This window comes from Eurosta solidaginis, chromosome 5 (assembly GCF_040869045.1).
Source record: "Eurosta solidaginis isolate ZX-2024a chromosome 5, ASM4086904v1, whole genome shotgun sequence".
Classification (NCBI taxonomy): domain Eukaryota; kingdom Metazoa; phylum Arthropoda; class Insecta; order Diptera; family Tephritidae; genus Eurosta; species Eurosta solidaginis.
In genome coordinates, this window is record NC_090323.1 from 177,101,184 (window position 1) to 177,245,362 (window position 144,179).

The 144,179-nt window shown below is 41.3% G+C and overlaps 5 protein-coding genes across 20 annotated transcripts; 1 reads left to right on the plus strand and 4 right to left on the minus strand.

Moving 5' to 3' along the window:
- Positions 1-1,683: 1,683 nt before the first annotated feature.
- vnc (GNAT family N-acetyltransferase vnc) lies at positions 1,684-2,487 on the minus strand. Its single transcript, XM_067757588.1, has one exon. It carries the CDS (start codon positions 2,476-2,478, stop codon positions 1,864-1,866), a length of 615 nt encoding a protein of 204 aa, XP_067613689.1. The 5' UTR covers positions 2,479-2,487; the 3' UTR covers positions 1,684-1,863.
- A 185-nt stretch (positions 2,488-2,672) lies between these two features.
- On the minus strand, positions 2,673-4,978 carry LOC137233991 (small integral membrane protein 13). Its single transcript, XM_067757589.1, has 2 exons — positions 4,755-4,978; positions 2,673-2,812 (listed from the first exon to the last, which is right to left on the minus strand). Exons 1-2 carry the CDS (start codon positions 4,831-4,833, stop codon positions 2,676-2,678), a joined length of 216 nt encoding a protein of 71 aa, XP_067613690.1. The 5' UTR covers positions 4,834-4,978; the 3' UTR covers positions 2,673-2,675.
- A 9,691-nt stretch (positions 4,979-14,669) lies between these two features.
- On the minus strand, positions 14,670-79,215 carry LOC137233994 (solute carrier family 66 member 3). Of its 15 annotated transcripts, none has more exons than XR_010947628.1 (6): positions 78,830-79,147; positions 76,726-76,888; positions 60,540-60,799; positions 38,614-38,751; positions 38,405-38,538; positions 16,166-16,304 (listed from the first exon to the last, which is right to left on the minus strand). XR_010947628.1 is itself a non-coding variant. In XM_067757608.1 (6 exons), the coding sequence occupies exons 2-5, from the start codon at positions 76,862-76,864 to the stop codon at positions 38,405-38,407; spliced, it is 654 nt and encodes a 217-aa protein (XP_067613709.1). In that variant the 5' UTR covers positions 76,865-76,888; positions 79,155-79,215; the 3' UTR covers positions 16,166-16,304. The 15 variants fall into 15 exon arrangements, 14 of the variants coding, with proteins under 14 accessions (XP_067613696.1, XP_067613695.1, XP_067613709.1 ...); XM_067757608.1 differs by lacking the exon at positions 78,830-79,147 and adding an exon at positions 79,155-79,215 and having other exon boundaries at positions 38,614-38,734; XM_067757605.1 differs by having other exon boundaries at positions 38,614-38,734; positions 78,858-79,147.
- On the plus strand, positions 21,257-32,022 carry LOC137233993 (NF-X1-type zinc finger protein NFXL1). Its single transcript, XM_067757593.1, has 11 exons — positions 21,257-21,563; positions 21,633-22,243; positions 22,316-22,474; positions 22,567-22,680; positions 22,744-22,860; positions 22,916-23,047; positions 23,990-24,201; positions 24,271-24,472; positions 24,545-24,745; positions 29,750-30,016; positions 31,414-32,022. The coding sequence occupies exons 1-11, from the start codon at positions 21,377-21,379 to the stop codon at positions 31,837-31,839; spliced, it is 2,628 nt and encodes an 875-aa protein (XP_067613694.1). The 5' UTR covers positions 21,257-21,376; the 3' UTR covers positions 31,840-32,022.
- A 13,357-nt stretch (positions 79,216-92,572) lies between the features above and the next one.
- eIF1 (eukaryotic translation initiation factor eIF1) lies at positions 92,573-118,644 on the minus strand. 2 transcript variants are annotated; one of them, XM_067757612.1, is made up of 3 exons: positions 118,587-118,644; positions 93,657-93,814; positions 92,573-93,587 (listed from the first exon to the last, which is right to left on the minus strand). In XM_067757612.1, exons 1-3 carry the CDS (start codon positions 118,627-118,629, stop codon positions 93,441-93,443), a joined length of 348 nt encoding a protein of 115 aa, XP_067613713.1. In that variant the 5' UTR covers positions 118,630-118,644; the 3' UTR covers positions 92,573-93,440. The 2 variants fall into 2 exon arrangements, with proteins under 2 accessions (XP_067613713.1, XP_067613714.1); XM_067757613.1 differs by lacking the exon at positions 118,587-118,644 and adding an exon at positions 105,204-105,354.
- Between the last annotated feature and the right edge of the window lie 25,535 nt (positions 118,645-144,179).

Below are 144,179 nucleotides of genomic sequence, written 5' to 3' on the forward strand. Positions count from 1 at the left end.
CATTATTAGCACTTAGTCGTTTTCAATTTTTTATTTTTGTACGCTAAAGTTTCACATTTTTATTCGGTAATTTTCAAGTTAAGTTTTTGGTGCACGGTCCAATTTTCCTTTTTACGTAAAATCCTTTTCATTTTTATTCAATAGTTTTCAATTTAAAGTTTTTTTGTACGTTTGGGTCTTCCGTGGGTTTTTGTTAAGTTTTTTTATCCACAATCTTTCCATTAAATAAACCCAAAGGTAAACTTCCTTTTCCCTATTATCTTCCTTTTAGCCACTTCTATCCCCATCTTTATTATTCTTACTTACGAATATACGTATCTTAGATAGAGTTAGTTCCAACTAATTAGTCTTAAGGAAAATTCTACATAAGTGAAGTTTTTTTGAATTTTTTTGAAGTTTTTTTGATCATTAATTTTAGGATATATATTTAATAAAGAGTTTTTTATAACGTTTTACAAAGGAATCCAAACTTATCATATTTATTAGTTCATGGGTTGAGCTTACCCTAAAAAAAAAAAAAAAAAAAAATGTCAGGCTAAGACACTCAATTGGTGTGGGTGTTGCACGAGTGCAACAAAAAAGGGCGACGTGAATGTGAGGCGACGGTGACAGACTAGACAGGCTAGGGACATGGGACATTAACGGACGGACACATGTCAGGCTAAGGGGGCGTTGCTAAAGTGCCGGAGTCAGTGCAACGCCCAAGGCTGCGTCAAGGTTTTACGCAGAAGGGGAGGGATGACTCCACCTGACACGGACAGACCTTTTCTTCCAGCTTTCCTTTTCTTTACATAGATTTCAGGCATGAACCTCTCTCTTGTTTGTATACCTGTAGGTAAGGCGGGTGAGCAAAAACTCACCCCACCCGACGAGCTAGCAGGGGCTTGCCAGCATGCCAAGTGCCACCTCCGCCTTACCCCAGCAGCCAGTTATACAACAGTCGAGAAGCTATCGAGCTTAACGAGTATTTCGAGACTCGCGAGCTTTACGAAATTCGAGAATCTCGGAAACTCGAGAATCTCGTGATCTTTACGAGTATTTCGAGATTCGAGAATCTCGCGAGAAGCCGAGATCCCGATTTCGCGAGTCTCGAAATTCTCGCTTGTGTTCGAGAAGAAATCGTAAGCTCTAGTTTATGCCGTTACGGATGACCGTTATGCGAACAAAATTAATATACTCTGTGAGCTCTGCGCAGCTGAGTATAATAATTTACAAAAAAATTGTGTATTTAAATAAAGTAGATAACCCTATAAGTGCTATACTAACTACCGTTTGCATTGTGCTTTTTTTTTTTATCTGTTTACCGATGCGATTTTGTTACGAATATTATTGAGGGGGAGAGAGCATCTTCGGCTGTTTAAAAACAAATAAGCGTCGATGCACGGCCAGAACAGATACAGCGTTACTGAAGCGATTTATATTAGAGTATGGAGCTAATCGAAATGGCTTCTGAAATAAATTACTTATTATTCAATGGCCAAAAAAAATTGCCATTTAACGGTGCTAATCTTTATTATTCAGGAAAATTATTATACATATAAAAAGTTATGACTGCACCATGGGCTTTGACACTTAAATTTAAGATTTTTCGAAAAGTGGAGTTAATCGATGTGTGCACTGAGCGGCTCATTTATGGGTTTTGAATATCTATCTATCTTCTATAAAATATTAAAACTAGTAAGATTTGAAAAATTTTAATTACAATATTTATTTTTTATTGTAGTGTTTGCAAGAACCCACTCATAGTTAATACAAAATACAAAAAAAGGAAGGCATTCCAAATAAATATGAATACAAAATTACACCAAAAAATTCCATAAGGACGCTACTATAAATGCAGCAAACTTTCTGCGAGTACTTTTTTCAGCAACAATGGCCATCATGGCCGCTGTGATCATGCGACACTGTTTGTCTGTAGTTGATTTTATTATTATCCTTCTCACTGCCATCCATTAGACCAGATTTCGTTGTTTCTTGTGCTATTGACTCATCGTCATTTTCCTTTTTAGAAAATTCGCTAAGATCACGACGCATAGCATAAGCATCCTCTCCGTCTGCGTAGTATTTCGGTTCAATTTCAATAATCTTAAATTTTAACGAATCGGTATAAAGATTTAAAGCAGCACGATTACTTTTACGCACATGCAACGAGACATATTGTGCATCGAAACACTCGACCATAGCTTGAGATGCTTGATTCATTAGTTTTTGTGCCAATCCCAAACGACGATATGAACGTTTCACCGCCAATGAAGTAATATGGCCATGTTTACTCTCTTCGCCCGGTTCGGGTTCCTCCATTTTAGCCAAAACATAACCAACAATATTACCTTTATCATCTTCAGCAACATAACTTAGTTGCGGCCATGTGAGTCCATGATAAAAGTAATATTTCATTTGATAATTCTCAGGCAAGCAAAGTAAATTACAATGTTGCATACTCATCAAATCATCGGGCTTTGCACAGCGGATATTCATAATTGCTAAGTAATATTTTATATGTGCTATGTATTACAGGACGTCTAGTGTAACTCAACAGTTGTTTAAGTTGTAGTTATGTTTATAAATAGTTAATACTATTAACTATTAAGTCGTCGTCGTATATTATCTGTTTTATGTTTCTGCGTTATGTGTTTTGTGGTTTCTCTATTTCAATTACTATTCAGTAAAATATATTAGTCACGGCGTACTCTTTTTGCTCTCCAACGTGGTTGCTGCTCGAGTGGTTCAAAATCGTCGCCGTTATCTTGGCCCAATAGCTCGCGTACAAGACGAAATTTCGACAAAAAAGCCTTCCAGATAAGGAACCAACCTGAAAATAAACAAATGGGAAAAATAATCATTAAACTCTTTCGGTGATAACTAAGATGGCCTAGAAGGTTCAATCTGGTCATATTTTTTCGTTCCCAAGATGGCCGGGTTTGTACCTTAATGTTGCTGTTACCGGAGCGTACCGGATCTGTATCCGGCAAAGGACCATCACATCGATAACACTCGCCAAGGCCTTCGGGGAGCAACCTTATCGCTACGACAACAACAACAACTCTCCAAGACATACAGCAATGGTGTAGGTTTAATTTGGCCACATAAATCGTTCCCGAGATGGTCGGGCTAGCACCTTAATGGTGCTGTGTTACCGAAGCGTACCGGATCTGTATCCGGCAAAGGACCATCACATCGATAACACTCGCCAAAGCCTTCGGGGAGCAACCTTATCGCTACAACAACAACAACTCTCCAAAACATACAGCAACAACAATAAGGGTTATAAGCTATATATTCAGGTATAAGCATTGCAACATCATAAGTCTTTTGGAGTAGTATTGAAAATCTAGAGCTGTATTTATTTATTAGTCTACAAATTTAACAATTAATCAGACTAAATATAGTTACGGATTACAGATAAATTACGGAAGCACACAAATTGAACTAAATTATATTTTAAAATATGTATATATATTATTAAATCAGTTGTCGGGATGGACTATGATGCCGAGCAACGGGAATTGATTATTAGTACTGTCGGAATGGACGTGATTTCGAGCAGTTGATGTATATTTGACACACAACAAGTAGGGCTGCGATGTGTGCGAGGTTGGAACGGTCGTGATTCCAAGCCACCCACCCAAAGTTACTGCAGCTGGTGATAAGAGCGGGAGGTTGGAAAGGACGTGATTCCAAGCAACCCACCCAAATCATTGCGTATTTAAGGTAGTCAGCAGATATTTTTTTTATTACGTGCAGTGAGTCACACGTATCAATGTTTTCGCAGTGCTTATTGAAGTCAGTACACAGACAACGAAGAGGTTCGTGCATTTCAAAATTCGATATGCATGTGCTTATATGAAGCGGTTAAAAATGTCTAGATGGTCTAAAGGGAATATTGAAAATCTAGAGCGTCGGATTGGTTTTTTCTATCTATCCGCAGAAGTAAAATTTTTGGTAATTGTGCAGTTTAGGGGCCCAACCCTAAAACTGGGCCTTTTTTTTGAGTGAGGTATCAAAAGACGCGTATTCCCGTCTAGATCAAGAATCCGAAAGCGGAAGTTAACTTTTTTTACCCGTTCAAAAGATATTAACGAAAAACCGAAAAAAGACCCGCGGGTACTACCGGGATCCATAGTATTTTTGCGCAGAACACCTTTCTGCGTTGGCGGCCTTCGGCCGCGCTTATAAAAAATAACCCTGGGCTACGCCATGCCAAGTCCGGGTTTGTGGTATAACCGTGGCTACCGCCACGGTGATGCACAATTTTTTTTGTGGGTATAAACACAACAACAACCACATGAAAATCGCCAACTTCAACTGCAAATATCTCCGGACAGAGATAAAATTTTTCTTCTCCGCCTTCGGATTATTGTTCTCGAGATTAATACGCGTCTTTTGATACCTCACTCGAAGATCTTGGCCCAACTTTATGGTGGGGCCCCTAAACTGCACTACTACCAAATTTTTGATATTCGATTCAGGGTTTTCGATACCACTCCGAACATTTTCCGACGTATTTCAGGAGCCGGCTGTCAAAGTGAAGTTTGCATTAACGTCCTATTTCAACATAACCTTGTATGTTAACGCCTAATTTATGTAAAAATATATCACTCGGGACGTTTCTTCTGCCGCAATTGCGTTTCGATAATAAGTTTCGCCCAGTTCTCAAACGTATTATTCTTCATCCATAGCTCAATCACATTGTTAAAAATATATATCTAAATAGCCATATGGTAGTGGTCAAACAAATAATTCCATTATCTTACCCAGCAAAATAATGACAACTACAATAGAAATTGATACAACTACTGTAAGCGTATAACCCAAAAACAGAGGCAAAGCCATACTTTTATTTAATCAGTTTTTGTTCCAACATTAATTATTTTAGCAACTGCAGCAGGCATACAAAAAACTTTGAAATCTTTACACGAAAAACAAGCAAAAATTTAACTTTATGAACCACCCCTTTTGTAAGCATAAATAACAAAAACAGCTGTTATTGCCATAGAAATGGAACAAATTGAAAGGAAAAAAATATCGATATATCGATAGACAAACTATTTTAGTCCTTATTAAAAAATCACACAGATAGTGCATTCACGAGTTCAAAATTGCTTCGTTCTGCGCATCTACGTCACACTTGACTGCTTCAGCGATTGAAAAAAAGAGAAAACACAAGAGCTGAAGGAAAATGACGTAAAAATTGCCCATAAAAAACAGCTGAACTACTGTTTACATGGGCAATGCGCAACCTTCTATAATTCATTCATGCTTATTTGCAAGTGCAGGCACTTTCAGCAGGTTGACAAGTTTTTTTCATAAAAGTGACAAATGTGATATTTTTGGACGCGTAAAAGCTGAGGCCTTATTCGCTAACTGTGAGTTTTAAAGTGTACACAACAAATTATGTAAACTGTGAAATTCTGATTCTGTAAAGCAAAGATGTGAACAAAAACACTCACTGATAAAAACTTCGTGAGTTTTCTTGGCAGCCAGTGTACACTATTGTAACATTCAAAACTCATACGCACTGTTGCAGAATGGCTTTTTTGTTTTCATGGCGTTTGATGAATATTTTCTCACTGACATAATACTTTTACATTCAGCGCCCATCCAGCAAAACAATGTACACAATAATTTACAGAATCGCATGAAAATTTAAAGTGTAAATTGTATGTGCAAATGAGTTGTCAATGAGTGTACATTTTTCAGTTTTGCACAGTTAGTGAATTGACCCCCTGTTCTTGACTTGTACCAAAAGCCTACCACAACGGCAACTACCAAGTGTGACTGAAAAGCTGCGCTGCAGTACAACTGATGTCTAAATTTGACTAAAGTTTTGGCAAACTAAGGTTAAGCTTAGCTCAAGCAACTTCTTTAAAACTGGTCCTTAATATTAGTCCAATGAAATGCAATGAGAAATTAGATATTATATGTATATTTTCATTAATAGAATTCGATAGAACTATCTAATCTTTTTTGGCAAATATCGAAACACGACAAATGTGCGCATCAACATGTATGCCACCACATTTTACCTAAGAGCCTCCTGCGATTTACAACCAGATTGACTGAATTTTGTGTGTGTTAGTGCAGTCGGGTGGCGTCGTGACACACGTATTTGTTGTCGGCTACACGTAGATGAAAATCAAAAATTTTAGATTTTTTCATTTGACGCTTGCTTATTTGATAGTCGCGGGATGTGATTGACAAAACAGCAGTGTTGTATTTAGTTTGTTTTGACATTCAAAATGAACAAGTGCGAGGAAGAACAGTAATTCATATTAAAATTTATTGAAAATTATCAATGTTTACCAGCTTTATGGAACGAAAAGCTTTTATTATTATTTAATAAAGTTTTTATTAATATTTTTATTATTTAATAAAACTGCTGTAGTTGCAAGTAAAAAAAGTCATCATTCGATGACGACATATTCACGTCCAAACGCTACGGTTTCTAAATGCAAATGTTGATTGATGGCTTTTTATTTGATAGTCGCGGGGCAAGCGTCAAATACCCGACACGCACACATACAAAAATTCAGTCAATCTGGTTGTAAATTGCAGGAGGCTCTAATAGTCGATACCATACTGCCGTCCAAATACTCGATGCCAAAAAGTATCTCGTATAAAATATCGGTATCGAATTTCAAAGTCCAGAGTACCGTATCAAAATTTGTGTTAATAGCTGTTGATGTTGTATTAACGATAAAGGCACCCCCGAAGGCTTTGGTGAGTGTTATCGATGTTGATGATCCTTCGCCGGATATAGATCCGGTACGCTCCGGTAACAAAGCACCATTAAGGTACTAGCCCGGCCATCCCGGGAACGATTTATATGACATTAAACCTTCAGGCCATTCTTCCCTCCCCACCCCCTAGTTCCGTTAGAAGCTTGGGATCGCCAGAGCCTCATCTGTTAATGAAACAGGATTTGCCGCGGGTAGGTGAGGTTGACTTTTGGATTGGCGAAGCTATATATTGCGCTGGCAACCCCTTGAGAGGGTTGCGCTACACAACCCCTTAAATCCCTCAATAGCCATTGTCAAAAGGGGCGCTTTCAGTGAACGCAATTTTTGTTGATACGATACAAACATGATTCCATCAGTTCAGTGATAGAAATTTTGTTTTACGAACACCGAGTCGAGCCAACTACCAAATTAAACAATTATGCTTAAAATGTTAAGATAAGGACTTGGATAGTTTTTACACTTCACTATAATATTAAGAAAACAAATTTTATTCAAAACCAACACTTAAGGATGTCAAAGAACTGCCTGACAGCCGAATAAATGTTGAGCGAATGTGGCGAAAATGTGGTAATTCGTTACTGTTCCAAACAACTGTTCCAAAAATATCTGGAGAGTATCGGTAACTCTACACGACTGCGTGACATTTTTAATACACGTCCAAAAACATCGGAAGAGGCGTCAAACGACACTCTTTGAACCCAGAACAAGGGGAAGGCAGCATGGTGCCATACCTACAAACAAAAATGCGGTCCATCCACTTTTTTTTGTGAATCGATATCCCTTTATATGGACTGCTAAGCGTTAAACTTTAAATACATCCCTGAAATTTCTGCGCCTAAAATTTGTACTACTAACGGCTGAATTCTGTAATTCAGTCTCATCTCAAGTCTCTAAATTTGAGATTTTCCTTTAGAGACAATTTTTGTGACTTGAGATGATTTCGGTATTCAGTAAACGAAAGTCACAAAAAGAATTCACCATATCAACGAAATTCACCAAAATGACAATTTACTCATACATTGAACAAATAATATAGCATTGCATTTTGTCAACATAACGTTAGGTGGTATTGTGGCTGAGCTTGCTAAGACGCCGTTCATAATTTTTATAGAAAATCCCAAAGTGTGTAGGTTCGAATCTCAGCGGCGCCACATAGAGTTCGATGTTTCTTTAAAGTATTTTCTGTTTTTTAATTTTTTCTATGCTTATTTTAATTTGAGGAATAAAAAAAATATATCTAAAGCGTTTTTCGCAAATAATTTTCATACTTTTTCTGAAATTTTCACGTTTGTGATCTGCTCCGGCCCAGCTCACAAATTAGTGATTGCTTTTGTGAGGCTGGAGACGCGAGACAGCTTACAGAATGAAAATTGTCTCAAAAGTGATTTTCACCCCAAATAGTCTTTAATAGTGACTAGAGACGGCTTACTGAATTCAGCTGTAAATTTCAATACGCATTATATGCAGATGTAATTGAAATATGTGTGTATGTTTCACCCTCTATATATTCTATGCGTGTCCACTATTCATCGCAACTGATTCAGCTATATGTTATACATTATGGCCACCAGAGGTTTGTGTCTCCGATTTTAGGTACACCCTGTTCTGTAGCAAGTTATTTACCCACTGCCGCTAGATGGTTCTCCTGAGCATTATCTAAGCGAGGATAACCGCAAACGTAAACGTATACGCTTGTAAAAAAAACACGGCTAACGTCAAAATCGTACTGCGATTGCCAATTAGCTGATTTCCGGCAATCATCTGTTACTGGTTCCGCCATGGGTTATATCATGTAATGCCCTATTATTCAGGTCGAGTTTAAACTACAGTTAAAGTTGGCTAAGTTTAACCGGTAATTGTTTACTTTAGGGTACCACTGCTAAAACTCGTCCAAAAATATCGGCAGGCGTCAAAAGACGCATCTTGATCCCAGAACAACGAATCCGAAAGCGGAAATTAGAAATTTGATTTCCTTTCGGAGATGTTTGCAAACTAAATCGAAAAATTTTCATTTGATTGTTGTAACTTTTATGATTTTGTACCCACAAGAAAATTGTGGGTAAAAGTGTTTTGCGCGGATATAGTTTTGGTCTCCAAACCGGTGTTGGACCCAACCAGGGTAATTTTTTATAAGCGCGGCCGAATGCCACCAATGCAGAAAAGTATTCTGCGCAAAAATATTATGGATCCCACCACCGGTTTCGGAGCGCTCCGGGACCATTTTTCGGTTTTTTGGAAATGTCTTTTCACAGAAATAAAATTCTGGTATTAGTCTAGTTGAGGGGTGGACTGCTAATACGCTACCACAAATATCGAAAGAAGTCAAAAGACGCGTATTAATCTCGAGAACAATAATCCGATGGCGGAAAAGAAAAATTGTATCTATGTCCGGAGATATTTGCAGTTGAAGTTGTTTGACACCCCTCTCGATATTTTTGATAGCGTATTAGCAGTCGACCACTCAACTAGACTATTACCAAAATTCTTAATTTCCACGCGTATTTTGACACCCCTCCCGATATTTTTGGACGAGTTTTAGCGGGTTGGATTTTATATAAGGTGCCACGATTTTCAAACTTTTGCTGATTTTTAGGGGTAGAGGGGTCCTAAAAATCACAAAATTATCATCCGCAACTCTAAGAAACTCTTAGTTTATGAAATATAAGCTTTTTAATTTCCAAATTTAGTAAAATTTCAACTTAAGTCCTTCACTTAAAATTCGGGTCGCACATGTCGATAGCGGTATCAAAAGACGCGTATTTGCGTCTAGATTCAGAATCCGAAAGCAGAAACTACATTTTTTATCTCGTCTAAAAGTTATTCGCGGAAAACCCGTTGGTACTATTGTCGCTTTTTTCGTGGTTGCAATTAAACAAATGACGGTCGTGAAAAGTGTTGCCAGCACCGCAACAATATCTTTTTATCTTGGTAGAACATTATAAGGTGGTGGCACGTCGACATAAATGCAAACAAACATACACTATTAATGTATTGTTTTTGTAAAACATTTTTAATAATTGTAGTCTAATATTATTTGGGGTGCTGCGCAGAAGGGTGTACTACGCAGATGGACATCACCGTGGCGGTAGCCACGGTTATACCACACACACATGCACTTGGCATGGCGTAGCCCAGGGTAATTTTTTATAAGCGCGGACGAAGGCCGCCTATGCAGAAAGGTGTTCTACGCAGAATTACCGTGGGAATCAGCATAAAAATCTCTTTAAAGCAGGGATGCACCTTAACGTTAAGCTAATCGTTTATCAAAAAATTTCCACCGTTTCCGTTGAAACACTTCGAAATATTATCGATAAAGAAATTATCAAGATAAATTGTATCTCGTTTTTAACCGAAACGAAAAGCTTTCGTTAACGTTAAAAACGTTAACAAAAACGTGATACTTTATGTTTGAATTGTGCTGGCAATGCTATAGCCATGGTGAAGCCGTAAGGTGGCAACAACGAGCGCACATACACACACAAACTCTATGTAATTTGTTTGTGTAATTCGTTGGTGGTAATGTCAAAAATACTCTGAGAAATGTTTGTACTGTCAAAATTCATGAGAAAAGTTGCAATCAGCTTGGCTAGTGCTTTCACCTTTAATGACTCCGCCATCAATCAGCTTTGCCAGCATAGTTTGAAATTAATAATCAACATAAACGATTTGATTTCGTTTTGATATGGCAGAAAACGAAACGAAATCATTTCGTTAATTTGACGATCTTAACGTTAATAAACGAAACGAAATGACTTCGTTTCGTTTATTAACGTTGATTATCGTAACGAAATGATATCGTTTCGTTGGTTAAGCATGCCTGCTTTAAAGTCCAATTTTTTTTTTTTTTGACAAATGTATGTATTCTACACTTGTTCCAATTAAATACATTAATTTCAAATTATTCAGAGAATTACAAAACAAAATGCATTGATAGTGTATGTTTGTTTGCATTTATGTCGACGTGTCACCACCTTATAATCTTCTACCAAGTTAAAAAGATATTGTTGCGGAGCTGGCAACACTATTCACCACCTTCATTTGTTTTCGTTTAATTGCAACAACGAAAAAAGCGACAATAGTACCGACGGGTTTTCCGCGAATAACTTTTAAACGAGATAAAAAATGTAGTTTCTGCTTTCGGATTCTGAATCTTGACGCAGATACGCGTCGGGTTGGATTTTATATAAGGTGCCACGATTTTCAAACTTTTGCTGATTTGTAGGGGTAGATGGTGTCCTAAAAATCACAAAATTATCATCCGCAACTCTAGGAAACTCTTAGTTTATGAAATATAAGCTTTTTAATTTCCAAATTTAGTAAAATTTCAACTTAAGTCTTGCACTAAAATTCGGGTCGCACATGTCGATAGCGGTATCAAAAGACGCGTATATGCGTCAAGATTCAGAATCCGAAAGCAGAAACTACATTTTTTATCTCGTTTAAAAGTTATTAGCGGAAAACCCGTCGGTACTATTGTCGCTTTTTTCGTTGTTGCAATTAAACAAATGACGGCGGTGAATAGTGTTGCCAGCTCCGCAACAATATCTTTTTATCTTTGTAGAACATTATAAGGTGGTGGCACGTCGACATAAATGCAAACAAACATACACTATTAATGTATTTTGTTTTTGTAAAACACTTTTAATAATTGTAGTCTAATATTATTTGGGGTGCTGCGCAGAAGGGTGTAATACGCAGAAGGACATCACCGTGGCGGTAGCCGCGGTTATACCACACACCCGGACTTGGCATGGCGTAGTCGAGGGTTATTTTTTATAAGCGCGGCCGAAGGCCGCCTATGCAGAAAGGTGTTCTCCGCAGAATTACCGTTGGGATCAGCATAAAAATCTATAAAGTCCAATTATTTTTTTTTTCACAAATGTATGTATTCTGCACTTGTTCCAATTAAATACACTAATTTCAAATTATTCAGAGAATTACAAAAAAAAATAAAATACATTAATAGTGTATGTTTGTTTGCATTTATGTCGACGTGTCACCACCTTATAATCATCCACCAAGTTAAAAAGATATTGTTGCGGAGCTGGCAACACTATTCACCACCTTCATTTGTTTTCGTTTAATTGCACAACGAAAAAAGCGACAATAGTACCGACGTGTTTTCCGCGAATAACTTTTAAACGAGATAAAAGATGTAGTTTCTGATCGGATTCTGAATCTTGACGCAAATACGCGTCTTTTGATATCGCTATCGACATGTGCGACCCGAATTTTAAGTGCAGGACTTAAGGCTCCATTACTGATACTTAGCATAGACTTGACTTGACTTGGCGTAAACTTGGCAACTTAGCCACGATTATACTCCACTTAGCGCATACAATCTGGCATCATAATCAGGTTTGAAATTTACTTTTAAATAAATGTCAATTTGTATGACAAAATGTCAAAATGACATGGAAACAAACAAATGGCATCTCAAAATATAAACGTCACTTAGAACTTACATAGAAAATCAAAATTCAACAGACTTCTAAGTCAAGCTAAGTGTTGCCAAGTTTTGAGTAATCAGTAACATGCACTGTTCATTTAACAGAACTGTAAGTGACAGTTCTCAAGTCAAGTCAAGTCTATGCTAAGTATCAGTAATGGAGCCTTTAAGTTGAAATTTTACTAAATTTGGAAACTAAAAGGCTTATATTTCATAAACTAAGAGTTTCCTAGAGTTGCGGATGATAATCTTGTGATTTTTAGGACCCCCGCCCCCCTCGAAAAAAAGAAAAGTTGGAAAATCGTGGCACCTTATTCTAAATATTCCCCGAAACAGGGTATAAGTGTTTTTAACTTGACACATATGGTGATCGAAGGAACATACCCAAGGCAGTACCATTGTTTACTATATAGTTTGGCAGCTTAAGTAGAGGTTATGTTGCGAATAGAGTGGAAGGCAGTGGACTAGGCAGTCGAATGTCATATAATGAAGGAATGGTGTTCGGAGATTTTTCAAAGTTAAAAAAAAAAAGTATAAAAGCTTTAATATAAATAAAACTATTGTTTTAATAACAACAAAAACGCCATATATATTCTGTATACATAAATTTGTAAGGATTATCTTACCTTAAAATTTGAATTAAATAATCTAAAGTTTTTTTTTTGAAACTGGGTCGAGAACTGTGCGTGTGAATGTGCGAATTTTCACCGATCAGCTGTTAGTTGCGCTACTTGGTAAAATTTACAATGGGCAGTACATTACGAAAATAAATAAAATCGGGAAGTGTAGAATTATTTTGCTCACTGAACACATCCCTCGGAGTCTAGAAGATAACTTTTGCCAGAGAAAATAGAAATTATATTTTCTCTGCTTTTACATAAAATACACGATGTAGACAGACTAAAACGCTATTAACCACTTCGTCACTATTCAATATGACATTTATTATCTACACATTGAAGAGCCAAGGTGTAAAATTTAAGACTGCGCGATAAGTTACACGCACGAGACAGAAAATACCCCTCAGTGCATATCTTCAGTTAAGATTTTTTAAACTTACAACACACGCGTAATTAAACAACAGCTTATCGACAAACTGCTCTAAATAAATTTTTATTAATTATACGGTTTAAGCACGCGCTGCAAAAACTTGCCAATTTTTTCTATTACCTTTTTAATGACATTCCAATGGGTTGCCGTTGTAAAATTTCAATTTGTAGTTTTTGTAATAAATCATTCTTCACATGCAGAGTTGTACCAAAAGGTATAAATTTATGAATGTGGTGAATAGCAAGATGAACATGTTGACCCCCAGCGGGTTAGGCGATCAGAATGTACCCGCGGTAGGTATGCCTGTCGTAAGAGGCGACAAAATACCAGATTCAAAGGGCTGTGTAGCGCAACCCTTCAGGTTGCCAGCGCAATATATAGCTTCTCCGAACCCAATTGGCAACCTCACATATTCGCGGCGAATCCTGTTTCACTAACAGACGAGGCTCTGGCGACCCCAAGCTCCTCATGGAACTTGAGGTGGGGAGGGAGGGAATGGCCTGAAGGTTTAATGTGGCCACATAAATCGTTCCCGAGATGGTCGGGCTAGCACCTTAATGGTGCTGTGGTACCGGAGCGTACCGGATCTGTATCCGGCAAAGGACCATCACATCGATAACACTCCACAAAGCCTTCGGGGAGCAACCTTATCGCTACAACAACAACAACATGGACATGTTGAATATGTTTCAACTGAAGCTTGGACTTTCTTATCTACTATCGGTCCCAGTCTAATGGGGATTCAATGGGTTGATAATCGCAATTCACCGCAACCCAATAGTCAACCTCGCCTACGCGTGGCGAATCTTGTTACAATTATGAACGTTTCCCACGGTAACAGGTTAAACTCTTACATATCATATGTTCCACCCCTGTTGAAACAGCAAGTTTCCTTGGACTTCCGTTAGAGGATATTGATGACAATTTGTGATCGGTCGCAGCTATTAGGTGGGGCTAAGCATTGCTACAACAACAACATCCCCAAAGGACCATCAACCCCCAGCGGGTTAGGGGGTCAGAATATACCCGCGGTAGGTATGCCTGTCGTAAGAGGCGACTAAAATACCAGATTCAAGTGCTGTGTAGCGCAACACTTTCAGGTTGCCAGAGCAATATATAGCTTCTCCAAGCCCAATTGCCAACCTCACCTGTCCGCGCCGAACCCTATTTCACTAACAGACGAGGCTCTGGCGACCCCAAGCGCCTCATGTAACTTGTTGGTCAGGAGGGAGGGATGGCCTGAAGGTTTATTGTGGCCATATAAATCGTTCCCGAGATGGTCGGGCTAGCACCTTAATGGTGCTGTTACCGGAGCGTACCGGATCTGTATCCGGCAAAGGACCATCACATTGATAACACCCCAAAGCCTTCGGGGAGAAACCTTATCGCTACAACAACAACCATCAACATAGAAAAAATTTCCATCCATATCGAGCTGTTTACATGAATGAATCCACAATTTGCTTCAGCCATTTAAAGCCAAAGTTTATGGGATTACTATTTTTTATTTATTAACAATATTTAAATTATTACGAATAAGAAGGATGTATGCGTATACGTACATATATGGCGCCTAATCTATTCTTATTAATGTAAAAAATCTATATTTAAATTAAGCTATGACCTCAGTATTTTAATATATACTTTTAAGTCAGCTTTGAATGCGGTCTTAAAATTTTTTATGATAGCGTGTTTAAAGAAACTCCAGCAAATAATAACTGATAAATTTTTATAAACTAAATTTTAGTTCCAAATACAATATTTTAGCCAAAGTCTGATATATTCATTATAGTCAAACATTAGTAAAAACGTTATTTATTTACAAGTAAAGTATCTGCAGTTTAATTATTCTACAGTCGAATTGATTAAATGTTTGTGGGGATTAAAAATATGTATGTAACAAATCTAATTAAAAATACTGTTTCTCCGATTTAAGATAATATAACTTCTTCCTTGATGTGACCCTGTTCTTGCTCAAGCTTATGTGACAACTCCGCTTCGGCTACACGTTTTTGCAAATGACGCCAAAGTGTACTCTTTGGTATATCAAATAAATTTGCTGCATGATTTTGTGACATACCTTCATGAACGCATGCGTGCAGTGCCTTAGTTAATTTATCTTTTAATTCAATTTTCGAATTTACATCACGTTTTTTAAATGATACATAATCTGGTAAACGTCCTTGCTGTGCCAAACGCACTTTATGTCGATGTAACGTTGACATTGGTATATCTAATTCACGGCTAATATTCTTTAAAGAATCACCACCCTTCAACCTTTCATAGGCCGCTGTAAGTATAGGATTTTCACGTGTCGTTTTCATATATTGTGGATGTTTGCGTACTCTTCGCCAAAGAACAGTTTTTGAAAGATCAAACTTTTGTGCGGCTTTTTGCAAACTCATACCTTCTTCTATGACTGCTTGTACCGCATAATATAACGAATCTACAGGTGTATTGGTTACCGGTGCACTAGCAACAGCAGCAGCAGCAGCAGCATTCAAGGTCTCATAAGTGTCATCAGCCTTTAATACTGAAATTGGATCAGCAGTGGGATCAAGTGCGTTATACATAGATTGGTGATGGTGGTGATGTTGTTGCAGTTTTTCATTTTCTTCTGTTCTAATTGCCGATTTTATATTGACTGCTTTCAGTTTGGGTGTTGTTTTGATTTGTATAATTGGTTGAGTTGTTTGTTGTTGCTGTGAACTTGTTGCAGTGGCAGTTACCTTCGGTGTACTTGTGGTCGCAGCAGCTGTATTGGCACTAATTTCAATTATGGAATGTGCACTACAAGTAGTACTACTATATTCCTCGATAATTTGTCCATCATCTGTTGTATCTTCCATTTCAACTAATTTTTCGGATTCAGATGCATTTGATGCATTTTCAAGTTTATTATTTTGTGTCAATGTGAATGTACCAGAATTTTCAGTTAAAATATATTCATTTGCTGTGCCAGACACTGGCATGTGCTCAATGGAATATGTTATTTTGCTGTGTTGAGCTTCATTGTATACATCCAAAAACTCCAATTCTCTTTCGTCAGTGATAACATTTTGTGCCTGAAAGAATATATACATATATAGGTCAATTTTAGAAAACATCCGCATAAATCACTGCTTTCAGCATTGCTGGTTATGCAACGCCTAAGATGCGGGCAAGGTAATAACCAAGCGGGCAGCCTAGCAAGGAACGTAGCCGCTATCCTATTTATTTGGTTTCCAAACAATTAGGCATTTTATAATCCGGAAAGAGGAAAAGAGAAAATAATTGGCCCCACACGATAACTTGAGTAAATTTGGTATGTAGGTTCCTGGGCACTCATCGCAGATCGCTATTTAAAATGAACGAAATCGGACTATAACCACGCCCACTTTTTCGATATGGAAAATATCGAAAAACCCAAAAAATGCGATAATTTATTACTAAAGACGGATAAAGCGATGAAACTTGGTAGGTGGGTTGACCTTATGACGTAGAATATAAAATTAGTAAAATTTTTGACAATGGGCGTGGCATCGCCCACTTTTGTAAGGTAATTTGAAAGTTTTGCAAGCCGTAATTTGGCAGTAGTTGAAGATATCATGATGCAATTTGGCAAGAGCGTTACTCCTATTCCTATATGGGTGCTAAATAAAAATTAGCAAAATCGGATGATGAACACCACCACTTTTAAAAAAAAGTTTAAGTGAGATTATAACAAAAAATTGAATATCTTTGCAGTATATATGTAAGTAAATTATGTCAATATTCAACTCCAGTAATGATATGGTGCAACAAAATAAAAAAATAAAAGAAAATTTCAAAATTTTTAATTTAATTTGTCTAGAATACTTTTAGTGCCATAAGCCGAACAAAAATTAACCAATCCTTGTGAAATTTGGTAGGGGCCTAGATTCTATGACGATAACTGTTTTCAGTAAACATGGGCGAAATCGGTAGAAGTCACGCCCAGTTTTTATACACAGTCAACCGTCTGTCCTTCCGCTCGGCCCTTAACACGATAGCTTGAGCAAAAATCGATATATCTTTACTAAACTTAGTTCACGTATTTATCTGAACTCACTTTATCTTGGTATAAAAAATGGCCGAAATCCGACTATGACCACGCCCACTTTTTCGATATCGAAAATTACGAAAAATGAAAAAATTGCCATAATTCTATACGAAATATGAAAAAGGGATGAAACATTGTAATTGGATTGGATTGAAAAATGGGTGTGACACCTTCCATATTAAGTAGAATAAAATGAAAAAAGTCCTGCAGGGCGAAATCAAAAGCCCTTGGAGTCTTGGCAGGACTACTGTTCGTGGTATTACATATATAAATAAATTAGCGCTACCACACAGATGCTGTTCTGGGTCACCCTGGTCCCCATTTTGGTCGATATCTCGAAAACGCCTTCACATATCCAACTGTGGCCACTCCCTTTTAAAACCCTCATTAATACCTTGAATTTGATACCAATATCGTAAAAACACGTTCTAGAGTCAACCCTGGTCCACCTTTATGGCGATATCGCGAAAAGGCGTCCACCTATAGAACTAGGGCCTACTCCCATTTAAATACCCATTAACACCTTTCGTTTGATACCCATATCGTACAAACACATTCTAGAGGGACCCCTGATCCCAGCGGGTTAGGGGATCAGAATATACCCGCGGTAGGTATGCCTGTCGTAAGAGGCGACTAAAATACCAGATTCAAGGAGCGGTGTAGCGCAACCTTTCAGGTTGCCAACGCAATATATAGCTTCTCCAAACCCAATTGTCAACCTCACCTATCCGCGGCGAATCCTGTTTCACTAACAGACGAGGCTCTGGCGACCCCAAGCTCCTGATGGAACTTGAGGGTAGGGAGGGAGGGAATGGCCTGAAGGTTTAATGTGGCCACATAAATCGTTCCCGAGATGGTCGGGCTAGCACCTTAATGGTGCTATGGTACCGGAGCGTACCAGATTTGTATCCGGCAAAGAACCATCACATCGATAACACTCCCCAAAGGCTTTGGGGAGCAGCCTTATCGCTACAACAACAACAACAGAGGGACCCCTGGTCCACCTTTGTGGTGATATCTCGAAAGGGCGTCCACCTATAGAACTATGGCCCACTCCCTTTAAAAATACTCATTAACACCTTTCATCTGATAACCATATCGTACAAACACGTTGTAGAGTGACCTCTGGTCCCCCTTTATGGCGATATCTCGAAAAGGCGTCCACCTATTGAACTAAGGCCCACACCCTTTTAAAATACTCATTAGCACCTTTCATTTGATTCCCATATCGTAAAAACACGATATCTCGAAAAGGCGTCCACCTATAGAACTAATGCCCACTCCCTTTTAAAATACTCATTAACACCTTTCATTTGATTCCCATATCGTAAAAACACATTCTAGAGGCACCCCTGGTCCCCCTTTATGGCGATATCTCGATAAGACGTCCACCTTTAGAACTAAGGCCCACACCCTTTTAAAATACTCATTAGCACCTTTCATTTGATTCCCATATCGTAAAAACACATTCTAGAGTCACCCCTGGTCCACCTTTATGGCGATATACCGAAATGGCGTCCACCTATAGAACTATGGCACACTCCCTTTTAAAATACTCTTTAATACTTTCCATTTGATACCCATGTCATACAAACACATTCCAGGGTTACCACAAGTTAATTTTCCCTTATTTTGTCTCCAAAGCTCTGTATGTAATGTTCGGTTACACCCGAACTTAGCCTGCCTTACTTGTTATTTCTTCATCCAACTAGGTGGTGGGTGGGCGGGTAAGCCTGGAAGGTTTAATGTTTTCATATTAAAATCCCGAGCGCATAAAAATATAAATTAGGCAAACTTGTACTTGATCTAGAAACGCGAAACCAAATCGCAATGATGCTATAATCCAAGAAAAACATAGGCCAAACATGAGGAACTTTGCCTTATGCAAGGTACCTGCCCACTTTAACTATATTTGACGTTTGATTGTACTTACTACGATCTTCTCTTCAGCAATATTTTCTTGGTGCTCAATTAGCTCCTCATGTGCAATTTGTATATTAGTTAAAGATTTCAGTGGTACTGTTGTTGTCGGTACTGCACCAGATAATGTAGCATTGCTGCATTCGAAACTTATAGCAGACTTAATACCCAGTGTATTGATAGCCTCTAAAAATTCTGATAAATTAGTTGATGTCAAACTCGTTTCTCCAACATAAATGAATGCTAAGACACTCTCCAGCAGCGACCCTTTAATATCTGGCACCACAATGGTCGCCTCCTGGCCCATCGGAATGTCCACTAATAGATTGCGCAGCAAATCTGAACATGATGAAAGAACAAATCGATGGGCACGCACCGAGTGACCTTTAGCCACTAGTGTTACCTCGCAACTTTGCTGATCATTTCGCAGATTTCTTTGTATATCGAAAATTGTTGCCGAATGGCCCATCCACTTCAAGTGATTCATTTTTGTGTCGTTTTACACAAATTATTTGTTGTGTTTTAATTTCAACAAATCAATCTCAAAAATTTGGGAACGTCAAAATCTCTGAAAATTCGTCGAAATTTCGCTAATTCCTGATGCGACGAACCGAAAGTGAAATTGGAACCATTTTGGAATTTGTTCTAGGCAGGGTTGCTGTTTCGTAATTCAGACTATCAGAGCCAAATAAAGGCCGCGGCACAGTGAAATTTTTCAACACAAGTCACACTTAGAAGATTGTGCATTCACGAGTTCAAAATTGCTTCGTTCTGCGCAAACACGTCAAACTTGTCTGCTTCACCGAATGAAAGAAAGAGAGAAAGAAACAAGAGCTAAAGGAACAACGAGTCGTCATTGTGTGCGGACGTGTTTCTTACCGCTTTCTCGTTTTATTTTGTTTACTTTCTATTTTATTTTGTCATAATGGACGATTGTTGTGCCAAGTGCAATAAATGCTTTTCGAAATCTGACTGGAATATCGTGCCGTGTAATGGTTTCTGCAAAACACTTGACTGTGCTATCTGCTCAAAAACTTTGTTTTGAACTCATCTCAAGTGCTATTGATAACACAATTTTTATTATTTCAAAACAATTTGATTATCTCATAGAATTTTTAATGAACTCTGTGCAATCATCCAACAACAATCTGAATGTTGCTGAAAGTTCTCCGAATGTCAACAACAAAAACATTGCGTCAACTTCCCCGTCTAGTCCTATCATACACAACAAAACTCATGTATCGCCAGTTTGCAATCAAATCCTCTGCAAATATGAAACGGTATTTCTTCCAACAATGGTCGTGCTCTGCCTACATTTTCTTCTTTGTCTACATCAAGGCGAATCCATACCAGGTGGTGGCAAAGCGAATTCAACCAATACGCCGTGCAGAAGAATGTCAAGTCAAAAGAAAATTTTTATTGATTTCTATTAACTGACATTTTGTTGTACAAGGCTTTGTATGGAAAATTATCAAGAAGAAGCAATCAGCTGTTGGGATAACCGCACTTCTATTGAATTCGCCTTGGTCTACATCTACTTATTCTAACCCAAGGCGAATCTATACTAGGTGGTGGCAAAGCGAATTCCATCAATTCGCCGTGCAAATGAATGTCAAGTCAAAAGAAAATTTTCATAGATTTCGATTAATTGACATTTTGTTGCATAAGGCTTTGTATCAAGGCGAATCCATACCAGGTGGTGGCAAAGCGAATTCAACCAATTCGCCGTGCAGAAGAATGTCAAGTCAAAAGAAATTTTTCATTGATTTCGATTAACTGACATATTGTTGTACAAGGCTTTGTATGGAAAATTATCAAGAAGAAGCATTCAGCTGTTGGGATAACACCACCTCTACTGAATTCGCCTTGGCTTTGTATGGAAAATTATCAAGAAGAAGCAATCAGCTAATGGGATAACACCACCCCTGTAATGAATTCGCCTTGGAATTTACGAAAAATAGGAAGAGACGGAATGGCCGAGGGCAAGAAATAGGTACATTGGCAAATTGCAGTTCTGCCAGCTGGTGTCTGTTGTCAGCTGGTGTCTCTTATTATCTATCCTCTTTGGTAAAGTAGTCGATACGTTTACAATTGTCCTAATCAACAATTTTTAAAATAACACGTCAGGAATATAAGAAATAATCAAAAAATAAAAAAATGTCTGGATTTTCTAATAAAAAAAGGAGTGCAGGCACTGCAGAATCTACACAGCAAAAGCCTAATGGCATTAAGCGTTTTGAACAATCTCATGCCAAACACATTGCTGCTGCTCAAAAAGTTCTTGAACAGTACACACCTAGCTCAGACGAAGATGAGGAGGAGTTGGATGAAGGACAAATTTTGGGTAAACTATAGCGAATTATATCGTAATATACAGATATATATATATATATTATAATGTATACACCCCTAGATTCCCTTTATAAACATTATAAACCCGAAGCCGACGTTACTGGTACTTCAGCGCTTGTACCACAAAAGACTGCCTCTTTCTTTGAAAATGCTCTGCATTCAGGATCAGCAACATGTCTAATATGTATTGGTAGTATAAGACGAGCTGAAGCGATATGGGCTTGCAAATATTGCTATTGCTTTTTTCACCTCAACTGCATTCAACGCTGGTCGAAAGATAGTATTGCACAATTAAAAGCAAAATTGCAGCCCAATGTCCAAGGTTATTACAACAATTTGGGTGAATTTGTGCCACCAAAACATAATCGCACACTACAATGGAGCTGTCCACAGTGTCGGAAAAATTATACCCCTGAAGAAAGACCCACCGAGTATAAGTGTTTTTGTGGTAAAGAAACAAATCCACAAACAACACCATTTCTTTTACCCCATTCATGTGGAGAATTGTGTGGTAAATTGTTGCAACCAACATGTGGCCACACTTGCATGCTACTCTGTCATCCAGGGCCATGCCCACCTTGTTCGCAATATGCCAATACAAGTTGTATGTGCGGTAAATCGACAAAGAAATCTGTACGTTGTATAGATAAAGAATGGAAATGCAATAGAAAGGTGCTTTGTTTTAGCAAATAAGAAACGCAATTGGTTGCCGTTTAGTATTATTATAATTGTTTTGTTTTTTAGTGTAATGAAATACTGCCTTGTGGCGAGCATAAATGCAAAGAATTGTGCCATAAGCCAAATCAGTGCCCACCGTGTACTAGTACTAGTATGCAATCATGTGAATGCGGAAATGAAGTCAAGAAACGTAACTGTTCAGAACTAAAATGGCATTGTAATAAGGTACACAAACAACTGTCTTAAATATTAAAAATAATCTAGTTTATATTGCTGAAAGATTATCATTTATAATATCATTGCTTTGTAATGCTCAGGTATGCGGCTCTAAATATTCGTGTGGTTCACATACTTGCAAACGTATCTGTCATTCTGGACCTTGTGGCTACTGTCCATTAAGTTTGCCACGTTCCTGCCCATGTGGAAAAACTGTATGAAAAATAAGTATATATTTTCATTGTAACTCTTGTTTATTCTATTTAATTCTTCTTTAGCAAAAAGTGTTGCCGTGTACAGAAGCTATTGAGCCTTGCGGCGATACATGCCAAAAGCTATTGACTTGTGGTCTACATACTTGCACGCAACGTTGTCATCGAGGTGAATGTAATTTGGTAAGCAATTTCTAATAAAAATGTATACTTCATTTAATTTCCGCTTTCCATATAGTGTATAATCATAACAAAAAAGAAATGTCGCTGTGGAATGCATGAAAAAGAATTGCCTTGTTGGAAAAGTTTTACGTGTGAAACGAAGTGCAAACAAATGCGAGATTGCGGGAAACATGCATGCAATAAAAAGGTAAACAAAAGCCATGTTAAAATTGTCGTATTTGACTGCAGACAGCAAGGTATACGCAATCACGCAAAAATTGTGAATACCCAAAGCAATATGTGTAGTTTCGAGCCCTGTTGTTGTTGTTGTAGAGATAAGGTTGCTTCCCGAAGGCTTTGGGGAGTATTATCGATGTGATGGTCCTTTGCCAGATACAGATCCAGCACGCTCCGCTACCACAGCACCATTAAGGTGCTAGCCCGACCATCTCGGGAACGATTTATGTGGCCACATTAAACCTTCAGGCCATTCCCTCCCTCCCTACCCCCAAGTTCCATGAGGAGCTTGGGGTCGCCAGAGCCTCGTCTGTTAGTGAAACAGGATTCGCCGCGGATAGGTGAGGTTGACAATTGGGTTTGGAGAAGCTATATATTGCGCTGGCAACCTGAAGGGTTGCGCTACACAGCCCCTTGAATCTGGTATTTTAGTCGCCTCTTACGACAGGCATACCTACCGCGGATATATTCTGACCCCCTAACCCGCTGTGGTTTCGACCCCTCGTTGTTGTTGTTGTTTTTGTAGCGATACGGTTACTCCCCGAAGGCTTTGGGGAGTGTCATCGATGTGATGGTCCTTTGCCGGATACAAATCCGGTACGCTCCGGTACCATAGCACCATTAAGGTGCTAGCCCGACCATCTCGGGAATGATTTATAAGGCCACATTAAACCTTCAGGCCATCCCTCCCTCCCCACCACCAAGTTCCATGAGGAGCTTGGGGTAGCCAGAGCCTCGCCTGTTAGTGAAGCAGGATTCGCCGCGGATAGGTGAGGCTGACAATTGGGTTTGGAAAAGCTATGTATATATTGCGCTACACAGCCCCTTTAATCTGGTATTTTAGTGTTTTCGACAGTATTCATATAAAATTTCTATTTCAATATTGCTATTTCATATTGCCTAATGTTTCCAGTGTTGCGATGGTCGCACATGTTCGCAATGTGATAAAGTGTGCGGCAAGCCACTTAGCTGCCAAAAGCACAAATGTCAATCGATTTGCCATGAAGGTCCATGTTATCCATGTAATCAGCAATCGCAGGTGAACTGTCGTTGCGGTAAAACTTCTAAACGTGTGCCATGCGGACGTGAACGTACAGCACGTATTATGTGTATGGAAATATGCCGGTATGTACATTTTAAAGTTCATCTATAACCAAAATTGGGCTTATTTAAAACTTAATTATTTATCCTCAGTATTCCGTCAAAATGTCATCATCCCAACACACATCGCTGTCACAAAAATGATTGTCCACCATGTAATCAAAAATGCGGACAGCCAAATAATACCACTGGATGTGAGCATATTTGTGAAGCTAAATGTCATGCAGCTGTTAAAGTTCCTAAACAAAATCCAACAAATGGTCAAGTTGCTAATGTGTGGAATATAACTAAAAAGGTATTCATTCTATTCCGAGTTTATGTTTAATAATCAAATTTTCATAAATAAATCTGTTCTTTATTTGTATAGTTTGAATTCAAATCACTACCACATCCACCCTGTGAAAAACCTGTTACCGTTACTTGCATTGGTGGTCATGAAGTAGCCAATTGGCCATGTTCGAATTCTAGGCCATCATCTTGTCAACGTCTATGTAATCGGTCACTTCGTTGCGGTAACCATAAATGTGAGCTTGTATGTCATTCCGTGCCCGATATACAGGATATGAAGGTATAAAAATTTCTTTTGAAAAGCTTTTTTTGGGTTATTTATTTAATTTAGATTTATTGTTAGATTTATTGAGCTAAAAGGCTTCAAGATGAATAAAACGTATTTTTTTGTTTATATTCATTTATAATTTATTTGGTCGAAGTCGAAATATCGACCAATAAATTATAAATGAATACTTACTTACTTAATTGGCGCTTAATCGTCTAAACGGTTATATATAAATGAATATATATATATATATATATATATATATATATATATATATAAATGAATATAAACAAAAAAATAAGTTTTATTCATCTTGAAGCCTTTTAGCTCAATAAATCTAACAATTTACAATATTCAAGGCTATTAACTTGTATTAAAAATATTTAGATTTATATTATTTTAAATTCGAAAGTACTACACCTTTTCCAGTTTAAGTTCAGAAATTTATAACTCAAGTTCAGAAAATTACAGTTCAAGTTCAGAATTTCCAATTTAAATTCAGAAATTTACAATTCAAGTTCAGAAAATTACAATTCAAATTCAGAAAATTATAAGTAGGGTGCTATTTTTCAAAGTTACTCCAATTCATAATACGTAATGCAATACTAATATGTTATTTGCGGAAGTGTTGATGCTTCGTTGGCAATGGTGGCTTGGATATACTGTACCCCAAGTTTTCTCCAAGGCGTGTACATACCGAGCTAAGAAATCAAACGGAGGATAACTCTTTGCAACAAGTGCAAGAGGACGTTCTGGCCATGAAAGTACTTCAGTCGACACCGCAGTTAGGAAGCAGTGGAAGGGAGAGATCTCCACAGAGTTGCGTGAGGAAGGTAGAGGAAGACTTGATCTGTGCATACAGTACTTATACGTTACTTGCGGGATTGTGGACGCTCCGTTGATTTCGTCATCACTGCTGTCATACTCATTGCATATCAATGCTTGTGACCTTTAGAATATAGCTGGATGCCCTTGTAACTGGCCTCTTATGAGAGGGGAGAGAGAAGAGAGGTAGTGGTTTTTTCGCTATCTCCTTCATGTGTGCGAAATTGATTTTAATTAGTTAAGAAGTCCAATGCTTTCTTAACAGATAGTATGCCTTCATATCCTTGAATCAGATTATTAGCGCTAACATTTACCATGTTACATACTTTAATTGCATGAAAGAAAAAAATCCTGACAAACTTTCTGAACTTGAATTGAAATTTTCGGAACTTGAATCGTAATTCTCTGAACTTAAATTGTAATTTTCTGAACTTAAATTGGAATTTATGAACTTGAATTTTAACTTTCTGAATATGAATTGTAAATTTCTGAATTTAAAATGGGTTTTCTAAACTTGAATTAAAAGCTCTGAACTTGAATTGTAAATTTCTGAACTTGAATTGTAAATTTCTGAATTTAAATTGGAAATTCTGAACTTGAATTGTAATTTTGTGTACTTAAACTTGAAAAGGTGTAGTTCTTAACTTAAGTTTTTTTAATAATAGTAGATGTGAACTCTAAAGACTCCAATAAAGATATATAAAGTGAGAAGGAAAAAGGGACCAATATTGCTCAAAAAGCGATTCTAAGAAGAGTCTGGAAGGCCCCAATAAGGCTCCTGAAATTAACCAGACAATGGTTCTGGAGTGAATCCAAAATCTTTCCAAAATATTATTTTGAAACTTTTTGTAGTCTGTCTATGACTTCTTTCGGTACACCCTCGTAGAACGGTTTTTGGAGTCCAAAAAGCGATTACTTCTAAAGATTATGAATTTTTATTTATTTTGTATGTCTAGTAACGGAAATGCTTAATACAGACACATATATGTATATTAAAAATCCATTTAAACTGAAGCTATAAAATGGAATACATTAACAAAGAAAACTATTATTACATATTGAGTAGTTTTATAATTGAATATGAAAGGCATGTTTTAAGTCAGAGAAATCAATATCCAAAACATTTAAGAAACAGTTAGGGCTCTACTGATGGTCGCTATAAACAGTTCTACTCAGTCCAACGAAAAATATTTATCAACGAAGAGATCTGCAGGGAGTATTTATGTATAGCCTTTCTAGAAGTGACGCGTTGTTAATTTTGCCCATGATAATGTCGAAGATGAACAACGAAGCCAACAAAATTCTGCGGTTGTTTAAAGATAGCAATTGGCAACGAGAGTCATACAGCCGAATAGGTTCAGACGTATCTAAGTGCAATGCGCAAAAAAATTTGTTGAATCCTCTCCAAGCGTTTAATGTGGACCGCGTGGAAAGGACGCCTCACATATCCAACCATCGCAAGCGCGTTAGAAATTGTGAATGGTGCATGGTAAAATTAAACTTGTAGTCAAAGTATACACCCAAAATCTTTAACTTCAGGAATAAAGCTGAGATAAGAGTCAGCAAAATAATATGATGTATGAAGAGGCCTCAATAGTTTATCATAGGTCAAAGTGTTGTTGTTGTTTTTGTAGCAATAAGGACACTCGCCGAAGGCGTTGGTGAGTGTTATCGATGTTGATGGTCCTTTGCCGGATGTAGATCCGGTACGTTCCGCTCAGGATTCGCCACGGGTATGTGAGGTTGACAATTGGGTTGGAGAAGCTATACATTGCGCTGGCAACCCCTTGAAAGGGTTGCGCTACACAACCCCTTTGAATCAATTGGTATTTTAGTTGCCTCTGACAGGCATACCTACCGCGGGTATATTCTAACCACCTAACCTGCTGGGTCACAGTATGACACTTGCTTATATTGAGGAATAGGCGGCTTTTAACGCAACAGCTATAAAGCATATTGATCTCTAATTGAAGAACATCAACATCATTATAAAAACTGATAGATTATGAGATCATCAGCATACAGCAGAAATTTTGCAGTTGGAAATCAGCTAATGTCGTTAATGAGCAAGGTAAATACTACCCTGAGGCACTCCACAAGTGGCGCGTGTGATTGGGGCATATCCGGTGCTACTAAAATAAAGCTTATCCTTGACAATACATTGAAAGACCTTCGAGGTCGTAGAATCTTTGGAAATAGGCCTGTAATTTGGACAACTACTTTTGTTGCCAGATTTAAATATGGGAGTTACGGTTGCTTGCTTCCAATAATCAAAAAACATGACCGAGGCCAAATTTCAATCAGTTTCTTCAACCACCTCAGCGGGTTAGGGGGTTAGAATATACCCGCGGTAGGTATGCCTGTCGTAAGAGGCGACTAAAATACCAGATTCACGGGGTTATGTAGCGCAACTTTTTCAGGTTGCCAGCGCAATATATAGCTTCTCCAAACCCAATTGTCAAACACATCTTCGAGCGGGATTCGCCCGTTTCACTAACAGACGAGACGCTGGCGACCCCTAGCTCCTCATGGAACTTGGAGGTGGGGAGGGAAATGTGGCCATATAAATCGTTCCCGAAATGGTCGGGCTAGCACCTTAATGGAGCTGTGTTACCGAAGCGTACCGGATCTGTATCCGGCAAAGGACCATCACATTGATAACACTCCTCAAAGCATTCGGGGAGTAACTTTATCGCTACAACAACATCAACAACATGATCGAGGCCAGTAATTTATTGAAAATACTCATCAATGGTCGTATTAGCGAGTAGCAATTTTTAAATAGAGAAACCGAAAAACCGGCAGAATCAGACCTAGAGGAATTTTTTAGTTTCTAATCCCCTTAACTTAATTTTCCTCTGTGAGAGAAAGTGACCCAAAATTGTTAAAAGAGTGAGATTCAATTAAAAGACGTTATATTTTCTCAGTCCTCTTCAGGTAAGAAGAAGAAGTCAGCAAAAATATTCGCAGCCTCATTAACAGAGGAAGTAGCATCATTGTAGCAAACTGATTTGGGTATGCTAGAAGAGCTCTTCATGAAATTCATGTACTTCCAGAAGCTCTTAGTGTTCTTAATATTTACTTCGAAATTTCTGATGGAATTAAGTTTTAGTTCCACTTGCCGTATTATGTGATGGGATTATTATTTGAAGAAACTTTAGTAAAGCTTCCTTCATAGTTTCGGTCAAGTGCGGTAATAGTACAAGTTGGAGTAAAGTTGGAGATCGTTACATAGCTTATTTTATTCAGATTCCAGCTTATTAGGAGCTTGTATTTAATTTTGGTTTTAAAGTTATATGCGTAAAATAATATATTTATGCTTTCAAACACTTAACACATATGTTTATACTCAGCGTGCTTTGCACATAGAGTATATTAACTTTGATTGAATAACGGTTAATTCTACAGGTATAAAGGAATCGAAATAGACTTCCATATATCGAAATCATCAGTATCGAAAAAAAATTTCATTGAGCCATGTCCGTCCGTCTGTCCGTTAACACGATAACTTGAGTAAATATTGAGATATCTTCACCAAATTTGGTACACGAGCTTATCTGGACTCAGCATAGATTGGTATTGAAAATGAGCGAAATCGGATGATAACCCTGCCCACTTTTTATATACATAACATTTTGGAAAACACAAAAAACCTAATTATTTAGTAAATAATACACCTAGAATGTTGAAATTTGACGAGGGGACTGATATTGAGACTTTCGATACAAATTTGAAAAAAAATTTAAAATGGGCGTGGCACCGCCTACTTGTGATAAAATCAATTTTACAAATATTATTAATCATAAATCAAAAATCGTTAAACCTATCGTAAGAAAATTCGGCAGAGAGTTTGTCTTTACTATGAAGAATGCTTTGAAGAAAAATTTACGAAATCGGTTAAAGATTTTTAAAAGGGTCGTAGACGAAAATAATAAGCTATAACTTAGCAAAAAGTAGTTTTGAATGAATATATTTCACATATCAAGTTTTATTGTAAGAGGAAATGTGGAGACATTTTTTTTAAACGGACGATGCCAGGGGTTATGTAGAAAAGTAACTTATCTGAAATGAAATGTGCAATTGAAGCTCACGCTGAGTATATAATGTTCGGTTACACCCGAACTTAGACACCTTTACTTGTTTTGATTAATATTTGTATGCCTTTATTATATCTTCATATCATTTTTCCAGGAGCAAATCGGTTGTGCTCGATGTCAGCAGGGCTGTTTTATACCACGCCCTGAAGGTTGCGTTCATCCTTGTCCACGTCCATGTCACCCGCCGCCATGTCAACCATGCGATAAATTAATTAAAACAAAATGTTATTGTGGCCTAACGCAAGTAATTTATAAATGTTCCGAATATTTTGTTAACGAAGGTGTTGTAGGCAAAACAAAAGAGGAAATCAGTGCACAACAAGAACGCTTAAAAAGTTGTGGAAATCGTTGTCTCAAGAATGTAAGTTTAGACGCCTCATTATACTCAGCTGAGCAGAGCTCACAACTCACGATAACTTGAGTAAATTTTGAGGTATCTTAATGAAATTTGGTATGTAAGTTCCTGGGCACTCATCTCAGATCGCTATTTAAAATGAACGAAATCGGACTATAACCACGCCCACTTTTTCGATATCAAAAATTTTGAAAAACTGAAAAAGTGCGATAATTCATTAGCAAAGACGGATAAAGCGATGAAACTTGGTAGGTAGGTTGACCTTATGACGCAGAATAGAAAATTTGTAAAATTTTGGATAATGGGCGTACTACCGCCCACTTTTAAAAGAAGGTAATTCAAAAGCTTTTCAAGCCGTAATTTGGCAGTCGTTGAAGACAACATGATAAAATTTGGCAGGCACGTTACTCCTATTACATATGTGCTAAGTAAAAATTAGCAAAGTCGGATGACGAACACGCCCACTTAAAAAAAAAAAATGTAAGTCAAATTTTAGCAAAAAATTTAATATATTTACAGTATATAGGTAAATTATGTCAACATTCAACTCCAGTAATGATATGGTGCAACAAAATACAAAAATAAAAGAAAGTTTCAAAATGGGCGTGGCTCCGCCCTTTTTCATTTAATTTGTCTAGAATACTTTTAATGCCATAAGTCGAACAAAAATTTACCAATCCTGGTGAAATTTGGTAAGGGCATAGCTTATCTGACGATAACTGTTTTCTGTGAAAATGGGTGAAATCGGTTGAAGCCACTCGGTCACGGCCCTTCCTCTTGGCCGTTAACACGATAACTTGAGCATCGATATATCTTTACTAAACTTAGTACTTATCTCGAATTACTTTATCTTGATATTAAAAATGGGCGAAATCCGACTATAACTACGCCCATATTTTCGATATCGAAAATTTCGAAAAATGAAAAAAATGCCATAATTCTATACCAAATACGAAAAAAGGGATGAAATATGGTGATTCTGGGTCACCCTGGTCCACATTTTGGTCGATATCTCGAAAACGCCTTCACATATACTACTAAGGGCCACTCCCTTTTAAAACCCTCATTAATACCTTTAATTTGATACCCATATCGTACAAACGTATTCTAGAGTCACCCCCGGCCCACCTTTATGGCGATATCTCGAAAAGGCGTCCACCTATAGAACTATGGCCCACTCCCTTTTAAAATACTGTTAAATACCTTCCATTTGATACCCATGTCATACAAACACATTCCAGGGTTACCCTAGGTTCATTTTCCTACATGGTGATTTTCCCTTATTTTGTCTCCAAAGCTCTCAGCTGAGTATGTAATGTTCGGTTACACGAACTTAGCTTTTCTTACTTGTTTTTACTACCTTCAAACACTTGTAATGCCTGTTTTTATACACACACACACAGTTTCCATGCGGTCATCGTTGTCATACACCATGTCATGCCGGCAAATGTCCTAATCCGGAATTATGTCGCAAAAAAGTACGAATTTATTGTGAATGTAAACGTTTGAAAATAGAAATCGCTTGTGATCGACAACGTGCCAGCGGCCAAACAACAATACCATGCGACATAAATTGTGTTGAAACGCAAGCCAAATTAGCCGAACAGCAAAGGCATGAAGCAGAAAAATTACGTCAATTGGAAGAAGCTAAAAATCGTGCTGAAGTTGAGCAATTCGATAAAAGATTCAATAAACGCAAATACAAAGAACGCAAAGTTGTTGTGGAAACGAGAAAAAAGCAGATAAATTGGCAATTAATAGGAATTTATGGTGGAATTGTAGTTGCGATTGGTCTTGCGATTGCGGTGGCATTTTATGCGGAAAGTTAAACATTTTAGGCTGCACACAAAAATAGTTTGCGTAGAACAAAAAAAAATTGTTTTATCATTTCTCACATTCGATCATAAAAAACTCTCGCTGTTCTTTATGATCCTTTTATAACTTTTTATTTTCTCTTCAGTCAATAATCTGTTTCGAGTGTAAATAAACATAGATATTGGCTTTATTAATAATAGTTGTTATTCAATTATAACTTGTGTTTATTAGGGAAAAACTAAGAAAAGTGAAACATTTACTGTCATATTCCGATGGTAGCATTTTAAAAACCGCCACGTAATCATCATCAGGCGATTTTGTAATATTTTCAAAGGTTTCACCGAGATTCGAACCATGGATAACTCGGCTGAAACTGAAGCTGCCTAACTACTATACCATTTTCAGTTGTAAATGAGAAAGCGTCAGATATAAATGCGAAAGCGTCATATGGAAAGGAGAATAGTCAATTGTAAATGCGAAAGCGTCACTTCGATATGAAAATAGTCACTTGTAAATGAGAAAACTGTAAATGAAATTTCGACAGCGTCAATTTTAATTGAGAATAGTCAGTTGTAAATGAGAATAGTGAATTGCAAAAACAAAGCGTCATTTGGAAATGAGAATTGTTAATTGTAAATGCGAAAGCGTCACATGGAAATGCGAATAGTCACTTGTAATGAGAATTGGAAATGAGAATTGTTAATTGTAAATGCGAAAGCGTCACATGGAAATGCGAATAGTCACTTGTAAATGAGAATAGTGAATTGTAAATGCGAAAGCGTCATTTCGAAATGAGATTAGTCAATTGTAAATGCGAAGGCGTCATTTGAAAATTAGAAAGCGTCAGTTGTAATTTCGAAAGCGTCAGTTGTAAATGCGAATAGTCAATTGTAAAAGCGAAAGCGTCATGTGGAAATGAGGATAGTCACTTGTAAATGAGAAAGCATCAAATGAAAATGCGAAAGCGTCATTTGTAATTGAGAATACGTACTCAGTTATAAATAAGAAAGTATCACTTGAACATGCGAAAGCGTCATATGGAAATAAGAATAGTCACTTGCAAATGACAAAGCAGATCCAAACTAATTGCTTAAATAACTTAAAACCGTGGTTAGCTTTTAGGATGGTATTTAACCACTACCTATTTACTTCACTAAAATAACACTAGGTATTAATAAGGCTTTGTTTATTATTCCCATTGTGTCCCACGGACTTCGGACTCCTTATTTAAACTTTTACATAAACCACTTTACAATTACAAAGTTTTTGCAAGTAAGTTATAAATACATTATTATTATTATTATCATCATAGTTTACAAATAAATTTATAAACTATTTTTGGTTAGGGTACCTGGTTACTGAGACCATATGGTTCCCTGCAATTAAACATATTGGTATGTAAGCTAAGTGTATATTGTCTTAACTTAAAGGGTATTTATTTTTCGTTGCTGTGTTAAGTAGTGTGGTAGACGTTGTGGGTTATAAATACATATTTGAATTTATTTATAAGTATATCGGTAACTGACCAAATAAAAACTTATAACCGAACTTTTCGAGCGCTACCAAAATGGAGTTTAAAGACAATTGTGCTGTGTGCGTAAATAAAATGCAAATCAAGTCCGTTGTTCGCCTATTACCATGTGCGCATCTCTTTCATAGGCAGTGCATTGAACCCACACCAATTTGTAGTTATTTTCATTGCTCGATATACTATTTATTACACGTTTTTTAAATTCAATGTTTAAAGTACTCAATAAAACGAATTTCGCATTTTCAATTGAAAATTTTTATTCTTAATAACTTTCGCATCTTCACTTAATGCTTTCTGCTTCAAAATTTACTCACTTTTGTCATTTCTATATAACTCTTTCGCATTTACAATTTACTATTCTCATTTCCATGTAGCTCTTTCGCATTTTTAAGTGATACTTTCTTATTTATAATTGACTACGTATTCTCAATTAAAAATGATGCTTTCGCATTTTCTTTTGACACTTTCTAATTTACAAGGGACTATTCTCATTTACATATGACGATTTCGCATTTACAATTGACTATTCTCATTTACAAGTGACTATTCTCAATTACAATTGACGCTTTCGAATTTTCAAATGACGCTTTCTCATTTGCAAGTGACTGTTCTCATTTCAATGTGACGCTTTCGCATTTACAATTGACTAATCTCATTTCCAAATAACGCTTTCGAATTTACAATTCACTATTCTTATTTCCAACTCACTATTCTCAATTGCAAATGACACGTTCGCATTTACAATTGACTACTCATATCGAAGTGATGCTTTCGCATTTACAATTTACTGTTCTCAATTACATATAACGCTTTCTTATTTACAACTGACAAAACTCATTTACAGTTTACTAATCTTGTTTTCAATATACACTTTCTCATTTTCAAGTAACTATTCTCATTTTCAAATGACGCTTTCTCGTTTTAAAGTAACTATTCTCATTTCCAAATGACGCTTTCTCATTTACAACTGGAAATGGTGTAGACTATTCTGGTTTTAGTTGTTTTCTTTTTGGCTTTCGTAGTTGAAATTCGAGCCTCCTTACCATATTAGTTTAATTACTCCGTTTAGATGAAAAAATTAAGACGTGGTCTACATTCTTTTTTTCATTTGCAATAAAAATGTGTCAAAAGAACGATCTTCCAAAAAAATTAAAAGCGATAAATTACACAGGAACAAAAGTTGGCGCATCTGGCAACTGGCCTAGTGTTTTTCAGTTTAGCCCTAACCTCAAAACAGGATTAAAAAGTTCGAACAGAAAACAAGTTATACAATCCACGTGAGAAAAAAAAATCGGACCACGCCTTAAGTTTTGCTTTTTAAACACGAAAATATATATACATATATCCATTAGGATGGGTCCGAATTCGAGCTTCGGAGTAGCTCCTATGATTCAATCGCTTTAAAAAAATTAGTTTAGTCAAATTCTCAACCCAGTGCTGTAGAACTTATGATAGCTGCACATTTTATTATTGTATTTTTCATTTGGAAGTGTTTGAGAGAGCCAAGTGTTCGAAAAATATGCACTACGGTGAATTGTAGAAGTATAATCTTCCAAACGCATGAGTGTAATTTTACACGAAGTAAGCTTCATTAAAAAAATTTAAATTTATTTCATTTAAATTTTATGTTAAATTAAAAATATTAAATAATAAATTTCTTAATCAAAATACATTATAAAATATAATGGCTCATTCCATTTCAAGACACCCGGTCCGCGCAAGAGATGATTTTTGATTTCGATGAAATTTTTATATGTTGTTCTTTGGTCAAAATAATGAAACACGTGTTTTTTTTGCCTCAAAAACATTTTTTTTTGGGTTGATCGGCAATTGAATTCGATAAAATGCAATCGATATTTCATTCACCATTTTTTTCAACTGTCAATAACTTTGTTAACCGATTCTCATGATTTTTTCTTTGAAATATTCATTATTTTATTTACTTTTATATAAATTTATAAACAATGCCATATAGTTTAGAAATGTTTTTTTAGTATTTAGTAAAAATTTATGACTTTTTTCTAAAATTAATATTTCAAAAAAAGTAAAATTTTTTTTTTCGTTTAAACTTATTCTATATCGAGTGAACAGTTTGTTTCCACTTGGCTAAATGCCTATTAGCCAAAATTCGTTGTTTTCGAGATAAGAATTTTTGAATATTAAAAATTTTTCCCCGAAATATTGATGCAATGCATAACTGCATAAAGGGCGATCAATGCCAAATGCTTAAAATTAATAAAAATATCACATTTATTATGGAAAACATTCATTTCTTATCATTTTTCAGAATTACAGTGATTTTGTAACAGGACATGGCAAAGGCTCTTGTGACGGTATTGGAGGTTTATTGAAATATTTTGCCATATTCTGAAAAATAACAACAAATGAAAGTTCAATAATAAATGTGTTATTTTAATTAATTTTAAGCATTTGGCATTGATCGCTCTGTATGCTGATATGTATTGCATCAATAGCTGTGTTTTTTTCACATCTATATACGTTTACGCTTAAACTTTATATGGACTGCCAAGCGACAAACTTTAAATACACCTCTGAAATTGCTACGCATAAAATTAGTACTACTAAATTTCAATACGCATTATACTCAGATGTAACTGAAATATGTGTCTATGTTTCACCCTCTGCACTAATTCTATGTATTCTACAGGGATGCACCTTAACGTTAAGCTAATCGTTTATCAAAAAATTTCCACCGTTTCCGTTGAAACACTTCGAAATATTATCGATAAAGAAATTATCAAGATAAATTGTATCTCGTTTTTAACCGAAACGAAAAGCTTTCGTTAACGTTAAAAACGTTAACGAAAACGTGATACTTTATGTTTGAATTGTGCTGGCAATGCTATAGCCATGGTGAAGCCGTAAGGTGGCAACAACGAGCGCACATACACACACAAACTCTATGTAATTTGTTTGTGTAATTCGTTGGTGGTAATGTCAAAAATACTCTGAGAAATGTTCGTACTGTCAAAATTCATGAGAAAAGTTGCAATCAGCTTGGATAATGCTTTCACCTTTAATGACTCCGCCATCAATCAGCTTTGCCAGCATAGTTTGAAATTAATAATCAACATAAACGATTTGATTTCGTTTTGATATGGCAGAAAACGAAACGAAATCATTTCGTTAATTTGACGATCTTAACGTTAATAAACGAAACGAAATGACTTCGTTTCGTTTATTAACGTTGATTATCGTAACGAAATGATATCGTTTCGTTGGTTAAGCATGCCTGGTATTCTATGCGTGTCCACTATTTATCACAACTGATTCAGCTATATGTTATAAACAGAAATACAACAGAGGCTTTTCGGTACACCCTGTGTTGTAGCTAGTTGTTTAACGACTGCCGCTAGATGGGTCTCCTTAGCATTATCTAAGCGAGGGTAGGCTTTTTTTCACGCGCAAACGAAACGTATACACGTATAAAAAAAACACGGCTAATAAATGGCGAAAAAAAGTTTAATATTCAAAAATTCATATTTCGAAAACAACGAGTTTTGGCTAATAGATATTTACCCAAGTTGAAACATAAACTGTTCACTCGATATACAAAAAGTTTAAACAAAAAAAAATTAACTTTTTTTGAAATATTAATTTTTGAAAAAAAAGTCATAAGTTTTTACTAAATACTAAAAAAAAACAAATATTTTTTTAACTATATGCTATTGTTTATAAAATTAAAAGTAATAACGAGCATTTCAAAGAAAAAATCATGAGAATCGGTTAATTTTTGACAAAGCAATTGAATGCTGTTATGCATTGCATCAATATATGGGAGGAAAAAATGTTTAATATTCAAAAATTCATATCTCGAAAACAACGAGTTTTGGCTTATAGGCATTTGGCCGAGTTGAAATATGAACTGTTCACTCGATATAGAAAAAGCTTAAACAAAAAAAGATAACCTTTTTTGAGAAATAAATTTTTGAAAAAAGTCATACATTTTTACTAAAAAAATTTTTTGTTTTAAACTATATGCTTTGTTTATAAATTTATATAAAAGTAAATGTAATAACGAACATTTCAAAGAAAAAATCATGGGAATCGGTTAATTTTTGACTGAAAAAATAGGTGAATAAAATATCGATTGCATTTTATCGAATTCAATTGCCGATCAACCCGAAAAAAAATTTTTTTGAGGCAAAAAAAACACGTGTTTCATTATTTTGACCAAAGAACAACATATTAAAATTTCATCGAAATCAAAAATCATGTCCTGCGCGGACCGGGTGTCTTGAAATGGATTGAGCCTAATGTTTTTAAACTTTATAATTTGTATAGCAAATTTGAGCTAGTCCTTTGTCACTTTGTACATATTCAATGAATATATGTACATTAGGGCGGGTCTATTTAAATATCGCTCATTGCTCTGTGAAAGTCGTATTCTAGGGACCAAAATAAGAAACTTTGCCGAAGGAACCATACCATACTAAAACGAATTCTGATGTCCCCCCTTTGGGTCGAACTTTTGGGTAGGGGCAATTTCAATTCTACCTGCTGTGTCTTGTGGTGGCTTAAAAAAAAATAACACAAGCAATTTTACGATCTGCAATTGTGTCACAGTGATACCTTCATTTTTTAAAACGGTTGAATAAAAAACCCACACAACTATGTTTACGACATGCAAATGCATCACAGTGATGCCTTGGTTTTAAAAGGGGGTTGTAAAAACGCTAATTTCTAATAATTTTTTTTAATTTCTTTTCTATTACTAAGTTAAATTCATTTTTTCATTTACATATGTTCTGACTAAATAAATTTCTAAAGAGAAAAATAAACTCCAAAAAAAAAAAAACATAGGCATTTCAAAGTGGGATTTTTCAAAATTTGCCCCTACGACCCAAAGGGGGAGGGGGACAACAGAATTCGTTTTAGAGGTATGGTTCCTTCGGCAAAGTTTTTTATTTTGATCCCTAGAATATGATTTTCACAGAGCAATGGGCGATTTTTTTGCCTCCCCACAAATCGACCCGGCCTAATGTACATACATACATATATAGTAATATGTATATTTGCATACATACTTAATCGGCTTTAACTTGTTTGCTTTTGTAAACGCATGCAGCGGCAAAAACTGATGAGCTTAAAAATGTTGATATTAAGAAATTACTTAGCAGCATCAAATCATTTGATTGTACAAAAACTGTATAGATTCGAGCTGTAAATGAATTTTTATTAAAAAAAAGTTAGAATAATAAATTTTGTTTTTTGTTTGTTTTCTTATAGAACTTACTAAAATTTGTAAACGCCGATAATGCCCATGTCGTTCGACTAACAGAAGAAGCATCTTTTGTGCGTAGTATTTGTAGGAGTTGTAAAATTTTGCTTGTAGCACCGATGGGTGTGCAAAATGGCTGTAAAAAAAATTTAACTGTTTTAGTTACACTAACGGTTTAAATTTATATGTATTTTTTTTATAAGTATGTATATAACTCCAGCCAGCATTCTTTGAAATTTTTGATCATAAAATATTCAAATATCATACCCCAAGGTGATTAAAAACGTCCAAATTTAAGAGTATTTTCTATTTTGATTCATGTTTCGAAACGATTTTTTTCATATTTGATATCATTATAAAATTGAACTTTAATTGTCTTAGAGTGATATTTGACTGCTTTTCACAGTCATTTTCTGATCATATTCATGAACATATTTCAATCATTTTGGTTGAGATTTTTGACTCATTTTTGAATACGATTATCATGATTTATTATTCATATCTCTTACAAAATAAGGTGCTACATGATAATCATATTTCATCAGGGGAAGAAAGCATGCGAAAGTGAGCTATTTGAACCAAAGGTAATTCGCAAATAAGCTTGACTGATATACACCTGCGACTACAACATCCTCTTAAAAAACGATAAGGTACGCGATGTTGAAACCGTATCCAGGTATTTCAAGATAGCTTCACTTACCTGGGGTTCAAATAGCTCACAACCTTTGTATTGTCCAATCATTATGTATTTTCTGGGAAGCCGAAGGTGGAGAAATGATTGGCGACATCTTCGGTTACGAGCATCATTTACAATATCTTTTGTATAAATAAAAAAAATTTTATATATTTTTTCTAACTTCAAGATTGAAAAAATGTGTGCACGTGAAAAGAATACCCACTCAGCATTTGGGTGATTCAATTTTGAATTTCCCTACATATCAATACAATTTGATTACTCTTTCTGACTAAATAATAAGTTATCATACAATTGAACAAAAGAAATAATCAATTTGAATACTTTTGAAGATGAAAAACTAAAAAGCATTTTTCGATCACTTTTTGGAATCATGTTTGAAGTCCTTTAATGACTAAATTTTAATATTTCATAAAAACCAACAAAAAGAATAATCAAATATGCTTACCTTTGATGATCAAAAACTGAATATAGTTTTTCAATCACATTTTGGAATCATATTTGAATCAAATGTGTTTATTTTAGGTGATCAAAAATTTTAATCATTTTTCATTCAGCTTTCTGAATCTTTTATGAATATATTTGTTGACTGAATAATGAATTTTATAGTTGTTCAAATTTTACTTTTCATTAAAAATTTTATTTTTTTCAAATACACATATTTTTTCAATCATGAAGCTAAGAAAAAATATATAAAAATTTTATTATTTATGCAAAAGATATTCTTCAAGACAAAAATAATGTAATGCTGTTCGTGAACGAAGATTTCCCCAACCATTTCTCCCCTTCAGCTTCCCAGAATAAAGGCGCTCCTCCGAAGAGATTTAAGGCCGAGCTTCTCTTCCAATTTGCGTCGTGCCCCTTTTGGTTTTCCCTACAAATTGGCCGGAGGCAGATGAGTTTTCACTGAAAGCTTTTCATGGCAGAAATACACCCGGAGTGCTTGCCAAACACTGCCGAGGGGCGACTCCGCTTAGAAAAATTTTCTTCTAATTGAAAAACCTTATTTCTAAGATTTTGATGTTGCTTTGCCCGGGGTGTGAACACAGGGCATACGGTGTGGTAGGCGGAGCACGCTACCATCACACCACGGTGGCCGCTATCTATCCTTTCCCATTCCTTTTTTTGCTTTTCATCTTACTCTAACGCTCCTCGCTTTTCATCTCTTCCTTTTCTTTACTCTATATTAGACATTTGTCGGATCCGGTAGGATCGGACCACTATAACATATATCTCCCATACAACCGATCGTTCAGATAAGACGATTTTGGTCATCCTTGGCGCAATTTAGAAAGTATAAACGTGAAACTCGGTGATATATAGTTTAATATATCATAGAAGATTTTCTGAAAAAATCACTTTGATCGGAGCTATATAAAGTATATATCCCATACAACCGATCGCTCAGATAGAAAGATTTTTGGCAATTTCTCCCTTAATTTCCAATATAAAAACATTTAACTTGGTGATATTTATTCTAATATATCCTAGAAGATTTCCTGAAAAAATCACTTTGTTCGGAGCTATATGTATATAGTGTCACGGCTATTACCACCCCTAAGTTATCCCATCACTAAGGCGATGCTAAGGCCATGCCAAGCAGTATTTACGTTAATAATCAAATCAAGTATACACATATATAAGGCAGCCCAGAGAGATGTCACACACAGATGCATTTACTTATACGGCTATGTGCGCGCGAGAGACTGTAAACTACAAACATTCACATCAATAATTCAATCTTTATGTGTTTACATAAACGAATAAATAATTGCGTCTACACATATGTACGTATACGAGCAGCGGAGCGGCAATGCACAAACACATGCATATATCTTATCTCAGTGGTCACAAGAGAGGGCAATAATTTGTGCACGTAGTTGTGGCTGGCGATTTTGTAGCCGAAACAACTAGTAACTTCTGGAAATCGAAGAGCCTAGAAGTATGCAGCGTAAACTATAAAAGCAGTGCAGGCGAGTAAGAAGTAATTCAGTTTGATTTGAGTTGTCAAGCAGTTGCGATTAAGACGATATCTAGCAATAGCAGTATTATTTTGAATAGTAGAGTTTCATTGAGCTATCAATCAGTGTGGTTATTAAGCAAGCTATTCGTTGCACAGTTTGAGTGTTATTGTGAAGTACTTTAATAAAGGCCATTTTGCATTATTACAAATTGGAGTTATTAATTCAACAGTTTAGTGATTCGAACTTAGCAGAGGATTGCAAATAAGAGGATTTGCAAGTAAATTCGTTACAATTGGTGTCAGAAGAGGAATTGTTGAATAAATTCCAGAGGACAACAAGGACATGGCAAAGTTCAGTGAATTGAAGATCCAGCAACTAAAGAAGGAGTTGGAGAGCCGTGGATTGAATACAAGCGGCGTTAAACTTGAACTTCAGGCACGGCTACGAGAGGCAATGGAAAGAGAAGGAATTGATGTGGAAGAGTATGACTTTCATCTTGATGGCGAGGAAATAACAAAAATCGAAGAAACACCGCAGACAATTGCGAACACAGACTTGAACATGATTTTGGCTGCAATATCTGCTCAAACATCGACAGTGGCATCTCAACTAGAAGAACAGAAAACGTATATGTCATCTCAACTAGAAGAACAGAAGACGTATATGGTATCCCAGATGGAAGCACAAGAAACGCGTATATCCGAAATGTCGTCGCAAATGTCATCTCAGCTGGAATCGCAGGAGAACCGTATAACAGCGAAGATTGAAGCACAAGAGGCACGGATATCCGAAATGTCTGCTCAAATTTCAGCACAGATATCATCGCAGATCTCTGCTCAACTGGAAGAGCAAGAAGGACGTATTTCCTCGAAGTTGGAGGCGCAAGATACAAAAATTTTACAGTTTGAAGAAAAAATCGAGGCCGAGGTGGATGCTTTGAGAGGACGTATCGAGCAGTTGCAACTGAATCGCCCAGCAGTTTCAACTAGTAATTCAAAGGTAAAAACACCATCCTTTGACGGTTCTGTTCCTTTCCAGGTCTTTAAGCTACAGTTTGAGAAGACCGCAGCAGTGAACAACTGGAATGTGGAAGATAAAGTTGCCGCACTCTTCGTAGCATTGAAAGGACAAGCTGCCGAAATCTTACAGACTATTCCAGAGTACGAACGGAACAGTTAGGACGCACTGATGGCTGCTGTAGAACGGCGATACGGAAGCGAACACAGGAAACAGATATTTCAAATAGAATTGCGAAACCGCTACCAAAAAGCTAACGAGACTTTGCAGGAGTTTGCTTCGGACATTGAAAGATTGGCTCATCTTGCAAATGCGGATGCACCCGTGGAATACACGGAAAGAGTGAAGATTCAGAGCTTTATAAATGGCATAAGGGACGTCGAAACGAAGCGAGCCACATACGCGAACCCAAAGCAAACATTTTCTGAAACGGTATCCCATGCATTGACTCAGGAAACGGCGTCATTATTGAGTAAACCAGCATACAAAGCTCATCGTGTGGAAGTAGAAAGGCCAGAGTGGGTAGATACAATTTTGGAAGCTCTGAAGGGATCGCAACAGAAAAATGCCGGAGTTATGAAATGTTTCAAGTGCGGTAACCCAGGTCATATTGCACGTCACTGTAGTAGCAATTCCAATAGTTCCAACAATGTGGGTGGCCGTAAACGCAGAGCTGAAGGAGACGAGCAAATCTCCAAATCCACTCAATCGTTAAACTAAAGCGAGTCAGCCGCAATGGGCGACAGCTGGCCCCCTCAATTGAATGCCCCATAATCTCTATCTCGCAAATTGGAAGAAGGTCAAGCAATCTTACTGTCGGAGGACATGTGGATGGAAAGGAACGTTTACTGACTGTAGATACGGGTGCATCCCATTCCATCATTCGATCAGATTTAGTCAACAAGAAGATAAGACCATTGCTTGGAGCAAGATTACGTACAGCCACGGGAGAGGACACCCAGGTAATTGGAGAAGTAGAATGTGAAGTAGCAATTGGGAACGTCTCGGTACTTCACAATTTTATAGTGGCAGGTATTGTTGATGAAATCATAATTGGAGTGGACTTCTTAATCAACCAAGGCATCAAGATCGATATGCAAAGCAAGACGATGCGATATAAGAACATGGATGTGCCACTTAATTTCGGCTACGAGAGAGCCTACAGCAGTAAACGAGTGCTGGTGGAAGAGAGTCAGCGAATACCACCAAAATCCGAAGCAGTCATCTGGGCAAAGGTTGATGGAGATTGTGGGACAAACAAATTGTGGGTTGTCGAAGCAGCAAACAAATCAGCACTAAACATACTTGTAGGAAAAACCCTGGCTATGACAAAACAAGATGGACGTATTCCGGTAAGAGTACTCAATGAGTTCAAGTCACCACTCAAACTGACTAAAGGAGCTATTTTGGGAAGATGCCAAGGGGCTGAAGTAGTTATTAACTGTGAACAGCTCCAGGAACACGTTTCAGCTAGTAATACTGATCTTTCAAATGACATCACGGCATGGACACAGGGGCTAGAGGAAGCATATCAGAGTAAGGCAAAACAACTGCTCCTAAAGTACGCGAACATATTTGACCAGGATGATTCTAAACCAGGCCGCACCAACGTTGTGAAGCATCAAATTGACACTGGAGATGCGAGGCCGATCCGTCAAGCTCCACGTAGTGTTCCACTGGCGAAGCGGGAAGTTGTGAGTCAAATCATTCAAGAAATGAGCGACAGCGGCGTCATCGAACCATCAGCTAGTCCATGGAGCTCACCGGTAGTACTTGTAAAAAAGAAGGATTGAAAAATGAGGTTTTGCGTGGACTACCGGAAGTTGAATGACGTAACGAAAAAGGATAGCTACCCATTGCCAAGAATTGACGACACTCTGGACTCGCTATCTGGTACGAAATGGTTTTCCACGCTGGACTTGAAAAGCGGCTACTGGCAAGTGGAGGTGAAGGAGGAAGATAAAGAGAAAACAGCCTTCAGTGTCGGTGATGGTCTTTGGCAATTTACAGTGATGCCTTTTGGACTTTGTAATGCACCAGCTACTTTTGAGAGACTCATGGACCAGGTACTGAAAGGACTACATTGGAAAACATGCTAGGTGTACCTGGACGACATCATCGTATTGGGCAAGAACTTTGATGAACATCTTAAGAACTTAGAGGAAGTTTTCCAGAGAATAGCTGGCGCTGGTCTGAAGTTAAGTCCCAAAAAGTGTGCGCTGTTTAAAAAGGAAGTCAATTATTTAGGTCACAAGGTAACGACAGAGGGCATCTGCACTGCGAACGAAAAAATAGAGGCTGTACAGGATTGGTCAAGACCACAGAACCTACATGAATTGAGAAGTTTTCTTGGGCTGTGCACATATTACCGCCGATTTGTACCAAATTTTTCCAGCGTAGCCCATAGCCTCCATGAGCTTACAAGAAAAAACAAAGCTTTTGAATGGAAGAAGGAGCAAGAAGTGGCTTTCCAAACATTGAAGGAGCGTTTGTGCACTGCCCCAATGTTAGCATATCCGATTCCAGGAGCAACATTTATTCTAGATACAGCTGCAAGTGGATATGCTATAGGAGGCGTTTTATCACAACTGGTCGATGGACAGGAGAAGGTAGTTGCATATTACAGCCGTTCGATTGGAAAACCAGAGAGGAACTACTGTGTTACGCGGAGAGAGCTGTTGGCATTGGTAGACTGCATTAAACATTTTCACAAATACCTCTACGGCCAGCGATTCCGTGTCAGGACAGATCACGCAGCGTTGAAATGGCTTCTGCAGTTCCGTAATCCGGAAGGACAATTGGCACGGTGGATCGAGCGACTACAAAGCTACGACTTTTCCATTGAGCATCGAAAAGGTAGTACCCATGGAAATGCTGATGCAATGTCACGAAGACCATGTAGTTTGGAATGCAAGCACTGTTCAAAAGCCGAGGCTAAAGAAGACATTATAGATGTCGGGCTAATGAATATAACATGTACAGATGAATGGGACAAGGAACAACTAAGAAAGTGCCAGCTAGAAGATGCAGATCTGTCACGTGTTATGCAAGGGCTCGAACGAAATGAAAGACCAAACAGAGAAGAGATGTCAGCAGAGAGTCCCATTGCGAAGTCATATTGGGCACAGTGGAACAGTTTAGAATTGATATCCGGTTGCCTTCATCGAGTATGGGAGAGTGAGGATAGTAAATACAAGAATAAACTGATAGTTGTTCCCAGAAAGAGGATTCCTGACGTGCTCAGCGAGCTGCATAATGGTCCAAGCGGAGGTCATCTTGGAATCACGAAGACGCTCGAGAAGATTAAACAGAGATTCTATTGGGTTGGTTGCCGTCAGTCGGTCACTGAGTGGATTGCGAACTGCGAGGTTTGCAGCAGAGTGAAAGGGCCCAGAACACGAAGTCATGGCCAGATGAAGCAATATAACTCAGGTGCGCCATTTGAAAGGATCGCCATGGATGTCGCAGGTCAATTTCCTACTAGTAACCGCGGAAACAAATACGTACTGGTGGTTATGGATTATTTCAGTAAATGGCCAGAGGTATACCCAATCCCAAACCAAGAAGCAGAAACAGTAGCAGAAGTGGTTAAAAACGAATGGGTTGCAAGGTATGGTGTACCAATGGAGTTACATTCTGACCAAGGCAGGAATTTCGAATCAGCTGTGTTCCAGGAAATGTGTAAGTCATTGGGCATTCGAAAAACACGGACAACTGCATTGCATCCTCAATCCGATGGTATGGTAGAACGATTCAATAGAACATTGGAGGAGCACTTAAGGAAAGTAGTAGACAAGTACCATAAAGAATGGGATACCCGCATACCATTATTCTTGATGGCTTACCGATCAGCAGTGCATGAGACAACGGGCCAAACCCCTGCAAAAGTAATTTTTGGCAATGACCTTAGACTGCCAGCTGATTTGAAGTTTGGGATAGATGCCAATGCGGAGAGAAATGTCAGGAAATCCACTAGTGATTTGGAAGAAGAGCTAAGAGAAATACATGATCTGATAAGGCAACGAACAAAGATTATGAGTGACAAGATGAAAGCCAGATACGATAAAGCAATTAATTCAGAAGGTTTTCAGGAAGGAGATTTGGTGCTGTTATACAACCCACAACGTAAAAAAGGTTTGTCCCCGAAATTGCAGTGTAATTGGGAAGGCCCATACAAAGTTGTAAAACGGATCAACGATGTAGTGTACCGCATACAAACCATCGGTAAACGACGAACCAAAATGAAAGTGGTCCATTTGGAAAGGCTGGCAACGTTTAGATCGAGAGATTTGTCTGATCGGGACGATCAGACTTAGGTGGAGGGCAGTGTCACGGCTATTACCACCCCTAAGTTATCCCATCACTAAGGCGATGCTAAGGCCATGCCAAGCAGTATTTACGTTAATAATCAAATCAAGTATACACATATATAAGGCAGCCCAGAGAGATGTCACACACAGATGCATTTACTTATACGGCTATGTGCGCGCGAGAGACTGTAAACTACAAACATTCACATCAATAATTCAATCTTTATGTGTTTACATAAACGAATAAATAATTGCGTCTACACATATGTACGTATACGAGCAGCGGAGCGGCAATGCACAAACACATGCATATATCTTATCTCAGTGGTCACAAGAGAGGGCAATAATTTGTGCACGTAGTTGTGGCTGGCGATTTTGTAGCCGAAACAACTAGTAACTTCTGGAAATCGAAGAGCCTAGAAGTATGCAGCGTAAACTATAAAAGCAGTGCAGGCGAGTAAGAAGTAATTCAGTTTGATTTGAGTTGTCAAGCAGTTGCGATTAAGACGATATCTAGCAATAGCAGTATTATTTTGAATAGTAGAGTTTCATTGAGCTATCAATCAGTGTGGTTATTAAGCAAGCTATTCGTTGCACAGTTTGAGTGTTATTGTGAAGTACTTTAATAAAGGCCATTTTGCATTATTACAAATTGGAGTTATTAATTCAACAGTTTAGTGATTCGAACTTAGCAGAGGATTGCAAATAAGAGGATTTGCAAGTAAATTCGTTACAATTGGTGTCAGAAGAGGAATTGTTGAATAAATTCCAGAGGACAACAAGGACATGGCAAAGTTCAGTGAATTGAAGATCCAGCAACTAAAGAAGGAGTTGGAGAGCCGTGGATTGAATACAAGCGGCGTTAAACTTGAACTTCAGGCACGGCTACGAGAGGCAATGGAAAGAGAAGGAATTGATGTGGAAGAGTATGACTTTCATCTTGATGGCGAGGAAATAACAAAAATCGAAGAAACACCGCAGACAATTGCGAACACAGACTTGAACATGATTTTGGCTGCAATATCTGCTCAAACATCGACAGTGGCATCTCAACTAGAAGAACAGAAAACGTATATGTCATCTCAACTAGAAGAACAGAAGACGTATATGGTATCCCAGATGGAAGCACAAGAAACGCGTATATCCGAAATGTCGTCGCAAATGTCATCTCAGCTGGAATCGCAGGAGAACCGTATAACAGCGAAGATTGAAGCACAAGAGGCACGGATATCCGAAATGTCTGCTCAAATTTCAGCACAGATATCATCGCAGATCTCTGCTCAACTGGAAGAGCAAGAAGGACGTATTTCCTCGAAGTTGGAGGCGCAAGATACAAAAATTTTACAGTTTGAAGAAAAAATCGAGGCCGAGGTGGATGCTTTGAGAGGACGTATCGAGCAGTTGCAACTGAATCGCCCAGCAGTTTCAACTAGTAATTCAAAGGTAAAAACACCATCCTTTGACGGTTCTGTTCCTTTCCAGGTCTTTAAGCTACAGTTTGAGAAGACCGCAGCAGTGAACAACTGGAATGTGGAAGATAAAGTTGCCGCACTCTTCGTAGCATTGAAAGGACAAGCTGCCGAAATCTTACAGACTATTCCAGAGTACGAACGGAACAGTTAGGACGCACTGATGGCTGCTGTAGAACGGCGATACGGAAGCGAACACAGGAAACAGATATTTCAAATAGAATTGCGAAACCGCTACCAAAAAGCTAACGAGACTTTGCAGGAGTTTGCTTCGGACATTGAAAGATTGGCTCATCTTGCAAATGCGGATGCACCCGTGGAATACACGGAAAGAGTGAAGATTCAGAGCTTTATAAATGGCATAAGGGACGTCGAAACGAAGCGAGCCACATACGCGAACCCAAAGCAAACATTTTCTGAAACGGTATCCCATGCATTGACTCAGGAAACGGCGTCATTATTGAGTAAACCAGCATACAAAGCTCATCGTGTGGAAGTAGAAAGGCCAGAGTGGGTAGATACAATTTTGGAAGCTCTGAAGGGATCGCAACAGAAAAATGCCGGAGTTATGAAATGTTTCAAGTGCGGTAACCCAGGTCATATTGCACGTCACTGTAGTAGCAATTCCAATAGTTCCAACAATGTGGGTGGCCGTAAACGCATAGCTGAAGGAGACGAGCAAATCTCCAAATCCACTCAATCGTTAAACTAAAGCGAGTCAGCCGCAATGGGCGACAGCTGGCCCCCTCAATTGAATGCCCCATAATCTCTATCTCGCAAATTGGAAGAAGGTCAAGCAATCTTACTGTCGGAGGACATGTGGATGGAAAGGAACGTTTACTGACTGTAGATACGGGTGCATCCCATTCCATCATTCGATCAGATTTAGTCAACAAGAAGATAAGACCATTGCTTGGAGCAAGATTACGTACAGCCACGGGAGAGGACACCCAGGTAATTGGAGAAGTAGAATGTGAAGTAGCAATTGGGAACGTCTCGGTACTTCACAATTTTATAGTGGCAGGTATTGTTGATGAAATCATAATTGGAGTGGACTTCTTAATCAACCAAGGCATCAAGATCGATATGCAAAGCAAGACGATGCGATATAAGAACATGGATGTGCCACTTAATTTCGGCTACGAGAGAGCCTACAGCAGTAAACGAGTGCTGGTGGAAGAGAGTCAGCGAATACCACCAAAATCCGAAGCAGTCATCTGGGCAAAGGTTGATGGAGATTGTGGGACAAACAAATTGTGGGTTGTCGAAGCAGCAAACAAATCAGCACTAAACATACTTGTAGGAAAAACCCTGGCTATGACAAAACAAGATGGACGTATTCCGGTAAGAGTACTCAATGAGTTCAAGTCACCACTCAAACTGACTAAAGGAGCTATTTTGGGAAGATGCCAAGGGGCTGAAGTAGTTATTAACTGTGAACAGCTCCAGGAACACGTTTCAGCTAGTAATACTGATCTTTCAAATGACATCACGGCATGGACACAGGGGCTAGAGGAAGCATATCAGAGTAAGGCAAAACAACTGCTCCTAAAGTACGCGAACATATTTGACCAGGATGATTCTAAACCAGGCCGCACCAACGTTGTGAAGCATCAAATTGACACTGGAGATGCGAGGCCGATCCGTCAAGCTCCACGTAGTGTTCCACTGGCGAAGCGGGAAGTTGTGAGTCAAATCATTCAAGAAATGAGCGACAGCGGCGTCATCGAACCATCAGCTAGTCCATGGAGCTCACCGGTAGTACTTGTAAAAAAGAAGGATTGAAAAATGAGGTTTTGCGTGGACTACCGGAAGTTGAATGACGTAACGAAAAAGGATAGCTACCCATTGCCAAGAATTGACGACACTCTGGACTCGCTATCTGGTACGAAATGGTTTTCCACGCTGGACTTGAAAAGCGGCTACTGGCAAGTGGAGGTGAAGGAGGAAGATAAAGAGAAAACAGCCTTCAGTGTCGGTGATGGTCTTTGGCAATTTACAGTGATGCCTTTTGGACTTTGTAATGCACCAGCTACTTTTGAGAGACTCATGGACCAGGTACTGAAAGGACTACATTGGAAAACATGCTAGGTGTACCTGGACGACATCATCGTATTGGGCAAGAACTTTGATGAACATCTTAAGAACTTAGAGGAAGTTTTCCAGAGAATAGCTGGCGCTGGTCTGAAGTTAAGTCCCAAAAAGTGTGCGCTGTTTAAAAAGGAAGTCAATTATTTAGGTCACAAGGTAACGACAGAGGGCATCTGCACTGCGAACGAAAAAATAGAGGCTGTACAGGATTGGTCAAGACCACAGAACCTACATGAATTGAGAAGTTTTCTTGGGCTGTGCACATATTACCGCCGATTTGTACCAAATTTTTCCAGCGTAGCCCATAGCCTCCATGAGCTTACAAGAAAAAACAAAGCTTTTGAATGGAAGAAGGAGCAAGAAGTGGCTTTCCAAACATTGAAGGAGCGTTTGTGCACTGCCCCAATGTTAGCATATCCGATTCCAGGAGCAACATTTATTCTAGATACAGCTGCAAGTGGATATGCTATAGGAGGCGTTTTATCACAACTGGTCGATGGACAGGAGAAGGTAGTTGCATATTACAGCCGTTCGATTGGAAAACCAGAGAGGAACTACTGTGTTACGCGGAGAGAGCTGTTGGCATTGGTAGACTGCATTAAACATTTTCACAAATACCTCTACGGCCAGCGATTCCGTGTCAGGACAGATCACGCAGCGTTGAAATGGCTTCTGCAGTTCCGTAATCCGGAAGGACAATTGGCACGGTGGATCGAGCGACTACAAAGCTACGACTTTTCCATTGAGCATCGAAAAGGTAGTACCCATGGAAATGCTGATGCAATGTCACGAAGACCATGTAGTTTGGAATGCAAGCACTGTTCAAAAGCCGAGGATAAAGAAGACATTATAGATGTCGGGCTAATGAATATAACATGTACAGATGAATGGGACAAGGAACAACTAAGAAAGTGCCAGCTAGAAGATGCAGATCTGTCACGTGTTATGCAAGGGCTCGAACGAAATGAAAGACCAAACAGAGAAGAGATGTCAGCAGAGAGTCCCATTGCGAAGTCATATTGGGCACAGTGGAACAGTTTAGAATTGATATCCGGTTGCCTTCATCGAGTATGGGAGAGTGAGGATAGTAAATACAAGAATAAACTGATAGTTGTTCCCAGAAAGAGGATTCCTGACGTGCTCAGCGAGCTGCATAATGGTCCAAGCGGAGGTCATCTTGGAATCACGAAGACGCTCGAGAAGATTAAACAGAGATTCTATTGGGTTGGTTGCCGTCAGTCGGTCACTGAGTGGATTGCGAACTGCGAGGTTTGCAGCAGAGTGAAAGGGCCCAGAACACGAAGTCATGGCCAGATGAAGCAATATAACTCAGGTGCGCCATTTGAAAGGATCGCCATGGATGTCGCAGGTCAATTTCCTACTAGTAACCGCGGAAACAAATACGTACTGGTGGTTATGGATTATTTCAGTAAATGGCCAGAGGTATACCCAATCCCAAACCAAGAAGCAGAAACAGTAGCAGAAGTGGTTAAAAACGAATGGGTTGCAAGGTATGGTGTACCAATGGAGTTACATTCTGACCAAGGCAGGAATTTCGAATCAGCTGTGTTCCAGGAAATGTGTAAGTCATTGGGCATTCGAAAAACACGGACAACTGCATTGCATCCTCAATCCGATGGTATGGTAGAACGATTCAATAGAACATTGGAGGAGCACTTAAGGAAAGTAGTAGACAAGTACCATAAAGAATGGGATACCCGCATACCATTATTCTTGATGGCTTACCGATCAGCAGTGCATGAGACAACGGGCCAAACCCCTGCAAAAGTAATTTTTGGCAATGACCTTAGACTGCCAGCTGATTTGAAGTTTGGGATAGATGCCAATGCGGAGAGAAATGTCAGGAAATCCACTAGTGATTTGGAAGAAGAGCTAAGAGAAATACATGATCTGATAAGGCAACGAACAAAGATTATGAGTGACAAGATGAAAGCCAGATACGATAAAGCAATTAATTCAGAAGGTTTTCAGGAAGGAGATTTGGTGCTGTTATACAACCCACAACGTAAAAAAGGTTTGACCCCGAAATTGCAGTGTAATTGGGAAGGCCCATACAAAGTTGTAAAACGGATCAACGATGTAGTGTACCGCATACAAACCATCGGTAAACGACGAACCAAAATGAAAGTGGTCCATTTGGAAAGGCTGGCAACGTTTAGATCGAGAGATTTGTCTGATCGGGACGATCAGACTTAGGTGGAGGGCAGTGTCACGGCTATTACCACCCCTAAGTTATCCCATCACTAAGGCGATGCTAAGGCCATGCCAAGCAGTATTTACGTTAATAATCAAATCAAGTATACACATATATAAGGCAGCCCAGAGAGATGTCACACACAGATGCATTTACTTATACGGCTATGTGCGCGCGAGAGACTGTAAACTACAAACATTCACATCAATAATTCAATCTTTATGTGTTTACATAAACGAATAAATAATTGCGTCTACACATATGTACGTATACGAGCAGCGGAGCGGCAATGCACAAACACATGCATATATCTTATCTCAGTGGTCACAAGAGAGGGCAATAATTTGTGCACGTAGTTGTGGCTGGCGATTTTGTAGCCGAAACAACTAGTAACTTCTGGAAATCGAAGAGCCTAGAAGTATGCAGCGTAAACTATAAAAGCAGTGCAGGCGAGTAAGAAGTAATTCAGTTTGATTTGAGTTGTCAAGCAGTTGCGATTAAGACGATATCTAGCAATAGCAGTATTATTTTGAATAGTAGAGTTTCATTGAGCTATCAATCAGTGTGGTTATTAAGCAAGCTATTCGTTGCACAGTTTGAGTGTTATTGTGAAGTACTTTAATAAAGGCCATTTTGCATTATTACAAATTGGAGTTATTAATTCAACAGTTTAGTGATTCGAACTTAGCAGAGGATTGCAAATAAGAGGATTTGCAAGTAAATTCGTTACAATTGGTGTCAGAAGAGGAATTGTTGAATAAATTCCAGAGGACAACAAGGACATGGCAAAGTTCAGTGAATTGAAGATCCAGCAACTAAAGAAGGAGTTGGAGAGCCGTGGATTGAATACAAGCGGCGTTAAACTTGAACTTCAGGCACGGCTACGAGAGGCAATGGAAAGAGAAGGAATTGATGTGGAAGAGTATGACTTTCATCTTGATGGCGAGGAAATAACAAAAATCGAAGAAACACCGCAGACAATTGCGAACACAGACTTGAACATGATTTTGGCTGCAATATCTGCTCAAACATCGACAGTGGCATCTCAACTAGAAGAACAGAAAACGTATATGTCATCTCAACTAGAAGAACAGAAGACGTATATGGTATCCCAGATGGAAGCACAAGAAACGCGTATATCCGAAATGTCGTCGCAAATGTCATCTCAGCTGGAATCGCAGGAGAACCGTATAACAGCGAAGATTGAAGCACAAGAGGCACGGATATCCGAAATGTCTGCTCAAATTTCAGCACAGATATCATCGCAGATCTCTGCTCAACTGGAAGAGCAAGAAGGACGTATTTCCTCGAAGTTGGAGGCGCAAGATACAAAAATTTTACAGTTTGAAGAAAAAATCGAGGCCGAGGTGGATGCTTTGAGAGGACGTATCGAGCAGTTGCAACTGAATCGCCCAGCAGTTTCAACTAGTAATTCAAAGGTAAAAACACCATCCTTTGACGGTTCTGTTCCTTTCCAGGTCTTTAAGCTACAGTTTGAGAAGACCGCAGCAGTGAACAACTGGAATGTGGAAGATAAAGTTGCCGCACTCTTCGTAGCATTGAAAGGACAAGCTGCCGAAATCTTACAGACTATTCCAGAGTACGAACGGAACAGTTAGGACGCACTGATGGCTGCTGTAGAATGGCGATACGGAAGCGAACACAGGAAACAGATATTTCAAATAGAATTGCGAAACCGCTACCAAAAAGCTAACGAGACTTTGCAGGAGTTTGCTTCGGACATTGAAAGATTGGCTCATCTTGCAAATGCGGATGCACCCGTGGAATACACGGAAAGAGTGAAGATTCAGAGCTTTATAAATGGCATAAGGGACGTCGAAACGAAGCGAGCCACATACGCGAACCCAAAGCAAACATTTTCTGAAACGGTATCCCATGCATTGACTCAGGAAACGGCGTCATTATTGAGTAAACCAGCATACAAAGCTCATCGTGTGGAAGTAGAAAGGCCAGAGTGGGTAGATACAATTTTGGAAGCTCTGAAGGGATCGCAACAGAAAAATGCCGGAGTTATGAAATGTTTCAAGTGCGGTAACCCAGGTCATATTGCACGTCACTGTAGTAGCAATTCCAATAGTTCCAACAATGTGGGTGGCCGTAAACGCAGAGCTGAAGGAGACGAGCAAATCTCCAAATCCACTCAATCGTTAAACTAAAGCGAGTCAGCCGCAATGGGCGACAGCTGGCCCCCTCAATTGAATGCCCCATAATCTCTATCTCGCAAATTGGAAGAAGGTCAAGCAATCTTACTGTCGGAGGACATGTGGATGGAAAGGAACGTTTACTGACTGTAGATACGGGTGCATCCCATTCCATCATTCGATCAGATTTAGTCAACAAGAAGATAAGACCATTGCTTGGAGCAAGATTACGTACAGCCACGGGAGAGGACACCCAGGTAATTGGAGAAGTAGAATGTGAAGTAGCAGTTGGGAACGTCTCGGTACTTCACAATTTTATAGTGGCAGGTATTGTTGATGAAATCATAATTGGAGTGGACTTCTTAATCAACCAAGGCATCAAGATCGATATGCAAAGCAAGACGATGCGATATAAGAACATGGATGTGCCACTTAATTTCGGCTACGAGAGAGCCTACAGCAGTAAACGAGTGCTGGTGGAAGAGAGTCAGCGAATACCACCAAAATCCGAAGCAGTCATCTGGGCAAAGGTTGATGGAGATTGTGGGACAAACAAATTGTGGGTTGTCGAAGCAGCAAACAAATCAGCACTAAACATACTTGTAGGAAAAACCCTGGCTATGACAAAACAAGATGGACGTATTCCGGTAAGAGTACTCAATGAGTTCAAGTCACCACTCAAACTGACTAAAGGAGCTATTTTGGGAAGATGCCAAGAGGCTGAAGTAGTTATTAACTGTGAACAGCTCCAGGAACACGTTTCAGCTAGTAATACTGATCTTTCAAATGACATCACGGCATGGACACAGGGGCTAGAGGAAGCATATCAGAGTAAGGCAAAACAACTGCTCCTAAAGTACGCGAACATATTTGACCAGGATGATTCTAAACCAGGCCGCACCAACGTTGTGAAGCATCAAATTGACACTGGAGATGTGAGGCCGATCCGTCAAGCTCCACGTAGTGTTCCACTGGCGAAGCGGGAAGTTGTGAGTCAAATCATTCAAGAAATGAGCGACAGCGGCGTCATCGAGCCATCAGCTAGTCCATAGAGCTCACCGGTAGTACTTGTAAAAAAGAAGGATGGAAAAATGAGGTTTTGCGTGGACTACCGGAAGTTGAATGACGTAACGAAAAAGGATAGCTACCCATTGCCAAGAATTGACGACACTCTGGACTCGCTATCTGGTACGAAATGGTTTTCCACGCTGGACTTGAAAAGCGGCTACTGGCAAGTGGAGGTGAAGGAGGAAGATAAAGAGAAAACAGCCTTCAGTGTCGGTGATGGTCTTTGGCAATTTACAGTGATGCCTTTTGGACTTTGTAATGCACCAGCTACTTTTGAGAGACTCATGGACCAGGTACTGAAAGGACTACATTGGAAAACATGCTTGGTGTACCTGGACAACATCATCGTATTGGGCAAGAACTTTGATGAACATCTTAAGAACTTAGAGGAAGTTTTCCAGAGAATAGCTGGCGCTGGTCTGAAGTTAAGTCCCAAAAAGTGTGCGCTGTTTAAAAAGGAAGTCAATTATTTAGGTCACAAGGTAACGACAGAGGGCATCTGCACTGCGAACGAAAAAATAGAGGCTGTACAGGATTGGTCAAGACCACAGAACCTACATGAATTGAGAAGTTTTCTTGGGCTGTGCACATATTACCGCCGATTTGTACCAAATTTTTCCAGCGTAGCCCATAGCCTCCATGAGCTTACAAGAAAAAACAAAGCTTTTGAATGGAAGAAGGAGCAAGAAGTGGCTTTCCAAACATTGAAGGAGCGTTTGTGCACTGCCCCAATGTTAGCATATCCGATTCCAGGAGCAACATTTATTCTAGATACAGATGCAAGTGGATATGCTATAGGAGGCGTTTTATCACAACTGGTCGATGGACAGGAGAAGGTAGTTGCATATTACAGCCGTTCGATTGGAAAACCAGAGAGGAACTACTGTGTTACGCGGAGAGAGCTGTTGGCATTGGTAGACTGCATTAAACATTTTCACAAATACCTCTACGGCCAGCGATTCCGTGTCAGGACAGATCACGCAGCGTTGAAATGGCTTCTGCAGTTCCGTAATCCGGAAGGACAATTGGCACGGTGGATCGAGCGACTACAAAGCTACGACTTTTCCATTGAGCATCGAAAAGGTAGTACCCATGGAAATGCTGATGCAATGTCACGAAGACCATGTAGTTTGGAATGCAAGCACTGTTCAAAAGCCGAGGCTAAAGAAGACATTATAGATGTCGGGCTAATGAATATAACATGTACAGATGAATGGGACAAGGAACAGCTAAGAAAGTGCCAGCTAGAAGATGCAGATCTGTCACGTGTTATGCAAGGGCTCGAACGAAATGAAAGACCAAACAGAGAAGAGATGTCAGCAGAGAGTCCCATTGCGAAGTCATATTGGGCACAGTGGAACAGTTTAGAATTGATATCCGGTTGCCTTCATCGAGTATGGGAGAGTGAGGATGGTAAATACAAGAATAAACTGATAGTTGTTCCCAGAAAGAGGATTCCTGACGTGCTCAGCGAGCTGCATAATGGTCCAAGCGGAGGTCATCTTGGAATCACGAAGACGCTCGAGAAGATTAAACAGAGATTCTATTGGGTTGGTTGCCGTCAGTCGGTCACTGAGTGGATTGCGAACTGCGAGGTTTGCAGCAGAGCGAAAGGGCCCAGAACACGAAGTCATGGCCAGATGAAGCAATATAACTCAGGTGCGCCATTTGAAAGGATCGCCATGGATGTCGCAGGTCAATTTCCTACTAGTAACCGCGGAAACAAATACGTACTGGTGGTTATGGATTATTTCAGTAAATGGCCAGAGGTATACCCAATCCCAAACCAAGAAGCAGAAACAGTAGCAGAAGTGGTTAAAAACGAATGGGTTGCAAGGTATGGTGTACCAATGGAGTTACATTCTGACCAAGGCAGGAATTTCGAATCAGCTGTGTTCCAGGAAATGTGTAAGTCATTGGGCATTCGAAAAACACGGACAACTGCATTGCATCCTCAAACCGATGGTATGGTAGAACGATTCAATAGAACATTGGAGGAGCACTTAAGGAAAGTAGTAGACAAGTACCATAAAGAATGGGATACCCGCATACCATTATTCTTGTTGGCTTACCGATCAGCAGTGCATGAGACAACGGGCCAAACCCCTGCAAAAGTAATTTTTGGCAATGACCTTAGACTGCCAGCTGATTTGAAGTTTGGGATAGATGCCAATGCGGAGAGAAATGTCAGGAAATCCACTAGTGATTTGGAAGAAGAGCTAAGAGAAATACATGATCTGATAAGGCAACGAACAAAGATTATGAGTGACAAGATGAAAGCCAGATACGATAAAGCAATTAATTCAGAAGGTTTTCAGGAAGGAGATTTGGTGCTGTTATACAACCCACAACGTAAAAAAGGTTTGTCCCCGAAATTGCAGTGTAATTGGGAAGGCCCATACAAAGTTGTAAAACGGATCAACGATGTAGTGTACCGCATACAAACCATCGGTAAACGACGAACCAAAATGAAAGTGGTCCATTTGGAAAGGCTGGCAACGTTTAGATCGAGAGATTTGTCTGATCGGGACGATCAGACTTAGGTGGAGGGCAGTGTCACGGCTATTACCACCCCTAAGTTATCCCATCACTAAGGCGATGCTAAGGCCATGCCAAGCAGTATTTACGTTAATAATCAAATCAAGTATACACATATATAAGGCAGCCCAGAGAGATGTCACACACAGATGCATTTACTTATACGGCTATGTGCGCGCGAGAGACTGTAAACTACAAACATTCACATCAATAATTCAATCTTTATGTGTTTACATAAACGAATAAATAATTGCGTCTACACATATGTACGTATACGAGCAGCGGAGCGGCAATGCACAAACACATGCATATATCTTATCTCAGTGGTCACAAGAGAGGGCAATAATTTGTGCACGTAGTTGTGGCTGGCGATTTTGTAGCCGAAACAACTAGTAACTTCTGGAAATCGAAGAGCCTAGAAGTATGCAGCGTAAACTATAAAAGCAGTGCAGGCGAGTAAGAAGTAATTCAGTTTGATTTGAGTTGTCAAGCAGTTGCGATTAAGACGATATCTAGCAATAGCCAGCAGTATTATTTTGAATAGTAGAGTTTCATTGAGCTATCAATCAGTGTGGTTATTAAGCAAGCTATTCGTTGCACAGTTTGAGTGTTATTGTGAAGTACTTTAATAAAGGCCATTTTGCATTATTACAAATTGGAGTTATTAATTCAACAGTTTAGTGATTCGAACTTAGCAGAGGATTGCAAATAAGAGGATTTGCAAGTAAATTCGTTACAATAGTATATACCTATCCCATACAACCGATCGTTCATATATGAGGTTTTTTTGCCATTTTTTATTTTATATTTATCTTAAAAATCGTTTAGGTATGTACATCTGTTCACTATATATTTCTTATCTTATACATCCGATTATTTGGAGATTACGAACGGGATAAGATTATTGTTCAGCCCCATTCATGAAAGGTATGAAGTCTTCGGCACAGCCGAAGACAGTCCCGTCGTTACTTGATTTTTCTTGCTCTCTATCTTCTCCCGACATTCACTTTTCGAAATTTTTGGGGAGGGTCAACATCATTCCATACAGTTTGTAGGCAATTGTCAAATATAGCTGGATATCACCATCTTCACCGCGGGACTGTTACGACTAACGTTCAACAAGGGTTCCAAAAAGAGTTCCACGAAATCATAGATTCTGCAGCACGCTTCGTTACGGCAGCAAACTACCGGAAATTTTCAAGTGTTATCTTTCAACCGAATAGATCTTAAGATTGTCATTAGTAAAACATGGGCCAAACAAGGGTGCCGCTACTAAAATACGGGAGACCAGCTAATTAAAAAGAATCGTACTGACTGATATCTCTCCACACCAGTAGCGAAAGTGCTTTAAACCGTTATGCTCCTTTACTACACCGCAAATCATTGCTTTACGCAAAATGTAAAGCAACACAACAGCTTTAAATGCCATTAATTGTGGTGATCTGCTAACGTGGTTTAGAATTGTAATGTACTGTGACGAATATTAGCATCGCTAAGCGAACTACTATCACTAAGTCGATACTAAGCAGTATGTACGTAAACAAATCAATCATCATCTACACACATACATACAAGGAAACGGAGAGATACTCATAAACACATGTAATCATCAGCCGAAGTAGTACTCACATATACACACGCATATGGCTATGCGAGAAGCTATAAACTACAAATACATACGCATATAGCTGGTAACCAAGCCGGAGATTCTAGAAGGAGAAACGTCTAGACATTTGGAGAAATATGCGGACAAGACAACAGAGAGTATAGAAGCAGCGCAAGCTGAGTTGTCAGTAATTAGTTTGGTTTAAACACGCCATTAGTTGTGAAGTATAAGTGTTATTGTGAAGTACTCTCAAAGTAGTCCAATAAAGACCATTTTGCATTACTGAATATTGGAGTTATTTATTCGACAATTTAGCGATTGAACGTTTGCAGAAGGTTTCAAATAAGCGGAGTTCCTTAAATTCGTTACATTACTATCACACTCGGCATACTAAAGATGGGTTTGCCTTCATTTAAATAGTGATCCTCCTCCCTCTTCTAGTTAATACTCCATTTCTTCACTATCACTTCCAACTCCCTCATATATAGAACCTCTACAGCAAATATTGGATACCTGCTTCAAACATTTTCACAGGCTTGCGAGTTGAAATTCGTCCTAACAGAGGCGTGGAACCGGACACTTTTACTTAATTGTGTACAGATTAAGAGCTAAATATCAATTTTTTTAAAAGAGGTAAGGCATGGAACGTTGCTCGGTCAATTTTCAAAAACTCTATATAGCCTTAAAATACATATTGATCACTATAAACTAAAATTTCGTCACGATCGATTGAGTACTTTGGGCGTCTATAACATATACATATGTATATATATAAAAGTTTTTTTTATTTATACGATATATATTTACCACGAGGAACTTGAGTAATAGGATTGGAAAAAGTTTGAAATAAATTAATGCTGCCACGATTGCATACAACACAGTAATCAGTTGGGTTCGTAGACCCAATAGATCCTGATAAAGAAACGTATAGTAGATAAGTGCATATTCTTGTATCAAAAGTATTGGATATTCCATATAGGAAAGGAATTCATAGCCGCTACTGTAGTTATACGACATCATTACTGTATAGCTGAATAGTTCCAAACAAAGACCGATCACACTGATACCTGTAATGGTAAGAACGAAATTATCGGAAATTAATAAATTGTTTGTTTTTTTATAGATTTTTTAAAAAATGTTTAGACCCCTAGCGAATGAGTCAAGCAAACATAGTAACCCTGTCATCGTAGACTAGGTGTCATTGTACAGAAGTGTTAGTTTGGAAAATTGGGCTTCAGGCATAAAAAAGAACGCTAAGTTCTACAAACTGTTGCGATGTAATGTACAGGCGTATGCTAAGCATTAACGATCAACGACTAACTCCCTAGACTTTGCAGTTTTTTAAACTCGCGATATCTGCACTGACACCGACCAAATCCTCGGCGACCTTATTTACAACATACACAAAGCAAATGTTATAACACTACCGACTGTCTTACATACAAAAATACTAGTTGTGACGATCCCTCAGGATCTAAATTTTGGCTAGCCGTAACAAAATTCTCAAGTCTTTTGCCGGCAACACCGCCAAGCTACATGGCTCTCCTCCGATTCAAATACCCCCAGTCAGATCGATCACGTATTTTAGATGTACGCACGATTCGACTAGGATAACTATATCTTCATAGTCAAAATACGCGCTCGCCTCTGCGCAGCAAAAAGCAAAAAAACACAAGGAAAGCTAGACGTCAAAATTCTCCCACAGCTGCTCTCTAAAAACACTAGTCAATCCAACTGTATGATGGAGCAGTGGGAGCATATCTCTAAAGCAGTTCGTACCGCCACCGAGGAAGGAATTAGTTACCGGCGATCATGGAAAAACGACTGGTACAATGAAGAATTCTGCGTTGCAACCCAAACAAAATACGCTGCCTAAAGGGCTATACGTTAAAAGCGAACTCAACAAGTAGCGAGACAGCTTTGCAGGAAAACTAAAGCAGAGGAAGAGATGCTTGATAGCGAGGAGCTTGTGCTTGCTAGCCCTCAAAAATAACGCCCGCAAATTTAACAAAAAATTCCACTAGCGACAGAAAGTTGTATTAAGTCCGGGGCAAACTCTTGTGACGGTAACCTTGTAACCGATGTCCAGTGAGTACTTAGACTATGGATGGAACACTTCTTTGCCCTTTGAAGCCCACCGAGAATCAGCTGATTGAACCTTATCAGTGCGGCTTCAGACGTAGTAAATCTACTCGACCAGATTTTCACTATGCACCAAATTTTCGAAAATAAACGCGAAATAAGAATTGACACACATCACCTCTTTGTTAATTTTAAAGCCGCCTTCGACAGCACAAAGAAGCTGCTTATATGCCGCTTTGTCTGAATTTTTATACAGCTGGCCAAATTACGTTGAGAAACATCATCAGCCCAGTGAGAATTGGGAAGGGCCTTTCCGTGCCTTTCGGAACTAAACGAGGTTTTAGAGTGATCCCCTATCGTGCGATTTCTTTAATTTAATGCTGGAGAAAATACTACAAGCTGCAGAACTTAACCGCTTCGCAACAATATCCTATAAAAGCGTGCAATTACTGGCATATGCTGGCGATATTGATATCATCGGTCAGCAGATCCGCGCCGTAAGTTTTGCTTACTCCAAATTAGAAAAAGAGCGGTTTGATGGCGAATGAGGACAAACAAGTATCTGCTGTCATCAAGCAAGGAGTCAGTGCGTTTGCGTCTTGCGTGCATTAACACAAAATCCAGCTAATAATCACTTTTGCTACTTTGGACTGAGTAGGCAATTGAAAGGTAAAGTTCACTATCGGCAATTGAAAATCCTTCTCTACAAGCTACATACATATCATACCTGTCCTGATATATGGTGTAGAAGCATGGACATTGACAACAGCAGATGAAGCGGCTTCGGGCATGTTACAGAAAAAAGTTTTTAGAAAGAAAACGGTAGGTGGGTCATGTTATGCGAATGAAAGACAATGCTCCGGCCAAAAAGGTATTCTTATCGGAGCAGGAGGGTGGCCCTCACACCGCTGGTCATACTAAATGGCGCGAGTCATCCCAACGAAGAAGTGACTGGCGCGACTTGTTTGACGGCCAAAACCGTTCAAACGGATAAACGCCAAATAAGTAAGTAAAGTTCATACTTACATATTTCATTGGTTGGGTCTTAACTTGGCCAATGTCCAGCCAGAATGTGCTTTGCACACAGAGTATATTAACTTTGATTGGATAACGGTTGGTTGTACAGGTATAGAGGAATCGAGATGGATATAGACTTCCATACATCAAAATCATCAGCGGCGAAAAAAAATTTGATTGAGTCATTGCCGTCCGTCCGTCTGTCCGTTAACACGATAACTTGAGTAAATATTGAGATATCTTCGCCAAATTTGGTACACGAGCTTATCTGGACCCAGAATAAATCAATACCGAGCGAAATCGGATGATAACTACGCCCACTTTTTATATAAATTGTTATGGTATTGCATCTACATTGGAATCAGTAAGGAAGGCGGTCGGCATGATATGTTGGTGCACAGTGGCTAGTCATTGTCGGCTGGGGCGGGTCCTTGCCAACCTTACTGTTCCTGCGCCATAAACAGAAAAATGTTCCTATCATGCCTATCAAAACGAGCAGCTGTCAAATTCAAAAAAAAAACTAACAGAAGCGCAGAGACAACTCAAAACGCTTAAAAATTCAAAATAAAACAACATCCGGCCGAACCGGATGTCACGGACAGACCGTTAACATTCAAAAAATTCAAAATTCAAAAAAAAACTGTCAAAAAAAAGAAACTAACGATCAAAAAAAAACTAACCGAACCGGAAACGACCGGTTACTAAATCTGAAAAATCAAAAGGAAAAACACAAGCTGAAAAATAAAAATATAAATAAAAGGGCCGAATATACATAGGGGCGCCGCGGGTGGTGTTGCGACGCCCGGTGCTTTGCCCACCCTCAAAAACCATGGCCACCGACGCACCTAATCTTTCGGTGGCCCCTTACCTGGTTCCCTAAGTGCCTTCTAAATGAGACGAATCATCAGCATTCCCATTTTTTTTAAATTTATTGACAATTCATTATAAATTCCTTATAACCGTTCGATATAATTTCTTAGGTGGTTATTGCCAACCAAGCTGTCCTCATCTAAGAACTTATTTGAAATGTCTACAAACTCTTTGTTTTATTTTAACTTAAATTGCTAATACTGGAGTTACTCCACAGGACGCCAGTCATTTTGTTTTATTCAATGTTAAATAAGAAAATCAATAAAGTCGATACTTAGATTAAACTATTAATATTCGGAACGTATAATGAATGAAATTAATCAAAGCTGTCATGTCTATATTTTAATCTACTAGAACGACGAAGACCACTTTGAGTCACACTATTACCAACAGCTTTATAACTATCAAGAAGACTTGGAAATCCAGAACATGAAGCTTTAGTTTGAGATTCTTCTTTAGAATCTTCATCATTAATTTCTGTTAAATTTTCATTAATATTTCCCGAAAGTTCAATTTCTTCACATTGAAGGTCTTTACTAGGAAGAATTTGAACAGTAATCTCAACCAGGTTTTTATTAATCAAAGCATTATCATCAATATTTATCTCTTAATAATTGTAAATTAAGCAAAGCTCTAGAATAAATACAATTAGCTTAAATTTTTCTTTCTTTTGGATTATTTAAACTTTCGCATATTTTCATTTCTTTCTCATATGCTCGTATGTATGTACATCTACAACTGTGTTATATAAGGTATAATACAAAAATATGTTACGTATATGCTTAAATGTTTCTATACGTCTTTATTTTATTTGTTTGTGAGTTTTTGTTGAGAACTTTGGATATATTTTCCTTAAATTGTATATAGAAAAAAAAATTTTATTGATTGCAACCTTTTTACATTTAGTTCTTGATAACCCTCCAAACGGGGAAAGGTATTTATACTTAGTTCCTTTCTTTTTTTTTTTTTTTGAGTGTATGAAATACAAAAAAAAGAACCTTATAGGTATGCTACGACTTGTTACTTAGACCAGGACCGCATGTTAGCAGTAATTTTCGAACCAAACGAAACAAAAAAAAATTTTCGCTTGGTTACACCCAACAAAAAATTGCGCTCTCATGAACGGCCTGCGTATGGTTTGAATCTTGCGTTCGCGCTTTCAAAGTAATTTTGCTAAGGTTTTATAATAAGCGTTTGTAAAAGAAATGTACTGCATATTAAGACTTAAGTGGAGTGTAGTGGTCAGTGACATGGAACGAACTCACCCATTGTTCTAAATGTTGTGGTTACTGTGAGTGGCGTTGCAACAGGCCTAGGTTCGGGGCCCTGTTGTTGTTGCGGTCCGCGTCGTGATGCTGCAGCGGCCTATAGTTGGCGGCCCGGCTGCCGTTGTTAGTAAAGCTGGTGGCTATTGCGCGCGACGATGCGCCGTCGAGTATGGTAGCGTGCGCGCGGATGGTGGCAGCGCGCGATTTCGTTGGCGCTATTGTTGCCGCACTGTAATTACGGCTCTGCTGTTGTTGTTGTAACTGGTGGTTTCTGTAAGTCTGGTGGTGGTGTTGCCAATTGAGTCGTTGTTGGACCATATAGATGGGTTGTGGCTAACATTGCCGTTTCAACGGGCACATGAGCATATAAAGTGTGTGCCACAGGTGGTTGTAACTTTACTGCAACCACATTCATGTACACCTAACCGCTTGCAAATGTTTGAACCAACTTTTCAATTGTAGTGAGACTCCTCGCTGTTTTAATGCGTTCAGCAAAATTCGTATATTTTATACTTAGTAAAAGATGACTGATTGAACATAAATGGAATAAGTTCTGCTTTTTATAGTTAATAGCAGAGAAGTATGTTATAAACGATTTTCAAATGTTGTCTTTTTAGATCACATTTATTTTTCTGCAGATTGATTGATAACGTTGCAGATATCTTTCTCGTAACTTCTGTAATATTGTTACTTCATTTGCACTTTCCTGGGGTACAACTAGTTTTCTTTGTTTTTTTTATAGTTGAACGGAGTGCCTTTTCCTAAAGACTTAGCTGGAAAAATATGTTGGAACCACTTGTTCTGTATGAGTTTGCCGTTTTTCATAGACGACACGCAATTCCAACGATGAGACCCACGTACGCACACGTTTTGGAGTTTAGTCAAAGCCTTCACAACTCATTAGACTTTTAGGTTATGGTTGCTGATATCAATTTCGTAGTACAATTAATCGTCACTTCAACTTGTTTCAAATTTTGTTGGCTTGTACGGAAATGCCAAGTCCACACGAGTATCTATTACACACTTATTGCTGTATTCTCATTTTTTTTATTTTTTGCCTTTCCGGACGCGTGCCATCCACTTAATTGAAATTTTCTTCTTTTTTTCGTGTCGTCTCAGAAAACGTGGTAGTTAAAAAAGGGATCTTTTTTCCTTAGTGATCGCCGGTCTGTCATTTCCTTCTTGTTTTCGATAATTTTCATCGCAACCTTCGCCACATCGCTAGGTGTGTTCCCGTGAACACGCTCCCAAGTGGATCGCAGCCATATGCCGTAGCAGCAGACCGTAACAAACCTGCTTCGCTTTGGAGACCTGACGATGAAGCGAACAGGAAACCGGGTCAGCTGTGGGAAGCTACTGCCAGGGAACTTCGACGACAAGCAACGTGGGGCACGACTCACCCCTGAGATAAGAGTCTCAAAGTCCTACTACGAGCTAGCCGGGCAACATAGGTCCATCAAAAAAAAAATTTAGTCAAATTTGGGAATTAATTTCGTTTCCTAGTTTTAAAAGGGGCTTTGCGGCAAGTAGACATTTGTTATGGAGAACTCGTCAAAACTCCGAAAGGTTTTAGTGGTTATCGCCCCCACAAAAGGCAAGACAAAAAAAAAGTATAGACATTTTGATGGGGAGAACTCGTCCAAACTCCGAAAGGCTAGTCCGGCTTAAGCGTGGACTGCCAGGGTGTTCACGGTCCTCGGTGAGTCGCGTGTGAACATCCTATGAGGTCAGTGCTCGGGGAGGATACTGGGCGAGATGTCCCCGACCGCCAAAACGCCCAGACAAAAGTCCAATTGGTGGGTATACAAAAAAAATCAAATTGTAGTTCGGTAGGGAAACGTTTTCCGGTTCATTGCGGACGAATGTCCGAAGCGTGGAAGCGACCTATTAATTTCCCGTTTAGGTCCTCGAGATCATACAACGCATTACCTACTTTTCGAAGCACGCGACACTTCAGGTATTTCGGTAAGAATTTGGCGTTAATGCCCTGTTTGAAGTTACTTAAGGCAAAGTTTCTTCTGAAAACTTCCTGACCTTCCTTGTAGTTGACTTGCCTAGAGCGCTTGTTATAGGTGATTGCTCCCCTATCCTTGGCCTGATCTAAATTTCTACGGATCTGCTCACGAATATTGGTCAACTTGTCAGCTCGGCTTTCTACCGTAACCTGGTCTTCTCGAAGGCTGTCGAGTTTCCCTAAAATGTTGTACGTTGAGGCATGCTGGACCATGTTTTGGCCATATAATACAAAGTATGGAGAACACTGAATCGCCGTATGAAAATCACTTCTCAAAACTGATAAAATTTCGGGTATATGCTTATCCCAATTAGTGTGGTCAGGTTTATCCTTCAGGAAAATCCTAATCTTAGAAACAATTTCTCTATTGACGCGTTCGGATGCGTTCGCTTGGGGAGAATATAGCCCCGTCCTCACGTGCGTCACCCCGTAGTTTGCAAAAAATTGGTTCATTTCCTTCGAGATAAACTGTTTACCATTGTCACTGTGAATAAACTCAGGGACCCCTACAGCCGGAAAAATTTCTGAAGCGAAGTAATTTATAACGTTAACAGTGGTAGCTCTCTGCATGGGTTTTAGCCAAACGTATTTGGAAAAATGGTCTAGTACTATGAAAAGAAATTGATTTCGCCGCTTGGATCTCGGATACGGCCCTAGAAAGTCGCAATACAACCGCTGAAATGGCCTTTCGGATTCAAAGGTACTCCCTATAGGTGGTCTCGACTGCTGATTGGTGGGTTTTACCGTTTTGCAGGTGTCACAACGCTGGACGTAGTCCCTGACGTCCTTAGCCTGCTGCGGCCAGAAGTACTTCTGCCTAACACGCTCTAAGGTTTTCTGCCATCCGCCATGGTAACTCCGGTTAGCGTCATGTGCTAATCTCACTGCTTCCTCAGTCAACCCTTTTGGCAACCACAAACGCCACAGCGAGTCTTCTTCCCCTTCCAACCCCTTACGAAACTTAACTCTCTTGAAGATTACACCGTCCACAACTCGTAAATCCGGAAGTGACTCCTCGTTTTCGGTGACGGTCCGAATTAAGTCTAAATACTCATTGCTGGTAAATTCGGGAGAGACTAAGTCTATTTCTCCGGGTGTGGTAGTGAAAGTTAACTCGTCAACGTCAAAACGCGACAACGCGTCTGGTACTACATTCAGGGTGCCCTTACGATGTTCCATTCTAAAATCGTATCTTTGCAGTAGGAGTGACCATCTCGCCAATCTCCCGCTCAAGTCTTTTTGTGTCATCAACCACTTGAGACTGGAGTGGTCCGTAACAATCCGAAAAGGTAATCCTTCGACATAGGGTCGGAAACGCTTCACGCTAATTATGGCTGCGAGACATTCCAGCTCGGTTACTGTATAATTGCGTTGAGCATTATTCAGCTTTTTCGATACGAACGCGATTGGATGCTCAGCGCCCTCATCGTCGACCTGGAACAACACTCCGCCAACACCTATTTTGGAAGCGTCGCATTGTATTACGAATTCCCTTGAAAAGTCTGGTTGGGCCAAGACAGGCGCCGAACTCAAGGCTACTTTTAGTTTTTCGAATGCCTCTATAGCTTCAGGAGTGAGTTTAAACGGGCCTGCTGATTTGCGGAGACAGTCGGTCAAGGGACCTGCCAAGTCAGCAAAATTGGTAATAAATGCTCGGTACCAATTCGCCATGCCCACAAACCTACGCACTTGCCGAGGGGATTTAGGGATCGGGAAGTTTTGTATTGCTTCTACTTTTCCCGGATCCACTTTCAGACACCCGCTGCCTATCAAATACCCTAAGTAGCGTATTTCCTTCTGACAAAATTTACTTTTTTCTACGTTTATTGTCAGACCTGCGTCTTTCAAACAGTTCGCCACTTCCGCTAGCAAGTTTAGATGATCCTCAAAATTAGTGCTACATACCATCAGATCGTCCAGGTAGACAAAGACGTTCTCTCGCAGACGCGAAGGGATCGCCTTGTCCATCAGCCTACTCATAGTCTGCGGTCCACTGCACAGACCAAATGGCATCACCTTGAAGTGGTACAGAGGCCTCCCCGGAACTGCGAATGCTGTTTTTTCCTTCGAGGACTCTGTCAATTTGATCTGGAAGAACGCGTCTTTCAGATCAATGCCACTAATAAAATGCGTGTCCTTGAGTCTGCTCAATAAGCCGTTGATATGAGGTAGGGGGTACGAATCCTTCTTAGTCACCGCGTTGACCTTTCTCGAATCTATGCACAGCCTGACTTTGCCTGGTTTCCGGACCAGTACTACAGGACTACACCACGGGGAGTTGGATTCCTCTATAACTCCTAACTGTAGTAACCTGTCTAGTTCTCTAAAAGCTTCGGCTTGCCTCGGCGGCGAAAGAGGGAAATGTTTGCTTTTTATGGGTACAGCATCACCGGTGTCGATGTGATGCTCCACTAATTTAGTTTGCCCTAGGCCTAACTTCTCGTACGAAGGAAACGTCTCGATGACTTTTCGCAATCCTGATTTCTGTTCTGGTGACAATTCATGGAGGTTAAGTTCCTCTTCCTTTTCAAGCCTAGTCTCTAAACACTCTACGCTCGGGAATATTTCGGGAGCTAACGCGAATGCTCTCCAAAAATCTACCCCGAAGTATGCTTCTTGGAGCAATGAGGGAACAAGGTAAAAACGAATAATCTTTGTGAGATTTTTAAAAGTGACCGGCAGAGATACTGAGCCTAAAATTTTTTGTTTGTTGCCGCCTGCGGTATATACGAACGCATGTAAGGGCTGATATTCGAAGCCGTTATCCTTTAGGAATTCTACTCCATTTTTCCCTAAGATGGAGACGTTGGCTCCCGAGTCTAACAACCCTACAAGAAAACTATTTTTAATTCTAGCCTTTACTAAAGGCCTTTCGTCCTCTGTAAGCGTTAACGTGGTGGCTTGCAACAGTCTACGCTCCTGTACTCTCCGGTGGTATCTCTTCCTACACTTCAAAATATTGTCCGATACCGGATATTGGTCAAAAATGGTATGTCTCAATTGTTCATACCTATCCTCCCTTTCTTTTAGGGTTGGGAAAAGTTGCGTTTGGCACGCGACATCCCTATGCTGGCGTCGCAGAATTTTGATTTGCTCGCCCATCGTGAAAGAGGACGTTCGACTCTCGGCTTCAGAACTGTCTGTACTGTCAGGGTAAGTTATTATTACTTTGGAGGGCTCTTCTGCCAGGGTACTACAGCACCTCGGAAGCTCACCACCTCCATGCAGAGATTCGCCCTCTGGGTCAGCGCACGGGACGACGCCTCGAGCACTGGCTGATGTGGGGGCTATGAAGCCGAACGAGGTTCCCCCGCCTTCTCGCTCGGGTACTGGTTTCCCTGCCTGCGATGGTCCCTAGGGCATTTGGGGGTGAATACACCCTTATACCCACATTTAAAACAAAAAGGACTTTTTATGGGTTCCTCACAATATATATAGGAGTGCCCCATTCCTTGGCAATTCCAGCATTGGATTCCCGAGTAGTCCGGTCTTCTGCTGCGTCTATATTCCAGCGCCTCTATCTGCGGGTCTATCTCGCCGTCCTCGCCTTCCATCTTCATGTCCGGGGTTGTCACGCGTGCCTCGCTTACATGCCGTCCTGGGTAAATGGCTCCCAACAGCTTGCTCTCTTTCAGCACTTGTTCACCTCTGCGTGCTACATCGCGTAGATCATGGAGGTTCCTCACGTCCGCATTAAAAAGCATTAGCTTAAGGCTACTGTTGACGTTCCTTTTTATTATGTCAATCAGTAGAAGCTCTGACATTGGCTCCCTTAAGCGCGCGTTCAAGGAGATTATGTCCGCGTGAAACACGTCATAACACTCACTTGCCTTTTGCTTCCGCATGGAGATCTCCATCATGATCTCGTGGTCCGTTTTCAAAGTGCCAAACTCTCTTTTTAACGAGTAGCACAAGAAGGCATAAGTCGCATTTGGGTTTTGTTTGGTAAACAGCCAGTACCATTCTTCGGCTCGTCCAGAAAGGAACAAGTGGAAACTGGCCATTATTTGTTCGTCCGGGCATTGTGTGCGCTCACACAAAGTGTTCAGTTTAAACAGAAAATCGGCTACGCTGCCATTGCCGTCGAACGCGATTTTCCACTCCTGCGGTTTTACGGTGATGCTGCTTGGAGTCGGGTACATTGGTGGTACTCCCGATGGCAATGGGTTACGGTCCATCCTACTCGCGTTCCTGTGTTGCTGGTGCGCTTGCTGCGTGGATTCGAGAGCGGCGTTGAGCTGGGCCATGTTGGATCTAATTGAGCCCATCTCTCTCCGCATTTCCTCCTGCGAAGCCTGAAACAGTTGGTGTAGCACGTCCACCCACGAGCCTGCACGGTTGGCTTCGTCCTGCGTTCCTAAGGTCCGATCGCTTGTAGCGTCTCCGAAATTTCCTATGTCCTGGTTTGGGGGTAAGGCACCAGCTCCTTCGGGTGCGTAGATCGCCGCATTGGGCATTAGCCCCGAGATATCGTGCACGTTCACATGACTGGTGCTTACGGGTATGTCTATTTTGTCGCGCGGGTCGTTCAGGTCCGAGCCTATGTTAAACAGCGCGGGATCTCCGCGATGTCCCCCTACTGGGGTGTGCACCACCAAGGGACGCCTGGCCTTGGGGAAAGCCCCCCTATTATTGCTACCCCGATTAGGGTTTCCCCTGTAATTCCCCGCGCTCCCGAACGGTGTGTTCCGGCCCTGATGCCCGAATGGCTGGTCGCGCGACATGTTCAGGGGGGGAAAAAAAAATTTTTGGTCAAGCAAAAACTTATGCCCGTGCGGCGCTTAGAAAAAAAAATTATATGGAGGAAAAAAAAATAAAAATTTGAGCGCGAATAATTACTGCAAAAAAAAATCGCAAAAAAAAATTTTCAGTTAAATATGTGTCCTAATACTCATGGGAATGCTGACATCCCCCTCCGAAGGCACTCGGGATACAGGCAAAACTAAAAAATGAAAAAAAAAATTACATAAACTCATTCATACATGTCCCTAGTGCTCCCAACCGCAGTGCGAGGGGGTCTTAAGGCCCCCTCCGGGACTGGTTGGGGTCACCAGGGTCACTCCAGGCACACACGGGTCGGTCTCAACACGCCCAGCCGCAACGCAGGGGCAGTCTCCAGGGGGCTTGCCCCTGGGACTGGCTGGGGGTGTTGAGGCCTCCCGTCCATCCTCGCTGGACACCCCTCCTGCCTCCGCCGCAATGGGTGGAGCGGTTTCGGAACCGCTCCCCCAGTCTGGCGGGACAGGAAGGAGTGCCACTCTGAATCCCAGCTCAACCCGTCACAGTCCAGGTGGTATTCGAATCTACCACCTGGGACGTGGGATGAGCTGGGGTTCTTCCAACTCACACACACTCTCACACAAGACAACACAAAATTCGGCATATAACTAAAAAAAACTACTTTACAAAAAAAAATTTAAACCCAATTAGCGGACATATATTTTCCAATGCCGACTGCAGACAACTTTCCGGGAAAACAAAAAAAAACCCCAATTACAAAAAAAAATAAAGTGCGTGCAGCACTGCCTCACTGGGTGAAATCAAAAAAAATCCGGAGGGCTGACGTGAAGTCCCGTGACCCCTTCGGCCACTGCCCCCGATGACCAGCCCGGACAACCTGATCCGTCCAACCATCCCACCGCAACGTAGGTGGCAGCTTCTGTGGCTGCTCACTCGGACTGGTGGGATGGTCAACCTCACAGGTTGACCCGACTGACCCCCGCGGCCAGCGCCTTAGGTGCCACGTTGGGCGCCATCTGTTATGGTATTGCATCTACATTGGAATCAGTAAGGAAGGCGGTCGGCATGATATGTTGGTGCACAGTGGCTAGTCATTGTCGGCTGGGGCGGGTCCTTGCCAACCTTACTGTTCCTGCGCCATAAACAGAAAAATGTTCCTATCATGCCTATCAAAACGAGCAGCTGTCAAATTCAAAAAAAAAACTAACAGAAGCGCAGAGACAACTCAAAACGCTTAAAAATTCAAAATAAAACAACATCCGGCCGAACCGGATGTCACGGACAGACCGTTAACATTCAAAAAATTCAAAATTCAAAAAAAAACTGTCAAAAAAAAGAAACTAACGATCAAAAAAAAACTAACCGAACCGGAAACGACCGGTTACTAAATCTGAAAAATCAAAAGGAAAAACACAAGCTGAAAAATAAAAATATAAATAAAAGGGCCGAATATACATAGGGGCGCCGCGGGTGGTGTTGCGACGCCCGGTGCTTTGCCCACCCTCAAAAACCATGGCCACCGACGCACCTAATCTTTCGGTGGCCCCTTACCTGGTTCCCTAAGTGCCTTCTAAATGAGACGAATCATCAGCATTCCCATTTTTTTTAAATTTATTGACAATTCATTATAAATTCCTTATAACCGTTCGATATAATTTCTTAGGTGGTTATTGCCAACCAAGCTGTCCTCATCTAAGAACTTATTTGAAATGTCTACAAACTCTTTGTTTTATTTTAACTTAAATTGCTAATACTGGAGTTACTCCACAGGACGCCAGTCATTTTGTTTTATTCAATGTTAAATAAGAAAATCAATAAAGTCGATACTTAGATTAAACTATTAATATTCGGAACGTATAATGAATGAAATTAATCAAAGCTGTCATGTCTATATTTTAATCTACTAGAACGACGAAGACCACTTTGAGTCACACTATTACCAACAGCTTTATAACTATCAAGAAGACTTGGAAATCCAGAACATGAAGCTTTAGTTTGAGATTCTTCTTTAGAATCTTCATCATTAATTTCTGTTAAATTTTCATTAATATTTCCCGAAAGTTCAATTTCTTCACATTGAAGGTCTTTACTAGGAAGAATTTGAACAGTAATCTCAACCAGGTTTTTATTAATCAAAGCATTATCATCAATATTTATCTCTTAATAATTGTAAATTAAGCAAAGCTCTAGAATAAATACAATTAGCTTAAATTTTTCTTTCTTTTGGATTATTTAAACTTTCGCATATTTTCATTTCTTTCTCATATGCTCGTATGTATGTACATCTACAACTGTGTTATATAAGGTATAATACAAAAATATGTTACGTATATGCTTAAATGTTTCTATACGTCTTTATTTTATTTGTTTGTGAGTTTTTGTTGAGAACTTTGGATATATTTTCCTTAAATTGTATATAGAAAAAAAAATTTTATTGATTGCAACCTTTTTACATTTAGTTCTTGATAACCCTCCAAACGGGGAAAGGTATTTATACTTAGTTCCTTTCTTTTTTTTTTTTTTTGAGTGTATGAAATACAAAAAAAAGAACCTTATAGGTATGCTACGACTTGTTACTTAGACCAGGACCGCATGTTAGCAGTAATTTTCGAACCAAACGAAACAAAAAAAAATTTTCGCTTGGTTACACCCAACAAAAAATTGCGCTCTCATGAACGGCCTGCGTATGGTTTGAATCTTGCGTTCGCGCTTTCAAAGTAATTTTGCTAAGGTTTTATAATAAGCGTTTGTAAAAGAAATGTACTGCATATTAAGACTTAAGTGGAGTGTAGTGGTCAGTGACATGGAACGAACTCACCCATTGTTCTAAATGTTGTGGTTACTGTGAGTGGCGTTGCAACAGGCCTAGGTTCGGGGCCCTGTTGTTGTTGCGGTCCGCGTCGTGATGCTGCAGCGGCCTATAGTTGGCGGCCCGGCTGCCGTTGTTAGTAAAGCTGGTGGCTATTGCGCGCGACGATGCGCCGTCGAGTATGGTAGCGTGCGCGCGGATGGTGGCAGCGCGCGATTTCGTTGGCGCTATTGTTGCCGCACTGTAATTACGGCTCTGCTGTTGTTGTTGTAACTGGTGGTTTCTGTAAGTCTGGTGGTGGTGTTGCCAATTGAGTCGTTGTTGGACCATATAGATGGGTTGTGGCTAACATTGCCGTTTCAACGGGCACATGAGCATATAAAGTGTGTGCCACAGGTGGTTGTAACTTTACTGCAACCACATTCATGTACACCTAACCGCTTGCAAATGTTTGAACCAACTTTTCAATTGTAGTGAGACTCCTCGCTGTTTTAATGCGTTCAGCAAAATTCGTATATTTTATACTTAGTAAAAGATGACTGATTGAACATAAATGGAATAAGTTCTGCTTTTTATAGTTAATAGCAGAGAAGTATGTTATAAACGATTTTCAAATGTTGTCTTTTTAGATCACATTTATTTTTCTGCAGATTGATTGATAACGTTGCAGATATCTTTCTCGTAACTTCTGTAATATTGTTACTTCATTTGCACTTTCCTGGGGTACAACTAGTTTTCTTTGTTTTTTTTATAGTTGAACGGAGTGCCTTTTCCTAAAGACTTAGCTGGAAAAATATGTTGGAACCACTTGTTCTGTATGAGTTTGCCGTTTTTCATAGACGACACGCAATTCCAACGATGAGACCCACGTACGCACACGTTTTGGAGTTTAGTCAAAGCCTTCACAACTCATTAGACTTTTAGGTTATGGTTGCTGATATCAATTTCGTAGTACAATTAATCGTCACTTCAACTTGTTTCAAATTTTGTTGGCTTGTACGGAAATGCCAAGTCCACACGAGTATCTATTACACACTTATTGCTGTATTCTCATTTTTTTTATTTTTTGCCTTTCCGGACGCGTGCCATCCACTTAATTGAAATTTTCTTCTTTTTTTCGTGTCGTCTCAGAAAACGTGGTAGTTAAAAAAGGGATCTTTTTTCCTTAGTGATCGCCGGTCTGTCATTTCCTTCTTGTTTTCGATAATTTTCATCGCAACCTTCGCCACATCGCTAGGTGTGTTCCCGTGAACACGCTCCCAAGTGGATCGCAGCCATATGCCGTAGCAGCAGACCGTAACAAAATGTATAACATTTTGGAAAACACAAAAAACCTGCTTATTTAGTAAATAATACACCTAGAATGTTGAAATTTGACGTGTGGACTGATATTGAGACATTTGATAAAAATTTGAAAAAAAAAATTTAAAATGGGCGTGGCACTGCCCACTTGCGATAAAATCAATTTTTCAAATATTATTAATCATAAATCAAAAATCGTTAAACCTATCGTAATAATATTCGGCAGAGAAGTTGCCTTTACTATAAGGAATGCTTTGAAGAAAAATTAATGAAATCGGTTAAGGACCAAGCCCACTTTTATGTAAAAGATTGTAAAAAAGAGCTTTATATCAATGGTATTTCATTTCCCAAGTGGAATTATAATAATAAATAAATTTTAAAAAATAGGCGTGGCACCGCCCCTTTTATGTCTAAGCAATTTTCTATGTTACGGGAGCCATAACTCGAAGAAAAATTAACGGATCGTAATAAAATTGGGTAAACAAATTTTCCCTATAGTAGAAAATATTTCTGGTAAAAATAGACGGGATCGGTTAAAGACCATGGCAACTTAGATATAAAACAAGTTTAAAAGGGTCGTAGACTAGAATAATAAGCTATAACTTGGCAAAAAATAGTTTTTAGTTATCAAGTTTTATTATAAGAGGAAATGGGGAGACATTTTTTTTAAACGGGCGATGCCACGTATTATGTAGAGAAGTAATTTATCTGAAATGAAATGTACAATTGAAGCCCACGCTGAGTATATAATGTTCGGTTACACCCGAACTTAGACACCTTTACTTGTTTCAAATACACATTGCTAAAAACTCTGAATTAAAATTAATTCGCCCCAAAAATGCTGTTGCATAGTCCAACATGTGTACCTTTATTTATTCATTAAAAACTTACCCTGTGATGATTTATTCGCCCGTAATGTATTGATTTGTGGCACTTTGATAACCAAACATGACGACACTGTTATCAGGCTTAACAAATCGGCAATAATTAAAACCAATCCTTTTTCGAAATAATTTGATATAGCTTCCATTGCTAATTTATTTTTATTTTCCAACTATTTAATAACTAAAAACAGTAAATTGACTAATATTCGAATATATATAGCGTCTGGATTTGTATATATATACACAGGGCCGTATTAACCCTCAATAGGGCCCTAGGCAACCATCAATTCGGGGCCCTTGTTTCACGTCCGTTCCCTTCTCTTTTTGATTAAAAAATATAAACTTATGTCTTTCATAAAAATTTTATTGTCACAATGTAATAATATCAATAAAATTTATATCTACATTTTAAACATGTCGTTTTCAACATTTGTTTTCGGCAAATTCATCAATTAAATCTTCAATATCGATTTTGTTCAATAAATCTGACTCAATGGAAAGTACACCTAACCTCTCGAGTCGCTCTTGTCGCGTTGTAGCTTTTTCAGCAGATTTGATTCTTTTTAATTGCCAGAAGGAACGTTCGGCAGAACAATCTGTGATCATTAATGTTAAAAAAATCCGAAGAGCTATTTCTGTGCTAGGAAATACATCGGCTAATTGATCTTCCAATAGAATTTTATACAAATGACTATAAGTTTATTGTACATCAGTTTATCTGGAGCTCACGTAACTTTGGAATTGTTTCATTTCATCGAACTAAGTTATTTATAGCAACAAGAACATTTATAGCTTCGTGGAGGTCTCCATGACTTAGAGAAAAGTTGATGAGAAATGCAAATCTCTCTGAAATTTCATATACACTTTCGCACGTCGTTTGATTTCACTGTGAAGATTGTCGATGATTTCGAGAAAACCTTTTGTCCTAAAATCATAGCGAGGCGAAAATTCTACTTCTGGACTTCTGGAGCATTTCCATTTTTTTTCTAAGACGAGTACGTTTTACAATTTCTGTATAACCTACACCAGGAAATAAATGTTTTGTTTTTTCTCGAAATCATTGAACTTTCTTCAAAGTTTTCTCATTGTTTATTTTATTTTTTGATAAGCCCAAATGATAGGTGGAAGCGGAAAAAAATTATATAATAGCCATTATCCGGTGGCAAAATCCTGAGCCAGATAAATAATTTTGCATATAAATGCAACAACAACGATTTGAGCCAGATAAATCTAGATAGAAGTCTGGTTCAATTTGTGAGCCAGATAATTTGTTAATTACTTGTCTTTAGTTTGGCAACGCTGTCTTTAATAAACCTACTTTTTTAAAAATAGATGTCGCTGCTTAGCCTTTCGCCGTATGACTTAAAAGAAAAACAGCGGCGACATCTGTGTGCGAAAATGTCACGACATCTGCTCTCAAGTATCTCGATGAGCCAGAGCATTCCCGTGAGAATTGAGCGTGAGCCGGAGCTGTAAAACTCACTGGATGACGGCAAATGTCTGTATAATGTCAAAAAAATCTACTGCATAAAAACAGCACTTCACAGCATGCTCTCCAATCAAATTAAGGAAATGCGCGAAACAGGGAACATAGATCGCATTCTCATTCAAACTCAATATTCTTGCTAGCACACATTTATACTTCCCGGACATGTTTCATGCGTTGTCATATTATTGTCGTCTACAATTATGAATATCTAAACCACAGCCTTCAGTAAGAAACTTTAAAGTTTGATTCGATATACTTTCACCAGTATGACCTTCCAACTGAAGAAAAGTTATAAACCTTTTTTATTATTCAATATACTCTCACTTCGATACACTTCTTTGCACGCTCAATTTGTCAAACGAGTCGGAAATGTCCTTTTTAGGAACCTTGTCTAGTTTGTCGGTCGTCGCCTCTTGAATGCGGTCAATTAAGTTTTATTTATTTGAGTAAAATTTATTTTCAGTTCTGATTATATTTTTCTTTCACTCTCTAGAATTTTATGTTTGAAAGAAAATTTTAGAAGTCTTTTTCATTTTTCGGGGCCCCCTAAAATCGGGGGCCCCAGGCAACTACCTATTCTGCCTACCTGCTAATCCGGCCCTGTATATACACAAAATAATACTTTAATTAACCACAATAGCAACACATACATATGTATGTATATGTAAACAAAAAATTTAAATCAATAAACGAAAATCTTTGCGTAATATCCGTTGTGTCATTAATTAGTTCATATTGTGTATTTTTCTTTTCGAAGAACAGATTTTTCCACTTTAATATTTTTCACTTTTTGTCGCAGAAGTTTAGTGTTTTGGTTATTGTTTAGCCGGGATTGTCTTGAATATCTAATGGCAAAATTTCTATTCTAATAATACTGTTAAATACTATATTTATTTTAAATGAACAAAGAGATGTTTGCATCACTAATACAACTAGATTCTAGTTACTAGAATATCATTCTATCAGCAACAAACACTATATGAATATTAGTCAAGCGAAACTCTTTGCAGAAATAAGAGCTTTCACTAATGAACAAACAGTGCTCTGAATTTGTGTCGGTTTTATGAGCGTTTCTCTTCTTTTGTTAATACTAGCGCTGTATATAAAAAACCGGTTCCAAATGAATTGACATACCTAAGGAAGGTTCACTCAACACAAGGGTGTGTCCTGCGCCAAATAAACTAGATATGCACTTGTAACTCTAGCTTAATTCAGACTCAACTTTGGCCGCTTAAATTAATATGAGCAATAAAATCTTATGTAAGCGGCCAAAGCAAAGAGGATAAATATAATAAGAGCCACCAGTCTGCCACGAGTGGCGAGTAACTCGCTGGACATTTTTAATTTTTTCGCATTTATCCATGTCGTGTAGGCACCTTATGCAAATGTGATTTTTGGAAAGAGAATTAATTAATTAATTAAATACAGTCGGAAAAATAATCAGAAATACCACGAAAATGTATAAAGATATTTATGCACATCTCGCCAAAAAAAAAAAAACCTGCGATTACCCTAACCAAAAACATTATGCAAAGTAACGAGTGACGTCTCTTATTATATTTATCCTCTTTGGCCAAAGTGGCAACTCGCAATTCCCACTGCAATCGGTTATATATAACGGAATACTCGGGCACCGGCTGCATACTCTCAAACGGTAGGCCTTTAAACCTTTGCAATTGTCTTCTACAAAAAGATGATGTCTCCTTGGTGAGGTGACATGAAGTTGTTGTTGTTGTTGTAGCAGTGCTTCGCCCCACCTAATAGGTGCGACCGATCACAAATTGTCATCAATATCCTCCAACAGGAGTCCAAGGAAACTTGCTGATTCAACAGGGGTGAACCATAATGAAAGGGGTGTTAGAGGCGTTGGTTCCACATTACAATTAAAGAGATGGTTGGTGTCATGTGGGGACACATTGCAAGCGGGGCATACATTTTGTATGTCGGGGTTGATTCTGGATAGGTAAGAGTTTAGCCTGTTACAGTATCCAAAACCAAGTTGAGCTAGAGTGGCCCAAACCGACTTCTTCTTGCAATCCGATAAGGAGATCCCTCGACTGTTTTGGGGAGCTTTATCGAGTGAGCCGTTTTTTTTTCGGGAAAATAGCGACAATATGGTACCAGTCTAACCATCTCGGAAACTATTTGATATGACCACGCGGTCATCGCTTCCCAAGGCAGTCGGTTCTATGTACCGGAGCGACTCGGGATTTTTCCCGACCAAGGACTGTCATTTCAGCGTGACCCCACCTAATTTGTTTCGTCCCTCCCACAAATTGTCATCCTCCCAGCAGCTCCTTGCAGCAGGACTGCTCCATATTCTCTTACTCCGGGAAGGCATCGAATCCAATCCGGGTCCGTCTCCTGACCGCAGTCCTGAGAAATGGTTTTGCTGCATCTGCCGGAAAAGAATCTTTTTAGGACGGTCATACTCTGTTCAGTGTGTCTCGTGCAAGGGATGGTTGCATCGGACAGGTTGTTCTGGGCTTGATCCCAAAACCCGACGTCCACGTAACGTTTATAAATCTTTTGTGGCTCCTTGCTGTTCACGCCCAAGGGCGTCCCGTAGTCTACGTCTAAGCGCCTCCCCACTACCTGCCAGCAGCCCCGCTGCTCAGCAAGCCACAACAAGTACCCGTTGCTGCTCGCGCCCCACGGCGCCAACAACTCAAACAGCTGCTACCACTCATAACTACAATCTTCGTAGTAGAGTCGGAAGCAATGCTGAGCAACAGCCCCTGCCCCCGTCTTCTCCCCCCTCTTTTCCGGCAGCAATCGTGTAGGTCAGGGAAACAGACTCTTAGTCCCTACCTCCGTTTGCACCGTTTGCCAGCACAGAATATATATGTTTGCGACATCCGCCCAATGCAGCTCCTGCCTTGGGTGGTGCCACTTCCCTAGATGTTCTGGTCTCCGCGACGGCAACCCCCCGACGGGTTTCATCGCGCCATGTTGCCAGGTCGCAAACCCAAATCATCCGGGTACCCCAATTTTTGCCCAAGGACGCACAGTCCTAGGGCCACAACAGCAATTGCGTCCTGGCCTTCCCCAACCCAGGCGTAGTCACTCGTCACTTACTCCCAGAGTGGCGACGTCTCCCCTTATGCACTTCAGAATTCTGCAGTTAAACTGTAGTGGACTAACTGGGAAGATTACGGAGATAGTCGATTTCATGAAGCGGCACAACATCCGCATTGCTGCGATTCAAGAGACTAAACTCACAGCAAGATCTGCATTGCAGAACTGCTCTGGGTATAACTTCCACAGGAAAGACCGCGAGAGCGGAAATGGAGGCGGTCTCGCGTTTATCATACACCACTCTGTGCAATATTATATATTTGATCCTGGCATCGACCGCAGGGACAATGTCTTAGAACGTCAAGGTCTATCTGTCCGGTCAGGCGATGCAAACCTAGAAATCATCAACATCTACATCCCTCCTGCCACCTGTTGCCCCAGTGGATACCGCCCTAATATCAGGGCCTTACTCACTGGCAACAATCGCATTATCTTAGGCGATTTCAATGCCCATCATGATCTATGGCATTCAAACTTGCGGGCGGACAGTAGGGGTGAGATGTTGGCGGATCAAATAGAAGAAATGACATTCTGCACAATAAACGGAGACGCCCCCACACGTATGGTAGAAAGCTGTCACAGCTCGCCAGATATCTCAATCGTGAGCGCAGAACTCGTAAACTGCGTCAACTGGCAGCCGATGGTAACATTGGCATCCGACCACCTGCCCATAATTATTTCGCTTGAGCGTAACGCCGACCATCGTCACTGAAAAACGCACTTTCATAAACTTCAAAAAAGGAAAGTGGGAAGAATATAAATCCTTTACAGACAGCCGCCTAGCTGCCCTCCCTATCCCGACTGATGCCCGCCAAGGGGAGCGTGCCTTCCGTAAGGTCATTAAATCCGCCTCGGCACATTTTATTCCCGCCGGGAGAATTCCCGAAATCCGGCCCACTTCCCGGCGGAGGCCGCAAACTTAGCGAGAGAACGTGACCTTATAAGACAGCTTGATCCAGGCGAACCCCAAATAAGGGATATAAACCAACGCATCAGATTGCTTGTAGATGAACACAAGCGGGCGAAATGGGAGGAGCACCTAAGAGGTTGTAACCTCTCTACCGGTGTGGATAAACTTTGGTCCACCGTAGATAGAGATAGATAGATGTTGTGAGGTTAAGCACTGCGACCTATTGGTCTATTGTGCCCTCATTCTCTTTACAACACTTCATCCAAGCCGAGTTCTCTGATAAAATCCAGAATGGTTCTTGGCTTCAGAGAATGTATGTGACTATTTTCTAATTTGGATGATCCTAGGATCCTAAGCCTTCGTCTCGCGACTGCATCACATTCCTTCAGGATGTGCTCTGCAGACTCATCTTCGGCATCACAGAATCGACAGAGGCTACTAGCCGATATACCCAATTTATGCATATGGCTCTTTAGCCTACAGTGACCTGTGAGTATACCTGTTAAAATCCTAAGGCTAATTTTTGGGAGATTAATCATAGCCTTATATCGCTTTGAATTGTACCCTCCTATTAGTGCCTTTGCCTGCCGAAGTCCTGGACTTTCACGCCAGTGTTGTTCTCTGAGGCACGCCTCCTTTTGTCTAAATTCCTCCCTTATTGTATGTGACCCTATTGGGACCATAGGCTCGGGACCTATTGGCTTTCCGGCCGCTGCCAACCTGGCAAGCTCGTCCGCTCGCTCGTTACCATCCACTCCCCTGTGTCCAGGTACCCATGCTAGACGGATGGTGTTATTAACTCCTAGACTGTTTAACCTCTCTACGCACTCAAGGACTGTTGATGATTTAATCTCAACTGATGATAATGCCTTGAGTGCAGCTTGACTGTCGCTGAGTATAGCGATTTTCTCGTTGGTATATCCCCGCTGTAAGTTTATCTCTGCACACCGGCTTATGGCAACAACTTCGGCTTGGAAGATGCTCGGATATTTTCCGAGTGGTAGGGATATTTTGGTTCGGGGGCCGACGATCCCCGCTCCTATGCCCTCCGGTGTCTTCGAGCCATCGGTGTACCATATTATGGTGTGTTCCTGGTGAAGCGCTTCAATCCTGGAAGTGTCCCACGTACATTTGTTCCCCAGCTCTATTTTGAAGCGCTTCTCAAACTTAATTATCTTCCTCGTATCATCTCTGGGAAGTTGGATAAGTGGAATCTGCTCCTGCAGCTTCGCCATGCTCCGTGACTGTATCACTTTGCCTCTTCCATATCCCTCTTTAGCTATGTTTACTAAAGTTCTCCTGGCTGCCTGCTCAATTATTATATGTAGAGGCGTTAACTCAATCAGCACCTCTATTGCTGCCGTCGGGCATGTTCGCATAGCTCCCGTAATGCAGACACACGCTAAGCGTTGAAGCTTCGTGAGTGATTTTTGTACGGTCACCATGGTTGTCCTTGATGCCCACGCAACTGCTCCGTACACTATGATAGGTCTCACTATCATAGTGTACATCCATCTTAGGATCTTTGGGCTGCATCCCCAGGATCTTCCTGCAATACGTCTGCACACCATTATTGCTCTTGTAGCCTTTAATATGGTATTGTCGACGTGTTTCCTCCATAAGAGCTTAGAGTCAAACGTGACTCCCAAGTATTTCACCTCAGTCGTGTACTCCATCTGTACTCCATCCATTGTGATTTGCCTAATCCCTTCCAGTTTTCTTTTCCTGGTAAAGGGCACAATGGATGTCTTGTTAGGGTTGATACTTAGCCCTACCTCATTACACCATTCTTTCGTTAGCCTCAATGCCCTTTGCATTATGTCGCAAAGGGTGCTCTCAAATTTGCCCCTTACGATGATAACAATATCATCCGCGTACCCCTGACATCGGATTCCGTTTTCTGAGAGCCTCTGTAGAAGTTCATCTACTACCAGGCTCCACAGCAGGGGTGACAGGACGCCCCCTTGCGGACATCCTTTCGTTGTTTTGATCTCTACTGTACCGTCCCCACTTGAGGTTTCGGCAGTCCTCGTACGCAATAAGGCGTTTATCCACATACGGATTGGACGTTGTATCTCTCTTCTCTCGAGTGCCCGATTCACACTTTCGTGTGTCGTGTTGTCGAAAGCCCCCTCTATGTCCAAAAATGCGCACAGCGTTATCTCCCCGCACTCGAACGCACTTTGGATTTCTGTGGACAGTTGATACAATGCAGTTTCTGTCGACCTGCCTGTCCTATATGCATGCTGATCTCGATGTAGTGGCATTCTATCGAGAACCTTTGATCTGATCTCGTGGTCTACAATTTTCTCCATTGCTTTCAGAGCAAAGGATGTCAGGCTTATAGGCCTAAAGGACTTTGGGCTAGAGTAGTCCTTTTTTGCCACTTTAGGTATAAAGACCACTTTTGCTCTTCTCCACACTGTTGGGATGTATGCCAGTGCGAGGCTATCCCTCATAATCCTGGCCAGGTGTGGGATCAATTCCTCTCCCTGCTGCAGAAAGGCTGGATATATGCCATCCACTCCCGGAGATTTGTAGCTCTGGAAAGACCTTACTGCCCACTTAACTGTGCTGTCGCTGAAGAGTTCTTTGGCGAGGTTCCAATCTGTGGGTGTCGGTCTTACCTCTCGAACCTCCTCCGGCGAGGTTTCCGAGGATGCGTCCGGGAAGTGCGCTGCAAGCAGGGCATGTGCTCTTTCCTCCTCTGTCCTTGTATAGGTTCCATCGGGGAGTTTCATCGATAATCGCGTCTCCCTTTGGTCCTTGGCTAGGGCTTTATGAAGCCTTGCTGCCTCTGGAACTTCTGTTATGTCCTCGCAAAATTTCCTGAAGCTCTCTCTTTTAGCTTTCCTAATCTCTTTGTTATATATTGTTAGATTTGCTGTGTACTGCTCCCAGTTTCCCGTGCGTCTCGCTTGGTTGAAGAGTTTGCGCACGGTTTTCCTCATTTCCGAGAGCTTCCTCGACCACCAGGGGGTTTTACTCCCTGGGCCCTTTGATTCACGACAGCTAGAGTTATACGCTTCAATAATCACACTGTTGAAGTTGTTAACCCTGATCTCTAATTCCATATAACTTGTTCCTCTGTTCCTATTCTCTATAGTGGCAAGATTTTCCTGTATTGCATTTCTAAACATATCCCAGTTTGTGTTCCTGGGATTTCGCTTTGGTGGTCCTTCTAGAGGTATAGCCCCGATGACAAACTGGATAATAAGATGGTCCGACATGGAGGGTTCAGAGGAAACCCCCCATCCCGAGACCAGCTCATCAGCCAGATCGTTACCCAGGGTTATATCCAGGACTTCCTCTCTAGACCTAGTGATGAAGGTTGGTGAATTCCCAACGTTGTATATACTTAGGTCATTACTAATAATAAATTCAAGAACGGACTCACCCCTTGAATTGGTGTCTGAGCTGTTCCATACCTCGTGGTGCGCATTGGCGTCACATCCCATAATTAACGGTAATTTTGCCCGTCTGCAATATTCCGTCAGTTTCTTCACACCCTCTGGAGGGACCTCGTGGTTATCTCCCGCAAAATAGGCCGCTGCGAAGACGATGTTCCTTGGCTCTCCCTGTATTTCCATCACCGCCTGAACTGCTACGAGGTCTTGACTCATAAACTCTGTAATGCAAAAGTAGTTAATGGAATTGTTAAGCACTACACACGCTCTTGGTCTTTCCTGAGAAAGATCCCAAATTACCTTATACCGTAAAGTCCCTATCGAATCCGACTAAGCACAAAGACAAAGTTTCCATCGCATTTGCGACAAAGTGCTGTCGGACGCGAAAAATGCGCGAGCGCTTTCTGCCGACAATATATAATGCATCCTACGGTCGACAAAGATAGACGGAGAGCCAATAGACGCGCACATAAACACAAATTCAGCGCGTCACCAATCACCATCACCGCTAAAGAGGTTGAGGACGCCATTGGTCGTGCTAAACCATCCAAAGCAGTGGGCCCATACGGCATAGCCATGCCGATGCTTAAAAACCTAAGGAAAGAGGGGTTCAAATATTTAGCGCATGTCTTCAATCTGTCTCTTTCCACCTTTGTCATACCTGAGAAATGGAAAATGGCCAAGGTGGTCCCGCTACTAAAGCCTGGGAAACCAGCTAACATAGGTGAGTCGTATCGTCCGATATCTCTCCTATCGCCAGTGGCAAAGACGCTTGAAGCCATTTTGCTCCCTTATTTCCAAGCAAATTTGCAGCTAGCCCCTCATCAGCATGGCTTCAGAAAACTCCATAGCACTACCACCGCGCTAAATGCCATTAGCACCCAGATAAATTGCGGTTTAAATCAATACCCCCACCAGAACAGTACTCGTAGCGCTAGACCTATCAAAAGCTTTTGATTCGGTCAACCATGGCTCGTTACTGCAAGACCTGGAAGGGTCTACCCTTCCCCCATGTCTTAAAAGGTGGACCGCAAATTATCTGGGTGGTCGGCAGGCATCGGTGCAATTTAGAAACGAAACATCAAAACCAAGGAGAATTAAACAGGGGGTGCCATAGGGTGGTGTCCTATCCCCACTTTTGTTTAATTTCTACATATCTAAGCTACCTTCACCACCGGAAGGAGTCACAATCGTTTCCTACGCCGACGACAGCACAATAATGGCCACAGGCCCAGGCCCAAAGATCGATGCGCTATGCAATAAAATAAACGGCTACCTCCCTGATCTCTCCAGTTTTTTCGCCTCGCGAAACCTGGCATTATCACCGACTAAATCTTCCGCGACCTTATCTACAACATGGACGCCCCAAATGTCGACCATTTTGAACATCCACGTCGATGGCACTACGCTACCGACTGTCCTACACCCCAAAATTTTGGGTGTGACGTTTGATCAGGATCTACATTTTGGTGAGCACGCAACCGCAATTGTTCCGAGAATTCAGAGCCGTAACAAAATCCTCAAATCCCTCGCTGGAAGTACTTGGGGAAAAGATAAAGAAACGCTCATGACTACATACAAAGCAATTAGCCAGCCGATTACGTGCTACGCGTCACCCATATGGTCGCCAAGCCTAAAAATCACCCACTGGAAGAAACTACAGGCCTGCCAAAATACTGCTCTCAGAATCGCCACGGGCTGTCTTCTTATGTCCCCAGAACACCATCTGCATAATGAGGCGAGAATACTCCCCATCAGGGAGAGAAATGAGATGCTGACCAAACAGTTCCTATTGAATACCCAGAAACCTGGGCATCCCAACAGACATCTGATTGATGAACCAGCACCGCCTAGGGGTTAAGGAGTCAACTCCGTAAGCATTTTGAGGAAATACGGCACCTGAGAACCCAGCCGTATGAAGTGAAAAAACACAAGCAGGTCCTTGGTGAACTCCATAAACAGGCGTCGGACCTTTATGCCGGGAATTGCCCGGTGAATCCAGTACTTAACGAAAATTATCCAAAACTTGCGGAAGAGGAACGCATACTCCCCAGGGAAACGCGTGTCACTCTTGCTCAACTTCGTTCTGGATACTGTAACAGGTTAAACTCTTACCTATCCAGAATCAACCCCGACATACAAAATGTATGCCCCGCTTGCAATGTGTCCCCACATGACACCAACCATCTCTTCAATTGTAATGTGGAAACAACGCCTCTAACACCCCTTTCCTTATGGTCCACCCCTGTTGAAACGGCAAGTTTCCTTGGACTCCCGTTAGAGGATATTGATGACAATTTGTGATCGGTCGCGGCTATTAGGTGGGGCGAGCATTGCTACAACAACAACAACAACAACCACGCGGTCATCAGTTAACTCCACAAACAGGCGTCGGACCTCTATGCCAGGAATTGCCCGGTGAATCCTGTACTCAAAAAACAATACCCTAAACTTGCAGAAGAGGAACGCACACTCCCCAGGGAAACGCGAGCCACTCTAGCTCAACTTCGATCTGGACACTGTAAGAGGTTAAATCCTTACCTATCCAGAATCAACCCCTACATACAAAACATATGTATGTCCTGCTTGTAATGTGTCCCCCCATGACACCAACCATTTCTTCAACTGTATTGTGGAATCAACGCCTCTAACACCCCTCTCATTATGGCCCTCCCCTGTTGAAACAGCAAGTTTCCTTGAACTCCTCCCGTTAGACGATATTGGTGATCGGTCACACCTATTGGATGGAGGGGTTGCCAGCACAATTCATATCTTTTCCAACCCAATTTCCAACTTCACCCAACCGTGGCGAATCCTGTTTCTTTATAAGGCGAGGCTCTGGCGATCCCAAGTTTCTCATGCAACTAGGGGATGCGGACGGAATTCGAGGAGTGCTTTTATTACTACAACAGCAACCCCTAGGCAATCCCGGCTTCAACCCGCGGCAGGTATGCCTGCGACTAAAATACCAAATTGATTCAAGGGGTTGTGTAGTGCATCCCTTTCAAGGGGCTGCCATCTGCATCCGAGAAAGAGCCATCAACATGACCCCAGCGTGTTAGGGGGTCAGAATATTCCCGCGGTAGGTATGCCTGTCATAAGAGGCGACTAAAATACCAGAATCAAGGGGCTGTGTAGCGCAATCCTTCAGGTTGCCAGCGCAATATATAGCTTCTCCAAATCCAATTGTCAACCTCACCTATCCGCGGCGAATCCTGTTTCACTAACAGACGAGGCTCTGGCGACCCCAAGCTCCTCATGGAACTTGGGGGTGGGGAGGGAAGGGATGTCCTGAAGGTTTAATTTGGCCACATAAATCGTTCCCGAGATGGTCGGGCTAGCACCTTAATGGTGCTGTGGTACCGGAACGTACCGGATCTGTATCCGGCAAAGGACCATTACATCGATAACACTCCCCAAAGCCTTCGGGGAGCAACCTTATCGCTACAACAACAACAACAGCCATCAACATCGATAACACTCCCCAAAACCTTCGGGAAGTGTCCTTATCGCTACAACAACAACATTATCCCCACAGAGGTTGAAGAAGCCATCCAAAAGGCCAAGCCCTCTAAATCAATAGGCCCAGATGGAATAGCCATGCCAATGCTAAAAAACCTCGGCGCTGAGAAAATAAACTACCTAACGCAAGTTTTCCTGTCGTTGAAGTCCTTTGTCATTCCCGAATAATGATAAGTGGCAAGGATAATTCCACTTCTAAAGCTTGGAAAACCATCGAACGAAGGCGGGTCATATCGACACATAACATTCCCCTTGCTACATAGTAGCGAAGACATTGGAAACCGTCCTTCTCCCCCATTTCACGGCGAATTTTCTCCTAGCCGCCTATCAACATGGCTTTCGGAAAATGTATAGCGCTACTACCGCGCTAAACGCCATAAACACTCAGATAAAGTACGGACTAAATCAGGAAAACCCCATCGCAGGACAGAGCGCGTGGCACTTGACCTGTCAAAAGCTTTTGACACAGTCAACCACGGCACGCTACTCCAAGACATAGAAGGCTCACTCCTTCCCCCTTGTCCGGACGTGGAATTTTCTGAATAGTCTATAAGCGTCGGTTCAATTAGGGAACGAAACCTCAAAGCCTAGGAGAATTAAACAGGGTGGTATCCTATCCCCGCCTCTGTTTAAATTCTACATATCAAAGCTCCCTTCCCCATCAGAAGGAGTTACAATCATTTCCTGTGCCGACGACTGCACGAGTATGGCAACGGGACCTGGCCCTTAAATAGATGAATTACTTTCTAAAATAAACAGCTATCTCTCCGATCTTTCTAATTTCTTCACCTCCCAACCTGGCATTATCACCGACAAAATCCACGACCACTCTGTTTACGACGTGGAAGGAACAGATGCCGCAAATATTTAACGTTCACGTCGATGGTGTTACGCTACCAACTGTCAGTTTACCCAAAGATTTTAGGGGTAACGTTCGATAATACCCTCACCTTCAAGGCGCATGCTATCGAAGTTGTATCCAAAGTACAAAGCTGCGACAAAATCGCCAAGAAAAGTTGCTATCCACGTACAAAGCAATTGGCCGGCCGCCCGTGTGCTACGCGTCACCAGTTTGGTCGTCAGGTCTTAAAAACACATACTAGAAAAGGCTGCAGGCCTGTGAAAATGCTGCAATCAGAAATGCCTATATAGTAAGACCAAAGAGCTCATCATTAAAGAGCACACCGAAATGCTGAACAGGCAATTTTTGCTTAATTGTCACAAACCAACACATCCTAGCAAGCAACTGCTTGATCTAGCCCCGCCCCATGGGAGTTAAGGGAATATCTCCATAAGAACTATAATGAGATCCGGCACGTGCCAACATAGCCGTTTCATTCAGACAAGCATAAGAAGGCACTAGGCAAAATTCACACAGAATTGGTAAATGCCTTTGCCAGGACGCGCCCAGTGAACCCTGTTATCAATACACAATATACTACTCTTGCAGAGGGAAAATGCACAATACCAAGGGAAACACCAGTCACCCTGGCCCAACTTCGTCCTGGATATTGTAACAGGTTAAACTCTAAATTGTCTAGAATCAACCCCGACATACGTAATATATGTATATCCTGCATGCGATGTGTCTCGATATGACACCAACCATATTTTCAATTGTAATGTGGAACCTACGCCTCTAACACCAATCTCCCTATGGTCGCTCCCTGTTAAAAAAAAATATAAATAGCTTTACTGCTGCGGTAATGCATTTTTACCCCTTCAACTTGCTGACCTGTGGATTTTAGTTACCACTTACGACAGACAAGCCTTCATCATTAGTTGATGCTGTGGCGTAACAAGAAACGCCCGCGTTAACTTCCCAACACAGTGGAGGGTTTCCGCTTCCTGTGCATCCACATACTAGTGCCGTTAGGAGTACTTTCCTAGCCGGAACGTCTTCCTTCTCTTACATGACCTAGACAGCGGTACTCGCGGTACTATGGTCTTGCGTGTGTATCACGGGAGCTATGAGAACATGCCCTACAGCAGCGCTGGAAGCTATCCGCGATCTTACCCCGTTGCACATATCGATAGAGTAGTCAGCCAAGCGAACCCTCCTGAATATCGCCAAGGAGGGCTCGGGCAAAGGTAGTCATATCGTCCCGAAGCATGGAGGAATTGAGAGAGAAGATCCCAATCTCTCAACTCCCGAGGGATGATATTCTCAGGCAGATAGTTTTTGAGAAAAGGTATAAAGTAGAATTGGGAGACAAGGGAAAGGAAAGCAGAATTCAAAGCATTCAGCAGCGACATAAAATAGTATGGTACAACGATGGCTCGAAGACGCCAGAGGGGATTGGATCTGGAGTCTTTGGACCCAGAGCCAAGATATCGGTACCTCTGGGAGCATACCCGAGCATTTTTCAAGCGGAAGTATTCGCCATAATCCAGTGCGCTGACCTGAACCTTCAGCGCGAATACTCCAATGAAGCAATTGCCATACTCAGTAACAGTCAGGCCGCCCTCAAGACAATCTCAGCGTTTGAAATAAAATCAGCACTGGTCCTTGAGTGCGTTGAAAAGCTAAATCAACTAGGAGCACACAACTAACTACTGCTGGCCTTTGTTCATGGCCACAGGGGGGTTGAAGGTAACGAACAGGCGGACAGCCTGGCCAGAGAGGCAGCAACGACACGACCTATTGGTCCCGAGCCGTTCCTGCCAGTACGCCCGCAGGAATTTAGGGGGCATCTATTAGTAGAAGAGAAAAGAGGGAAGAACAGTGGCGCGTTATGCCAGGCCTGAGACAATCTAAGTTACCATTAGGGGGTTACAGCACAACTTGATATAGGGCATTGATAGGCCTCTCGAAAGATAACCTAAGAATCCTAACAACTGTTCTTACAGGACACTGTAGACTAAACAGTCACATGTAAAAGTTGGGTATAGTATCGGACAGCACATGCCGATTTTGTGATCGATCAGCCGGGACGACGGACCATATCCTCCTGAAACAGGTAAGAGGGAAGAACACTGGCGCGTTATGCCAGGCCTGAGACAATCTAAGTTACTGTTAGGGGGTTACAGCACAACTCGATATAGGGCATTGATATGCCTCTCGAAAGATAACCCAAGAATCCTAACAGCTATTCTTACAGGAAACTGTAGACTGAACAGTCACATGCAAAAGTTGGGTATAGTATCGGACAGCACATGCCGATTTTGTGATCGATCAGCGGAGACGGCGGGTCATATGCTCCTGGAGTGTGACGCAATCTCAAGACGTAGGGCTAAGTTTATGGGCTCACCATGGCCAGAGCATTCTCACATCCAATCCCTCAAGCCAGGTGAGCTGCTAGGGTTCATCAGAGATGTCGGCTTGGATGAGGTGCTGTGAAGTAGCTGAGGGCACAATAGACTCGAATACTCTAAGATATGTGGTTATTTTCTCTCGACATCGTCCCACCTTTATCTTTACCAAATTACAAGTGGTTGAAGTTTGAACTTTTTTCTGTTTTATCCATTTGTTTATTAATAGTTTAGTACGCTCATTTTACATTATTTTTTATTTATGTTATATATTAATCATATCCTATATATGTAAGTATGTAAATAAAAAATACCAAATTACATATTTATTTATTTGTTCTTTTCAATTTATGTAATTGCAAATTTAATATGTAATAATAGTAATCGTGCTTAGTTATTTAATGAATGTACTGACTGTTGTTCCCAAAGCATACGTATTTTCTTTTCTTTTCTACGACAAACAACTTTCCATGCACATTCAACTAATAGCTTTATTTTGATTACATTTATTTTATTTGCGGTTATAAACTAATTTGCACATTTTAATGTTTGTAATTTTTAAACTAAAAAGAAAGTAATAGAGTAAACGACTTCCTGGAAACAAAATACCGATGTAGATTGGAAGCTTCGTGAATTAAAAAAAGTTTCAATCTGTCAATACATTGGGTATTACTACACAAGTATGTATATGTTTATAAAATAAGTGAGAAGTTCTGTATTATAATGGTTTTATTAACAGTTTATATAAAAATTGCTTTTTTTTTATAAATTATGTAATATTTTCGATAGTAGAGTAGTGCAAATTGTGTCTTCTTATTAACACTAACGATATCAATTTTAATTTGACAGTCGCAAACATTATAACTCAAAATTATTACAAAGTTATTAGAGATATCCTGCGCTAAAAATTCACCCAACGCCACTATTATTTTTCTTGTTGTTGTTGGTGTAGATATTGAATGACTTGCTTATTCTACTTGTTGGCTTTTTGACTCTGTAGATTACTTACTGACTTTGTATGTTGTAACAAATTGCTGATGTTTTAGTTGGTGTTTTTTATTAATTTAAAATCCGTGAACTTTTAATTGATCAGGTTTTGCCAAACCAGCCTTAGTCAACCATTGACAAATGTTCTCACGTTGATCACCCTGAAGCTGTAGTACCTCTCCGTATTCTGGATGTTCAATTACAGTGCCATTGCAGGCAAATTCCTACATAAAGTAAAGTAGTTGACAGTGACGTATATCCTGTATGTGTATAATATTATGTATACTAAATACCTTTTTACATGATCGTACAATTTTCTTTAAGTCATATTCTGATGATAAACCTTGCACAGTTGTTAATGTCTTTCGACCATTTCTCTGCTGAATTCTTATGTGCACGAGACCGTCTTGAACATCATCATCAGCACCCTTGATTGCATCAGCAAAGGGGTCTAAAAATAATTGTGAATAAGCAATATTTAAAATGTGATTTTTGCATAAGTTTATATATACTAGTATAGTTCTGTGACACCTTTTTATTGCATTCAAATTTGGTTAGTTTGCACAGAAGAATGGCTTATACTTAGTTGAAAGCACAGCCTTCATTTTTCTTAGAAACACTCCCCGATGAAATAGGGATATGAATTCGGTACGCTCCGGCGCCCGCACCTTCTAATACTAACCGAAAATATTTAAATCCCCTAACCCGCTTGTAAAAGTATTACTTACTATTCCCCAAGGATAGGATGATTGCTATCATAGTATGAAGCTTTCAGCAGACGGAGTATATAATTGCCATAAATTATTAGAAAGCGTACCGATTTAAAAAATGAAGGTATCACTGTGACACAATTGCAGATCGTAAAATTGCTTGTGTTTTTTTAAGCCACCACAAGACACAGCAGGTAGAATTGAAATTGCCCCTACCCAAAAGTTCGACCCAAAAGTTCCTTCGACAAAGTTTCTTATTTTGATCCGTAGAATACGATTTTCACAGAGCAATGAGCGATTTTTAAATCGACCCGCCCTAATAAATATTTAACTATTATCCGTTACATTTAATTTTATTTGATTAATCTATTATTATTATAAATGTTCAATTTTTATAGCTCATGCTATTCATGACTAGCACTGTTAAATAATTTGTCAAAATTGTTGTGCTAGGAACAAATTTTCAAATACATACACACAAATAGTTTGTTTCTTGCTCGCCGTGTTGTTGTTGTTGTAGCAATGCTAAGCCCCACCTAACAGCCGCGACCGATCACAAATTGTCATCAATATCCTCTAACGGGAGTCCAAGAAAACTTTCCGTTTCAACAGGGGTGGACCATAAGGAAAGGGGTGTTACGAGGCGTTGGTTCCACATTACAATTAAAGAGATGGTTGGTATCATGTGGGGACACATTGCAAGCGGGGCATACATTTTGTATGTCGGGCTTGATTCTGGATAGGTAAGAGTTTAACCTGTTACAGTATCCAGAACGAAGTTGAGCAAGAGTGACACGCGTTTCCCTGGGGAGTATGCGTTCCTCTTCCGCGAGTTTTAGATACTTTTCTTTAAGTACTGGATTCACCGGGCAATTCCCGGCATAAAGGCCGACGCCTGCTTATGGAGTTCACCAAGGACCTGCTTGTGTTTTTTCGCTTCATACGGCTGGGTTCTCAGGTGCCGTATTTCCTCAAAATGTTTACGGAGATGACTCCTTAAGCCCCTAGGCGGTGCTGGTTCATCAATCAGATGTCTGTTGGGATGCTCAGGTTTCTGGGTATTCAACAGGAACTGTTTGGTCAGCATCTCATTTCTCTCCCTGATGGTGAGTATTCTCGCCTCATTATGCAGATGGTGTTCTGGGGACATAAGAACCACAGCCCGTGGCGATTCTGAGAGCAGTATTTTGGCAGGCCTGTAGTTTCTTCCAGTGGGTAATTTTTAGGCTTGGTGACCATATTGGTGACGCGTAGCACGTAATCGGCTGGCTAATTGCTTTGTATGTAGTCATGAGCGTTTATCTTTTCCCCAGGTACTGCCAGCGAGGGATTTGATGATTTTGTTACGGCTCTGAATTCTCGGAACAATTGCGGCTGCGTGCTCACCAAAATGTAGATCCTGATCAAACGTCACACCCAAGATTTTGGGGTGTAGGACAGTCGGTAGCGTAGTGCCATCGACGTGGATGTTCAAAATGGTCGACATTTGGGACGTCCATGTTGTAAATAAGGTCGTGGAATATTTAGTGGGTTATAATGCCAGGTTTCGCGAGGCAAAAAACCCGGAGAGATCAGGGAGGTAGCCGTTTATTTTATTACATAGCGCATTGATCTTTGGGCCTGGGCCTGTGGCCATTATTGTACAGTCATCGGCGTAGGAAACGATTGTGACTCCTTCCGGTGGTGAAGGTAGCTTAGATATGTAGAAATTAAACAAAAGTGGGGATAGGACACCACCCTGTGGCGCCCCTTGTTTAATTCTCCTTGGTTTTGATGTTTCGTTTCTAAATTGCACCGATGCCTGCCAACCACCTAGATAATTTGCGGTCCACCTTTTAAGACATGGGAGAAGGGTAGACCTTTCCAGGTCTTGCAGTAACGAGCCATGGTTGGCCGTATCAAAAGCTTTTGATAGGTCTAGCGCTACGAGTACTATTCTATGGTGGGAGTATTGACTTAAACCGCAATTTATCTGGGTGCTAATGGCATTTAGCGCGGTGGTAGTGCTATGGAGTTTTCTGAAGCCATGCTGATGAGGGGCTAGCTGCAAATTTGCTTCGAAATAAGGGAGCAAAATGGCTTCAAGCGTCTTTGCCACTGGCGATAGGAGAGATATCGGACGATACGACTCACCTATGTTAGCTGGTTTCCCAGGCTTTAATAGCGGGACCACCTTGGCCATTTTCCATGTATCGGGTATGACAAAGCTGGAAAGAGACAGGTTGAAAACATGCGCTAAATATTTGCAACCCTCTTTCCCTAGGATTTTAAGCATCGGCGTGGCTATACCGTCTGGGCCCACTGCTTTGGATGGTTTAGCGCGACCAATGGCGTCCTCAACCTCTTTAGCAGTGATGGTGATTGGTGACGCGCTGAATTTGTGTTTATGTGCGTGTCTATTGGCTCTGCGTCTATCTTTGTCGACCGTAGGATGCATTATATATTGTCGACAGAAAGCGCTCGCGCATTTTTTCGTATCCGACAGCACTTTGTCGCCAAAGGCGATGGAAACTTTGTCTCTGTGCTTAGTCGGATTCGATAGGAACTTTACGGTGGACCAAAGTTTACCCACACCGGTAGAGAGGTTACAACCTCTTAGGTGCTCCTCCCATTTCGCCGGTTTGTGTTCGTCCACAAGCAATCTGATGCGTTGGTTTATATCCCTTATTTGGGGGTCCCTGGATCAAGCTGTCTTATAAGGTCACGTTCTCTCGCTAAGTTTGCGGCCTCCGCCGGGAAGTGGGCCGGATTTCGGGAATTCTCCCGGCGGGAATGAAACGTGCCGAGGCGGATTCAATGACCTTACGGAAGGCACGCTCCCCTTGGCGGGCATCAGTCGGGATAGAGAGGGCAGCAAAGCGGTTGTCTGTAAAAGATTTATATTCTTCCCACTTTCCTTTTTTGAAGTTTATGAAAGTGCGTTTTTCGGTGACGATGAAGTCGGCGGTACGCTCGAGCGAAATAAGTATGGGCAGGTGGTCGGATGCCAATGTTACCATCGGCTGCCAGTTGACGCAGTTTACGAGTTCTGCGCTCACGATTGAGATATCTGGCGAACTGTGACAGCTTCCTACCATACGTGTGGGGGCGTCTCCGTTTATTGTGCAGAACGTCGTTTCTTCAATTTGATCCGCCAACATCTCACCCCTACTGTCCGCCCGCAAGTTTGAATGCCATAGATCGTGATGGGCATTGAAATCGCCTAAGATAATGCGATTGTTGCCAGTGACTAAGGCTCTGATATTAGGGCGGTATCCACTGGGGCAACAGGTGGCAGGAGGGATGTAGATGTTGATGATTTCTAGGTTTGCATCGCCTGACCCGACAGATAGGCCTTGACGTTCTAAGACATTGTCCATGCGGTCTATGCCAGGGTCAAATATATAATAATGCACGAGTGGTGTATGATAAACGCGAGGCCGCCTCCATTTCCGCTCTCGCGGTCTTTCCTGTGGACATTATACCCAGAGCAGGTCTGCAATGCAGATCTTGCTGTGAGTTTAGTCTCTTAAATCGCAGCAATGCGGATGTTGTGCCGCTTCATGAAAGCGACTCCGTAATCTTCCCAGTTAGTCCATTACAGTTTAACTGCAGAATTCTGGTGTGCATAAGGGGAGACGCCGCCACTCTGGGGGTAAGTGACGGGTGACTACGCCTGGGCTGCGGAAGGCCAGGACGCAATTGCTGTTGTGGCCCTGGGACTGGGCGTCCTTGGGAAAGCATTGGTGTACCCGGATGATTTGGGTTTGCGACTTGGCAACATGGCGCGATGAAACCCGTCGGGGGGTTACCGTCGCGGAGACCAGACCATCTAGGAAAGTGGCACCACCCAAGGCAGGAGCTGCATTAGGCGGATGTTGCAAACCTATATATTCTGTGCTGGCAAACGGTGCAAAAGGAGGTAGGGACTCAGTCTGTTTCCCTGACCTGCACGATTGCTGCCGGAAAAGAGGGGGGAGAAGACGGGGGCAGGGGCTGATGCTCAGCATTGCTACCGACTCTACTACGAAGGTAGTAGTTATGGGTGGTAGCAGCTGTTTGAGTTGTTGGCGCCGTGGGGCGCGAGCAGCAGCGGGTACTTGTTGTGGCTTGCTGAGCAGCGGGGATGCTGGCAGGTAGTGGGGGGGGGGGGGGGGGGGGCGCTTAGGCGTAGACTACGGGACGCCCTTGGGAGTGAACAGCAAGGAGCCACAAAAGATTTATAAAAGTTACGTGGAAGTCAGGTTTTGGGATCAAGCCCAGAACCTGTCCGATGCAACCATCCCTTGCACGAGACACACTGAACAGAGTATGACCGTCCTAAAAAGATTCTTTTCCGGCAGATGCAGCAAAACCATTTCTCAGGACCGAGGTCAGGAGACGGACCCGGATTGGATTCGATGCCTTCCCGGAGTAAGAGAATATGGAGCAGTCCTGCTGCAAGGAGCTGCTGGGAGGATGACAATTTGTGGGAGGGACGCAACAAATTAAATGGGGTCACACGGAAACAGTCCTCGGTCGGGAAAAATCCCGAGTCGCTCCGGTACATAGAACCGGCTGCTTTGGGAAGCGCCGTGTTGTCATGTCGGTAAAAGTCTACTCTTGTGCACAACAACCACATGAAAATTGCCAACTTTAACTGCAAATATACAGAGATAGTGTTCCTTTTCCGCCCTCGGACTAATATTTTCGAGGTCAATACGCGTCTTTTGAAACCTCGCCCGATATTTTTCGACACGTATTTTGTTGTCGTAGCAGTGCTTCGCCCCATCCAATAGGTGCGACCGATCACAAATTGTCATCAATATCCTCTAACGGGAGTCCATGGAAACTTGCTGTTTCAACAGTTGTGGACCATAATGTGAGGGGTGTTAGAGGCTTTGGCTCCACATTACAATTAAAGAGATGGTTGGTGTATTGTGGAGACACATTGCAAGCAGGGCATACACTTTGTATGTCGGGGTTGATTCTGGATATGTAAGAGTTTAACCTGTTACACTATCCAGATCGAAGTTGAGCTAGAGTGAATCGCGTTTCCCTGGAGAGTATGCGTTCCTCATCCGCAAGTTTTGGGTACTGTACTTTGACTTCTGGATTCACCTGGCAATTCCTGGTATAAGGCTCCGACGCCTGTTTGTGGAGTTCACTGAGGACCTGCTTGTTTTTTCTTTTTTTGCTTCATACGGCTCAGTTCTCAGGTGCCGTATTTCCTCATAATGCTTACGGAGATGACTCCTTAAGCCCCTAGGGGGTGTTGGCTCGTCAATCAGATGTCTATTGGTATGCCCAGGTTTCTGGGTATTCAACAGGAACTATTTGGTTAGCATCTCATTTCACTCTCTGATGGGGAGTATTCTCGCCTCATGTAGGTGGTGTACTCGGGACATAAAAAGACAACCCGTGGCGGTTCTGAGAGCAAAATTTCTCCAGGCCTGTAGCTTCTTCCAGTGTGTAGTTTTTAGGCTTGGCGACCATATAGGGGACGCGTAGCATGCAATCGGCTGGCCAATTGCTTTGTATGTGGTAATGAGCGTTTCTTTGTCTTTTCCCCAAGTACTGCCAGCAAGGGATTTGAGGATTTTACTACGGCTCTGGATTTTCGGTACAATTGCGGCTGCATGCTCACCAAAATGTAGATCCTGATCAAACGTCACACCCAAGATTTTGGGGTGTAGGACAGCGTAGTGCCATCGACGTGGATGTTCAAAATAGTCGACATTTGGGACGTCCATGTTGTAAATAAGGTCGCGGAGGATTTAGTTGGTGATTACGCCAGGTTTCGCGAGGCGGAAAAACTGGAGAGATCAGGGAGGTAGCCGTTTAGGTAAAAGCCTAGATGAGGGGTCGACTGCTAATACGCTACCAACTACTCGAGAGAGGTTTCAAAAGACGCGTATTGACCTCGACAACAATTATCCGAAGGCGGAAAAGCAAAATTGTATCTATGTCCGGAGATATTTGCAGTTGAAGTTGTTAAAATGTTGTAGTACCCACAAAAAATATTTTGTGAACATGTTTTGCGCGTATATTTTTTATATCATCGATCTGTTGGCCTGGGCCTGTGGCCATTATTGTGCAATCATCGGCGTAGGAAATGATAGTACACGTATTAACAGTCTTCTGTTCTATACTTTTACCGTCATTTGGGCATGCTGCTTTCACCGTCCCGCTATTAATTCGACTCATCAATATTTTGGTCGGGAACTCCAACGAAACGCGCCCTATACAAAACTTCGAATGCCAATGTCGCCGATGGCATTGTTTATTGCTATAAATTTCGGTAATAGTCTAGTTGAGGGGTCGACTGCTAATACACTACCAAAAATATCGAGTGAGGTGTCAAAAGACGCGTATTAATCTCGAGAACAATAATCCGAAGGCGGAAAAGAAAAATTTTATCTCTGTTCGGAGATATTTGCAGTTGAAGTTGGCGATTTCCATGTGGTTGTTGTTGTGTTCATACCCACAAAAAAAATTGTACATCACCGTGGCGGTAGCCACAGTTATACCACACACCCGGACTTGGCATGGCGTAGCCCAGGGTTATTTTTTATAAGCGCGGCGGAAGGCCGCCAACGCAGAAAGGTGGTCTGCGAAAAAATACTATGGATCCGACCCCCCGGTTTCGGAGGTACCCGTGGGTCTTTTTTCGGTTTTTCGTTAATATCTTTTGAACGCGTTAAAATTTCCGCCATCGGATTATTAATACTGATGTATTTTTGGTAGCGTATTAGCAGTCGACCCCTCAACTAGACTACGCTTCCCAAGGCAGTCGGTTCTATGTCAAGGACTGTCATTTCAGTGTGACCCCATTTAATTTGTTTCGTCCCTCCCACAAATTGTCATCCTCCCAGCAGCTCCTTGCAGCAGGACTGCTACATATTCTCTTACTCCGGGAAGGTATCAAACCCAATCCGGGTCCGTCTCCTGACCCCGGTCATGAGAAATGGTTTTGCTGCATTTGCCAGAAAAGAATCTTTTTAGGACGGTCATACTCTGTTCAGTGTGTCTCGTGCAAAGGATGGTTGCATCGGACAGGTTGTTCTGGGCTTGATCCCAAAACCCGACGTCCACGTAACTTTTATAAATCTTTTGTGGCTCCTTGCTGCTCACGCCCAAGGGCGTCCGTAGTCTACGCCTAAGCGTATCCCCACTACTTTCCAGCAGCTTCGCTGCTCAGCAAGCCACAACAAGTACCCGCTGCTGCTCGCGCCCCACGGCGCCAACAACTCAAACAGCTGATACCACTCATAACTACTACCTTCGTAGTAGAGCTGGTTGCAATGCTGAGCATCAGCCCCTGCCCCCGTCTTTTTCTCCCCCATCTTTTCTGGCAGCAATCGTGCAGGTCAGGGAAACAGACTCTTAGTCCCTGCCTCCGTTTGCACCATCTGCCAGCACAGAATATATAGGTTTGCGACATCCGCTCAATGCAGCTCCTGCCTTGGGTGGTGCCACTTTCCTAGATGTTCTGGTCTCCGCGACGGCAACCCCCCGACGGGTTTCATCGCGCCATGTTGCCAGGTCGCAAACCCAAATCATCCGGGTACCCCAATGCTTGCCCAAGGGCGCCCAGTCCCAAGGCCACAACAGCAATTGCGTCCTGGCCTTCCACAACCTAGGCGTAGTCACCCCTCTCTTACCCCTAGAGTGGCGGCGTCACCCCTCATGCACTTCAGAATTCTGCAGTTCAACTGTAATGGACTAACTGGGAAGATTACGGAGATAGTCGATTTCATGAAGCGGCACAACATCCGCATTGCTGCGATTCAAGAGACTAAACTCACAGCAAGATCTGCATTGCAGACCTGCTCTGGTTATAATGTCCACAGGAAAGACCGCGAGAGCGGAAATGGAGGCGGCCTCGCGTTTATTATACACCACTCTGTGCAATATCATATATTTGATCCTGGCATCGACCGCAGTGACAATGTCTTAGAACGTCAAGGCCTATCTGTCCGGTCAGGCGATGCAAATCTAGAAATCATCAACATCTACATCCCTCCTGTCACCTGTTGCTCCAGTGGATACCGCCCTAATATCGAGGCCTTACTCACTGGCAACAATCGCATTATATTAGGCGATTTCAATGCCCATCACGACCTATGGCATTCAAACTTGCGGGCGGACAGTAGGGGTGAGATGTTGGCGGATCAAATAGACGAAACGACGTTCTGCACAATAAACGGAGACGCCCCCACACGTATGGTAGGAAGCTGTCATAGCTCGCCAGATATCTCAATCGTGAGCGCAGAACTTGTAAACTGCGTCAACTGGCAGCCGATGGTAACATTGGCATCCGACCACCTGCCCATATTTATTTCGTTCGAGCGTACCGCCGACTTCATCGTCACCGAAAAACGCACTTTCATAAACGTCAAAAAAGGAAAGTGGGAAGAATATAAATCTGCAACAGACAGCAGCTTTGCTGCCCTCCCTATCCCGACTGATGCCCGCCAAGGGGAGCGTGCCTTCCGTAAGGTCATTGAATCCGCCTCGGCACATTTCATTCCCGCCGGGAGAATTCCCGAAATCCGGCCCCACTTCCCGGCGGAGGCCGCGAGCTTAGCGAGGGAACGCGACCTTATAAGACAGCTTGATCCAGGCGACCCCCAAATAAGGGATATAAACCAACGCATCAGATTGCTTGTGGATGAACACAAGCGGGCGAAATGGGAAGAGCACCTAAGAGGTTGTAACCTCTCTACCGGTGTAGGTAAACTTTGGTCCACCGTAAAGTCCCTATCGAATCCGACTAAGCACAAAGACAAAGTTTCCATCGCCTTTGGCGATAAGGTGCTGTCGGATGCGAAAAAATGCGCGAGCGCTTTCTGCCGACAATATATAATGCATCCTACGGTCGACAAAGATAGACGGAGAGCCAATAGACACGCACATAAACACAAACTCAGCGCGTCACCAATTACCATCACCGCTAGAGAGGTTGAGGACGCCATTGGTCGCGCTAAACCATCCAAAGCAGTGGGCCCAGACGGCATAGCCATGCCGATGCTTAAAAACCTAGGGAAAGAGGGTTTCAAATATTTAGCGCATGTCTTCAACCTGTCTCTTTCCACCTTTGTCATACCCGAGAAATGGAAAATGGCCAAGGTGGTCCCGCTACCAAAGCCTGGGAAACCAGCTAACGTAGGTGAGTCATATCGTCCGATATCTCTCCTATCGCCAGTGGCAAAGACGCTTGAAGCCATTTTGCTCCCTTATTTCCTAGCACATTTGCAGCTAGCCCCTCATCAGCATGGCTTCAGAAAACTCCATAGCACTACCTCCGCGCTAAATGTCATTAGCACCCAGATAAATTGCGGTTTGAATCAATATCCCCACCATAGAACAGTTCTCGTAGCGTTAGACCTATCAAAATCTTTTGATACGGTCAACCATGGCTCGTTACTGCAAGACCTGGAAGGGTCCACCCTTCCCCCATGTCTTAAAAGGTGGACCGCAAATTATCTGGGTGGTCGGCAGGCATCGGTGCAATTCAGAAACGAAACATCAAAACAAAGGAGAATTAAACAAGGGGTGCCACAGGGTGGTGTCCTATCCCCGCTTTTGTTTAATTTCTACATATCTAAGCTACCTTCACCACCGGAAGGAGTCACAATCGTTTCCTACGCCGATGACTGCACAATAATGGCCACAGGCCCAGGCCCAAAATCGATGAGCTATGCAATAAAATAAACGGCTATCTCCCTGATCTCTCCAGTTTTTTCGCCTCGCGAAACCTGGCATTGTCACCGACTAAATCTTCCGCGACCTTATTTACAACATGGACGCCCCAAATGTCGACCATTTTGAACGCTACCGACTGTCCTACACCCCAAAATCTTGGGTGTGACGTTTGATCAGGATCTACATTTTGGTGCGCACGCAACCGCAATTGTTCCAAGAATTCAGAGCCGTAATAAAATCCTCAAATCCCTTGCTGGCAGTACCTGGGGAAAAGATAAAGAAACGCTCTTGACCACATACAAAGCAATTAGCCAGCCGATTACGTGCTACGCGTCACCCATATGGTCGCCAAGCCTAAAAACCACCCACTGGAAGAAACTACAGGTCTGCCAAAATACTGCTCTCAGAATCGCCACGGGCTGTCTTCTTATGTCCCCTGAACACCATCTGCATAATGAGAATACTCCCCATCAGGGAGAGAAATGAGATGCTGACCAAACAGTTTCTGTTGAATACCCAGAAACCTGGGCACCCCAACAGACATCTGATTGACGAACCAGCACCGCCTAGGGGCCTAAGGAGTCATCTCCGTAAGCATTTTGAGGAAATACGGCACCTGAGAACCCAGCCGTATGAAGCGGAAAAACACAAGCAGGTCCTTGGTGAACTCCATAGACAGGCGTCGGACCTTTATGTCGGGAATTGTCCGGTGAATCCAGTACTTGAAGAAAAATATCCAGAACTCGCAGAGGAGGAACGCATACTCCCCAGGGAAACGCGTCACTCTTGCTCAACTTCGTTCTGGATACTGTAACAGGTTAAACTCTTACCTATCCAGAATCAACCCCGACATACAAAATGTATGCCCTGCTTGCAACGTGTCCCCGCATGACACCAACCATCTCTTTAATTGTAATGTGGAACCAACGCCTCTAACACCCCTTTCCTTATGGTCCTCCCCTGTTGAAACGGCAAGTTTCCTTGGACTCCCGTTAGAGGATATTGATGACAATTTGTGATCGGTCGCGGCTGTTAGGTGGGGCGAGCATTGCTACAACAACAACAACAACAGACTATTACCTAAATTTCCTCAATTGAATATTTTCAAAGCACCATTGCTGAATCATTCATATATATATATATATATATATTTATATATATATATATATATATATATATATATATATATATATATATATATATTAAATAACCTAGTTTAGGTTATATATATATGTCTATTGGCAAAGACCCTTCACATAAGACAGACACTCATTTGTAATAAAAGTTAATAAAAACTACACAGAATAAAAATTTCACTTGTCTCGTGTTCCGATAAACAATACAATGCATGCAGTAATGGCAGCCATTTTTCTCTTGAATGATGGGAACAAAAAACTTCCACACCTTTGCATTTATATAAATTTATTATTGATTTGCTCTTAACAATTTAGGCGTTTTTCTTACCAAATGTATTTAAATTCTGGATGGACATACGATTATAAAAAGCAACCACAGCTGAAAATAAAAACTGCTCGCAATGATCTTTTAATTGCGTTGAATTACTGAAAATTTTCACTCGTATTTGTTCTAAACGTGCGACGTTTCGAAACTACAAATTTTCTGTCAAATTAAGAATGAGATTCAGGAAATGGAACGCGCATGGCGGAACGATACAAGGTGGCAGCATGGTGACATACCTAATATAATGCCCCTATTACGGTATACAACTCAACTTAGTTGTGTTGTAATTAAAACAACTCAACTTTCAGACAACTCAACTCCTGTTTGGTATTACGAATTACAACTTATTTCAGTTGAAGTTGAATTGGTGACCACGGCAGGGAATTAGCCAAAAGAACGACAAAGACGCACTTACAATTATGAAAGCACTTCACTAAAAAAAATATAACACGGCGGCAATATATTCAATTTTTGTACAAAATGGAACAGTAAGGTTGGCAAGAACCCACCCCAGCCGACAATGACTAACCACTGTGCACCACCACATCATGCCGACCGCCTCCCTTACTGCTTCCACCGGTAAATGCGTTACCATAACAGATGGCGCCCAACGTGGCGCCTGAGGCGCTGGTCGCGGGGGTCAGTCGGGTCAACCTGTGAAGTAGACCATCCCACCAGTCCGAGTGAGCAGCCACAGGAGCTGCCAACTACGTTGCGGTGGGATGGTTGGACGGATCAGGTTGTCCGGGCTGGTTGTTGTTGTTGTTGTTGTTGTAGCAATGCTCGCCCCACCTAATAGCCGCGACCGATTACAAATTGTCATCAATATCTTCTAACGGGAGTCCAAGGAAACTTGCCGTTTCAACAGGGGTGGACCATAAGGAAAGGGGTGTTAGAGGCGTTGGTTCCACATTACAATTAAAGAGATGGTTGGTGTCATGTGGGGACACATTGCAAGCGGGGCATACATTTTGTATGTCGGGGTTGATTCTGACTAGGTAAGAGTTTAACCTGTTACAGTATCCAGAACGAAGTTGAGCAAGAGTGACACGCGTTTCCCTGGGGAGTATGCGTTCCTCTTCCGCGAGTTCTGGATATTTTTCTTCAAGTACTGGATTCACCGGGCAATTCCCGACATAAAGGTACGACGCCTGTCTATGGAGTTCACCAAGGACCTGCTTGTGTTTTTTCGCTTCATACGGCTGGGTTCTCAGGTGCCGTATTTCCTCAAAATGCTTACGGAGATGACTCCTTAGGCCCCTAGGCGGTGCTGGTTCGTCAATCAGATGTCTGTTGGGATGCCCAGGTTTCTGGGTATTCAACAGAAACTGTTTGGTCAGCATCTCCTTTCTCTCCCTGATGGGGAGTATTCTCGCCTCATTATGCAGATGGTGTTCTGGGGACATAAGAAGACAGCCCGTGGCGATTCTGAGAGCAGTATTTTGGCAGGCCTGTAGTTTCTTCCAGTGGGTAGTTTTTAGGCTTGGAGACCATATGGGTGACGCGTAGCACGTAATCGGCTGGCTAATGGCTTTGTATGTGGTCATGAGCGTTCCTTTATCTTTTCCCCAGGTACTGCCAGCGAGGGATTTGAGGATTTTATTACGGCTCTGAATTCTCGGAACAATTGCGGTTGCGTGCGCACCAAAATGTAGATCCTGATCAAACGTCACACCCAAGATTTTGGGGTGTAGGACAGTCGGTAGCGTAGTGCCATCGACATGGATGTTCAATATGGTCGACATTTGGGGCGTCCATGTTGTAAATAAGGTCGCGGAAGATTTAGTCGGTGACAATTCCAGGTTTCGCGAGGCGAAAAAACTGGAGAGATCAGGGAGATAGCCGTTTATTTTATTGCATAGCTCATCGATCTCTGGGCCTGGGCCTGTGGCCATTATTGTGCAGTCATCGGCGTAGGAAACGATTGCGACTCCTTCCGGTGGTGAAGGTAGCTTAGATATGTAGAAATTAAACAAAAGTGGGGATAGGACACCACCCTGTGGCACCCCTTGTTTAATTCTCCTTGGTTTTGATGTTTCGTTTCTGAATTGCACCGATGCCTGCCGACCACCCAGATAATTTGCGGTCCACCTTTTAAGACATGGGGGAAGGGTAGACCCTTCCAGGTCTTGCAGTAATGAGCCATGGTTGACCGTATCAAAAGCTTTTGATAGGTCTAGCGCTACGAGTACTGTTCTATGGTGGGGGTATTGATTCAAACCGCAATTTATCTGGGTGCTAATGACATTTAGCGCGGAGGTAGTGCTATACAGTTTTCTGAAGCCATGCTGATGAGGGGCTAGCTGCAAATGTGCTTGGAAATAAGGGAGCAAAATGGCTTCAAGCGTCTTTGCCACTGGCGATAGGAGAGATATCGGACGATATGACTCACCTACGTTAGCTGGTTTCCCAGGCTTTAGTAGCGGGACCACCTTGGCCATTTTCCATTTCTCGGGTATGGCAAAGGTGGAGAGAGACAGGTTGAAGACATGCGCTAAATATTTGAAACCCTCTTTCCCTAGGTTTTTAAGCATCGGCATGGCTATGCCGTCTGGGCCCACTGCTTTGGATGGTTTAGCGCGACCAATGGCGTCCTCAACCTCTCTAGCGGTGATGGTGATTGGTGACGCGCTGAATTTGTGTTTATGTGCGTGTCTATTGGCTCTCCGTCTATCTTTGTCGACCGTAGGATGCATTATATATTGTCGGCAGAAAGCGCTCGCGCATTTTTCCGCATCCGACAGCACCTTATCGCCAAAGGCGATGGAAACTTTGTCTTTGTGCTTAGTCGGATTCGATAGGGACTTTACGGTGGACCAAAGTTTACCTACACCGGTAGAGAGGTTACAACCTCTTAGGTGCTCTTCCCATTTTGCCCGCTTGTGTTCGTCCACAAGCAATCTGATGCGTTGGTTTATATCCCTTATTTGGGGGTCGCCTGGATCAAGCTGTCTTATAAGGTCGCGTTCCCTCGCTAAGCTCGCGGCCTCCGCCGGGAAGTGGGGCCGGATTTCGGGAATTCTCCCGGCGGGAATGAAATGTGCCGAGGCGGATTCAATGACCTTACGGAAGGCACGCTCCCCTTGGAGGGCATCAGTCGGGATAGGGAGGGCAGCAAAGCTGCTGTCTGTTGCAGATTTATATTCTTCCCACTTTCCTTTTTTGAAGTTTATGAAAGTGCGTTTTTCGGTGACGATGAAGTCGGCGGTACGCTCGAACGAAATAAGTATGGGCAGGTGGTCGGATGCCAATGTTACCATCGGCTGCCAGTTGACGCAGTTTACGAGTTCTGCGCTCACGATTGAGATATCTGGCGAGCTATGACAGCTTCCTACCATACGTGTGGGGGCGTCTCCGTTTATTGTGCAGAACGTCGTTTCTTCTATTTGATCCGCCAACATCTCACCCCTACTGTCCGCCCGCAAGTTTGAATACCATAGGTCGTGATGGGCATTGAAATCGCCTAAGATAATGCGATTGTTGCCAGTGAGTAAGGCCTCAATTTTAGGGCGGTAACCACTGGGGCAACAGGTGACAGGAGGGATGTAGATGTTGATGATTTCTAGATTTCCATCGCCTGACCGAACAGATAGACCTTGACGTTCTAAGACATTGTCCCTGCGTCGATGCCAGGATCAAATATATGATATTGCACAGAGTGGTGTATAATAAACGCGAGGCCGCCTCCATTTCCGCTCTCGCGGTCCTTCCTATGGACATTATACCCAGAGCAGGTCTGCAATGCAGATCTTGCTGTGAGTTTAGTCTCTTGAATCGCAGCAATGCGGATGTTGTGCCGCTTCATGAAATCGACTATCTCCGTAATCTTCCCAGTTAGTCCATTACAGTTTAACTGCAGAATTCTGAAGTGCATGAGGGGTGACGCCGCCACTCTAGGGGTAAGTGACGGGTGACTACGCCTAGGTTGTGGAAGGCCAGGACGCAATTGCTGTTGTGGCCTTGGGACTGGGCGCCCTTGGGCAAGCATTGGGGTACCCGGATGATTTGGGTTTGCCACCTGGCAACATGACGCGATGAAACCCGTCGAGGGGTTGCCGTCGCGGAGACCAGAACATCTAGGAAAGTGGCACCACCCAATGCAGGAGCTGCATTGAGCGGATGTCGCAAACCTATATATTCTGTGCTAGCAGACGGTGCAAACGGAGGTAGGGACTAAGAGCCTGTTTCCCTGACCTGCACGATTGCTGCCAGAAAAGAGGGGGGGGGGAGAAGAAGACGGGGGCAGGGGCTGATACTCAGCATTGCTACCAGCTCTACTACGAAGGTAGTAGTTATGAGTGGTATCAGCTGTTTGAGTTGTTGGCGCCATGGGGCGCGAGCAGCAGCGGTTACTTGTTGTGGCTTGCTGAGCAGCGAGGCTGCTGGAAGGTAGTTGAGGGGCGCTTAGGCGTAGACTACGGGACGCCCTTGGGCGTGAGCAGCAAGGAGCCACAAAAGATTTATAAAAGTTACGTGGACGTCGGGTTTTGGGATCAAGCCCAGAACAACCTGTCCGATGCAACCATCCCTTGCACGAGACACACTGAACAGAGTATGACCGTCCTAAAAAGATTCTTTTCTGGCAAATGCAGCAAAACCATTTCTCAGGACCGGGGTCAGGAGACGGACCCGGATTGGGTTCGATACCTTCCCGGAGTAAGAGAATATGTAGCAGTCCTGCTGCAAGGAGCTGCTGGGAGGATGACAATTTGTGGGAGGGACGAAACAAATTTAATGGGGTCACACGAAATGACAGTCCTTGGTCGGGAAAAATCCCGAGTCGCTCCGGTACATAGAACCGACTGCCTTGGGAAGCGTCCGGGCTGGTCATCGGGGGCAGTGGCCGAAGGAGCCACGGACTACACGTCAAGTCATCCGGATTTTTTTATTTCACCCAGTGAGGCAGTGCTAAACGCACTTTATTTTTTTTGTAAGTGGGTTTTTTTTGTTGCCGGAATGTTGTCCGTAGTCGGCGTTGGTAAATTTTGTCCGCTAATGGGTTTTTTTTTTGTAATGTTAAAATTTTTTTTATATAGCTTTTTCTTTGTCGAATTTGTGATGTCCAGTGTGAGTGCGTGTGTGTATGTGTTGAGAAAACCCCAGCTCATCCCACGTCCCAGGTGGTAGTTTCGAATACCACCTGGACTGTGACGGGTTGAGCTGGGATTCTGGGGGCACTCCTTCCTGTCCCACCAGACTTGGGAGCGGTTTCGAAACCGTTCCACCCATTGCGGCGGAGGCAGGAGCGGTGTCCAGAGAGAATGGACGGGAGGCCCCAACACCCCCAACCAGTCCCAGGGGCAAGCCCCTGGAGACTGCCCCTGCGTTGCGGCTGGGCGTGTTGAGACCTACCCGTGTGTGTCTGGAACTGACCCTAGTGGCCCCAACCTGCCTCGGAGGGGGGCCTTAAGACCCCCTCGCGTTGCGGTTGGGAGCACCAGGGACAAGTATGAATGTATTTGTGTTTATTTTTTTCCTGTAGCCTACTGCCTTTTGGGAATGGGATGTCAGCATTCCCATGGGTTACTTAAGACATATTTAACTAATCATTTTTTATTTGCAACTTTTGACCTCTTTTATCCGATACGACTATCGATCAGAGGTTTCAGCAATTATTCTCGCACGATTTTTTTTTTATATATAATTTTTTTTTTATCCCTAATCGTCGTACGTGGCAAAAGTTTTTTTTTGGCTTGAACATGTCGCGCGACCAGTCATTCGGGCAACCGGACCGGAACACTCCGTTCGGGAGTGCGGGGAATTCCCGGAGAAACCAGCAACGGGGTAATAAAAATAGAGGGGCCTTCTCTCAGGCCAGGCGTCCCTTGGTGGTGCACACCCCAGTAGGGGGGCAATACGGAGATCCCGCGTTACTAAACATGGGCTCGGACCTGAATGACCCTCGCGAGAAACTGGACCGACCGGGAAGCACCAGGCACGTGAACGCGCACGATATCTCGGGGCTAATGACCAATGTGTCGACCTATGCACCCGAAGGAGCTGGTGCTTTACCACCAAATCAGGAGATGGGAAATTTTGGAGACGCTACAAGTGATCGGACGAATACCCTAGGAATGCAGGACGAAGCTACTCGTGGAGGCTCATGGGTGGACGTGCTACACTAACTGTTCCAGGCTTCGCAGGAGGAAATGCGGAGAGAGATGGGGTCAATCAGAACCAATATGGACCAGCTCAACGCCGCTCTCGAATCCGCGCAGCAATCAATTCATCAAAACCCGAACGCAAATAGGATGAACCGTAACCCACTTCTAACAGTAGTACCACCAATGTACCCTGCTCCGAGCAGCATAGTAGTGAAACCGCAGGAGTGGAAAATCGCGTTCGACGGCACTGGAAGTGTAGCGGATTTCCTTTTTAAGCTGGACACCTTGGGTGATCGCGCACAATGCACGGACGAACAAATAATGGTTAGTTTCCACCTGTTTCTTTCCGGGCGGGCGGAAGAATGGTACTGGCTTTTCACAAAACAAAACCCAAACGCGAATTATGCCTTTTTGTGCTACTCATTTAAAAGAGATTTTGGCACTTTGAAAACTGACCACGAGATCATGATGGAGATCTCCATTCGAAAGCAGAAAGCAAGTGAGTGTTATGACGTGTTCCACACGGACATAATCTCCTTGAACGCACGCTTAAGAGAACCCATGTCGGAGCTTCTACTGATTGACATAATAAAAACAAACGTCAACAGTAGCCTTAAGCTGATGCTTTTCAACGCAGATGTAAGGACCCTTCATGATCTACGCGATGTAGCACGCAGAGGTGAACAAGTGCTGAAAGAAAGCAAGCTGTTGAGAGCAACTTACCCAGGACGGCATGTAAACGAAGCACGCGTGACAACCCCGGACGAAAGGATGGACGGCGAGGACGGCGAAATGGATCCGCAGATAGAGGCGCTGGAATATCGACGCAACAGAAAACAGGACTATTCGGGAATCCAATGCTGGAATTGCCAGGCAATGGGGCACTCCTATATATATTGTGAGGAACCCATAAAAAATCCCTTTTGTTTTAAATGTGGGTATAAGGGTGTATTTACTCCTAAATGCCCTAGGGACCATCGCAGGCAGGGAAACCAGTACCCGAGCGAGAAGGCGGGGGATCCTCGTTCGGCTTCATAGCTCCCACACCAGCCGGTGCTCGAAGTGTCGTCCCGTGCACCGAACCAGAGGGGAATCTCTGCATGGAGGTGGTGAGCTTCCGAGGTGCAGTAGTACCCTGGCAGAAGAACCCTCAACCGTGATAATAACTTACCCTGACAGTACAGACAATTCGAATAGTTCTGAATCCGAGAGTCAAACGTCCTCATCAGGGATGGGCGAACCGACCAGAATTCTGCAACGCCAGCATAAGGATGTCGCTTGCCAGACGCAATTTCCACCAAACCTAGAAGAAAGGGAACATAGGTACGAACAAATAAGACATACCATTTTTGAACAACACCCGGTATCGGACAATATTTTGAAGTGTAGGAAGAGATACCACAGGAGAGTACAGGAGCGTAGACTGCTGCAAGCCACCACGTTAACGCTTACAGAGGATGAAAGGCCTCTAGTAAAGGCTAAAATTAGAGATAGCTTTCTTGTAGGGCTGTTGGACTCGGGAGCCAATGTCTCCATTTTAGGGAAAAATGGATTAGAATTCCTAGAGGATAACGGCTTCGAATATCAGCCCTTAAACGCGTTCGTATATACCGCGGGCGGCAACAAGCAAAAAATTTTAGGCTCAGTATCCCTACCAGTCACCTTCAAAAATATCACAAAGGTTATTCGTTTTTACCTTGTTCCCTCATTGCTCCAAGAAGCGTACTTCGGGGAAGATTTTTGGAGAGCATTTGCGTTAGCTCCCGAAATATTCCCAAGCGTAGAGTTCATAGAGGTTGGACTTGAAAAGGAAGAGGAACTTAACCTCCATGAATTGTCACCAGACCGGAAATTAGAATTGCAAAAGGTCATCGAGACGTTTCCTTCGTACGAGAAGTTAGGCCTAGGGCAAACTAAATTAGTGGAGCATCACATTGACACCGGTGATGCCGTTCCCATAAAAAGCAAACATTTCCCTCTTTCGCCACCGAGGCAAGCCGAAGCTTTTAGCGAACTAGACAGGTTACTCGAATTAGGAGTTATAGAAGAATCAAACTCCCCGTGGTGTAGTCCTGTAGTACTGGTCCGGAAACCAGGTAAAGTTAGTGCATAGATTCCAGGAAGGTCAACGCGGTGACTAAGAAAGACTCGTACCCCCTGCCTCATATCAACGGCTTATTGAGCAGACTGAAAGATACGCATTTTATTAGTGGCATTGATCTGAAGGACGCGTTCTTCCAGATCAAATTGACAGGTAAAGTTAGTGCATAGATTCCAGACCGGAAATTAGAATTGCAAAAGGTCATCGAGACGTTTCCTTCGTACGAGAAGTTAGGCCTAGGGCAAACTAAATTAGTGGAGCATCACATTGACACCGGTGATGCCGTTCCCATAAAAAGCAAACATTTCCCTCTTTCGCCACCGAGGCAAGCCGAAGCTTTTAGCGAACTAGACAGGTTACTCGAATTAGGAGTTATAGAAGAATCAAACTCCCCGTGGTGTAGTCCTGTAGTACTGGTCCGGAAACCAGGTAAAGTTAGTGCATAGATTCCAGGAAGGTCAACGCGGTGACTAAGAAAGACTCGTACCCCCTGCCTCATATCAACGGCTTATTGAGCAGACTGAAAGATACGCATTTTATTAGTGGCATTGATCTGAAGGACGCGTTCTTCCAGATCAAATTGACAGGTAAAGTTAGTGCATAGATTCCAGGAAGGTCAACGCGGTGACTAAGAAAGACTCGTACCCCCTGCCTCATATCAACGGCTTATTGAGCAGACTGAAAGATACGCATTTTATTAGTGGCATTGATCTGAAGGACGCGTTCTTCCAGATCAAATTGACAGAGTCCTCAGGAAAAAACAGCATTCGCAGTTCCGGGAAGGCCTCTGTACCACTTCAAAGTAATGCCATTTGGCCTGTGCAATGGACCGCAGACTATAAGTAGGCTGATGGACAAGGCAATCCCTTCGCGTCTGCGAGAGAACGCCTTTGTCTACCTGGACGATCTGATGGTATGTAGCACTAATTTTGAGGATCACCTGAAATTGCTAGCGGAAGTGACCCAATGTTTGAGAGACGCAGGGCTGACAATAAACGTGGAAAAAAGTAAATTTTGTCAGAAGGAAATACGCTACTTAGGGTACTTGATAGGCAGCGGGTGTCTGAAAGTGGATCCGGGAAAAATAGAAGCAATGCAAAACTTCCCGATCCCTAAATACCCACGGCAAGTGCGTAGGTTTGTGGGCATGGCAAATTGGTACAGGGCGTTTATTACCAATTTTTCTGACTTGGCAGGTCCCTTGACCGACTGTCTCCGTAAGTCAGCAGGCCCGTTCAAGCTTACCTCTGAAGCTATAGAGGCCTTCGAAAAGCTAAAAGTAGCTTTGAGTTCCGCCCCTGTCTTGGCCCAACCAGACTTTTCAAGGGAATTCGTGATACAATGCGACGCTTCCAAAATAGGTGTTGGCGGAGTGTTGTTCCAGGTCGATGATGAGGGCGCTGATCATCTGATCGCGTTTGTATCGAAAAAACTGAATAATGCTCAACGCAATTACACGGTAACCGAGCTGGAATGTCTCGCCGCCATAATCAGCGTGAAGCGTTTCCGACCCTATGTTGAGGGATTACCGTTTCGTATTATCACGGACCACTCCAGTCTCAAGTGGTTAATGACACAGAAGGACTTGAGCGGGAGGTTGGCGAGGTGGTCGCTCTTACTGCAAAGATACGATTTTAAAATGGAACATCGTAAGGGCACCCTGAATGTAGTACCCGATGCGCTTTCGCGGTTTGATGCGGATGAGTTAACTTTCACTACCACACCCGGGGAAATAGATTTAGTCTCTCCCGAATTCAGCAGTAACGAATATCTAGACTTGATTCGGACCGTCACCGAAAATGAGGAATCACTTCCGGATTTACGAGTGGTGGACGGGGTAATTTTCAAACGAGTTAAGTTTCGTAAGGGAGTGGAAGGGGAAGAAGACTCGCTGTGGCGATTATGGTTGCCGAAAGGGTTGACTGAGCAAGCAGTGAGATTAGCACATGACGCTAACCGGAGTTACCATGGCGGGTGGCAGAAAACCTTAGAACGTGTTAGGCAGAAGTACTTCTGGCCGCAGCAGGCTAAGGACGTCAGGGACTACGTCCAGCGTTGTGACACCTGCAAAGCTGTAAAACCCACTAATCAGCAGTCGAGACCGCCTATAGAGAATACCTTCGCATCCGAGAGGCCATTTTAGCGATTATATTGCGATTTCCTAGGGCCGTATCCGAGATCTAAGCGGCGAAATCAATTTCTTTTCATAGTACTAGACCATTTTTCGAAGTACGTTTGGCTAAAGCCCATGCAGAGAGCCACCACTGTAAACGCTATAAATTACTTCGCTTCCGAAATTTTTCCAGCTGTAGGGGTCCCTGAGTTTATTCACAGTGACAATGGTAAACAGTTTATCTCGAAGGAAATGAACCAATTTTTTGCAAATTACGGGGTGACGCACGTGAGGACGGGGTTATATTCTCCGCAAGCGAACGCATCCGAGCGCGTTAATAGCGAAACTGTTTCGAAGATTAGGATTTCCCTGAAAGATAAACCTGACCATACCGATTGGGATAAGCATATACCCGAGATTTTATCAGTTTTGAGAAGTGATTTTCATACGGCGATTCAGTGTTCTCCATACTTTGCACTATATGGCCAAAATATGGTCCAACATGCCTCAGCGTACAACATTTTAGGGAAACTCGGCAGCTTTCGGGAAGACCAGGTTACTATAATAAGCAGAGCTGACAAGTTGACTAATATTCGTGAACAGATCCGTAGAAATTTAGATCAGGCCAAGGTTAGGGGAGTAACCACCTATAACAAGCGCTCTAGACAAGTCAACTATAAGGAAGGTCAGGAAGTTTTTCGGAGAAACTTTGCCTTAAGTAACTTCAAACAGGGCATTAACGCCAAATTCCTACCAAAATACCTAAAGTGTCGCGTGCTTCGAAAAATAGACAATGCACTGTATGATCTCGAAGACCTAAACGGGAAATTGATAGGTCGCTTTCACGCTTCGGACATTCGTCCGCAATGAACCAGAAAGAACGTTTCTTTGCCAAATTACAATTTGACTTTTTTTTTCTCTACCAATTGGACCCCTTTTTTTTTTGTCTGGGCGTTTTGGCGGTCGGGGACCTCTCGCCCAGTATTCTCCCCGAGCACTGACCTCATAGGATGTTCACGCGCGTACTCACCGAGGACCGTGAACACCCTGGCAGTACACGCTTAGGTCGAACTAGCCTTTCGGAGTTTGGAGGAGTTCTCCAGATCAAAATGTCTACACCTTTTTTTTGCATTCCTGTGGGAGCGATACCCACTAGAAATCATCTTTCGGAGTTTTGACGAGTTCTCCATAACAAATGTCTAATTGCCGCAAAGCCATTTTAAACTAGGAAACAGAATTAATTCCCAACTTGACTTAGTTTTTTTTTGATGGACCTATGTTGCCCGGCTAGCTTCGTAGTAGGACTTTGAGACTCTTATCTCAGGGGTGAGTCGTGCCCCACGTTGCTTGTCGTCGGAGATCCCTGGCAGTGGCTTCCCACAGATGATCCGGTTTCCTGTTCGCTTCATCGTCAGGTCTTCAAAGCGAAGCAGGTTTGTTACGGTCTGCTGCTACGGTCTACGGCTACGATCCATTTGGGACCGTGTTCACGCGAACACACCTAGTGATGTGGCGAAAGTGGCGATATCAAAAGTATCGAAAGCAAGGAAAAACCAGATCTGCGATCACTAGGAAAAAAAGCCATGAATTTCCGGTGAATTGTGATGTTGGCGGCAGCAAAATTTTGAGGCGGGCCGAAAAAGAAAAAGGGAAAAACGGATCGTATAACATCCGTGAACACAACTTCACCAGCAAGGCGCCAACTGCCTTTTCAGCACTATTGCTGCCTCAATTGCACATCCCCACGTATATTTAGCTAATCGCCAAACACCCTAAGCGGCTGTGCAAGTATTCAAGCGGCATTGGGGAAGAACCAAAAGACTGCAACGAGGAATTGCAGGCCGGTGCCTTAGCCCAACTGCTAGAGGAACAATCAGGTGGCAATAAATTATACAAAACGTCAAGTGATGCAGTAAGTCGGCGTTTCACAGTCACTCCTAGCGAGGAAGGTTATAGTGATTCCGACTCGGACGGCACTGCGCTAAATGGTGACGAGAACCATTGCAATCCGAAGATAAACCCCTTTCTCTACGTGTACGAAGTACCATACCACCTCCGGAAAAACGTCCGACACCAATTCCGCCTCCAGGGCCAGCAGCACGCTGAAGCGTAATACAGCGAACGGCAGAATTAGCACCCAGTCATCCAAATAGTAAAGGTCTACACGGAATTTCATTGCCACCAGGTTAGCTCGATCACCTCGGACCAGAGTGAAACAACCGCTAACGCCGGCCACCGCAACCTGAACCACATACTGGGTGAGTCCGTTCCTTTATATTTTGCCTTCGCGCGAGTGAACTTATAATTAGCTCTACAAGTTATTTTTAACAAAACAAAAGAAGGTTCGCCACCGGCACCAGGTCGATGAGGAATAACCAAAGCATACGCACCACCCTATATGAAATGGTCATATAGCTAAAGCAGCCAAAACTATGTACAAAATTTTGATAATTCACTTGTAAATGTTTTGATTTTGTATCCGACATATTTTACCACGTTAAAAAGTTAGTTAAATTGTTTTGAACAGTAGATTAGAATTTAATGTGTAGAGGCTTGTATAATGAATGATGTCGTACATAACCTGCGAGCAATAAAATTGCAGCAAAAATGATACACAATTTTTATCATTTCCAAAGCAAAATTCTCATTGTTGTATGGACCAAAATTATATATATAACCTGGAACTAGTCTTAAATTAGACTACATCGCTCTCCAAAACGGTTTCGAAATTGGTTGACAGTCGTGTTATTTAAATCAGTAAATCCGGTTTTACAATTGAGGGAAATGGAAATAGAAGATTAATTGCTGCAACTTGCAAACCAATTTGCTACTTTTTTTTTTACTCGCAGATGTACCTATCATAACTATATACTACTATGCATTTGTACTAGTATAAGCCAATTTAAAAGAAACCATTGGAATTATCTGCCAGAAAATAGACCGTCATGTCAAGGCGACAAACTTCGCTAAATCGTAATATATTTTCAATGTATAAATCCAACCAAATTATATAGTAATGCGACCAGCTTTTAAACGTATGCTATTAAGGTTTATTTGTATGTACGTACGTGCAACCCTTTGCAAGCACCAATTATGCCAATATTGAACCATTTTCAATCATGAAGTATTTTATAATTATCACGAACACATACCTAAATGTTATACACGTATTTATTAACTCTTACTGCCTACAAACTGAAATAACATAACCATTGTTTACTATATAGTTTGGCAGCTTAAGTAGAGGTTATGTTGCGAATAGAGTGGAAGGCAGTGGACTAGGCAGTCGAATGTCATATAATGAAGGAATGGTGTTCGGAGATTTTTCAAAGTTAAAAAAAAAAAAAATGATAAAAGCTTTAATATAAATAAAACTATTGTTTTAATAACAACAAAAACGCCATATATATTCTGTATACATAAATTTGTAAGGATTATCTCACTTTAAAATTTGAATTAAATAATCTAAAGTTTTGTTTTGAAACTGAGTCGAGAACTGTGCGTGTGAATGTGCGAATTTTCACCGATCAGCTGTTAGTTGCGCTACTTGGTAAAATTTACAATGAACATAACAGTCAGTAAAGGCTCCATTACTGATACTTAGCATAGACTTGACTTGGCTTGCGAACTGTCACTTACAGTTCTGTTAAATGAACATTGCATGTTATTGATTACTCAAAACTTAACTTGACTTAGAAGTCTGTTGAATTTTGATTTTCTATGTAAGTTCTAAGTGACGTTTACATTTTGAGATGCCATTTGTTTGTTTCCATTTCATTTTGACATTTTGTCATACAAATTGACATTTATTTAAAAATAAATTTCAACGCTGATTATGATGCCAGATTTTATGCGCCAAGTGGAGTATAATCGTGGCTAAGTTGCCAAGTTTACGCCTAGTCAAGTCAAGTCTATGCTAAGTATCAGTAACGGGGGCTTAAGATAGGATACATATACACGCATAGGCCATTCAATGCCATTTGGAAAATTTGATCATAAATTTTGTAATTTACAGAAAAACTAAATCGCAATATTGTTTCGGTTTCACTTGTGAATTAGTGACTTATTTGTTATACTAATGCAACCATCCCTACTTAGCACTAGATCAAAACTTATCCAATATTGTATTTAGCATTTGTCTAGTATATCATTTGATTTCATGACATCTTATATGTACAATAATTTTCTAGTTTTTAGTACACATGCATATATGCATACATTTAAATTGTATAAATACCCTAACTGCTCGCACAATCATTCTTGAATTTAATACGAAAATGAATATTACCTTGATTCAAGCACGTTTCACCCAAACGAATAAAGAAATATATATATATATATTCTTTTGGTATGGTTAATCACTCCTACCAGTGAATATCCATTTCTTTTTTCTGCATATATTTTGATTCCTTCACTTCTAACATACCTACCTACAGACATGCATGTACCGTAGTTCATGAACTAGATATTTCTTTTGTTGGGTACCCCGTTGGCAGAGATAAGGAAATCAATTCATATGTAAAGAAATGTACGGATGTGCAGATTCAAAAATCTTACTAATCTCTACCTACCCAATAAGTTAAGTAGGCTGCTCTATGTACATAAACACATCAATAGTAAGTTAACTTAACCAAAACTTGCTATTAGACAGATAACAGAATTTATGTACGCAAAACAGAATAGCATTTAAAGAGGGTATTTAGAAACAAAGATACCAAACTCATTATTATAATAAATCTATTATACCGATAGGTGCCAACCTATATACGTTTATGAATTTATAAAATAGTTATGTAAGCCAACCAAAATTCTAACTTAGACTTCACGAAAGTAAATAAAAAAAAAACAGATTGTATTTCCTTATGAGCTGGAAGCTTGCGAAGATTAAAACACATAGACATACTTAATTATATTTCAGTTTTTTTTTATGATGAATTATAAATAAAGTTGTAATTATAATGGGAATGCTGCCATTCGAATAGACTTAGAAGGCATGTAGGCATACAGGTAAGGGGCCACCGGAATTTTAGGTGCGTCGGTGACCATGGGTTTGAGGGTGGGACATAGCACCGGGCGTCGCAACAACACCCGTGGCGCCCCCAAGAGATATTCGGCCCTTTCCTTTTTTTATTTTAATTTTTCAGCGTTTTTTATTAATTTCAGCGTTAGTAACCGGCCATGTCCGGTTCGGTAATTTTTTTTTCGTTAGTTTTTTTTTTTTGAAATTTAAATTTTTTGAATGTTAACGGTCTGTCCGTGACATCCGGTTCGGCCGGATGTTGTTTTATTTTGAATTATAAGCGTTTTGAGTCGTCTCTGCGCTTCTGTCAGTTTATTTTAAATTTGACAGCTGCTAGTTTGATAGGCATGATAGCAACTTTTTTCTGCTTATGGCGCAGGAACAGTAAGGTTGGCAAGGACCCGCCCCAGCCGACAATGACTAGCCACTGTGCACCAACACATCATGCCGACCGCCTTCCTTACTGCTTCCACTGTAAATGCGAAACCATAACAGTGTGTCTCATAAAAGGGATGGTTGCATCGGACAGGTTGTTTTGGGCTAGACCCGAAAACCAGACGTCCACGTAACTTCTATAAATCTTTTCTGGCTCCTTGCTGTTCACGTCGTCTGCGCCTTAGCACCACCATCGTCGCAGAAAAACGCACTTTCATTAACTTTAAAAAAGGAAAGTGGGACGAATACAAATCCTTTACAGACAACCGCTTTGCTGCCCTCCCTATCCCAACTGATGCCCGCCAGGGGGAGCGTGCTTTCCGCAAGGTCATTTAATCCGCCTCGGCTCGTTTCATTCCGTCGGTAGAATTCCCGAAATTCGGCCCACTTCCCGGCAGAGACCGCAAGTTTAGCGAGAGGACGTGACCTTATAGGACAACTCGATCCCGGCGACCCCCAAATAAGGGATATAAACCAACGCATCAGATTGCTTGTGAATGAACACAAGCGGGCGAAATGGGAGGAGCACCTAAGCGGTTGTAACCTCTCTGCCGGTGTAGGTAATTTTTGGTTCACTTTAAAGTCCCTATCGAATCCGTCTAGGCACAATGACAAAGTTTCCATCGCCTTTGGCGACAAAGTGCTGTCGAATGCGAAAAAATGCGCGAGCGCTTTCTGCCGACAATACATAATGCATTCTACGGTCGACAAAAATAGACGGAGGGCCAACAGCACGCACGTAAACATAAGTTCAGCGTGTCACCAATTACAATGACCGCCAAAGAGGTTGAGGATGCCAACGGTCATGCTAAACCATCCAAAGCAGTGGGCCCAGACAGCATAGCCATGCCGATTCTTAAAAGCCTAGGGAACGAGGGTTTCAAATATTTAGCACATGTCTTCAACCTGTCTCTTTCCACCTTTGTCATACCCGAAAAATGGAAAATGGTCAAGGTGGTCCCGCTACTAAAGCCTGGTTAACTAGCTAACATAGGAGAGTCATATCGCCCGATATCTCTCCTATCACCAGTAGCGAAGACGCTTGAAGCCATTTTGCTCCCCCACTTCAAAGCAAATTTGCAGCTAGTCTGTCATCAGCATGGCTTTAGAAACCTCCATAGCACCACCACCGCGCTAAATGCCATTAGCACCCAGATAAATTGCGGTTTAAATCAATACCCCACCATAGAACAGTACTCGTAGCGCTAGACCTATCAAAAGCTTTTGATACGGTCAACCATGGCACGTTACTGCAAGACTTGGAAGGGTTTACCCTTCCCCCATGTCTTAAAATGTGGACCGCAAATTATCTGGGTGGTCGGCAGGCATCGGTGCAATTCAGAAACGAAATATCAAAGCCAAGAAGAATTAAATAAGGTGGTGGTGTCCTATCCCCACTTTTGTTTAATTTTTACATATCAAAACTACCTGCGCCACCAGAAGAAGTTACTATCGTTTCTTACGCTGATGACTGCACAATAATGGCCACAGGCCTAGACCTAAAGAGCGATGAGATTTGCAACAGAATAAACGGCTACCTCCCTGATCTCTCCGTTTTTTCGCCTCGCGAAACCTGGCATTATCACCGACTAAATCATCTGCGACCCTATTTACAACTTGGACGTCCCAAATGTCGACCATTTTGAACATCCACGTCGATGGCACTACGCTACCGACTGTCCTACACCCCAAAATCTTGGGTGTGACGTTTGATCAGGATCTACATTTTGGTGAGCACGCAGCCGCAATTGTTCCGAAAATCCAGAGCCGTAATAAAATCCTCAAATCTCTTGCTGGCAGTACTTGGGGAAAAGACAAAGAAACGCTCATTACCACATACAAAGCAATTGGCCAGCCGTTTGCGTGCTACGCGTCCCCTATATGTTCGCCAAACCTAAAAACTAGCCACTGGAAGAAGCTGCAGGCCTGCCAAAATACTTCACTCAGAACCGCCACGGGCTGCCTTCTTATGTCCCCAGAACACCATCTACATAATGAGGCGAGAATACTCCCCATCAGGGAGAGAAAGGAGATGCTAACCAAACAGTTCCTGTTGAATGCCCAGAAACCTGGGCATCCCAACAGACATTTGATTGATGAACCAGCACCGCCTAGGGACTTAAGGAGTCATCTCCGTAAGCATTTTGAGGAAATACGGCACCTGACAACTCAGCAACTCCACAAACAGGCGTCGGACCTTTATGCCGAGAATTGCCCGGTGAATCCAGTACTCGGGGAACAGTACCCAAAACTTGTGGAAGAGGATCGCATACTTGCCAGGGTATCGCGAGTCACTCTGGCTCAACTTCGTTCTGGATACTGTAACAGGTTAAACTCTTACATATCCAGAATCAAGCCCGACATACAAAATGTATGCCCCACTTGCAATGTGTCCCCACATGACACCAACCATCTCTTTAAATGTAATGTGGAACCAACGCCTCTAAAACCCCTTTCATTATGGTCCACCCCTGTTGAAAAGGCAAGTTTCCTAGGACTCCCGTTAGAGGATATTGATGACAATTTGTGATCGGTCGCAGCTATTAGGTGTGGCGAAACATTGCTACAACAACAACAACAAAGAAAGAGAGAAAAAACAAGAGCTAAAGGAAAATTACGTAAAAATAGTCCACAAGAAACAACTGATCTTTTGTTTACATGCGCAATGCGCAATCTTCTGTGTGTGATTTATGTCCCAACTTCGATTAAAGCGGAGCGTAGAACGGGAACGTAATCGAAATGCAGAATTGGGGAAGTTGATTGACGTAGAAAAAGCAAAACATAAAGGCCCCGGCACAATAACATTTTTCCCATAGATGCTTTTAACACAAGCTTATGCATTCCAGTAACATCGCTACAATCAACCAAGATGCTGCGTTTGTAAATATGAAGTAACTCCAGACTTGGCAATTGAAGTTTATTTATTTAATTTTTATTTTTTTCTTAATTATAGTCGACTCAAAAACAAAGCGGTCGACTGCTAAGAATAGTAGATTCAATTACAAGAAAATAACGTACATAAACTTGCAAGCCAAGAATTAAAGTAAATTATATATAATTGTACGCATTACAATTTCAATTATGTTATACAGAAAGTAACAATGTTATTTAAAAATGTATTTAAGTGTGCCCGGTGGGGGCCATCGTGAGGAGCTCAAAAGGGAGATTAGGCGAGGTGCTCAGACAGGAGATCGGTGCCCATAACGGGGCTAACGCGACGTGCTTATTGTAATGAACCTAACTTTGGTACAATTTACTTTTGTTAAAATAAAATAGAACGATTGAGAAGGCACGTGTTTTATTATAGGTCGTGTCTAGAACAATTTTCAGTAATATGTATATCCAAAGTGTGTACAATAAAAGTGGTTGTGTAGTAATATGTATATATAGGAATGTGTATTGTGAATCGATTTTATGTGTGTTCCTGAACCGATGATAGGTTTGTTCCTGATATCCCTCCTTTTCAGCGGTACCTTGCGGGTGTTTTAATTACACGTCCAGAGCGAGTGCATGGTGGATGATTGAGGCTAGCTGCATCCTGTGGTGTAGCGGGCGTGGAACGTTCAGCTTCACGAGGCACGTCATCTGGCGAACACTGTTGTGTTGTGGTTTCTGTCGGTGGCTGTGTTGGACTCGAAGAACTTTGGTTTTTTGGTTCAACAGTAGGACGATCTGTGGACGAGTTAGGATCAACCTCGAGGGATGAAGTGGCTGGCTTAAGATGCCATGTGTTTCTTCTGTGTATGGCGCCATCCTCGGTTTGTACTCTGTACGAGCGGTGTCCTTCTGGTCTCACTATATAAGCAGGAACCCAGTTATTATGGCTTTGTCTAAGCAATACTTTCTCTTGCGTTGTGTATTCTCTAATCTGTTTTTTATTTCTATCTGCTGTTCCTTTCTCACCTTCCTTGAGTTTCGTTAGTTTTTTGCTTACGTTTTTTATTATTTTTGGATTGAGTAGCTTTTCATTGGTAGGTAATAGCGTTCTGGTTCTTCTGTTCGTTAATCGTTGAACTGGAGACCCTAGGTCCATGCGATGATGTAGCAGCGCTAGCTGTATGTCCGTGTTGTCTTCGAGGCACTTTTTCATCAGGTTTTGGGCGTCTTGTACATAGCGTTCGGCTACACCATTGGAACGTGGAAAATGAGGGCTCGAAATTCTATGTTCAATGTTCCATTCTTTCTGAAAAGCCCTGAAATCGCTGCAATCAAATTGTTTACCACCATCTGATAATAGTACTTCCGGGATGCCGAAGGTAGCAAACCATGTCTTAAATTCTTTAATGACGTTGAAGCTGGTGATATTGTTTAGTTGTTTAAAGTCAAAGTATCCTGAGTAGCTATCTGCAATGAGGATGTAATCCTTTCCTCTTAAGTGGAATATGTCCGAAGCGACAATACTCCATGGCCGTTTCGGTGCTGCTTGTAAATTTATTTGTTCCATCTGATTATCTTTTTGTATTTTGCTCCATGCACTGCAAGTTTTTATGTACTCAGTTAAATCTTTAGTCATTGTTGGCCAGAATACATTGTCATGGGCCAGTTTTAGCGTCCCTTGTAGTCCTTTATGACTAAGGTGGCAATATTTCATTACTAATGGCACTATTGAGTTTGGAACCAATACTCTGTGATCTTTAAAAATTATGTCCTCGTAAACGCTGAGAGCCTCTCTGTAGTACCAATATTTTTTGAGATTTACCGGCACTTTATTGATGTTCTCTGGCCATCCTTTTAATATGGTTGACTTTAAATCATTAAGTTCTTTACTTTTTGAGGTCTCCGCTTTAAGTTCGTCTTTTCGCGTTTTCGTGAATGGCACAATAGCACATATTTGTAAATTTTCTGTATTTATATCTTCACTATCTAAGTTTTCGCAGTCTCTACTCAGTAAATCTGCTACATACAATTCCGTACCTTTTTTATAAGTGACTTTTGGATTATAAGGCAGAATTTGATACATGATTCTTTGCAATCTCGGTGGTGCATCTGTAATTGGCTTTTTAAATATTGTCTCAAGAGGTTTATGGTCAGATTCGATCGTTAAATCTTTGCAACCCAAATGTACAAGTGACATTTTTTGTAAGCGACTAGCATGGCGTTTGCTTCTTTTTCTAATTGGCTATAGCCCTGCTCGGTTTTTGTAAACGATTTCGCACAGTAAGCGATCGGCTTCTGTTTTTGTATTAGTACTCCACCACATGCATAACTACTGGCATCTACTGACAGCAAAATTGGCGCTTTAGCGTCATAATACCCTAGTACTGGTGGATTCTTCAACAGATTTTTTTAATTTATTGAATGCTTCATTGTGTTGCGTATCCCACACCCACTCAACATCTTTTCGCAATAATTGTCTTAGTGGTTGGGTGATATCTGCCAAATTTTTTATAAATTTCGACACGTATGTTACCATACCCAAGAATCTTTGCAACTCTTTCCGTTTTCCGGTTGCTTAATTTTCGTTATAATTTCTATTTTTTCGGAATCAGGTTTTACCCCTTCAGCGGAGACTATATGTCCCAGAAACTTTACTTCTTGTGTATTAAAAACGCATTTTTCTTTATTAAGCTTAAGGCCTACTTTTCTGAATTTGTCAAGTACCTCTTGAGTTATCCTCTCTAGTTCTAGTTTGCTGGTGGCATGCAAGAGAACATCATACATAGACACCTCCGCGTTCTTTACGTCCGCTATCAACGAACTCATTACTTGTTGGAAAACTTCCGGAGCCGATGCTAAGCCAAATGGCATTCTTAAGCAAGAGTATCTTCCGAATGGGGTACTGAATGTCAGATATTCTGAAGTACGGGGTGTTACTTGCAGTTGCCAAAAGAGTTTTTTACAATCGAGTAACGTGAACCACTTAGAGCCATGGATGCGGGCTGTAATTTCTTCTAACGTAGTAAGTGGATAATAACGTCTTTTGAGATTTTTATTTATCTCTGATGGATCTAAACTGAGTCTAATTTTATTTTTTTTTTTTACTACGACCATGGGTGACACAGCCGGTGTAGGCTTGGTTATATGTTTAATTAATTTTTACGCTACCATACTATCAAGCTCATCTTTAACCTGCTGTCAAATAGTATGCGGGATTTTTCGCGCCGGGCATATGCTTAGTTTCGGATTTTCTATTAATTCTATGTCGTATTTGTATTGCTTAAGGCATTCAATTCCTTCAAACAAGTTTTCATCAACAGTTAAAGTTTCAATACGCTTCACTAATTTCAATTTCTCACATGTTGACTTACCAAGCATTGCTGTAACATCCGCTTTGACAACTAAGTATTTTATGGGTACCTCTTGTTTTTTAATAAGCGTGTCTATGACCACTTCACCCAGTACGGGGATTTTATGGTTTTAAAACAATGTTAATTGCTTTGTTGGCGATGGACTGATTTGAACGTCTATTTTTCTTTATTATTTCGTAGTTTAAAATGTTGCACTGGCTACCTGTGTCAAGCTTAAACTTTACCATTACGTTTTTGGCCAGCGTAGCTTTTTCATACCAATCTTCGACGTCCACATTGTCTAAATCCGCACCTACCGTAGACACTACAAAACTCTAATCGTTGCTTTCTCGGTCTTTGACCAGTTCGTTGACCGTTTTGCTTTTGCAACATTTGGTAAGGTGGCCTTTTCTGTTGCATTTTTGGCAAACCTTTTTAAAGGACGGACAGTTACGGCGACCGTGCGTGGTAGCACACCTATTGCAGTGAAAGGGTTCTTCTTTTTTGTTAGTTTCTTTGATGCAATGTACCTTAACTTTGGTACAAATTACATTTGTTAAATAAAATAGAACGATTGAGAAGGCACGTGTTTTATTATAGTTCGTGTCTAGAACAACCTTTAATAATATGTATATTCAAGTGTGTAAAATATAAAGTGGTTGTGCAGTAATATATATTGTTACGAATATTAGCAAAACTAAGGAGTGCTGCCGTCTCTAAGCCGATGCTAAGCAGTGACGTGAATGCACATCATTAATTCAATCATTATGTATCTACATAAACGAAACAATAACTGCGTCTACATATATGTACCATGTACGTATACGAGCAGCGGAGGGTCAATGCACTAACACATGCATATATCTGAGATACTCCTATAAGTATGCAATGAGAAAAACTATAAAATTGTGCAATTTTAGTGATAGCTTAGAAGTTTGAGAGCTCATGGACAATGCTAGTAAATTCTAGAAGACGCGAACGAGGAAACCAAAGAGTATAAAAGGCGACAGATGTAGAGGCGCTGAAATTCAGTTTGATTTGAGTTGTCAAGCAATTTCGATTAAGACGATATTTAGCGAGCAATAGCAGTATTATTTTGAATAGTAGAGGTTCATTTGAGCTATCAATCAGTTTGGTTATTAAGCAAGCTATTCGTTGCACAGTTTGAGTGTTATTGTGAAGTATTTTAATAAAGGCCATTTTTCCATTATTCAATATTGGAGTTATTTATTCAACAGTTTAGCGATACGAACCTAGCAAAAGGGAAAATAAGAGGATTTGCAGCAAATTTGTTACAATTGGTGTCAGAAGAGGAATTGTTGAATAAATTCCGGAGGACAACAAGGACATGGCAAAGTTCAGTGAATTGAAGATCCAGCAACTGAAGAAGGAGTTGGAGAGCCGTGGATTGAATACAAGCGGCGTTAAACTCGAACTTCAAGCACGGCTACGAGAGGCAATGGAAGCAGAAGGAATTGATGTGGACGAGTATGTATTTTATCCTGATGGGGACGAGACAACAACAAAAATTGAAGAGAAAAACGAAACATCGCAGACAGTTACGAGCACAGACTTGAACATGATTTTGGCTGCAATATCTTTTCAAACATCGACAATGTCATTCCCTCTAGAAGAACAGAAAACGTATATGTCATCTCAACTAGAAGAACAGAAAACGTATATGTCATCACAGATGGAATCCCAAGAGACACGAATAACATCGAAGATGGAAGCACAAGAGGCACGGATATCCGAAATGTCGGCTCAAATTTCAGCACAGATATCATCGCAGATCTCTGCTCAACTGGAAGAGCAAGAAGGACGTATTTCCTCGAAGTTGGAGGCGCAAGATACAAAAATTTTACAGTTTGAAGAAAAATTCTGGGCCGAGGTGGATGCTTTGAGAGGACGTATCGAGCAGTTGCAACTAAATCGCCCAGCAGTTTCAACTAGTAATGCAAAGGTAAAAACACCATCCTTTGATGGTTCTGTTCCTTTCCAGGTCTTTAAGCTACAATTTGAGAATACCGCAACAGTGAACAACTGGAATGCTGAAGATAAAGTCGCAGCTCTATTCATGGCATTGAAAGGGCCAGCAGCCGAAATCCTACAGACGATTCCCGAAGGAGAGCGGAACAACTATGAAGCATTAATGGCCGCTGTTGAGAAACGTTATGGAAGCGAGCATAGGAAACAGATATTCCAAATCGAGTTGCAAAACCGTCACCAAAGAGCGAATGAGACTTTGCAGGAGTTTGCCTCGGATGTTGAAAGATTGGCTCATCTCACAAATGCGGACGCACCCGTGGAATACACTGAAAGGGTAAAAATCCAGAGTTTCATAAATGGCATACGAGATGTGGAAACGAAGCGGGCTACATATGCGAATCCAAAACTAACATTTGCTGAAACGGTATCGCATGCTCTGATTCAGGAAACAGCGTTGCTTTTGTGTAAGCCAGTTTTCAAAGCACACCGTGTGGAAGTAGAAAGGCCAGAGTGGGTTGATACAATTTTGGAAGCACTGAAGGGATCTCAACAGAAGAATGCCGGAATTATTAAATGTTTCAAGTGCGGCAACCCAGGTCACATTGCACGTCATTGCGATCTTGGTCCTTATAGTTCCAACAATGTGTGTGGCCGTAAACGCAAAGCTGGCGGAAATGAGCAAGAGTGCGTCGGATGTAAAGAACAAAAACTTGCCCCGGCTATTGAATGTCCTGTGATATCTGTGTCGCAGATTGGAAGGAAATCAAGCACTCTTACCATCAGAAGGAATGTGGATGGTAAAGAGCGTGTACTGACTGTAGATACGGGGGCATCTCATTCCTTGATTCGATCTGATTTGGTCTACAGGAGAATAAAGTCATTACCTGGAGCAAGGTTACGTACGGTCACAGGCGAGTATAATCAAGTCCAAGGCGAAGTGGTATGTGAGGTATTAATTGGAAAAGTCATGGTTCTACACAAATTCGTTGTGGCGGAGATAGTTGATGAAGTCATATTGGGAGTGGACTTCTTGGTTGACCATGACATCAGGATCGATATGCGGAGAAAAATTATGCGCTATAAGAACCAGGACATACCACTTAACTTTAGTTTGGAAAAAGTGTTCAGCAGTAATCGGGTACTGGTGGAAAAGACTCGACAAAGACCACGAAAGTCAAAGGCAAAGGTTGATAGATCGAATTGGCCAAATAAATCAAAATCAAAAGTACCTGCGAGAGAAACACTGGCATTGACAAAACCTAAAAGACGCAGGAAAATGAAGCAACGAATTTCCGAGAAAGAATGCGAGGGTAGTTTCAAGCCAGAGCGCACTACTGTGGGGAAACGTGGGAACGATACTGATTATGCAAAGCAAATCCGTCCAGCGCAAGCTCTACGAAGTAGTTCATCGGCCAAACAACAGAGTGTGAAGGAACGAAACAGGGTATTGAGTAGTACGATGAAACACAGGTACCATGAGAACAATAATTCGAAAGATTTCTTGGCGGGAGATTTGGTACTGTTATACAACCCTCACCGGCGGAAAGGTGTTCCATCCAAATTTCGGTGCAGTTGAGAAGGCCCGTACAAGGTTGTGAAGAAGATCAGTGATACCATCTACCGCATACAAAGCATTGAGAAACCACGGAGTAGAAGAGTGGTACATTTGGCGATGCTAGCAGCGTTTAGATCGAGAGATTTGTTTAATCGGAACGATCAGACTTAGGTGGAGGGCAGTGTTACGAATATTAGCAAAACTAAGGAGTGCTGCCGTCTCTAAGCCGATGCTATGCAGTGACGTGAATGCACATCAATAATTCAATCATTATGTATCTACGTAAACGAAACAATAACTGCGCCTACATATATGTACCATGTACGTATACGAGCAGCGGAGAGTCAATGCACTAACACATGCATATATCTGAGATACTCCTATAAGTATGCAATGAGAAAAACTATAAAATTGTGCAATTTTAGTTATAGCTTAGAAGTTTGAGAGCTCATGGACAATGCTAGTAGATTCTAGAAGACGCGAACGAGGAAACCAAAGAGTATAAAAGGCGACAGATGTAGAGGCGCTGAAATTCAGTTTGATTTGAGTTGTCAAACAGTTTCGATTAAGACGATATCTAGCGAGCAATAGCAGTATTATTTTGAATAGTAGAGTTTCATTTGAGCTATCAATCAGTTTGGTTATTAAGCAAGCTATTCGTTACACAGTTTGAGTGTTATTGTGAAGTATTTTAATAAAGGCCATTTTTCCATTATTCAATATTGGAGTTATTTATTCAACAGTTTAGCTATACGAACCTAGCAAAAGGACAAATAAGAGGATTTGCAGCAAATTCGTTACAATATATATATATAGGAATGTGTATTGTGAATCGATTGTATGTGTGTTCCTGAACCGATGATAGGTGTGTTCCTGGCATCCCCTCTTTTCAGCGGTACCTTGCGGGTGTCTTAATTACACGTCCAGAGCGAGTGCGTGGTGGATGATTGAGGCTAGCTGCATCCTGTGGTGTAGCAGGCGTGGAAGGTTCGGCTTCACGAGTCACGTCATCTGGCGGACACTGTTGTGTTGTGGTTTCTGTCGGTGGCTGTGTTGGACTCGAAGAACTTTGGTTTTTTGGTTCAACAGTAGGATGATCTGTGGACGAGTTAGGATCAACGTCGAGGTATAACGTGGCTGGCTTAAGATGCCATGTGTTTCTTCTGTATATGGCGCCATCCTCTGTACTCTGTACGAGCGGTGTCCTTCTGGTCTCACTATATAAGCTGGAACCCAGTTATTATGGCTTTGTCTAAGCAGTACTTTCTCTTGCGTTGTGTATTCTCTACTCTGTTTTTTATTTCTATCTGCTGTTTCTTTCCCACCTTCCTTGAGTTTTATTAGTTTTTTGCTTACATTTTTTATAATTTTTGGATTGAGTAGCTTTTCATTGGTAGGTAATAGCGTTCTGGTTCTTCTGTTCATTAATCGTTGAACTGGAGACCCTAGGTCCATGCGTGGAGTATTCCGATGATGTAGCAGCGCTAGCTGTATGTCTGTGTTGTTTTCGAGGCACTTTTTCATCAGGTTTTTTACCTCTTGTACATAGCGTTCGGCTAGACCATTTGAACGTGGAAAATGAGGGCTCGAAATTCTATGTTCAAAGTTCCATTCTTTCTGAAAAGCCCTGAAATCGCTGCAATCAAATTGTTTACCACCATCTGATAATAGTACTTCCGGGATGCCGAAGGTAGCAAACCATGTCTAAAATTCTTTAATGACGTTGAAGATGGTGATATTGTTTAGTTGTTTAAAGTCAAAGTATCCTGAGTAGCTATCTGCAATGAGGATGTAATCCTTTCCTCTTAAGTGGAATATGTCCGAAGCGACAATACTCCATGGCCGTTTCGGTGCTGCTTGTAAATTTATTTGTTCCATCTGATTACGTTTTTGTATTTTGCTGCATGCACTGCAAGTTTTTATGTACTCAGTTAAATCTTTGGTCATTGTTGGCCAGAATACATTGTCACGGGCCAGTTTTAGCGTCCCTTGTAGTCCTTTATGACTAAGGTGGCAATATTTCATTACTAATGGCACCATTGAGTTTGGAACCAATACTCTGTGATCTTTAAAAATTATGTCCTCGTAAACGCTGAGAGCCTCTCTGTAGTACCAATATTTTTTGAGATTTACCGGCACTTTATTGATGTTCTCTGGCCATCCTTTAAATATGGTTGACTTTAAATCATTAAGTTCTTTACTTTTTGAGGTCTCCGCTTTAAGTTCATCTTTTCGCGTTTTCGTGAATGGCACAATAGCACATATTTGTAAATTTTCTGTATTTATATCTTCACTATCTAAGTTTTCGTAGTCTCTACTCAGTAAATCTGCTACATACAATTCCGTACCTTTTTTATAAGTGACTTTTGGATTATAAGGCAGGATTTGATCCATGATTCTTTGCAATCTCGGTGGTGCATCTGTAATTGGCTTTTTAAATATTGTCTCAAGAGGTTTATGGTCAGATTCGATCGTTAAATCTTTGCAACCCCAAATGTACATGTGACATTTTTTGCATGTGACTAGCATGGCGTTTGCTTCTTTTTCTAATTGGCGTTTTTGTGAACGATTTCGCACAGTAAGCGATCGGCTTCTGTTTTCGTATTAGTACTCCACCACATGCATAACTACTGGCATCTACTGACAGCAAAATTGGCGCTTTAGTGTCATAATACCCTAGTACTGGTGGATTCTTCAACAGATTTTTTAATTTATTGAATGCTTCATTGTGTTGCGTATCCCACACCTACTCAACATCTTTTCGCCATAATTGTCTTAGTGGTTGGGTGATATCTGCCAAATTTTTTATAAATTTCGACACGTATGTTACCATACCCAAGAATCTTTGCAACTCTTTCACGTTTTCCGGTAGCTTAATTTTCGTTATAATTTCTATTTTTTCGGGATCAGGTTTTACCCCTTCAGCGGAGACTATATGTCCCAGAAACTTTACTTCTTGTGTATTAAAAACGCATTTTTCTTTATTAAGCTTAAGGCCTACTTTTCTGAATTTGTCAAGTACCTCTTGAGTGATCCTCTCTAGTTCTAGTTTGCTGGTGGCATGCAAGAGAACATCATCCATAGACACCTCCGCGTTCTTTACGTCCGCTATCAACGAACTCATTACTTGTTGGAAAACTTCCGGAGCCGATGCTAAGCCAAATGGCATCCTTAAGCAAGAGTATCTTCCGAATGGGGTACTGAATGTCAGATATTCTGAAGTACGGGGTGTTACTTGCAGTTGCCAAAAGCCTTTTTTACAATCGAGTAACGTGAACCACTTAGAGCCATGAATGCGGGCTGTAATTTCTTCTAACGTAGTAAGTGGATAATAACGTCTTTTAAGATTTTTATTTATCTCTGATCGATCTAAACTGAGTCTAATTTTATTATTTTTTTTACTACGACCATGGGTGACACAGCCGGTGTAGGCTTGGTTATAGGTTTAATTATTTTTTGCGCTACCATACTATCAAGCTCATCTTTAACCTGCTGTCTAATAGTATGCGGGATTTTTCGCGCCGGGCATATGCTTAGTTTCGGATTTTCTATTAATTCTATGTCGTATTTGTATTGCTTAAGGCATTCAATTCCTTCAAACAAGTTTTCATCAACAGTTACGCTTCACTAATTTCAATTTCTCACATGTTGACTTACCAGGCACTGCTGTAACATCCGCTTTGACAACTAAGTATTTTATGGGTACCTCTTGTTTTTTAATAAACGTGTCTATGACCACTTCACCCAGTACGGGGATTTTATGGTTTGAAAACGATGTTAATTGCTTTGTTGGCGATGGACTGATGTGAACGTCTATTTTATTTATTATTTCGTAGTTTAACACGTTGCACGTGTCAAACTTAAACTTTACCATTACGTTTTTGGCCAGCGTAGCTTTTTCATACCAATCTTCGACGTCCACATTGTCTAAATCCGCACCTACCGTAGACACTAAAAAACTGTAATCGTTGCTTTCTCGGTCTTGGACCAGTTCGTTGACCGTTTTGCTTTTGCAACATTTGGTAAGGTGGCCCTTTCTTTTGCATTTTTGACAAACCTTTTTAAAGGCCGGACAGTTACGGCGACCGTGCGTGGTATCACACCTATTGCAGTGAAAGGGTTCATCTTTTTTGTTAGTTTCTTTGATATCTCTTTTATTTTGCGTTTTGTTCCACGTAACGGCGTCAACTGTGGCCGCTTGCTTCATTGTTGTTACTTGCATCTTAACTTGCTCTGCAGAGTGACATATATCTATTGCTTTTTCCAGGGTTAATTTGCTTTCCGCTAGTAGTTTTTCTCTTGTTGTATCATTTGTTATACCCACTACTATTCTCTCGCGAATTAAAGTGTCTTCTAGCGTGCCGTAGCCACAATTTTTAATCTTGCTTCTTAGATCTGTAACGAATTCATCAAATGTTTGACACTCCTTTTGTACGATGGTGTTGAATACATATCTTTCGTACGTTTCGTTGATTTGGGGTGTAAAATATTCTGTAAATCGCCTTTTGATTGTGCTGACGCTTTTTTTTATCACTTTCTGTTAAATTAAAAGTATTTTAAATTACTGCTGCATCATTTCCTACCGACGTGAATACTGCAACTTGCACTTCTGGTTTCTTAGTATCCAGTTCTGTTACGATCGCGTATCACTCGAATTGTTGAAGCCATAATTTATACTCGTTTGCCACATTTTGGTAATTGTTGATGACAAAACTTTTTGGTGGTCTAATATTTTGGTCCGGTTTTAGCTATTAGTTGCTGATTCTGGAATGTTTTCGCTTTAATTCGGGTTTCGGCACCATGTAATGTACCTTAACTTTGGTACAATTTACTTTTGTTAAAATAAAATGATAGATAGATAGATGTTGTGAGGTTAAGCAATGCGACCTATTGGTCTATTGTGCCCTCATTCTCTTTACAACACTTCATCCAAGCCGAGTTCTCTGAGAAAATCCAGAATTGTTCTTGGCTTCAGAGAATGTATGTGACTATTTTATAATTTGGATGATCCTAGGATCCTAAGCCTTCGTCTCGCGACTGCATCACATTCCTTCAGGATGTGTTCTGCAGACTCATCTTCGGCATCACAGAATCGACAGAGGCTACTAGCCGATATACCCAATTTATGCATATGGTTCTTTAGCCCACAGTGACCTGTGAGTATACCTGTTAAAATCCTAAGGCTGCTTTTTGGGAGATTAATCATAGCCTTATCTCGCTTTGACCAAGAGCTGTCAAATTCAAAAAAAAAGCCGACAGAGGCGCAGAGACCGACTCAAAACGCTCATAAATTCAAACTAAAACAATATACGGACGAACCGGATATCACGGACAGACCGTTAAACATTCAAAAATTTAAATTTAAAAAAGATAACCGCAAAAAAAATTACCGAACCGGACACGGCCGGTTACTAACGCTGAAAATCAAACTCAAAAAAAAGCGGCTGAAAAACAAAAATACAAATGAAAGGGCCGAATATATCTTGGGGGCGCCGCGGGTGTTGTTGCGACGCCCGGTGCATGTACCCACCCTCAAATCCATGGCCACCGACGCACCTGTATTTCGGTGGCCCCTTACCTGTTTCCCTAAGTGCCTTCTAAATAAATGGCGACGCCAGCATTCCCATTTTAAATACTTATTTATTTATAACTCATTTCTATTAACGTATGTAAGCAAAAAAAAAATAAGATAATGCAGGTTTCTTAACCAGGGCTACAGCATTATTGAACTACGAATAGCTAATTACACTATGAAAATGTAGGTAAGTGTGTGAGGTGTATAAAGTGAGAGAAAAAAAATTATCCAACAGATCACACTTTATTGGGCTGAAATCGAAACGAAATCTAATGAATGAATTCTTAAGTCTGACTAAGCTCGTTCTGCTGGGGGTTCTTTTCTTTTCTCTTACTTTTGCTCGTAATATTTTAAATTATACGATTATTTATGTTTCCTCTTTTTTTTGATAATCGTGATATGTAATTAAATGTACTTATGTATTGTAAATATACTACTTACAAAGTAAGAATTTGGTTGATTTTTTTCTTTTTCATTCACATTCACAAAACATATTTTAAGACTATAAAGTTTGGATACAAGTTTCGATATTTGGGGCTCTCTTACAAAATTATTATGTGGTCGTAGTAGAACTTACTTTTGAGTGCGCATAGTATAATGATACTAATATGAAATATGTACTAAGAAAAGTGGTTACAAAAGAAATAAAAATGAAATTGCGATAGCAATATGTATTACGTGCACGTATATTACTTTCGTCTTGTTGTTCGAAAGATATTGCCCACAATAGGGATTCATGTGTATATATATATATATATATATATTGCATTTGTATGATATAAGAAAAAAAATGAAATCCTTTTGCCAATTTGTTCATAATCGACGAATGGCTGCTGTCGCAAAAAAATTTTTCTTTAAATTTATGGTTGAGCTCCAAAAATGGAACGCTAAAACTTTTCAAATGATACAGACCGCTTTTCTTATGACTAACAACTTATCGAGCTAACTTCAATCATTTTGAAGCAAGAAAAAATATCATTAAAATGAAAAAAAAGAAAATGTATGCTCCTTGTTGTATAGCTGTCAATTTCGAGTATTCAATAATACAATTTGACAAAAAAAATCGACCCTTGTTAAATAGTTCAACCGGACTGTATAAAACCCTCTAAGTACCACTTAGAAGTTTCTTTAACTACCCTGCAAAAACGCTCTCGTCATTCCACGTCATTTGACTAGCTATTATACAGTCATAGGTTATATTCCTAGTCACATTTGCATGGGTGTGGGTAGGTTTTATGACCAAAATTTTTTTGTAGGGTAATTATTTTGAAGTTCATAAATGGCTGGTACTTACATGGCCGCCAGAGTACGTACCGTGGGCCTCTGCCGGCGTGGTTACTGGTGATGTTGATTTTGCTGGTGAAATTGACGCTGTTGTTGGTTGTGGTGCGCGGTCTTAGGCGCGCTGTGTTGGTACTGTTGATGGTTGTTGCGCTCTGGTCCGAGGTGACCGAGTAAACCTGGTAGCAATAAAACTTCGTGTTGACTTTTACGACCTGTATGACTTGGTGCTAATTGGGCGTTCGTTGTATTACGCTGCAGCGTACTGCTGGCCCTGGAGGCGGAGATGGTGCCGGACGCTGTTCCAAAGGTGTTAGTGTACTTCGTAGACGTAGAGAAATGGGTTTATCTTCGGATACGAAGGGTTCTCATCACAATTAGTTTAGTGCCGTCTGAATCCGAATCGGAATCACTAGTACTTTCCTCACTAGGTGTGACTGTGAAACGCCGACCTACTTCAACTGGATATTCTATACGTTGAGTTTGTGCCAACACAACACAACCGTTGTAATGTTTATTACCACCCAAAATAGACGAGTAGAAAAGAGATTTGTCGGAATGGACTTTGCGCTATCTACTCTTCCTAGTTTCTGGGCATTTACTTGAATACGTGCACAGCCGGCGAGGGTGTTTTGCGATTAGTTGAGTATAGTTGGGGATGCGCAGTTGATGTGAGCAATAAAGTTACTGAAGCAGTATCGGTGCTTGACGCCTTGCTGTAGACGTTGTGCCAATAGATGTTACACGATCCTTTTGTATAATCGCAGGGCCGCCAAAAATTAGGCTGAAGCAAATCCAAATCTTTCCACCAAATTCCGAGAATTAACGAAAGAAAAACATGTTCTGTTATTCTAAGCTTCCATAAATTTAGTGACTTTCAAACGACCTTCTCGTTTGTATAACGGCTTCTTCGAGAGTTTTTTCCTTTCTTTTCTTCTCTCAATGTCTAAATTGGTTTATCGTTCGCTGGAAACTCATGGCCAATTTTTTCGCTAGCGATCGCCGAATTTTTATTTCTTTGTTTCGATACTTTTGTATCGCAACTTTCGCCCCATCACCAGTCACTAAGTGTGTTCGCACGAAAACGCTCCCAAGTGGACCGTAACCGTAGACCACTACAGCAGACCGTAACAAACCTGCTTCGCTTTGAAGACCTGACGATGAAGCGAACAGGAAACCGGATCCTCTGTGGGAAGCCACTGCCAGGGGCCTCCGATGCCAATCAACGTGGGGCATGACTCACCCCTGAGATAAGAGTCTCAAAGTCCTACTACGAAGCTAGCCGGGCAACATTGGTCCATCAAGAAAAGGTTAAGTCAAGTTGGGAATTAATTCTGTTTCCTAGTTTAAAAGGGCTTTGCGGCAATTAGACATTTGTTATGGAGAACTCGTCAAAACTCCGAAAGATGATTTCTAGTGGTTATCGCCCCCACAGAAAGGCAAAACAAAAAAAGGTGTAGACACTTTGATATGTAGAACTCGTCCAAACTCCGAAAGGCTAGTGGTTATAGCCCCCACAGAAGGCCAAAAAAAATATTTGGGTAGACATTTTGGTAAAGGAGAACTCGTCCAAACTCCGAAAGGCTAGTGGTTATCGCCCCCACAGAAGGCCAAAAAAAATATTTGGGTAGTCAATGGAAACGCTGACATCCCATTCCCCGAAGGCACTCGGGCTACAGAAAAAAAAAAGAAGAAAAAAAGCACAAACTCATTCATTCTTGTCCCTAGTGCTCCCAACCGCAACGCATAATGGGGTCTTAAGGACCTGCCTCTGGGACTGGTTGGGGCCACTAGGGTCAATGTGCTACACACACAGGTTGGTCCCAACACACCCAGCCGCAACGCAGAGGCGGTCTCTGGGGACGCGCTAGTGGGACTGGCTGGGGGATGCTGAGGCCTCCCGTCCATTCACCCGGGACACCCCTCCTGCCTCCGCCGCAATGGGTGGAACGGTTTTCGAGCCGCTCCCCGGACTGGTGGGACAAGAAGAGGTGCCACTTTGAATCCCAGCTCAACCCATCACAATCCAGGTGGTATTCTATGGTACCACCTGAGACGTGGGATGAGCTGGGGTCCTTATAATACACACACACACACACTCACACCGGACAACACAAATTCGGCATAACTAAAAGAACTATACAATTTTAACATTACAAAAAAAAAACTATTAGCGGACAAAATTATTCCAAGCCGACTAACGGAAAACATCCGGCAACTAAAATCCCAATTCTACAAAAAAACTAAGTGCGTTCAGCACTGCCTCATCGGGTGAATACAAAAGTCCGGAGGACACGACGTTCAGTCTCGTGGCTCCTTCGGCCCCTGCCCCCGATGACCACTCCGGACAACTTGATCGGTCAACCATCCCACCGCAACGCAGGTGGCTGCTCCTGCGGCTGCCCACCTCGGACTGGTGGAATGGTCAACTTCCCAAGTTGACCCGGAATGACACCCGCGAACAGCGCCTCAGGCGCCACGTTGGGCGCCATCTGTTATGGCACCCTCAGCAACTGTCAACGATGATCACTCCGGACAACTTGATCCGTCCAACCATCCCACCGCAACGCAGGTGGCTGCTCCTGCGGCTGCTCACCTCGGACTGGTGTGATGGTCAACTTCACAAGTTGACGAGGAATGATCAGTGCGACAGCGCCTCAGGCACCAAATCCCGTTGGGCGCCATCTGTTATGGAATCGCATCTATGATGGAAGCAGTAAGGAAGGCGGTCGGCATGATGTGGTGGTGCACAGTGGCTAGTCATTGTCGGCTGGGGCGGGTCCTTGCCAACCTTACTGTTCCTGCGCCATAAACAGAAAAAAAGTTCCTATCATGCCTATCAAAACCAAGAGCTGTCAAATTCAAAAAAAAAAAACCGACAGAGGCGCAGAGACCGACTCAAAACGCTCATAAATTCAAACTAAAACAATATCCGGACGAACCAGACGTCACGTACAAACCGTTAAACATTCAAAAATTTAAATTGAAACAAGTAAGGAAGGCTAAGTTCAGGTGTAACCGAACATTTCATACTCAGTTGAGAGCTGTGGAGACAAAGTAAGGGAAATCACCATGTTGTAAAAGGAACCTAGGGTAACCCTGGAATGTGTTTGTATGACATATGTATCAAATGGAAGGTATTAAGGAGTATTTTAAGAGGAAGTGGGCCATAGATCTATAGATGGACGCCATTTAGGGATATCGCCATAAAGGTGGACCAGGCCTGACTCGAGAATTTGTTTGTACGATATGGGTATCAAATGAAATGTGTTAATGATAATTTTAAAAGGGAGTGGGCCTAAGTTCTATAGGTGGACGTCTTTTCGAGATATCGCCATAAAGGTGGACCAGGGGTGACTCTAGAATTTATTTTGTACGATATGGGTATCAAATAAAAGGTATTAATGAATATTTTAAAAGAGCGTGGGCCTAAGTTCTATAGATGTACGCCTTTTCGAGATATCGCCATAAAGATGAGGGGTGACTCTAGAATTTGTTTGTACGATATGAGTTCAAATGAAAAGTGTTAATGAGTATTTTAAGAGGGCGTGGGCCTTAGTTCTATATTTGGACGCCTTTTCGAGATATCGCCATAAACATGGACCAGGGGTGACTCTAGAATTTGTTTGTACTATATGGGTATCAAATGAAAGGTGTTAATGATTATTTTAAAAGGGAGTGGGCCTAGGTTCTATAGGTGGACGCATTTCGGAATATCGTTATAAAAGTGGACCTGGGTTGACTCTAGAATGCGTTTGTACAATATGGGTGTCAAACGAAAAGTGTAATAAGTGTTTTAAAAGGGAGTGGGCCTTTGTTCTATGGGTGGACGCCTTTTCGGGATATCGCCATAAACGTGGACCAGGGGTGACTCTAGAATACGTTTGTACAATATGGGTATCAAATGGAAGGTGCTAATGAGTATTTTAAAAGGGTGTGGGCCTTAGTTCTATAGGTGGACGCCTTTTCGAGATATCGCCATAAAGGTGGACCAGGTGTGACTCCAGAATTTGTTTGTACGGTAAAGGTATCAAATGAAAGGTGTTAATGAGTATTTTAAAAGGGAGTGGGCCTTAGTTCTATAGGTGGATGCCCTTTCAAGATATCGCCATAAAGGTGGGCAGGGGTGACTCTAGAAATTTTGTGTACGATATGGGTATCAAATGAAAGGTGTTAATGAGTATTTTAAAATGGTGTGGGCCTTAGTTCTATAGGTGGACGCCTTTTCGAGATATCGCCATAAAGGTGGACCAGGGGTGACTCTAGAATTTGTTTGTACGATATGGGTATCAAATGAAAGGTGTTAATGAGTATTTTAAAAGGGCGTGGGCCTTAGTTCTATAGGTGGACGCCTTTTAGATATATCGACATAAAGGTGGACCAGGGGTGACTCTAGAATTTGTTTATACGATATGGGTATCAAATGAAAGGTGTTAATGAGTATTTTAAAAGGGAGTAGGCCTTAGTACTATAGGTGGATGCCTTTTCGAGATATCGCCATGAAGGTGGGCTAGGGGTGACTCTAGAATTTTTTTGTACGATATGGGTATCAAATGAAAGGTGTTAATAAGTATTTTAAAAAGGCGTGGGCCTTAGTTCTATAGGTGGACGCCTTTTCGAGATATCGACATGAAGGTGGACCAGGGGTGACTCTAGAATTTGTTTGTACGATATGGGTATCAAATGAAAGGTGTTAATGAGTATTTTAAAAAGGAGTGGGCCTTAGTTATATATGTGGACGCCTTTTCGAGATATCGCCATAAACGTGGACCAGGGGTGACTCTAGAATGTGTTTGTACGATATGGGTATCAAATTAAAGGTATTAATGAGGGTTTTAAAAGGGAGTGGCCCTTAGTTGTATATGTGCAGGCGTTTTCGAGATATCTACCAAAATGTGGACCAGGGTGATCCAGAACATCATCTGTCGGGTACCGCTAATTTATTTATATATGTAATACCACGTACAGTATTCCTTCCAAGATTCCAAGGGCTTTTGATTTCGCCCTGCAAAACTTTTTCATTTTCTTCTACTTAATATGGTAGGTGTCACACCCATTTTACCAAGTTTTTTTCTAAAGTTATATTTTGCGTCAATAGACCAATACAATTACCATGTTTCATTCCTTTTTTCGTATTTGGTATATAATTATGGCATTTTTTTCATTTTTCATGATTTTCGATATCGAAAAAGTGGGCGTGGTCATGCCGGATTTCAGCCATTTTTTACACCAATACAAAGTGAGTTCAGATAAGTACGTGAACTGAGTTTAGTAAAGATATATCGATTTTTGCTCAAGTTATCGTGCTAACGGCCGAGCGGAAAGACAGACGGTCAATTGTGTATAAAAACTGGGCGTGGCTTCAACCGATTTCGCCCTTTTTCACAGAAAACAGTTATCGTCATAGGAGCTAAGCCTCTACCAAATTTCACAAGGATTGGTTAATTTTTGTTCGACTTATGGCATTAAAAGCATCCTAGACAAATTAAATGAAAAATGGCGGAGCCACGCCCATTTTGAAATTTTCTTTTATTTTTGTATTTTGTTGCACCATATCATTACTGGAGTTGAATGTTGGCATAATTTACTTATATGCTGTAAAGATATTAACTTTTCTTTTAAAATTTGAACTAAAAAAATTTTTTTTTTTAAAGTGGGCGTGGTCGTTCTCCGATTTTGCTAATTTTTATTAAGCAGACATAAAGTAATAAGAGTAATGTTCCTGCCAAATTTCATCATGATATCTTCAACGACTGCCAAATTACAGCTTGCAAAACTTCTAAATTACCTTCATTTAAAAGTAGGCGGTGCCACGCCCATTGTCCAAAATTTTACTAGTTTTATATTTTGCGTCGTAAGCTCAACTCACCTACCAAGTTTCATCGCTTAATGCGTATTTGGTAATGAATTATCGCACTTTTTCGATTTTTCGAAATTTTCGATATCGAAAAAGTGGGCGTGGTTATTGTCCGATATCGTTCATTTTAAATACCGATCTGAGATGAGTACCCAGGAACCTACATACCAAATTTCATCAAGATACCTCAAAATTTACTCAAGTTATCGTGTTAACGGACAGACGGACGGACGGACATGGCTCAATCGAATTTTTTTTCGATACTGATGATTTTGATATATGGAAGTCTATATCTATCTCGATTCCTTTATACCTGTACAACCAACAGTTATGCAATCAAAGTTAATATACTCTGTGAGCTGTGCTCAACTGAGTATAAAAAGATAACCGCAAAAAAAATTACCGAACCGGACACGGCCGGTTACTAACGCTGAAAATCAAACTCAAAAAAAAACGGCTGAAAAATAAAAATACAAATGAAAGGGCCGAATATATCTTGGGGGCGCCGCGGGTGTTGTTGCGACGCCCGGTGCATATACCCACCCTCAAATCAATGGCCACCGACGCACCTGTATTTCGGTGGCCCTTACCTGTTTCCCTAAGTGCCTTCTAAATAAATGGCGACGCCAGCATTCCCATTTTAAATACTTATTTATTTATAATTCATTTCTATTAACGAATGTAAGCAACAAAAAAAAAATAAGATAATGCAGGTTTCTTAA

Bases quoted from the DNA above. Each gene is read 5' to 3' on its own strand.
- vnc (XM_067757588.1), bottom strand. From the start codon at position 2,478: ATGAATATCCGCTGTGCAAAGCCCGATGATTTGATGAGTATGCAACAT.
- LOC137233991 (XM_067757589.1), bottom strand. From the start codon at position 4,833: ATGGCTTTGCCTCTGTTTTTGGGTTATACGCTTACAGTAGTTGTATCA. The intron at 2,813-4,754 runs GTAAGATAATGG...GTTTATTTTCAG, and splicing joins AGTTGTCATTATTTTGCTGG to GTTGGTTCCTTATCTGGAAG.
- LOC137233994 (XM_067757594.1), bottom strand. From the start codon at position 19,706: ATGAATCACTTGAAGTGGATGGGCCATTCGGCAACAATTTTCGATATA. The intron at 16,305-19,232 runs GTAAGTACAATC...ATATTCTTTCAG, and splicing joins TTGCTGAAGAGAAGATCGTA to GCACAAAATGTTATCACTGA.
- LOC137233993 (XM_067757593.1), top strand. From the start codon at position 21,377: ATGTCTGGATTTTCTAATAAAAAAAGGAGTGCAGGCACTGCAGAATCT. The intron at 22,475-22,566 runs GTACACAAACAA...TGTAATGCTCAG, and splicing joins TAAAATGGCATTGTAATAAG to GTATGCGGCTCTAAATATTC. The intron at 23,048-23,989 runs GTAAACAAAAGC...TAATGTTTCCAG, and splicing joins AACATGCATGCAATAAAAAG to TGTTGCGATGGTCGCACATG.
- eIF1 (XM_067757612.1), bottom strand. From the start codon at position 118,629: ATGGTTCAATATTGGCATAATTGGTGCTTGCAAAGGGTTGCAC. The intron at 93,815-118,586 runs GTACGTACATAC...AATTATTTTTAG, and splicing joins GTGCTTGCAAAGGGTTGCAC to ACCCCTTTGCTGATGCAATC. The intron at 93,588-93,656 runs GTATTTAGTATA...TACTTTATGTAG, and splicing joins TTGTACGATCATGTAAAAAG to GAATTTGCCTGCAATGGCAC.